The sequence below is a fragment of the Mastacembelus armatus genome, chromosome 11 (assembly GCF_900324485.2).
Source record: "Mastacembelus armatus chromosome 11, fMasArm1.2, whole genome shotgun sequence".
Taxonomy (NCBI): domain Eukaryota; kingdom Metazoa; phylum Chordata; class Actinopteri; order Synbranchiformes; family Mastacembelidae; genus Mastacembelus; species Mastacembelus armatus.
Genome location: NC_046643.1, coordinates 5,723,559 through 5,867,737, shown reverse-complemented (window position 1 = coordinate 5,867,737; position 144,179 = coordinate 5,723,559). Strand labels below are relative to the sequence as shown.

Sequence of the window (144,179 nt, the reverse complement as noted above, 5' to 3'; positions counted from 1 at the left end):
TGTACATGTCCCCAGCAGGTTAGATTACTGTACATGTCCCCAGCGGGTCCCCAGCGGCTTAGATTACTGTACATGTCCCCAGCAGGTTAGATTACTGTACATGTCCCCAGCAGGTTAGATTACTGTACATGTCCCCAGCGGGTCCCCAGTGGCTTAGATTACTGTACATGTCCCCAGCAGGTTTACTGTACATGTCCCCAGCGGGTTAGATTACTGTACATGTCCCCAGCGGCTTAGATTACTGTACATGTCCCCAGCGGGTTAGATTACTGTACATGTCCCCAGCGGGTTAGATTACTGTACATGTCCCCAGCGGGTTAGATTACTGTACATGTCCCCAGCAGCTTAGATTACTGTACATGTCCCCAGCAGGTTAGATTACTGTACATGTCCCCAGCAGGTTAGATTACTGTACATGTCCCCAGCAGCTTAGATTACTGTACATATCCCCAGCGGGTTAGATTACTGTACATGTCCCCAGCGGGTTAGATTACTGTACATATCCCCAGCGGGTTAGATTACTGTACATGTCCCCAGCAGCTTAGATTACTGTACATATCCCCAGCAGGTTAGATTACTGTACATGTCTCCAGCAGGTTACATTACTGTACATGTCCCCAGCAGGTTAGATTACTGTACATGTCCCCAGCGGCTTAGATTACTGTACATGTCCCCAGCAGCTTAGATTACTGTACATGTCCCCAGCGGCTTAGATTACTGTACATATCCCCAGCGGGTTAGATTACTGTACATGTCCCCAGCAGCTTAGATTACTGTACATGTCCCCAGCGGCTTAGATTACTGTACATGTCCCCAGCGGCTTAGATTACTGTACATGTCTCCAGCAGTTTCTGACTAGAACGAGGTAGTACAACCACATTACTCCTCAGATCTCTGCACTGGCTTCCTGTCTCTCAGAGAATAGACTTTAAAACAGCCCTGCTTGTGTATAAGTCTCTTCATGGCTCAGCACCACATTACATCTCTGACATGTTGGTGCCAAATGAACCATCTCAGACTCTGAGAACATCAGGGTCAGGCCTTCTGCTCGTGCCCAGAGTCAGGACTAAACATGGAGAAGCAGCGTTTCAGTTTTATGCAGCTAAAATCTGGAATAGTCGTCCTGATGATGTTAGACAACCCTCATCTCTGAAAGTGTTTTATCTGCACTCACTCTCCTTTAATTTTATTTCAACTTCATTTCCTATACTATTTGCTGTCTTTTATTTTTGCCTATATATTTCTAACTTGTGTTTTATTTCTGTAAAGCACTTCGAAGTACTCTGTGTATGAACTGTGCTATACAAATAAACTTGACTTGCTTTACAGTGAAACAAACACTGAAAGTGAGTAGCCACTGAGTCAACAGGTGCTTAAGTAACATGAATGAAGAGTAAAATCTGTTGGAAATCACTGCAAAGTAAGTAATTATAACTTCCTGAATGAAAGCTAGAAATCCTAACTTCATGGCTTTCATTTTCTGAGTGGGTAGAAATTATAATGGGTTCTTCCAATGTACAATGCTAGTGCGGGACAGATATAAAAAAAAACAACAAAAAAAAAACTAAGAAACACTAGTCAGTCATTTGCTGCTCTGCAAGGCTTCGCCAGAGGCTTCGACATAATAAATTTGACAAAAGAATTTTGGACACAAGATTTTTAAAAAATAGAAAACATAAAATAGCTTCAGGATAGCACAGGGAAGCAAGTCATAAGAACAGTCAGTGGAAGTATTAATTGGCCCACACATACAAATACAAGATCATGTATTCCAAAAAGCACTAAACTAAAACCACCCTCTCTACTTCAGTCTCTTTCTTTCTTTCTTTCCTTCTGCCTCCACTTCGACGCAAAAGACCTTGATGTCTCTTTGAGGGTTTGCCACGGCACATTTCCACGGCAAATCTAGCGTGTTATGCTTGTGCCAGGATTGCCAAGTCCTCATCATTCATTGTGATGAGTCACAAAGCATGGCCGAAACACAAATGTCTCCCTGCCATCGAGTCCCTCCTGGATGAGAGAAAACATGTCTTTATATTAGAAGAAGAAAAGGAATGGATTCAAACCAAATGGCCTTCGCTGCCTCCTGACTCTGAGTCTGTTTTGATGGTCGATCCTTGAGCAGGTGAATGAAGCAGTGGCCTTGTGTTTTATATATGACTGTGGGAAATTTATTTAATTAATCTTTAATTACATTCCTTCTTTTATGTCTTCCCAAATATTCCACATGCTGCAAACACCACTGCTGAATCATTAAAAAAAAAGAGAATTATGTCAAATCACACAGAAAGTCAAAGTGACATGATATATTCACCATCTTCCTCGTATCTCCAACCTCATTTTGTGCTCCCTCGTATTTCCCCGAGGTGATGCGAATTCACATCCAGCTTGCGCAAAATCAATGATCGCTTGGGTTCATGGTACAAAAAGAGGCGGAACTCATATTTACAGTGATCAAACAGGGTGGCAAACCACTCCCTGAGGCATGCCATCTCCCACTCATAAAATACTACCACACAGTGTCACATATACAAACATATACACACAGACACAGGCTCTGAACCTCCGCAAGCCCTCTAAAGCAACATTTGATTTGAGGTGATGGAAATGGAGGAACACAAGCTTGTAATCCTGTAAGGGTGACTCCAACGCGTTTGAAATGGGTCCCAGTGGCAGTGCAGTGCTGGCTCTGGGGCATCTGTAAATGAATCTGTCTGCAGTCACACAGCCAAATGAACACAGAGAGCTAAGTGAGAGAGCGGCGGGTGTGGCAGTTCATTTATGAAATGTATTAGGATTTATGAGGCAATGAAGTGTAAAGGTGCTCTATTACTCTTGGACCGCCATCAGTCCGCCAAGATGGAAAGCAGAAATGACACTGTAAATGTTTCAACTGCTGTTTTCTTTCGTTTGCACTAATAGTAGCAAACTGGCATAATGAAAAAAATCTCTAATCAATTTTGAAAACTATTTTGTCTCATCTGTATTCTGGGATGACATATTTCTCTGCTTTCTGTGCAGCTAATATCTGTTGAATGCAGTTTTAGCAAATAGTACCCAGATGCTCTTCAGGCCACAACATCACATAGTCCAACAACACACCACCTGATGTCATAATGTAGTGGTTTTTCCAGCACATACTGATGTCTGTAAGCCACCATTAACATGGTTCACTGTGACTCCTGGGTGAACCAATACTGAGAGCTGATCAGGTGGAGAAAGAGAGAAAATGGTGTTGATCTCCACTAGCCATGTCAAGCAGAAGGGATAAAACCATCTTGTGTGTGTGTTGTGTGTGTCATGGGACCAAAGTGTGACGAGTGGTTTTGCTGGTTCAGTGCATTCTGGTTGAGATCAAAATCATCTCAAACTTGTGTCAATGAGGTCTCTGAGGAGAGTAATGGAGAAAAAGAGCAGCTTAGCGGTTTGTGGTTGATTTGGGGTGTGTGTGTGTGTGTGTGTGTGTGTGTGTAGACATACAGTAACTAAACAGGACCTCGACACTCTCAAATATATGACTCTCATGACTGTTTTTTTCTTACTAATGACTGGAGTTGTTTGGCAACTTGCATCACATTGTGTGACTTTTTGTGAAAAACAGTGGTAATATAAACAGTAATATATAGACATTAGTGGGAGGCAGTACACAATCTTCAAGAAGCTGGATTGTAATGGACAAGTAATGGACTTCAGTGTAAGACTAGACTTGTCATTTTTAAGTTATTAATTAATTAATTTCAAAAAATAAGAGAACTCACCTTCAGATTATACATAATGTATGGTCAGTGAATAATTCTGTAAATGTGCTGGTGTGTTTACATTAATTGCTACTGGCGATTTCAAATAAATAATAAAGAAAATTAACTGAAGTTTGCTTTCTTTACCATTTCCAAAGTACAGATATTTTTGGAAAGTACTTGTGTTTGGATTTACAGTGGTATTTGGCACTCGACCACAATCTGTTCTGGAAAGCTGCTGATCAGTTTGAGTCTCAAGCTCTTTTTTCCCATAAGAAATCCATCCATCCATTTTCTATACCCGCTTTTTCTTGAACCAGGGTCACGGGGATCTGCTTTTCTTTCGGGTGGAGGGCAGGGGTACACCCTGGATAGGTCCATAAGAAATCAATTAAATGTATTTAATTCTAGCACCGACCATTAGCTAACGAGCTTGTAGTATTTATAGTATTGTACAGTACAACATATGTAAAAAGATGGGATTTTCACTGAAAAATACAATTTAACCATTACAATACTGTACTATATATTTAAAATAAAACATCACCTCACCTTTTTTAAGGAAAACATGGCTAAAGGGAATGGAGGTAGGAAGAGTGAGAGGAGTAGGGGGGTTATTGTTTGGAAGAAGAGTCCCCTGCTATGATGACTGAAGGCAATTTGGCATCTGGAGTCTTCTCTTTTTCTGCCGTTTGGTATACTGCTTGAAATCGAAAGCTTGGAGTCTCTGGTTGAGTAGCATGCAAGTGGTGTAGCACCGAACCAGAATTCTTTCAAAAATATTAGTCTAAGATGAAATGTTTGAGCATGGAGAAGTTGAAGTGCTGAAGTACTAATGTGCTGAATTTTCTACTGTCAAACTGTACATTAAAATAAACTTTATTTTTCCCAATTTTCCTTCATGTGTGTACTTTATGTGCACCATCTTTAGGTTAGGTTGTTTACTTTAGTTATCAGTGCCTCAGTATAGTATCTATAGTATAGGTTTGTGGGTAATTTAGCCTAGGTTGTTCTGCTTACCATGGGAGTAGGGCTAAAGGATATATATTTTGTTGTATTCTGCAAGATTTCATTTATTGCAACTGCCCTTTGACATAGATCCAGGTGCCCTGGAAGGCTTATATATACTGTTATTTGGTTTGTTCTTTAAATCCTGAGGAAGACACACTAGTCTAAAGTCTGACTCACCAGACTGCCCCCTTTACAAGTATTTTTTCAACAATAACAAAGATGCTTCCAAGTTTGTCAAATTATTAATACAGAGATCTATTGAGTTCTTATAGGTTTAGCCTTCTGGAGATTGTGGCTAATGCTGGGTCCTTATTTGCTGTTCTTTTGCACAAGCAGGTGGTGCAATACAGATACATTCACACTGTCCAACTGATACACAGCAACAGCCAAGAAAGAAGACAGCTGATTACAACAGGTATGCAAACATTGCATGTGTCAAAATCCTTAATAAAATCTCCTGTGCAAATATGCACAGGGCATATTTAATTTCTAAGTCTGACATATGCAGTACAGGCCATTGTCTACAGATAAACGTCTACATAACTGAGCAGATTAAAAAAAAAAAAAATCTCTAAGTATTTATTTACTTTAACGTTGAAGGAATTTGACATTCCCCAGGTTTCATTTATTGCCTAATAGAGGCCATGAGGTGTGGATGCGAGCTACTTTAGCAATCAAGTTAGTGGAGCATGATTTATATTTTTTCTAAAATCAAAGTCCTGTATGAGAGCACGCTAGAATAAAGTCCAAGTATGTGTGGTTGTGTGTTTCCTATGTCGTCTGGGCTTTCGACTTCCCACCAAGTAGGGAGTATTTCACTAGCACCCAGTGAGAAGAGCAGACAGGAAGGAACAATAGCCAACCCAACACTCACACCATGAACATGCTTCCAAGAAAAATGTGAAATCTGCATCAGTGTTGTTCTTCTCTTGCACACTAGCAGCTGCAAATACAGCGGATGGTGACAAATGTTTACTGGGTTTATTAAACGGTCGCTCACAATCTTCACACCCTGACACGTTTGATCATTTAATGACACCTAATTATGTGACCACCTAATGTTGGGCTTCACTGAGGTCAGGTTGCCGCTGTTTGCCGTTTGCCATGCTGAGAATGCTTTTTAGAAATACAGAGGTAATTATTGGCGAGAGCTGCTCTCTCATTAGAAACGCTGCGTATCTGAGCAGTGCAGAGATAGTGAGAACAAAATCTAATTATCGCCCTCTTCTCACCCACCCCTCTGTGACATCAATACTCCATTATAGCACCTTTTCCCCAGGGTGCAGACAAAACTGACTCCTACACATGTGCAGTGTACACATACACATATACACACACAGCTACAACGTATCAAGTCATTAAATATTTAGAATTTTGTTCCATTTTATTCTTTAAGACATGGTCTCACAGTTCTGGATGATAGAATTTGAAAACTATCTTCCTATTTTTACATGGATGTATTTGGATGTAATACATTAAGAACTTTGCTGAATTACATTTCACATAGTCTCTGAACTAAAAGAATGTGCCCCCAGAGGATTGCACACTGTGAGATTTTTCATTCTGATTTTTATCTGTCTGTGATATGAAAAAAACAAACAAAAAAAAACAAAACAAAAAACAAACGTGACAGTTTACAGTATTTCATATGACTTCACTGAGACAGATGGGGCTTGACGTGAAACAGCAGTTTGCTGTAATTGTTGCTTGTACGCTAATTTTTCAGAAATAATACAAACAGCCAGGCAGAGTTTTGGGGAAAGAAATACTGTTAGACATACGAGAATTATGGATGTTTTCTGCAAAGGCCAAGTTAATATCATCAGTCTCTCATTACATGACTGCGGCAGGCTGAGATAAAAGCATGCTTTGAAAGATGGCTTAAGACTGTGTCAGACTAAATGCTGGTAACCTGCTGATGTGTAGTGGGCAGCAGGAACAACAGTCAGGGCCATCTTGGCTTTGAGGTGATTATCTGGGAAAGCTCAATAAAGGCTTCGTTGTATACAGTAGGCTGCCCCTGGCCTTGTATTTAGGAATATAAAATAAGCTCAATTTCTGTTGGAAAGGTATCATATCTAGCATTTGTGGTTGACTGGTGACAATGAAATATGTTGTACTGTACTGGTAGTGCTGTGGCCAATGAGTTCAGTAACGGAAGGTTAAAGGGCAACTAAACCCAAAAAAGCTGAAAACTACTGCATATAGGTATTTTGTAGTGTTGTTGATTGATTCAGGCCCCAATACTGACATTTTCCTCAATTGGTTGAAACCCAGCTATTGCAATTTAATTTTGCCAATGGCTGGTCTGATGGCAGATCACACAATAGCTGGAGGAGTTAGCCTCAAACCTTGGGATTTAGCTACTCTAATAAAAATTCTGTTCAACTTAATGAAAATCTACAGTTTGCTACAGTTCTTGTTTGGTGTTTGCAGCTGCAGTTATCAGTTGTATCACTGTACCCAAATTAATTGCTGAGATATTTGGAAGTGGTGACTAAAAGTACGTTCTACAAAGCCGCAAAATGCAAGCAGCCAAAGATATGCTACACTTGTACTAGTGGTATAAGTGGTATCTGATTTTTGAGATGTCACTGCATTTTCATTGGCTAATCACAGTTTTAAACAATAAAGTGCTTATATTCCACTGCAATATACTACTGCTTACAGGCTTCCATTAATTTTATTTCCACTATCCAGAGTCACAGTACTTGATAGAGCCAATCCCAGACATATCATTTCTTATTGAAATACACATTCCAATAATGAAAATGATAATGCTGTGTGTTTAAAGGTTTATCCCACTCACTTCACAACAGAGATGTGGTGCCACTGTCTACTGACTCATCAGTGGTGATGACATGTTCTGTTGTCAAGTGGCATCTACTGTGGTTAGTTGTACAGTTAGGTTCAATTATTTGGACAATGACATAATTGTCATAATTTTCATAACCAAGACGTTTTATTGACTAACCCTAACCAAGACGTTTTATTGCCTAAACTTAACAAAGACGTTTTAATGCCTGAACCCAACCAAGACGAGACGTTTTAATGCCTAAATCTGAGGCATTTTATTGCCTAAACCTAGCCAGGACGTTTTACTTCCTAACCCTCACTAACATGTTTAATGTCTAAATATAACCAAATAGTTGTTGTGCTTAAACTTAAGGACGTGACTTATGTAATGTATGTAATGACGGCAATGAAGATCTCTAGGATGAAAACAACGTACTGAACCTTCGAGTATGTTGCCGTAGGTGAACAGGGACCTACTGACCCATAACTGTAGTCTGAAGGGAAGCCCAAACGAGCTATTGAATAGCATGACAACATTCCAAATGGGTGTTTTACCTCAGTAAACCACAACAGTTCTTGTCAGGCCCTTACTACAGCTTCTGCAATTGCTGCTTGTTTGTAGGTCAGTATTTGATGCTCTGGGAATGAGAACACATTGTATAATTATCAGTGGAATATATCAGTGAGAATCAACATGTCAGAGAGAACACAAGTGACCTAAGATAGGTACCATAAACCATAGTGGATATGTCTCCATTATCCCACAATCACAGTTACATACTAATGTGACAGCTTGGTTATTTCCATGACAACGGAGCAACCAACATCTGTTGATTTAAGTTTTTTTGTGTTTGTTTTTTGTTATGCCCTTGTAAATGTCAGCAAGGGCAGAAATAAACATATTAATGGAAAACCCATTTTCTAAAAAAGTCTGCTTATATTTATAATCTAAAACTAATTAAAATAACATACTTTCACAAGATTATATGATATTCAGCAGGAGGCATTCACAAGTAAAACTAGAGTAAACTGAATAAGACAAAATGTTAAAGACATACTGTTCAATATGATATTAAAGCTACCAGTTATTATGTGACATATAGTGAACTTCCATCTATTCCATATCCTGTATCTCACAGCAGTGCTTTTAGCTCAGACGCCACAAAGGTGCATCTTTAGATAAACTTCCAACACAGTGCTTATAGTTTTACCTCAGGCACTTTGTCAGCCCTCTAATGTCTGATGTTGAACTTGGAAATGACAAGCACAGGGTAAAGACTGCAGGAAGAATGGAAACGGGTTGGGTTGGAGTCTGTATTTGTCTCCCACTCAGCACTCAAGCGTAACTACAGTAGGTGGGCGTTTTTCTCTTACAAAGAGACAGAGAGAGAAAGAGAGAGAGAGAGAAAGACATGTGGAGGGAGGGTGGCAATGCTCAGTGAGCCAGGTGAGAGAGAGGGAGGGTAGAGTGATAATTCTGTGTCAGAGACAGCATGTGGAGGGGAGAGAACGGTTTGCGTAGGGAGGATATATTACATGCAGTTCCATTAGTGTGTGTAATGGTGCTGAAAGGCTGCGTCCTGGTGCTTTTGACCGTGATGGTAGTAGGAGTTGAATTAAACAGTCCCTGTCAGGCAGCACTGGTCACATACTGGGCTATCAAAGAGAAACACACCTCATACCCACATACACAGCTCCTCTTATATAGCCGCATCACAACACATGAAACCAACTGCAACTTTTGTTCCGCTTCACTGACAGAGTGCACGTTTAGCACGAGATGAACTCCATAATGATGACGCATGGTAATTGCCTCTTTAGGGTGTACAAATTTACACTCAGCACTGTGTGGGAACAGGTAATTGCTTTCCACATTGGCAGCTCAATATTAGTGTTAATGTAATATATGTTATATATGGTCACACAAAATGGTTGAAAAGCTGTTAAGATGTTAAGAACTTTAGAAAAAGTTAATGCAAACTCAGTGTTACAGGTGATGTTATTTTCCAAAACAATGTTAAATTTGACAATACCTGCTATGACCAACAGTACAGGCTTGATCCATTGATACAAATATAACATCTTCACATGTTACATGATTATAAATTTTCTGAACCTCTGTGATTTCAAGTCTATCTTAATAGGCTACAATATTCCCATGGAGTATGTGTCGTTCATTGAAATGGTGACAACAGTAGTATGTAAAAATATACATGGACCACTGTATGGGGTGCACAAACAAAAATGCTGATAAAGAAAACTTCCTGGTGCAGCACATGGACAGTGCACACATACTAAAGTTGCCTTGTAACTTTAGTTCATCTTCAGAAAAGTGTGGAGTGTGGTTTTCTAACCACTTCACAGTCCATCACCAACAGACCAAAGTTGGCGGAGCAGAGAACCAAACTGTGAGAGCAGCTCAGCAACAGACACTGCAGCAGAAAACTTCACTTAACTCTGGTGGGGCAAAATAAAATCCTTCAACAAATCTGTGGCCAGGCAACATTTTGGATAACACAGGCTCTCTCTGATATGAATGCTGCAGCACAGAGGCTGCTCTCCAGTGCCGCAGACCAGCTTTTCCTTCCCCCTCCACTTTACAACACACACACCAACTCCTGACTTTAATACAAACATTCAACCTGTAGTGCTGGTCTCAAAATGACACTTTAAGTTGTGAAATAACAGGTTTATCCCAGTTGTTAAATTATGCTTTTTAGCTTACATAAATATCTTTTCTGCGAGTCTGATAATGACCCTCAACAGAGCCAGTTAGATGAACTATGTGTTATGTTTCATTTGCAGCTCAGCGGGCAATGGACAGGAATCAAGAATAGAATAGAATAGATTCTGAATCAGATCATGACACCATATTGAATTGTAAGTTTACCAAAAAATTCCAGTCACTCTCCTTTCTACTGTTTACCTTGTGATCATTATTATAACACAGCGCTGTTTTTTGATGTGAACACACAGTCATCTAATTTTAACATTTTACCTTTGTCACTAGCTTTGTAGAGCTTTGCAGTCTGTACAGCATGCAACAAGCATTGTTCATTGCAACCACAAGACTTGAGACTTGACATGGACTTGTGACCAGAGACTTGAGACCTGACTTGGACTTCCACAAAATGACTTGTGAGCATCTCTGCTGAAAGGACAAAAATCTTATTCCTGCACTTTTTTTCTTAGCTGCAGACTTCATTGTTTTCCCTTGTTCCCTGAGCCTTATTCACCACAGAGACCTTAAGGTCTGTCAAAATATGGACTGACTGATCAATAGAGGTTATAAGTGCTGTTAAGTCCAACCTACACAGCAGATTTTGTTGATGCTCTTGTGCATGAAATTTGTTGTGTTAGAGGAGCCATCTCAGGGTCATGAACCCTTAAGGTGGCTTTATTCTATCTGTTTACCTTTAACCAGGGTATCTGAAGACACACAAAAGGTCAAGTATGTGCCATTGATTTAAAACTAACTATATGCATGTACTTGTGCTTGAGTCTATGTGTGTTGCATTCTGTTAAAAGAACCAAAGCAGTAATCAAGATGTTGCTCTATCAGTTCATAGATTGCAGGAGGAGTTGAGACCAGCTTCGATTTAAAATCACTTCACCCATCAAAAAAACTTACTGTAGGCAGTAGGTATTCTTTTCTGCTCATCCCCCAGCTGAGTAGATCACAATATTCATAGACACTTGAGATACTTTGAGGTTGAGATTTAAAGGCCAAGCTCAAAAGGATAATATGAAAATAGAAAGTAGGTAGAACAGTCTTCAGTTCTAAATGTCAATGCGATATTTATGTTTTATTTACTGTGTAAATCGAGCAAATGATTCATCATTTTACTAAAACAAGCCCTTGCCATGAGTAAAAGCGATTCTAAACTGCTATTTTAGAGGAATTACATCACCTTAGGGCTAAACCCTTTTTCTCAACTTTCCCTGCAGGTAAAGCCATTTGGTTTTAATGACGTACATTCATTATCTACCACTGTGTCTTACTCAATTAAAATGTTTTTCACAAAATTATAAAAATAAATAGAAAGTGCTTAAATATTCCCCACTCACCTGTGGTACTAACTTGCATTTACAAGACAGATTATGTACAGAGGTAACACAAAGATGAGGAGTGGGCAATAAATAAATGAATGAGTGAATAATGGTTGGTTAATACGTGAGGACTTAGAGTTTTATAACCATTATATAAAAGCAATCTGGTTGAAGGATAGTGACATACTAACACAGGAAAGGTATGACTTGCTAACCATAAGGTCGACAGCTTAGTAAAAACAACAGAATGAAAAATGATGCCTTGAGAGCTGTGTAGGCAAACCATCATTGTGGGTCGGACAGCCAAACAAGAAGTTGAAACTTACTCTAAAGCTCAGTGAAGCAGAGGGGCCCAGCAGATTTAGGTGACAATTCACTGTGGGTTCATCACTATCACTTTTACATAATGAAATTGCTTTCAGATTGTCATTTCATTTTGTTATTATAAAGACTATAAGTAATTTGGAAAATGCTACAAGGTCAACTTATGGTTCAAGATGTGATACCGACAGTATCTTATTTACTGGTATGCCAGGCATCCTATGACTGACTACAGATTGTTTCTATGGTGGTTCAGTTAAAACGTTATCAAAACCAAATGTCAATTATGTCTGTATATTTGTCTCTTTTGGTTTACTGTTAAGGTTATATTATTCATGAATACAAGTCCTTTCACATGCCGATGCTTTTGGAATAGTGACATTCCTGGAATAAGTTGCAGGGAAATGAGCCGTCCATACTACCTTGCTTAGCCTGCTGCCACCACAACATGACTCTGGAAAGCAGCAGAAAATGGATGGTGGCAACATACGCTATCAGACATTAGTAGCAGTAGCAGCAAAACAATTCATTGTGTTGATTGAGAGCATATATTGTTGCTCATAAATTCAATGTTCATTCATTCATATGATTGAAGAATGGGTTCATTCTTCAACCAAAATGTGCATATTTGTTTTCTTGTTTGGCCTTTATATGACCCCAGTTTGGTGAAAATAAATCTGTAGAGGACATACCGACATTAGGTTGAGTCCAGCAATGTATTTGTGTGAGCTGGTTGTGGTGCATTTGTTTCCTTTTGTAGAATTTTTTGGATTTAACATCTGACTGGCTACCAAAGCTGTTAACTTAGCCAGACAACAAAAAGACTAAAGAAAAGCCATAACATTGGATGGGTGAGGTTTTGGCTAAAGCTAAAGAGCTGTATTAGATAAACTGCAAATTTAAAGTTTTTTTTTCTTCCCCAGAATGTTAACGTGATTCTTCACAGGAATTATACAGATGTTATTTATGTCAGGCCAGCATGAACCTACCCCGAGCACACCGTTGAACTTAAAAGTAAATAAATTATTAAACACTTAATTAATACCAGCAGCCAAAACAATCTCCAATTATAATAACAAAGTTAATGAAATTGTTGCTGTGTTTTAGGCTAGTGATATTAAGCTCGGCCTCAGGAGAATGTGGTCAGAGAAAATATGCTGCAAAACGGGGAGAAAATAAAATCTAAAGCAGGAGGAGGTTTGAGTGAGAGAAGAGAATGTGCGAGCCAGAAGGACAGAGAGAGAGAGGAAGAGGGAGACAGAATCTCATTAACGGTCTGAGGAGTCTTCAGCCTTGGCCTTTAATGTGATGCTATGTCTCTCAGTCTTCACCAGAAGCTGCCAGCATTCACCCCTCCCTCCTTCACTCTTCTCTCTCTCTCTCTCTCCTCCTGTCTTCCCTGGCTCTCTCGCCCTCTATCCTCTCCTTTTTATTAGTCTTGTATCTTCTCTCCCCCTGCTTCTCAGCGTCTTTCTCCTGCACTTCTTAATGTTGCGGAGCAGAGAGAGATGGGTATTATTTATTTATGCTCATGCATTGTCTGTGTGCGTGGGCTTAAGTGATATTCATCTGAGCTGGTATAATACAAAGTATGCAAGAAACACGAGCACTGGAGCCTGCTATGGTCCTGAGTTTGAATTCTCTAAACTCAAAGTCAAGGAAATGCGTGTGTGTGTGTGTGTGTGTGTGTGTGGCAGCGGGGGAAGCTCTGTTAAGAACTACAAAGAAGACAAACTGACTCTAAGCTTTGTTTTGTTCTCCTTTACTTAGTTTGGTTCTTTCTTTAGCAATTTCCTTCTATTTTTATACTTTTCCTTTGGCTCATGTTCAATCTCTTCCTCCTGTAGTCCAGAGCTGCAGGGCAGGTCACTGCTGTAGACGTTAGGGTGCAGTGAAGCAGAAGTGCTTTATTCCACTATAGAAGGAATCTTTTCCCATTAAATCTGGCTGGTGTTTTCCATCTGTCCCAAAGCAGGGTTTAATGGCTCGTTGCATGAGTTTTAAATTTATCTAGGGTTTCTGCACAGCCAAAAGTTTTTCTTTTTGTCTACTTTTATGCCTCTGAGTAGGTAAAAAGCAATACATGCCTGAAAGCCAGACACTTTAACCTCAGGATGAAATTAAAATAAAAATTCTACACAAATGTATTTATTTTGACAATGTGCCTAAAAGAAAATGTTGTTCTTCAGATGAGCAAACATAATGAGTTCTGAGGGTTCAGGACTAGTTCTTGCTGTTAGTTTTGATGCTTTGTTTGCTTGCCAATAACTGACCAAGCATCTCATCACATATGTGGCCATCTATAAGGACTTATTGTTTTCAGTGGGTGAAGGATATCACACAATCTAGACACTTTTTGAGCAGGCTATATAAACCTGCTTGGCAAACAGCTAGAATACATATTATGATGCACTTCTGGCTAATACTAACATCAGTCAATACAATAAAATTATCTATACAATATTTACATTTTGCATGGTCAACATAACATTGCTGTGCATTTTCAGTGACATGCTTACCTCTGGGGAGTTTTTGGAAACTAAGAGCAGTGCTTCCCAAACTGTTTATGTATTTTTAATTTAATATTTCAAATGCATGTATGGTATTCATTTTAAACACTGTAATTCACACAAAACTTATTGAACAAAAGAAAATACATTGCTTCATAAGTTTGAGACCTTACGATCACTGCCGGAGCCACCCCAGAGAGGAGAAACAGTAGATGATGGTAGTAGAACATAGGAGCTCATACTCTTTTGCTAGAGAAATACTAAGTTGTGTGGGCGTGAGAGCAGAACAGAGTAAGGGAGGCCAACTAAGCTGGATACTTTTGGGCAGACACTCATACAGTAAGGAACCGAATAAGCCAAGGTTAGGAGCTTCATTTCCAAACTGGACAGCAGTGTATGTTGTTCTAATTTCCTTTGCTCCTCCTCCCTCTATCTTCATCCTGTTTCTGCCGCGTAAAGCTTAATGATGTCCCTTGTGACAAGTACTGGTTAACTACTAGCCATTAATACTTGCAGCCACATAGACGAAGACACATGTACGCTTCAACATACATGCTCACACATTCTGGCCAGCAGCTGGTAGCTTTGCCAACTGTGTCCCCCTGTCTTGAGGGAGATACAGGGAGCAGATGTGACTCTATTCTGCCTGACAGGTCTGGGAAAAGAAAATAAGAGCCAGCAGACTGTGGGTAGCGGAGGAGGGGAACCGGTGTTGGGGTTTCAGACAATACAAAAGTCCCCACCCTTTACTACATGGAAACATACGACAGATTTGTATTTGTATATCCTTGGCCACATTTTCATTATGTTAAGAACCTACTGAGCACTGAGCGCAGACCTGATCAGCATTCCATCATCCTAGAAATGCCTCTTCCCTTCCACTACTTCTTCCTGCTGATGTGTGTGTGTCCACCATCAAGACATGGGCAGAAACAAAGAAAGCTGCTTCATTATCTCAGTACGGCAGCAGCTTTGTTGGAAAATGGATGCCACTAACCTTTCAGGAAGCATCATCATTGCCATATCCAGTTGCATTTATCTATTTTAAGATAAGCAATCAAAGCTCTCAAGAATATTTGTTGATTTTAGAAATTTAAAAATGTTCTTACATGAAAACATTTCTATAGGTAAGTCTGCGGGCTGCATTTGAGGTCGCAATACAGCAGTTTACAGCCAGGTAATATTTATTTAACCTTTTATTGAGTAAATGAGAGAGTTGCATCAGATAGGCTATCCGGCGTAAAACTTGTGCCAAATCAGTACTGTGGATCAACTGATTTGCTGTGGCGACCCCTAATGGGAATAGCCGAAAGACGAGAAAATTTGAACCTTTATTTAACCAGGCAGGCCCCATTGAAATTAAAACCTCTTTTGCAAGGGACACCTGAGCTAAGATGATGGAGGAGATTCAGGCAAGATTTCATGATAGAGCAGAAAGAGGATTAAGCCGTGACTGTTGTAAGACTGAAAATCTGTGCTAAACCCAGATCATTCACCATCATCGTCACTCTTGGTCTGTTGTCATCATTTACTCCCCTCCGGTTCATTCAAGTCATTCACAGCTTTAGCATAACAGTGGGACCTAATCACAGTGATGACAGTCCACACTAACATGATGATGTATGTGACTCACACATCAGCTTGACCTCTGATGCTATGAGCCTATAGATTAAAAAAAAAAAAAAAAAATTTAAATGAAAAGATGTTGCTGTTTATGCTGTCTCAACTTGTGAATATTAAGCAGTGCCACACCAAGCATGATCCAAATCTAATACTCTGTGGAAGCTGCAATGTGAGGGCAGTTCATTTCAGCTCAAGTGATTTATAATAAATTCTTACTACAAGGCATGAAGCTGAATAAACACATCGTACATGCAAATAATGGATTATCAAGTGACAGTAAAACATTACAAGATGATATTTCTGAGTCAATATCATTATCAGTCATTTTCAGACATTCCATCATGTATGTGTATACAGTGTATGTAGGAAATATCTGCATAAACATGACTTTTGATCTATCCTAAACCAGTCTATTAGTGGAGTTTACTCACAATTTTATGAATCTTTAGGTCAAGGGCTTATTTGCAATCAGGCTCATTTCCGTTAGATGAGGATTAAGGGGAGTAATTAGTCTTTAATCTTCATCAGATAAGGTGCTCAGCAGTATCTGCATGCATCAAACTAACATGGTAGATGCAGCCATAAAGCACACCAAAGTGCACATAAACATAGTTGGCCATTTAGTGGGTAATTTGCATTGTGAGTGCACTAATCTGGGACAAGGCCATAATTATACTTAGTGACAATAGCACAGAATGCTCGTTCATTACCCAGTCTGACAAGCTGTCTGTATCATACACACACACAAACAAAAATACAGCTGTTATTACAATAGTTTAATGCTGCTTCACTCATGTAATCTCAGAGCGCATTAGTGACAGCAGCCGACAGCGGTACGGTTATTCCGACATTAATCTGGCAATCTTGGCATCTCAGTGATTTCATAAACTACAGCTGATAAGAAATTTCTGCATGCATGCTTATATGGCCAAGCAAAAAGGCCAAGACAATGGTGATGCAAGGCAACTTTGTTTATACAGATCTCTATACAGACAAGGTCATTTCATATTTTTAGCATGATAGCATAAATACAAAAAAGAATGAAACAAAGATAAAGTAGTTTAGCCTAAATGTAAAAAGTGACTTAAAAGAAGTTATAAAACATACATTTTTCTATATTCTCTACTGATCCTGATTTTTGCAGCAGCACAGCAATAAAAACCTTAAACAGTTTTTACTGGATATAGTTTCTATTCAAAATAGTGCCTATAGAACTTGGCTGCATGTTAATAGACGAGTGGTTTCCAGCCTTTTGATTCATACATTCCCCCACACATTAATGTCCAAATGTGTGCATTTGAACTAATTTTCAGATTAAAGTTGTGTAACAGTAGTAAGTATCTAAAAGTGGACACTGTTACAAGTATTAATTTTATACTTGGTCAAGGTTTAACTTGAAATACTGAGATCGATCTATTAACAGAAATTGTACAGAGTAATCGCAACTATGTTGTCATTAGTGTGGAATCACTCGAAAATGCTAATAGTTGCATTTTCTTAATCTTAGAATTAGCCTTTTAAATCTACACTGGTCTCCTGTAACGAAGGCAGCCATGTTATGCTGCCATGCTACTAATGTCCAGAACAGACAAACCAGACACTGGTTCTAGACATGGAATTACATTGGGTACGGAAAGTATTCAGACCCCTTTAAATTTTTCACTTGTTGTGTCATTGCAGCCATTTGCCAAAATCAAAAAAGGTCATTTTATTTCTCATTAATGTACACTCAGCACCCCATCTTGACAGAAAAAACCAGAAATGTAGAAATTTTTCTAAATTTATTAAAAAAGAAAAACTGAAATATCACATGGTCATAAGTATTCAGACCCTGTGCTCAGTATTGAGTAGAAGCACCCTTTTGAGCTAGTACAGCCATGAGTCTTCTTGGGAATGATGCAACAAGTTTTTCACACCTGGATTTGGGGATCCTCTGCCATTCTTCCTTGCAGATCCTCTCCAGTTCTGTCAGGTTGGATGGTGAACGTTGGTGGACAGCCATTTTCAGGTCTCTCCAGAGATGCTCAATTGGGTTTAGGTCAGGGCTCTGGCTGGACCAGTCAAGAACGGTCACAGAGTTGTTCCGAAGCCACTCCTTTGTTATTTTAACTGTGTGCTTAGGGTCATTGTCCTGTTGAAAGGTGAACCTTCGGCCCAGTCTGAGGTCCTGAGCACTCTGGAAGAGGTTTTCTTCCAGGATATCTCTGTACTTGGCCGCATTCATCTTTCCTTCAATTGCAACCAGTCGTCCTGTCCCTGCAGCTGAAAAACACCCCCACAACATGATGCTCCCACCACCATGTTTCACTGTAGGGATTGTATTGGGTAGGTGATGAGCAGTGCCTGGTTTTCTCCACACATACCGCTTAGAATTAACGTCAAAAAGTTCAATCTTGGTCTCATCAGACCAGAGAATCTTATTTCTCATAGTCTGGGAGTCCTTCATGTGTCTTTTGGCAAACTCTGTGCAGGCTTTCATGTGTCTTGCACTGAGGAGAAGCTTCCGTCGGGCCACTCTGCCATAAAGCCCCGACTGGTGGAGGGCTGCAGTGATAGTTGACTTTGTGGAACTTTCTCCCATCTCCCTACTGCATCTCTGGAGCTCAGCCACAGTGATCTTTGGGTTTTTCTTTACCTCTCTCACCAAGGCTCTTCTCACACAATTGCTCAGTTTGCCTGGACGGCCAGGTCTAGGAAGAGTTCTGGTCGTCCCAAACTTTTTCCATTTGAGGATTATGGAGGCCACTGTGCTCTTAGGAACCTTGAGTGCTGCAGAAATTCTTTTGTTACCTTGGCCAGATCTGTGCCTTGCCACAGTTCTGTCTCTGAGCTCCTTGGGCAGTTCCTTCGACCTCATGATTCTCATTTGCTCTGACATGCACCGTGAGCTGTAAGGTCTTATATAGACAGGTGTGTGCCTTTCCTAATCAAGTCCAATCAGTTTAATTAAACACAGCTGGACTCCAATGAAGGAGCAGAACCATCTCAAGGAGGATCAGAAGAAATGGACAGCATGTGAGTGAAATATGAGTGTCACTGCAAAGGGTCTGAATACTTATGACCATGTGATATTTCAGTTTTTCTTTTTTAATAAATTTGCAAAAATTTCTACATTTCTGTTTTTTTCTGTCAAGATGGGGTGCTGAGTGTACATTAATGAGAAATAACATGAACTTTTTTGATTTTGGCAAATGGCTGCAATGACACAAAGAGTGAAAAATTTAAAGGGGTCCGTACCCAATGTATGTTTAGTTTTAAAGGTGACAGACACTGTATCCTCCCTCACTTGGTAATGGGTGAGATGGGTTGTTAGGAGTGCTCAGAAGGTTACACTGTGCAATCTCACCACTAGAAGCCACCAAATCTTTCACATTTTGCACACTGCACCTTTAATACACAGAGATCACGTAATTGTTTATGTCGAGACATGTTCCTTTTTCCCTGCAAGTTTGGTAAAGTTTGCATTTATACTGCTGCCACCTGTATTGCCCAAGCTGGATACTTCATCGATTTCCTATTGCAAACTGGTTGCCACAGACTGTGTGACTCTGAGTCTGGTCAGTGGGAGGTGCACCCCCAGTAAATCTATACAAGGTATCAGACCAATTTAGCATTTATTTTACTCCTAAACACTAATATGTAGCTTTTTTTATGAAATCATCATTTATAACCCAAACATAGTTTCTTGTACCCCAGGTGATATTTCTGCAGTTTCAGAGAGATAATTATATTAGCTAATTATAACAAATATAGTAGAACACAATTTATTAAATTAAAAAAAAATAGCAAGAAGGAAAATAAAGGTTTGTAAATTGTTGTCATTTATCCACGAATGTGAGTGCATGAAAACCAGGTAGCAAGCTACCAAAGCAATCTAAATACTTACAGACCAATTATAGGAATCTCATCAAACTGTCATTTTTGGAGGTGATAAATCTGTCACAATAACCTGGAGTTTTAACAACTAGTTTGTTTCATACTGTAACTCATTTAGCATTGCAAGGAATAACTGTTACGGGAGGGTGCTGAAGAGATGAGAGACATTGTTGAACTGTTAAGAGGGTATCTCCAGTAGCAGGTACTTAAGAATGACTGATCTGACACAAATTACTGCACAATAGTCATACAAAAACATCAACACATGAGCCATGACAAATTAAACATATATACACTGTACATGTTATAGACATTAGCCTGTACACATGCATTTGCAATTACAGATGACAAAACAGGAGGTTTTAATCAGACTTCATGAATTTCGTTGATTCTCCTTTGGAGGATTTAGGGCTCCTCTCGATTCCCTGTTATTCACTGCTACAAACTTAATTCATTTGACTTCCATTATATATGTTTCAAAGAGGGTTATCTCAAATCTCATGCACAGCTACAACTTAATATTAAGGACAAAATTTATGTGTATGGAATTGTTTTTTTGTTTTTTTTTTTAATTGTATTATGTCCTGGTTAGTCATGTGATTAAAATGTTAATATCAAAACTTACACAGTGCTCAACATTAATATTTTTATAAACATTTTTCCATTTGTATCATCTTTAAATATGCATACATCCACTCATCCATTATCTATACCCTCTTATTCCTAACCAGGGTCCCAGGGATCTGCTGGAGCCTATCCCAGCTCTCTTTGGGTGAAAGGCAGCGGTACACCCTGGACAGGTCACCAGTCCATCACAGGGCCACATAGAGACTAATTGCGATGGAACACATTTTGAAAAATGATTTGGACACAATGACATTTATGTCAATACACATTTTTTGTATAATTTGTCAAAGTCTACAAGGTTATCTGAGGTTGCCATGGTTATTTGTATTGGCAGAATAATGGTGGACAACAGTCAGCAGTTGTTTCAGCCAGTTCTCTGTGGAGGAGCTTCATATGTGAAGCAACTCTCCCAGCTTGCAGGACTCAACACAGGCATGCACACCACCTTGTCACAACTCTTTTTAGCTATAATCTGAAATGAGAACATGCCCTGGGCCGCACTTCAAGAACACAGTCAGAGACAGAAAGAGAAAGAATTTTTAAAAAGAGAGAAGGGATGGAAATAAAATAAAAGAGAAAAGCCAAAGGGGGGGGGGGCAGTGATAAAAGGCCAAACCAGGAGAGGAAAGAACAAGACAGAAACATAGCAGGAGAGAACAAGACAGGGGCGGTGGATCAGCCTAGAGGAGCAGCGGTGTAAAAGAGTTGTGGTTCATTGTAATGTCTCAACCTTTTCCATCCTCCCTCCCCCTCCCCCTCCATCTCCATCCATCCCCAACCACTGTGCCCATCCTGCCTCCCATCCACACCCTCGAGCAGCTATTTAACATGGAAATTGATTTAAACAGAAGCTGAGATATCCGCAGTGGGACCTGAGGACAGGTGCCTCCAGTCAGCAGAGGAGAAGCTAATGAGAGGTGAGAGACCCGAGCAGAGCTAACAAGGATAGAAGAGAGCACAATGAGATGGGAGAGGAGAAGCAGAAATTAGAGAGAGGGAGGACGAAATGGGGAAGAAATCGAAGTGAAATTGGAGAGAAATGAGGGAGTCGAAATTTTATAATTTCCAACTCGAGTTCCCAGCCAACTGCGAGACGAGAAATAAATAAACGAGCGAGAAAAGCGTGTGTTCGTATGAGTCTGAGTGGGAGTAAAGCTACAGTCTGTTGGTTAGCAATATATTCCAGTCAGGCAGAACTGTTCACTCAAATCTAACCCAAGTGGAAGTAAAGTTGCGGGTGTGAACTACAGTGAAGCAAAATAGAACTGCTCAAATAATAGCTTAACCAGAGCCAAATTTAAACCAGGTGCTGTATATGGGCATCACGTATAAAATAAAGACTTTGAGAACATGTCACACTTTCAACCAGCTCACAGGCTAGCCAGCAAGGCCAAGGACATGGCTGTGCTAACACAATTTACTGACAGAACAAGTTCTACTGTGTCCACAATACTAAAGAGTTCCAAGTTAAAAACTGGGTTGAAGTTAAACTGAGACCCACAAATGTCTTTGACTCCAACAAATCTTCTTAACCTGTATCCTGAACTAAAGCTACATTTTATAATAAGACAGGAAAACAAAGCATAAAGTCATTTAAAATGTGAAATGTGGCACATCGAAACAAATTAATTAAAAAAACAGGAGGCAGTAAGAACGATGTTGAACACAGGCCTACCGACACAACTTGCATCCATGACAACAGGCAAGTCTCTCAATCGAATGTGAATTTGGCAAAAACCCAAAGGTTTATGGACTACATCACTGTCAATGTTGTTATAAAACTTTGGTCTTTGCTCAGGTTTGTATTTTTCTGCAGATGTCAGTCAGTCCAATCAATAACCTAAATCTATACATACCCAGTTAATTAGTGAAGTGTCTGTTTAAAAAAAAAAAAAAAAAAAACCTGTGAAAGGCTTTTAGCTGAGTAACAAAGTCCCTCACTTTTTGGATAAATATTTAGCTAATGATAAATAAGCTATTTGAATGGCAGACAGGTCAAATTAAACCTGCATTCATAAATTTTGGCCACTTGAGGTCAGTGCGCTATTTTTTTTCCCCCCCATCTATCAGTTGGTGCTGCACAAATAATGTACAGTGGGTTTATTGGAGCTTTGTCAATTACCTGCTGTATCTGGAAACAAGGTTGAAAACGGTAAGGAGAATGAGTTGAAGTATTTAAAAGTTGAGAGGAGCTGCAGAGTTGGCCAACAATTTTTGGATGTCACTGTTACATCCACCACCACGTTTGATTACACCATGTATTGGTCCATCATTATTATAAAAAATACTGATTTAATACAGAGTCCACATTACTGTGTTCATGTATGCAGATGCATGTATGTATGCAGACATGGGGGAAAGGCATATGAAATCATCATACATCAACAGTTCAAATATATTGGGACTGCAACAAAACCGTGACATTTACACTGAACCCAGGTAACAAACAGGTAAAAGTATGCAATTATAAGTTGACACACTATCCTTAATAAAACGCTGTTCATCATTGGAAAACGTCAGATATATCAAACTGGTCACTGAGACCAGTTTGGGGGCAGGGCAACAGGGACTGCAGGAAGTGGAAAGAGTGAAGACAAGTCAAAATAAAAGTCTGGGAAAGGAAGTGCATGTGGGTCGTGACAGAGGTACTACTGCAACAGCAAAAATGCCAGCTTTCATAAAAGAGAAGTAGTAGTAGTAATAGTAGTTGCAGTCTTGAATTAAAAGAAAAATCAGATCACCTTGCACTTCATACAAGTGAAATGCAAGCAAATTGTACAACCTTTACAATGAGCAGAACAAGTCAAACTAGACAAGGTCATTTTGTTGTGATTCAAGCTCTCCAAAATCAAGAGATAAATTAATATCTCCAAAATCATTCTCATCCCAGAGTAGACAGGACATAATTAATAAAATACTGTATGTGAAATTTTGTACAGGCTTCAGAATATGAATATAGCAGCTCACAGGGGAACCAGGGGGAACAAGCTGGCAGACTGACTGGCAAAAGAAGCAGTCAAGCAGCAAGACACCATGGAAATTTCATTTAGCAAAGCAGAAACAAAGGAAAATAAGATGCAAAACTGTTAAAGAATGGCAACATAATTGGGATGGGGGGGGGCAGCATCTTTAGGCAATTCAGAAAGTGGGAAAGATTAGCAGGAACAGTGGGAAACAGTGGAGGAAACATAAGGTCGATATTGGGTCACACAAGAATAAACAAGACAGTGCATCTAAAACGTTTCAATATTTTACTGGTTTTTAAGCAGGGGTGCCAGTCACAGTCGCAATCAAACAAATATTTTACCAGTAACTCTACAATGGGACTTGCATAAAAGGCCTTCATATGCTTATAATCTTCTTATAATCTATAGTCTCTCTCTCTCACACTCACACTCACTCACTCACACACACACACACATACACCAGAATATTCAACCAATGTACACAGATATTACAACCCCCACCGAAAATCTCCAGTCAATTATTTACAGAACTTCTTTCATCCAAGTCTCTCCATATGGAGTTCAAAAAACCAGCTGCCAATTAAGTCACATAGCAGGGCCTGAAAAAACGCCAGAGTAATGCCTCCTGTCTTTAACAAGCTATGTTAAATTTCCTCCAGAGTTACCTGCTCCCCCGGACGAGCGTCGTCGGCTGTACGTCGACAGTATGACGGCGCGGAAGATGAACTGGAGAAAGAACCGTGAGAACCTACTAATCTGGGACCTTTCTAAGCCACTGTCAGGGGCCAAAGCTAACTAGATCTCAGACAAACAGCACTTCTTCCATTCAAACCAGTCTCCCTCGGTGGTTTGACGCCTGCAGAGCAATTTGTACTTGCGCGGGGTGTGTGACGTGGAGTACGTACGTCTTAAAGGCGCCGATCGCCACAACATCCAACAGGGCTTTATTGCTAAATAGAGCAGTTATATATTATATCAAATTGTTAAATGCGTTAATATTATTGGGAGAAACTGGATTTATCGTTGTTGTTGTTGTTGTTTTGGTTGACTGCTGTGGTCCACACTCCAGCATAGTAGCAATAGAATAAAAGATAGAAGTTTGAGGTTATGGGACACAAATAATTTGGTCAAACCTGCTCTGACTCTGTGAGGGGGTTATCTGTTCTCCAGCTTTCTCTCCTGTTGTTCTTCAGACCCCCTGGACTTGTTTGTGGTGAATCTGCCCCTTATAAGATATAGAGCATGGTTTTTGTCCATATTATCCAGGGTGTTCTGAAAGAAACAAGTGATAGGCAGAAGCGTTTTGAAGATTTCCCCTGAGAAACCCTGAAAGTAGAGTTATGTGTATGTGGAGCCCATTTCTCAGAGGACTATTACCACAGTAGGAGATGTGCTGTGAGAAAGTCTGAAGAACATGGCTGTACCATCACTAGTTCAGCTATCAATGGCTTATTATTTACCAATCAACCAATGCAAGATATTGTGTTAAAGAGACCACAATGATCACAGTCAACACATCACCCACTTAACAGTGGCAGTTGCCCTAGCTTTGTAGAAACAAATGCATATACAACCCCCAAGATATACATAAGACTGTTATCTCCCAGTACAAAGTCAAACCATTTTATACTGCTTCCAATTCACTGTTTGTCACATGTGAGTAATAAGCAACCAACCTACATCCAAATGCTGGAAGATATCCCTTCCCTACAGCTCAGCACGTTATCTGGGGAAACAATAGGGACATTTCTCTTATACAGGCAGGAAGTTTGACAGATACCTTATTGCTGAACTCTCATATGAGCCCCAGCCAAACAGTGGAGGCCATTTTTATACCAAACAAGGGCTATAGATTTTGTCCCTTATTTCTTATAATGTAGTCACACTCTTGGTGAAAATGTTCAGGCGCACTCTGAAGAGTAGGAATAGTCAGAAGAGACCAAGACTCACATACTCAAGGTCACATTAATATTATTTTTAGACAGACCAGAAAAATCCCAATTGTATTCTTTAAGACAGACCTATAAACTATTTGGATTATTTAAGAAACCAAACCTTAAAAAGTAGCTTCCTGTGGCTGAAATGCAGGTATGGATTATGAGTATCTGACAAGGTACAGGGGTTAGAAGTAAAAATGTTCTAAGATAAAAAAGAAGTCAAAACTTATGGGGAACCTTGACTTCAGCTCTATCTTAATTGTATTCCTGCACCATGTTATGGCAATTTGGAACTCATTTCAGAAAAATTAAACCATCAAACCTGTTCACCCAGATTATGTCAAAGGGCTCATCTTTGAAGGAGATGATGATTGCACAATTTAAGTATGTTCCATTATCAAAACTAATTGCTTCTAGCTTTTCCAACACCTACGTATATTAACTCCGTTTTTTTCTGCTTGAGCCAAAGTGCATCTGTAACCACACCTGAATTGGCTGAAGGAGGTCAAAGCAGTAGTGCTGTAATCTTGATGGATGAAAGTGTGGGAAGGCGCAGGTTATTGTCCACACCAGTTTTGATATGAGCTGTGATTCAGGTCCGAACAATCTCTTTTAACTTCACTTAAACTTACTCCCTTTTGAAAATTGCTTTGAGCTTCCCACAAATCCATCTGTAAAATCAGTGCCACTACAAGGTGACAAGGAGACAAGGGGAAGTAATTTCATTATTTCTGATGGAAATCAGATGTGACAAAGAAACATGAGGACATCACAAGCTAGGCCAGTTGGAGCACCACTTGTCGTTTCCCCCACTTTGTAACCGAGCTGCCTAAGCATTAAAGAAAAAGGCTGGCTTCAGAAAAGCGAGAGTCTTATTCATCCCTGCTTGCCATTTGAGGGATGTAAGAATTCAACATGTGAACATGCTGGTGTACATTCACACTCAGACACGGCTTTGAATGTCAATGAGTCTAGTGAAAGATCTGGCTGTTGTGAGCTGTCAGAGTGTAAACAACAATAAAAAAGATGTAGTGTTCTTTTATTGTGATCTTGTAATTTGATAAATATTTAGGAAACATGACAGGTATGACGTTTTATATCGATATCCTCCCATGTACAGCTCTGCAAGTTCTTTCTTGCTTTCTATCATCCTTTCACTCTTTTTGTGGAAACGGCCACACACAGAGAGACTGCACTCACTTTTCTTTCATTAATGAACAGTCCAAAATGTGCTTCCAGTCCTTCTCTTTCATACAAACACAAAAACACATACAGTATCCCACACAGCACTACAGCATTTAGTAAGTCTTCCATGGCAACCATTTCAAAAGTAAGATTCATCCACTTTATATAGCTGGCCTAGTTTGTCTCCTCCAACCCCCACTGAGCACTGCCATCCATGATGACAACTGGGCCCTGTGCAGACTACACTGTGCAGCAGAGGGGGTGACAAATTCCCTATGCAAACACCAACATTTAGTCTTAAAAGTTCTGTGTTCCACTTAAAAGGCCTTGAAAAGACCCAAATAAAAGAGAGAGGACTACTTTGTTATGAAAATACATTTGCATTGCAGGCACTTAAACTGGCATAGGAAAAAGATAGAGAACATGTGTAAAACTGTTCCACAGAGATTTGAGCATCCATGGATAGTAATACTCGGTGGGCCCCTGGGCACAGCATAAAAATCACCTACATATAAGAAGGACCCCCAGACTGAAGGAAAGACAGAACTAGAAACAACATCTCTTTTTAGTAATTTAGCATCTTTTACATTGTTTGACATCTCTTTGAAGTAATTTTGTGTCTTTGTGGTCTTTTTGTGTGTCTTTGTGGTAACCATATGTCTCTTTGTTGCTGTTCTGCATTTCTTTGTTTTGCATCTCTTTCAGGCCATTTTGTATCTCATTGTAGACATTTCTGTTTATCTCTGTTTTGTGTTCCTTTGTAGTTACTCTGGTTCTCTTTGTGGTCATTTTGTACCTCTCTGTAATAATTTTGCATGTCTTTGTGGTTGTGTTTTATTGTGGCTTTGCACCTTTTTGTGGTCATTTTGTGTCTTTGTCATTTTTCATTTCCCTCATGAGCCTTCTGATTATCTCTGCCTTCATTTTGCATCTCTTGGTAGTTCAAAGTCTCTTTAGACATTTGAAGAAACGTTAACAGTCACTTCAAACAGAGCCTGTGACTCTGTAGCCCCATGATTCTTTGGACCCCTTAAGTAATCCATCCATGGAACGTGGTGCATTCAAAAGCATTTTCTGCTTTAGAGTGGCAAGAAAAGTTTCAAAATCCAAACAGAAAACCTTTGGCTGGTGTGATGACAATACAGTTGATCATTTTCATAGACAAATGTTTTAATATTCCAATTTGAAAGATCTCTGTGTTGACAGTACACATTTACAGATAACAAGAACCTCAGCCTTCTTTCCCCCTGGGTGTAATTTTTAAACATACATTTACCCATTGTGCTTTTTGCCTACAGCTGGAGCTGCCAAGTAACACAAGTTTGTTTAACCTTTCTAATAGAATCTCACATCCACTGAAGGGGATGGGACTGTGTTGAAGTCTCTCTTACAAGTTTTTTTTCTGATCCATACTATGTGAATATAGGAGGACATGGACAGCTTATTATACTAACCATCCCTCTACATCTTCAAAGCCTCCCCTGAAATTCCCCTGCTAGACCAAGGATACTCGTGGGTCAGCTCACCCCACTTTAAGCACCACCAACTCCCCTAGATTACTGCCTTTGCTGATGGAGCAGCAGCTGATGTGTCTGGGGGAGGCTGATTGTCACCAGCCTCACAGGCAGCAGCATGCGATGTTCCTCTGATGGTGTGAATCCATCAGGACCAGAAGATGCAATCCAGATGTCCACCATATCTGCCCACAGTATCTCCACCTCGAACACATACACTCACAGCATTTTAACACATCCACCTCCACATGCTATACCAAATATACCCCCCCCCACACACACACAGATGACTGATGCACAGCTAGCTCAAATGCTCAAATTCAAGTCTATTTTTATCGATCACTACACAGTAGCATTTACTTTCTTTTCCACCTTTACACTCTTGACAGTTCATTGATTCAAACAAAGAAGACAGCTTCCAAACCATCACTTATCTTTTATTAGATTAGCTAAGACACAAATCATTATTTTAGACATAATGGCACATAAAACTGAAAAATGATCTGTTTTGGATATGGCCTGTTGACATTTCATCTCAAATGATGGCTTCTATCCTAATATCTAATGCTCTATCCTCTAAGTTGCTAGCTTTTTCAATAAACTAAATGGAGCCTCCGAGTTGGCTAATGCTGCTCCCGACCAGTGGATCGGGACAGTGAAATTTGTTTTTAATACAGGAAAGTACGGTTTTGACCTCTAAATGTAACTCGGCACCACAGGCAGCTGTAATATCATCAATGATAATGGCAGAAAATGGCACAGAGGGGAATCAAATCAGCAGAGGCATGATGGATAGATGGAGGGGAAGTTAGTAATGTCTGTCTTCACCCTCTGTTCCTTTCTCACATTCAGCTCTCCTCCCGGCTCCATCTCACCAAATTATCATACTTGGATGCTGAACCACTGCGAACAGGCCACTGTCAGTTATGAAAGTGTTGCACATTTGTTAGGAGGGTACATGTGAGTACATGCAAATAGGCTACTGCATTAGCATTTGATATTCTCAGAGCCACTGGCCTAACAATGCCAAGCTGTGGCGGCATATGTGAGCTTGCCATGAACTCGGCCACGGGATACTGATCCACACTCTCTAGGACATCTTTAGCTCCTGAGAACCGAGCCTGATTTCACACAGCAATAAGGTGTGGAAGCTAAACAGCATGCCACTAGAAAGTTAAAAAAAGAATAATTAGAATTAAAATGTGGATCAGTCACATGATTCACTGTGAATACCGCTTGCCTTGCAAAAAATAAAAGAGTTCATTAAACATCTGATTCAAGGGTTAATAAATATTAAAAAAATTCACAGGCTACTTTAACAGGATTGCTCATTTTATGGTAAATTAAACTGTAACAATTGCATTTGTTGGAAGAGGGGGTGGTCCACAGAAACTGCACACAGCAGTATGCAATCAGCAAAGGCTTCAAGTGGGTGTATTCAATGTTAGCAAATAATTACAGAAGAGTAATGCATTGTAATTCAATATGGAAATATAGAAAAAGTATAAATTAGTCCACATGAAATGAGAGCTGTAGTCTCATTTCCACCGAGCTGTATGTTTTCGCCGACCAGCTGCAGTCTTGCAGTCATGTTCCAGTGGGACTCTGAGCCAGCTCCTCTCCCCTGCGCCAAATCGGCTGGCTCCTGTGGGTCACTTGGCAGTGGGCCACCACAACCCCACCCTGCCAGGAACAGAACTGGGCTTTGGGCCACTCTTTTCAATAGGGTGTCCCAAGAGCTTTGTCTGACTACTTCCTTCACGCTGAGCTGCTCCTGTGCATGGCTTCACTGCAGAGGAGACAAAACCACAGGGGGAAACACAGGCATGAGCAGACATGTAAACACACAATCCTCCTCTGCTTTACAGTGAATTAATGACACATAAGAGGTTGTGTTTGGCAAAGAAGGGCTTTCTTTTTAAATTCCAATTTTTAAGCAGTGGCTGTAATAATTAAAGGTCATTTCCTGCCAAGCAGTGCAGCTCTTCAAAAGTGGCCAAGAGATGTTTTTGCTTAGTGAGGCATAATTACTGGTGAGATGGGTTATCTTGCATTAATATTTCAGTCGGCAGCTAATCTGGTCATAGGTTTCAATTTCAGCTTCTACCAGGATGCCAATAACACTTATGTCTCTCAAAATCTGACCAAGCATTACTTTTGGACTTGAAGGCACGAACAGGACATGATGACCAATCCCTCTGACACCTTTCTCCCCCTGCTGCTGGTTCCATTTCAGGAATCGCTAGAGTCCTCTCGCTGCTGTTTTTCCTTCTGTCAGAGAGGCCTTGGGCTACGGATCCTCATTAGTCACTTTCCCTGAGACCACACTGACACCAGCGTCGTGGTATCCCTCGCCTGAACTCACTGAAGGCTAGTGTGGCCACACACCAATTCACAGGGACTGTCAAAAGCAAGGAGACTTACAGGAGCCGGCCAATCATCAGAATCAACCAACCTTTGAAATGCTGTGAATATCATGAGCGTGCTGCATAATGTTACATGGGCAGAAAGGCTCAGAGGCATCTGCAGCAAAGTGTCATGCACAATGGTCTTTGGGGGAAATGGGGTAAAGTTAAAGAACCATACCAATGGTTTTGAATGTTTTAGACCATTACCTACAAATTGTGTGTACTTTACATTACAGATTGAGATGGCTAATCCATCACAGGGGGAAATCTGTCAGCTCTTACATTACGTTTGTTCTGCAAACAGAAGCTAATTCGTCGTAATTGTGATTTCAGCTGCAAAAAGAATCACATCCTTGATTAAAAAAGTGTCATTAGAGGAAAGGCTGGGCATCTCTGTTGATTAAATACGAAGCTATAGCCAACAGCTGGTCAGCTTAACTTAACATACAGGCTGGAAACAGGGGCAAACTGCTAGCCTGGATCTATCCAATGATGTAAGGATGTAACAAATGGTCATTTTACAGAGGGTGTGTGCTGAACCATTTCTTAGCAAGGCAGCCAGTAACTTTGATGGTTACTTGTCAACCTGACAAAACGACTACAACACTTTCCTAAATAAGTGGTGCTTACTACGAAAACGAAGGCATGATGAACAACAAATTGAAGCTGGGGTTGTTCTCTATGATGAATTGCACACTTCATCCAAGTTTCGAGTTTATGCATGTTGATTTTCAGATAGTAGAAACATGAATGGATATTAATGGCTGCCTGGAACATCAAAAAAATCAATCTTAAAGACTTGCTGTATGGCTGGTGGTAATGAAAAAATATGGAGTGTGCTGTTAATGGCTAAAGCATGCAAAGCCAGCAGTATGGTCCTTTAAAATGGAAAAAAGGTGCAGCGGCAGACCAACCTGAGGTTTGAATGGTCTCAATCCAGCAGACGGTCAGTCTCTGGGCACTCAGTGACCGATAGCTGCGCCTGAAGGAAGGACAAACCCCAAATCAATACCTTGTCTGAAAACACTGGGAGAAACTTGAGTCAGAGATCATGCAATGTCTACAGGAGAAGATATGCTCATGCAACTCAAGCTTTCATTTTTGGTTAACTTAGTACAGGCAGAACCTTTTAAATATTACAGTAAGCAACCTTAACACAGCAAATAAAAAAAGTAGCAGCTCAACTGTATAGAAGATATTGACATAGATTTGGCTTTGTTCATTTTAGCAAGAGTTGCATTAACACTACTCTAATATATTTTGTTAGTACACAGAACAGTTATTTTGGTACATAAAACCCACTACTGTATGGTATTAGAAGTTACGTTTTTCTTACTTTTGAGTCGATTCTTTTTTTTTGTTGCCATGACTGTAATAATATTTTAAGAAACTACGCATTTACCAGCAAGTTTAATGTCAATGGATAAACACACTACGAAATTAAACATTTAGGGTTAGGTTACCTTTACAGTGGAGTTCTCTAGGTTATAACCATCCTCTCCATTGCACTGCCATTACTCTGTACTAAAGTAGCCATCGCGTCAGCGTCATTCATGACAATGAAGCCTAGACCTGAATGGTGGTTTGAATTCAGTTAATTTTCAGACGCTATAAAAGCAATTCTCATTAACGATTACGACCACAGGTAAGAGGATTGAAAAAGTCTTATACATACCCAGGCATTCAATGCTTTAGAACTCTATACACATTAGGAAGCTATCCAGGTTATTTTAGAGGTCTTACCTCTGGGTCCTTTTTAAAAAGTATAGAAAGAGAGAGAAAGAATAAGTTGTGTTCTTTTGATAATCAATCAAGACATCATTTGGTAGGGTTAAAGTCTTCAGACGTCAATACATTCATTTAGATTTAAAAGGCGGTTTTAAATGAGAAACAAAGGAAAACACCTGCATCTGACTGCTGAACGTTGTTTAAAAAGGCCATTTCAGAATTTTACTAGGACAGGAAACAAATAAAGCAAGTTAAGTTTCATAAAAAACAAACTAAGCTTTATTGACAAACTGCTGCAAAACATCTTTTGGACAGATTTAGTAACCTATTTAGGCAAGCTTACACATGTAGCATAATGCATTTTATGGAGAGGGTACAGATACTAGTGGCAGAATAAGTACAGTTAGGATGTTTTAAAATATGTACAATACTTCGGATTGAGCTGCAGGATCCCTTCTCTATAGAAAGAGAAGACCCATGTGGAGATTTCTGTCCCAATCCTTCTTTTTGTCCTTTGTGCATGCAGTTTATAGAGAATCAGATCACAAAATGAAGACCTGAACTGTTTTTAGCATAACACTGGCCATCTCTCGGCCGTATTTTCATTAAACAAACATTTTGTCTTCAGTCTTAAAATTACTTTTAACATGTAAAACAAATTAAGGATATGAGGACAATCCATCTCAACAGTGTCTATTAGGGCTATATTTCAAAACTCTAAGTACAATGACAAATATTGCTGCCTAAGTCTAAATGGACAACGTTTTTAGAACTATTTAAAAACAAACCATCTTCAAGAATAAATGGTACTGATTCGATTAACATTGATTCTTTAACCTTCACTTAATTTAAGATTTTTTTGTTTCTATATTACATAATTGAAAGTTTAAAAGGTCTTTTATTTGGCTATATTAACAGAATTTTGAAATGTAGCCTAAATGGGAATCTGCAACTGACCCTCAACAGATTCTTTGTATTTAAAAACAATTATAATGGTTTCCTTAGACAAGTGAATAATGAGCCACTAACGCCACTACAAATGACTACTCCCAAACAGTTTAAAAAAAAATGAACGACCAACACTGCGAAAAAGCCAGAGGGGGGTAAAAAGTGTCAGAGGAAAAAAGTACAGCAAAATAAACAAAAAACTCAACCAATAAGGATAAAAAAAACAAAGAAAAGAAAAAAAAAATAAAAGAAAAAGACACCAACTTCTCCGCTCTAACCCATCCAAAAGCCGCTTTGGTTGGCTGGTTGGATGGATGGGTGGTTGGTTAGTTGGTTGGTTGGCTGGTGCGACAAAGAAGGGACGTGGGGAGGGAGTTCACGGTCAAATCTCAAAAACCAGTTCCGATTTTCAGTTCCCAATTTGTTCTCTCGTTTAAAGTCCGGTGTAGGAAAAGACCGAACCAAAGACAAAACGGACAATTACTTTTGTCAGGCTGCTTAAAGCGAGAGCTGCCATGGTAGACAGGTGGTAGTCAGGGCGACACGTTAAGGGTGGTGAGTCCGCTTCAGTACTGTCGGTATGGGTGCTCCCGGTAAGGCGTCTTGGCACCTCTGGAGGGGGGAGGGGCCTTCCCTGGAGTCGTTCGCTGTGTTCCATTCCAATCATCTTGGCCTGGACAGAGTGTATACACACACACACACACACACACACACACACACACACACCACACGCACGCACGCACGCACACCACACGCACACACACAAAAGAATACCGCATTTAACCTTTATCATTCAGTACTGATTCAAACCACATCGACCAAGAAAACCAATTTTAGTGAACATTAATGCTGAACTGTAGATTTTTAAAAATATGTTTACATTCTGTGTTACGCAAAAATGCCACATCCTAACAAATGCTGTGGAATAGCATGTCAGCAAGACAGGGTGGGCTACAAATACCTGCAGATTGTTTAATCTGAAATTTATAGTAAATTAATCATTAACCAGACAGGACATTTGCTATGCCACCTTTAAAGGAGACTCAAAGAGGACATATTGAATATTATGATGCTTAAATAAAACAAAAAAAATATAATCAAGTGTGTGTGTGAGTGTGCATATATATATATATATATATATATATATATATATATATATATGCACACTATTCTTCATTTTGTAAAGTATAAATTAGGTGATTTTGTTGAATATAATTTTTCTTTACCATATGACTCATATGATTCTGTGGTCTCTCCGTGTCCGTAGTCGTAATATTCTGGCTCTCTGATGGTCAAAAACAGGAGGAGAAGGAGAAGAAAAATCACTTTCAATGCATGAAAAACATCAAGTAGCTGCTGACTGTAATATCTAGGGGGATGATAATTGGCTTCCACGAATAAGATCAAAGCTTGGCTCTCTAGCACAGAACAACCCGGCTGGTTCTCCTAAATAACACTGCTATCTAAAACCATGAAATATGACATACCATCAATGCTAAATTTGTGCAGAGTGGCTAAAAAGTATTTCTGCTGCTCTCCTGCCCCATTTCCAGTCAAAATGGCAACAAGGCGATGTGTGTGCACTCTGTGAAAAGCAGGTGAAAACCAAAGAGACATCTGATTCACTCACGCCTGCGGCTGACTATAATAGCTGTCGTATGACTCGTAGGCCGTGTCTGTGTAGCTCTCATCGTAGCCCTGGAGAGAGAAAGAAACAGAGAAATGGAGTGAGATTTAAGGAGAGGCTTGTTCATGAATCATGAATGTCAAGATGTCCCCAAAGTACTACACTTGTACTAAAGCAGGCACACTCCCATTGTCTCAAACATCTGAAATCGCCTGTTCTTGTGATGATAGTCGTGCAATTCAGAGCTAACTGTGCACGCAACAATCTCATTTATGTGTTGGAGATGTTGCGCTTGGTCAAACCTGAGAGTGTCACATTTACTGTTTGCTACATATTTTCGTATGTTTCATTTCCAGTGTCAACCTCATCAAAATTAAAGCTTAAACAGATCGCTTTTATATTAACAAAATAAATGCTGCAGATAACCATGTATAACCTAAATAGATAGAAAACTACCCTCCACTGGCAGTTGTACTTACATATTCATCGTAGCTCTCGGCAGCTGGAGCAGGGGTGTGCTGGTGGGGGGGTGGAGGCGCCATCCTCTGTGGGGGTCCGGCAGCTGGGGGCCTGGCACGGGGAGCCGCTGCTCCCCTGGCAGGTGCTGCAGGGGGTCCTCCTCGGCCCGCTGGGGTGCCCCTCACTGCACCACCGCGGGTGACACCTCCCCTAGTGGCTGCACCACGAGGAGGCATTCCCCTACCCCTGGAGAAAAAACTGTTTGTGCACTTAAAGGAATAGTTCACCACGTCAAGAAATATGCTTGTGTGCTTCCTTGTCAGTAAGTGACATCACTCACATATCTACATACAAAATATGCAGCTGTGGGCAGCAGCCAGTCAGCATAGCTTAGCATGAAGACTTAAAAAAAACAAAACAAACCTACTAGCCCCTTTAAAGCTCACTGCTGCAAATCACATCTTGTTAGTTTTAATAATGTGTTTAAATTGCTTTACATTGGCCCTATATACTGCAATTTCTCAAAATGTGAAACTGTTCTTTTTAAAAAGGAGAAGTCTAGTATTGTAAGCCATGTACCATTTTAATCAAACTAATCATCAACTGAAAAGCATTTTGATTTGTCTGTGGCTTGTTTTAGATCCACTGATATTCTTTAAACTCTGCTGGCTTTTTTGTCCACATTAATTTTACAGAGTTTATCATATAAACTGTATTTCTGTATAGGTACTGTATAAACTTTATATGTCCGTGGAAAAAAAATGCTTACGTAAGTTTCTCCCAGCATAAACAGGCAAGTTACACAATTCCAGAAAAAAAAAACTGCAAATACAAAGCCACTTTTGGCCATGGTCAGCAGTCTGTTTGATAGACAGAGCAGATGAACAGCATCATCTTCTGTATTACCCCAGTGACCCAGCAGACGTTTTGTGTGTGTGTTTGTTTATATACGTGTGTGTGGTTGGGCTCATGCATCTTCACACCTGTGTGCTCCGCCAGGGGGGACTCCACGGCCCCTGACCGGCAGACCTCCTCGGCCTCGGGCTCCATGCTCCTGGCCTCCATTCAGGTAGCTCATCTCCATGAATTGCTCTTGGCAGATATCATCCATCATATCCTAAATACACACACAGACACAGACATACACACACAAAGAAAATGAAGGCAGGAACGTGAGTCGAAAACAAGAGTACATGACAAGTGAAGGCGTACAGATGAAAAAGAGAGAAGAACAGGAAGCAATGTGGAAGAAGGAGCAATGAATAAAAGAGTGAAACACAATTACAGAGTTGCTCAAAACACAACATCCCCCTAATGTCTAAGTGTGTGAGTGAGTGGAAGAAAAAGTCTCAGTACCAGTGACTCAGAGTGTTAGAGAAAAGAGAGGGGGGTCGCGTATGTGGGAGGATGGAAAGCATCCATCCACATTCCCTGCCTTCTTCTGCATCACGCACAAATGTAAATCATGTCTCTATGCACTTCTTGACAAGTCTGGTGTGTCTGCATCAACGGTTACCTCATTCTGTACTTAAGAAACAATAAGTTGGGGTGGATTAGTGAAGTTGACTGGCTGAGCAGCACAAATCTCGCAACACAATCCACAGCCTTTTCTTCAGGGAGCAATCGCAAGAGCTGCACTCTGACCCAATCAATTCTTGTTCATAAATCAGTCCTGGACTGGAATGGTAACAAGGCTCTAATGATGGTGAAAAAGAAGAAAAGGTGCATGCTAGAATATGCAGTGCAGGCAGCAGCCTTCAATTAATCTGCAGCAATAGCAGGAAAACACAAGCTACTTGACTGATTACAAATTCATCTCATGCGAGGAGCAATGTGACTGCAGCTGCAGCTAACAAGTCACAGTACTGTCTTTAGCCATCATAATATTTAAATTAATGGCGTTTCTTTGGACATTACATTCTACATAAAAAATTTTTTTTTTAAATGCCAAGAACTAGAATAATCTTCCAATCCTTCAAATAAAAGCACGGCTGTGCTTTTGCATGTACATCGGTAGACATACAGGCACACAGACATAAAGAGGATAAGGAAGAACAAAAGAGCCAAAGCCTTTTGGGATTCCTGAGGTGAAGTACAGGGAATACATAATACATTCCTCATACAAATCTCATCCACCTATTTTCTGGGAACCTGACTCATTTATTAAAATACAGCCCGGTTCCAAATGAAGTCCGTCAAGCCTGACAGATTATGGCCTTAGATTGTAGCGACAGGTTGTGCTTTTTACACAACACAGCAATACCAACATTGCAACTGGTTCATCAGCCCATTCATCATGCCTCTGAAATTATTCTTTCTTCTATAGAAGCCTGCACACTAATTAGAAAATGTAAGGCATCTCAGAAACCCCTGGCCTGGTTTGGCATGAGCCTTTGTTAGAGCACTATAGGCTTCAGCTGGGCTTGACAGCAGATGGGGTTGGCCAGTGCTCAAGAATCTCTCAGCATATAACCAATAAAGCAGGCGTAGGCTGTACAGGGTGACTGTGCCCACATATCTGTCTAGCTATACATCTCCAGGCTGATTCACCTTACTCCTGGAAGAATAAAACTTAGGTAAAGACACTGTGATGGAGGGTCGTATAAGTGAGCCACATGAAGTGGTAACCCCGCTGACTCTGAAAAGGACCCAGTTCCCCCTCTCAAGCTGATTACTTCAGGTGCCTGGACTGTGTCATCAAGTTCACTCCAAGTAAATACACACTCCATTTTCTCTAGCGGTACCCCTCACAAACCTTCATCTAACATACATGCCTGTGACCTGCTCCACCATTCTGAAAGCTCACCCTCACTCAGTTACCCAAGACCACTTTCACCAGGGTTCTTTAAAATTTTCCTGGATAGGGACACCAGTGTTAGATCCACAGGATTCTCATAAACTCTGCAATTACAACTGTGCAGCTGTATATGTGAGCATGACATGTTATTTTGTTTTTAAATTGAAGGAAAAAAAAAATGTTGAGACTTGCCTACTTACAAGTGAATCAAAAAAAAAAAAAAAAAACTCAAAAATTAAAAGCTGAAACAATGAGTCTATTAATTAGTTGCACAGAAAATGTACTGAGTTTTGATATTCTACTAATCTTTTAAAGTAATTTTCTTAGGAAGATAACCAAGCATTCCTGAATTGCAGTTCCCTTGTCGTATGTGATAGCTAAACTAAAATATCAGCTTTAGCTTAACAAAATTCTAATTGGCAATTTTCAGCTTCAACACTGACCGACAAGAAATTCTAACTGAATGATATAACCATTGTGTCGGTTATTTATTACAAAAGTGCTATTACAGTAACATATCCATACAACAGTAAATAATTTTAATACCTGATAACTTGTGTTGAGTGTTTGTCAATATTGCCGATTATCAATTATCAATAATTATCAATTAATTAAATTCATAATCAAGAGGTTAAGAGAAAAAAAAATGTTATTTGCAGCTTTAGGGAATTCAGTATAAGCAAATCAATACAATGCAAACTCACAGGAAACAGGAACTTCTTGACCTCCTCCATAGCATGCGCCATGCGTAAGTAGGCCTCGGGCACGGGGGCAAACACCTCAATGAATACATGCAGCTCCATAGACAAGTGGGCGTACTTTGGCTCACCTCCTTTCCTCAGCCCCTCCTCCTGAAAGAAGGCAACATCACAGGGGTGTCAGCAGACAGCTAACTACAAAATTACATGAATTATGCAACAAGTAATCACATTTCCTCCATCTCATTGTGTATCTTGCATAGGTGTGATATCCTCTTTTTTTCTACGTAGCTTAATAATCACATCGGACCAGTAGATAACAGGTTCAGTGGCTACACTTAAGACTCCTGGAACAGATGCGCGGTGCATTCATATCCTTGGCTTTTGCCTGTGCTATCCTGCAAGTTGACGCCATCTGGACTCATTGCCTGCTATCCATCTCAAGTACAGGCCAGATGTATAATGGCTTCAGGTAGCACCTCACAGGTGTGTAATACCAAATGTATTTGAGTGTGTGTGAGTGTGTAGGACCTTGGATTTGTCTCTCATGGATCCTTTGCCCAGCACAGAGATCTTGGCCCCAGTCTCTTCCTGCAGACGTTTGATTGTATTGCCCTGAGGTCCCAAAATCTTCCCCACGAAATTGAACTAATAGCAAAACAAAGCAGAACAAAATTAGCCTGACAATCAATGCAGAGGCCGGTTTAATGTCAAGAGAGTGAAAGAACAATCACTGTCAGAGATCTTGTTGTGCACACTGCAGCTTTAAGTAGTAGATTTACCAAAGAAGGTCAATACGAACCCCCGAGGGTTATAATACTGTCAGTTCCTATTCACGACAATCATCCAAACACTGAGCCAGAACCAATTTGTAATCTAAAGCTCCAATCTTTACTTCCTCAATCTCTGAACAACATAATTACTGCATGTATAATGCATCCTACAATTAGGAGTTATTGCCAAACACATTTAGCTAGGACTTGCCCCCATGGAAGCAATTCTTCCTGGAGTTATAAAAGTGTTTTTTGTAACATGAAAACACTCATTGGCTTTGTCATCCCTGACACAGCGGGCTGATGTACAAACTAAAACCAAGCCTGTAAGATCAGAAGGCTGTCTTACCTCGCAGACCAAACTCCTACATCATATTGATCTGATGCCCAGGGTGAGCATCTATGCATTGTATTTCTTGTTAGGACTTGCAAATTTAAAAAAAAAAAAAAAAAAAAAAAAAAGATTAAAGCAGTATGGTCTATCAGCTCCTGTTAATGTCAAACCAATACCTAAAAACTTACACAACAAGCTTTAGACAGATGCTATATAAAACTTAGGCGACTAACTAATGCCAGTAAATTTAACAACATGCAAAATAGTGTTATGAAACCAGCAATGGTATTTTTGTCCAATTTACATGACAAAGCAGCCCCTTTCATTCCACCTCATTTTTATAAAGCATCGTTCTGACACCAATGCAGCCATATGTGTGAATCACATATAGACTGAATCGACAGGGATGAATGCACTAGAGGTTATATGATAAAGCCAACAAGACTTCTCTCTGAATAGAAAGATTTACTGAACACAGAAAAGATTCAGTCTACTGAACAAAGCATGGAGAACACTGACATATATATATATATATATATATATATATATAAGAAGATCTCTATTCTAACCATAGTAATATTAACATTTTGATCCTTTTACTCATATTTTAAAACATGCCACTGTAATTATACTCTGGAGCTTAAAGATCAAGGTTGAGAGGAGTAATTTGAGACTCCAAGTAACCCCATGGCTTTGTGTAATTGAAACCCAGCTGCAGGATAAATTAAATCGAGAGGGGTTCACTGTGGTAAAAAAAAAAAAAAAAAAGAAGAGCACAAAAGAATAAGAAGATGGGGCAGAAGGAATCGAGGGCACAGAAAGCTCACCTTCGGGTACTGTTTGACAGGTATGAGCACACGCTCCTTAAGTTTGATGTTCTTTGTTGTGAAAAGGTCCAGGTACGTTTCTGCCTCCTTTTTAGTCTCGCCTTTCTGGATTCTATCAATTTCTAGAAGGGGAGAAGTAGCGTGTCAGGCAGTGCATTTGTGCGAACAAACAGGATACAAAGTGAGTACGGAAATTACCATCAGGAGGATGCAAGCAAGCAGTGATTTGGTCATTTCCAGCTATAACCATTTGGTCGTCAAGGTTAACACCAGGCTATATTTGGCTAAGAAGCAGGTCTTACATACGTTAAATACAGTCTTCAAAATGAACCAGCAATTTTCTAGATTCTACACATCTGAAAGAAGTTCACTTTGAGTCTGACTTTGCCTGTTTTTCTCATGGACATCTTGAATTTCTTTTGACTCACAAATCACCAAGTCAGTGTTAACTGAATGCCAAACAGTGGTGCTTCCAGATGAATACAAGATGGAGTGCATGTGATGCATTTCATTTAGCACCTTCTTATGATCTTGTCAACATCCAGTATAGAGCTAAAACTCTTTGATTAGTCTAATAAATGGTGACTATTTTGATCAATCATTTCAGCCATTTTTTTTCAAGCAAACTCCAAAAAATGGTCACATCTTATCGAGTTTGATGATTTGCCTTTTCGATTAAATCTGTGTATTTTCGCTGCTCATTTGCTAAAAAAAAAAAAAAAAAGCAGTTTTAAAGAAATGCTTGTGTACTGTGGAAACAGGGATCGACAGACATTTTCTGCTATTTGACATTTCATAAAATAGAAAACAACTGTCACGTCAATCGATCATGAAAACAACCATTTGTTAAGGTCCTAATTGTGGACCTTTCAAACCACAGTCAACATTCTGTCACCACTTTCCTGCGGCACAGCACCAAGACCCCAGCACAAATCACCATCTCAAACCACCTCCTCTCTCACGGCCGTGACAGCTCCTGGGCCTGCGATGTGCAAACATGTCAGCTACACCACAGTCCACCAGCTGCAGATCTGGGGGAAACTCAGTAGATGTTTCACTGGGGAAACCCACAGCACATCCTGACACACTTTCTGCATCATTCTTACTTTGAGTCTCACAGATGCAGCCTAAGTTTCGCACATCCTGTTAGACACCGAGTTAATCACTGGGTATCAGAAACTTGCAACAAAGACCTGGTTTGCAGAAACAGATTCACCCCCACTTGGGCAGTTCCTCAGCTATAAATCCAACAAAACAAAAATAACCACTTAGTTAGCAGTCTCATTTAAAAGCTACTGGTATAGATAACGTCCTGATATTTTCTGTAGCATCACTGTAAAGCCCCTACCCTCAGTAGGGACTTTACAGACACCTATGGTACTTTGTCACATTACTCTTCAGTAGGACTACATTATTTTACTGAAGAAGTGATTTTGGGAACATTAAATTGTGCTAACCCTCTAGAGTACACTGAGAAAGGTTTAAACATGGGATCACAGCTTAGATGACGACCACTGGAAAAAGAGTATCAGACAGGGTCTTTTGTCCCCTCTCCTGCTACAGGACCGCAGCCCCGGCGGCTGCTACCCGCAGCCTCTGGCTCAAGGACACTTCAGCAGCGGACTGACGGACAAGACGGGCGGCACTGGACGCTCCCCGTCCCCACTGCCGAGGGGACCCGAGCCGCTACCGGAGCTACTTGGCTTTATGCGGCCACACACTCACCAACAGGGACTCGACACCGAAAACAAAAACGAGGATTTGCCCGAAAAGGGAGACTCGGTTTGTAAGTTCACACTCGGCACCGAGCACTGGTGTGACGCGCCGCAGCAGAGGAAGCGGAAACGATGAGCATCTTGTAAAGTGTGTACCACCGTCTTAGCGCGTCTCAGACACTTGTCCATGGTTTAAGTCGCCACCACAGGTGTAGACCCGGGGGCACTTACTGGGCTGTTGAAGCGCTCAGTGCTGCGGCTAATGGGGCAGTCCACGTCCCGTCCGCAAACACATGGCGCTCAAAGCGTGGAGGTGTGCGGTCTGAGACGAGCCGTGTGCGGCTCCCCTGCAACTCGAGGCGACACCCGCATTGTGGAAGAGCGGACACGCAACACGGAGCGGCACTTTACCTGCGTTTAAAAGTTTCATGGCGTGTTTAAACGACGAGTCCAGGCTGTCCTTCTCTGCTAGCAGCTCGGGGAGGTATTTGTCGTCGTTCTCCATTTTGAGTTAAGGTCGGAGGGGGGAGTCAGTTTCGGTGCAACAAAAACAGCGTGAAAAAGCCCAACAATAACAGAAGAAAAAGTAGTCCAGTTATGTAACTACGGAGTGCCGCGTATCCTCTGTGCGCACGGCGCTTTGCATGTGGCTACCGGGCGTTTCTGCGACGGTCGGGTCCGCTACTTTGCGTGCCTGTGGTTTCCCCAACCGGCTGGTCTGCTCTTTTCAGCAGCGCTGGCTGGATGGAAATGGGAGAACAAAAGCAGAGAGAGACTGGAAGAACAGTGATCCGATTCCAGCCGACGGAAGTGAGCTCAGAAGGACGTAGCTCTCCGGATTGACGCCGCCTACTGTGTGTGCTGTGTGGATGCGCGCCGCCGCCGCCAGGAGCGATAATCCACTATCAGATTTTCAGTGGTGGTGTGGGTGTGCCCGCTCCGTGGAGAATAAAAACGTCGAGAGCACTCAGAAGGCGTTGGAAAGTCCCCAGCCATTGGCTTCACTGCACTCTGAGGGAAACTCATAATGGAAACCTATTTAATTATGTATGTTTACGGGTGTACCAGACCCAAATGTGCTCAAAAGTGAGTCGATTGATAATCTATATTTGGTGCCTCTGTATAATACAGAGTTAAATATGGAATGCATTTGTTTGGGTTAAATGGAAGGGAATGTCGATTATCTTTTTTTAAAAAATATAGTTTTTAATCCATTTATTATTTAATAGGTTTATAAAAATAGAAACATCTGGGGACAAATGTAGCAGCAGGTGTAGATGAAATCGGATGTGATCGATTATTGTGGTCTTTAATTTCGGGAATTAGGAAGAGATTTAAGTATATTCTCAAAAGCTAAAAATGCACATTACATAGATATTGAATTGTTTTGTTCATATTCACTGATGTGAATAAGGCTGATAGAATATGACACATCCTCCGTATTTTCTTTATTATAATAATTTCAGTAACAGTGTCACCTGAAGTAATGGCACTTTCATTTCAGGATCTCTACTGCCCCTTAGTGGTAGCGCTGATTATGACAGAGAGGGCCACATGCTGCTGAATCTGGTTCCATCAAAGGAAGCCTGTTGTTAGTCTAATCCCTCATTTTCCTCTACGCCTCTCTTGATGCTGAAACACTTATGTGAAAAGTGAAAAGCACATAGAGGAGAATGTCCGGAAGAGACCTCTCAAGAATTGATTGTTCTGACTCAGACGGTGGTAATGGGCCTGTCACGCCATTGAGTGGAGCATAAAAGGTCAAGGGTTAGAGTTGACCTAATGCATACAAAGCAGGTCCAAGACGATTTCTTGTATATTGGCTCTTTAAGCATGTACAGTACAATGCATTATCTGCAGGCAGATGCTCTTTGAGCAAACAGCAAAACCTGCAGGTCATTTGTCAGTCCACTGCAGGGGTGAAAACTATTGCGATCGACCGCAGATGTACCCAGGCATGCATCTGCTCAAAACAAATGAAGGCAAAAATTGTCTGCAATAAACACTTATGGGAGGCCGAAGACCCGCTCTAACCATCAGCGTTCAGCTTGATCTATCTCTGACCATTACAGTGTTATTAGTGTTGGGGGTTGCAAGGTTGTCTTGACTCCTCTTGTCATTGACAGAATGGATTGCTTGTGAGCTGAATTTCAATTGGCTCATAAAAGGAAGAGTTACTTCTCTTGGCAGGTGGAGGAGTTCCAATCCAATAGCTCGCACTCTTGCCTTCTGCTTGTGTGGACTTCCCTTGTCCCCTAACATACAGAGCCACAGTCTGGGGTAAACAGGGGCAGATGGATGGGGGTAAACACTGGGGTTAGACTTATCCAAACCCCTGTTATTCCAGAACTTTGCATCTGACCATTTTTCATGCCCCAAAGCCTCCAATAAATAACAAGGATTCAGTGGTCCCCTGGAGACTTACCCTTGTTAGACCAGAGGAGCCTGCAAAACATTTTGATCTGATGATAACAGGGCCAAAGATAAACCAAACTGCTTACAGTTCATCCTGTCAGGAGCATGAATGTCTATAATAAATGTCATGGCAATTTATCCATTAGTTGTTAAGACATTTTATTCAAAACCACAAACATCAGCGTCATAGTTACACTAGAGGAAAACTGGGGATCACCAGTCAGGACTCATCCTCTGGGGACCATGAATGGATGTACAAGAGTTTACAGTGGTTCACCTGAATATTTAAGAGGTGGACAGAAGAATCAACACGGCTGTGCCTTAACCCTCCCACAGTATACTAAATCATTTTTTTCAGAGGAGACACCCAATGAATGATATCAAGTTTTACATGAAATGCTTTCGTACTTCAGTTAATAATAGGGTACACCCCCAAAAACCTAACATAGAGATGAAAGGGAAGCGGTGGAGCGACAATTACAGAGAATGTGAATTTACAAGCTTAAGTCCTAAAATCTACACACCGTTAGTCCAGGGTTTTCCTGTTCGTGGGCCATTTAGGCAAGAAAGCGAGCAAGAGAGAAAGAGAGCGAGAGGGATGGCTGGGCACCGTCTGAGGGTCACGCTCAGTTTAGCATTGCTACAAGGCCAGAGAAACCTTTTTTTCCCCATGAAAGCTTTCAGAACTGTCACACCTGCTTAGGTCTGTAACACCACCCCACCCCCGTCTGTCTCCATCTCCAACTCTTCCACCTTTCCAGCATTTCCCACCCCTACCTCCCTCACCACCCACCAACCACAGAAAACAAGCTCTCCCTCCATCCCATCTCCCAGATTTTCTCTCAGGTGGTTATTTTGTTAACGGTCAGTGTATCTTAATATGAATTGTGGTTTGGATTTGGATAAATATCTATCTGGCTCTATATGCAAACTAAAAAGTAAAGACTATTATTTGCACTGCAGAAGTCTGGCTCCATTACTTGGAGACAGGAGTTCTAGGAAAAGCTATTAGTAAGGGCACTTACATATTCTGCTGGTACTGCAAAAACAAAAACAAAACAAAACAAAAAAAATAGCACAGAGCCAGCAGCCAAAAACTTTAATTTACCCTCCTAACAAACTAGATGGCAAAAAACATGGCAGGTGAAATCACAACGTCTTTTTTTTTTTTGATAAATAAGTAATGTGACATTTTAGGTTGGCTTATTTCTGACAGGGCTGAGAGGAAGTGGGGAAATGGCTCCAGTTTTTCGCCTGTTAAAAAAATGTAATAGCTCATTTTAGTGTAAGAAAATGTGAAAATATTTTATGCCCTAATAACTCGGCTCCTGTTATAGTCATTTTTGCTGAAATGTGGACACCATTATTCCACCCTTCTCTGCATACTGTTCTGAAATATAGAACAAAGTGAAAGGGATATAAATATGCTCTTGGAGCTGACAAAATCTCTTCAACTTTTAAGTCAAAAGAACCCAGACACTCAATCATCCATCTTTTCTCAGCAGCATTAGCTCAAGTTATCCATGCCACTATATCAACAGTAATTAATTTCGATCAATATCCTTATGTGTATGTAAGGATCACTGTAAAGGAAATATGTACAAATAAAAGTTACATTTGTTATAAGGCCAAAAATACGACTCCCATGGTATGATAATGTTTTGTGCATGAAAAAAAACTGTTTGCTAAAACTATCAATGTCTTGTAATGCCAATAGTTTTGGTTTTATTTGCCCAAGTTTTGAGATAACTGTCAGGGGACTTTTACTTTTTTTCTAATAGAAAATAGTTCAAGAAAAACTATTCATTGAAAGGATAAGGACACGGTTTCTAGAAGTATACATTTCTGTTGGATTTTTTTAAAAGTAATGCTTCAATGTTGTCTGCACCAGAAAAAAAATTCAAATCATTTACCTCCTTGGGGTGTCGGCATAAGTCTCACAGACAAATATCTCAAAATCAGGCCAAATAAAGCTAAAACTATCTGCATGGGGAGGAAGATGAGAAACTATGTTTTTGAATCAAATGTGTAATGTAACAGGGGTTGCTAAGACTGACAAACCCAAGTATGCAGCTCTACTGATGTTTTTAGTCTGGTTTAGTGTTTTGAGTGTTATATCCCACAAACTTTACTCTATTCACCTTCAACAGTTTCTTCAGGCAAAGTTTTAGCACAATACTTTAACATTGCTAGGTAATCTTCCTCCTTTCTGCCTATAAAGTCATCAATTATTTCATCATAGGATATTACTCCAGGGCATGTTATGGCTAACACCAAGAGCACTACAGCAATTCTCAGTCATTGTTGACCTCAGGTGAATTATACATATATTATGTAATGTACTATGATCATTATTCTATCAATGACATGAGGGAATGGTGGGGCTTATGTTATACCTGCAGCTGGGATGTATCATTTTTTAAAATTAAAATGTTTTTAAAATTTTCCTCCTCCTTTGTGTTGCCCTCAGGTGTTGGATTGTTTTTCTGTACCTTTTTTTAATTTTATTGTGTTGTGGTATACTAGTCCTAGAGTTCCCATGGCTTGTACAAGGTTTGTGTTATGCTTTTTATAGCACTGTTGTCATATCCTACTTACACCTTATAGCAAAACTGTGGACTGGGTCTGGTGTATTTTGGCTTCCTGGTTGTCAAAGTTGTTAGTGGCTCTAACATATTGTTTGTAGAAAATATAAAAATATATTAATATAATTCATTTCATCGACTACAGTTCAGCCAAACACAATTTCTTATCACTTACCAGTCAACTAATAGGATTCAACAAAGCACATGCTTGCTTAGCATCAGACCCATTGATCGACCAGGGACCCATTGCATGGTGCATACTGAATGTTACTTCATGTGTTAACTGTCTGGAGAGTGTCTCAAACAACATTTAAAAAAATGATATCATCTGCTATGTCAGGAGGACTGGTGTGATATGTACTGAAATTAAAGTAGGCATCTGTGGAACCCAGGGGCCAGAGTAAAAGCTGAATTTGTTTACTCACACTCAAGGTTTTCGTATGATAATTTCATCAGTGTTCTGATTCTTTTTCTCTCAGTGCTGTGGTTATTGTTTCATCTGTGTGTGTGTGCGTGTGTGTCTGTATCTGTGTGTGTATGTGTGATTTATGCAGAACATGCTTTACACTCATGGGTTTTCCCTCCTTCACACTTTGATGTAAGTGCTCGACACTCTGCAGCTAAAGATATACCTACAGTATTGATTTATGGTAGCCAGCCGTATTCATTGGACCCAAATGAAAAGCCAATAAGGTGTTTATAGACACATATATATCTCCACATAATGCCCCGTGGCTTGTTAGGTTTTTATATCCAGTGTTACCTCTGGGAGATCACTCAGGTAACAGTTTGCATTCAACCCTGGTACTGCGTCATTAGTAAGCAAACAGTAGAGTGGGTGTGGGAGATATTTTGGCTCTCAGACAGGGATGTTGTGCCAGTTGTAGACCAACTAAGGATTTCATTGTGTTGTAGACACATTTTAATGAGCAGTATGCTCAAATTAACTAGTCTCCATCTCCTTATATCACCACTTTTTGTCTATTAATAATGGAGTGGCTCATTGCAGTACTTACAGTCCTTATGTGTTGTACATTTCAAGTCATTCTGGTGTATGTTTTTGTTGGTAGGAAAGTCAGGTTATATAGAATAAAAATTATTGTTGTCTGTGATGTTTTCAGCCAATTGATTGGTATAGTGTTTGTCCACTTTGGTGGCCAAAATCATCCATTTAAAGTTCTCCGGGGCATTTCCATTGTGAACACAGATTATAAATCTGCCCCTAAAAATATGTGTTTTAGCCTAGGACTGATCATAATGACAATTTTACCAGTCAGCCTGGGGGACCTTTCTTGTGTCCACAAACCTGCACAGATTTTTTTAGTCATTGACAATCAGGAGAGCGGATAAACCTTATGATTAATTACACCAGACTCCAGATTGAACCACTGCCTAGTAAAAACTGCAATTCTAGTGGCAGACTACCTGTATGAATTGCATGTTCTTGTACCAAAACAAACATGGTCAACATTTGTGTTCAGTTTATGAAGGAAATTCATCATCTGCAGCCTTTCTTCACCCTCAACAGGTAGTCTGTCATGGCCAAAACCCAGATCCTGCACCGCAGACAGTTCTGGCTTGGTGACAGAGCAACATCAAACACACAACCCATTTGATATGTCAAACCATGGTGGCTCCCAACTCTCTCTACACAATAGCGTCTAAAAAACACAAATCCTATAAATCTCTCTGAAACCAATAAAGGATTTAACACTTGGTTTTAGGCTTTAGTAATTATAAATGCATTTAGACCTTCAAAGGACGGCTGCAGATGGAGATTAGAGGCCCATAGATGTTAAGCACTGTAAAGAAATGTCATGCTGCCCCACCTTCACCTGCTTTGTACCTTAGGACATTTATAAAAATACAGCCATCACTCACACATTGCTTTTTAATGACTGTAAATGATAGACATTTCTTCCTAGTGCCTCTTCAAGGCCATTATTTTAATGTTAAATAGAAGAGGAGAGAAATCCTGCCTTTGAGCTCTTTTCCTTTGATCAGGGCCTGTGTGTTGTGTGTATGTGTGTGTATGTGTGTGTATGTGTGCATGTCTGTGTAAACAGTAAAGAAAAACACCATCAGTGCAGTAGTCAAAGATTTGTGATCAAATACAAATCTCTGTGGTACATGAGTGTGTGCATGTGTGCAGAAATAAGAAGCTGCCTGTTCTCAGCTAATGTGATGGCACCTCAACTTTGAATGCAAAGAAGAAATAAAGTGGCACCACTGCTCCAGTCACCCAACTTCTCCTGCATCATTACTCCTTGCTTTGAATGTTTTGTGCATGCAACAAACGCAGAGAAATGCAATAATCCACCTCTCTCCACCTATCACTATAAATCATTAGTGGGAAGTTGTAATTATGTGATGGAGAGTTTTTTTCCTGTTCATTCCCCAAGAACAATGTTCATTGTCTGACTTTGTGCCGCTGCTTTCAGCAAAGAAGTGCATCCATGTGACATCTGGCTCACTTCCTAGACATTAACATTTCTGCACTGTCCTTCATCCAGAGCCATGTAATGCTCTGTTTGCAATGTTTATCTTTCCACGCCTACATGGCCAGGCTAAGGCTGTGTAAGTGAAATGTAGGTCTGATGTGTGTATGCTGTTTGGCATTCATCACACTGACCGTCCCACCCTGCCGTGAAAAATCATGTCACACCTGCTAATTTAAAACACAAGGATTTGTTCCTCTCCTTGCTCTTCAGCTCACCAGGAATGCATAAACAACATTTAATCAATTTTTTGGGTGAGGCTAGCTTACAAAGAGGCCATCAGTCAAAGTCCTTAGGGAGTGTTTTTTTTTTAAATTTTATTGTTTTATCTTTCCACATATCAGGAAGCCCACCTCTTCGTTGTTGTTTTGGATAAGCTGATTGTTTGGCAGCCTCCCTTTTCACATTGAGGTTACGAGGTCCATCTTAAGTGTCGAGTCAGATTTGTCTGGTTTGGCCTTTAGTAAAAACACACACACAGCACAAACTGTGCACCACATGCCTTAATAAAAATATACTCACACATGCTGTGGGCGAAGCAGAGGGTGAGGCCTCTCGACTCAGACAACACCTGGATCCAGACAGCTGGCTTGATGAGGTCTGATGTGGCCTCGGGCGTCTGAAAGTCTGCATTCTCAATGGACTCGCTCAGCTACCCACAGTGTTTCCTACAGTAGTGAGGTCAGGCAGACCATCCAACATCAGTGGCCAAGGATGTACTTTAGCTGCATTTAAATGTCATTGCAATGTTCTATGGAGCTGTGTGCATTAAACCCCCTCACTGTCTTTCTTTGTCTAGGAATGACAGTTCAGTAAAGACTACATTATTGGAAAAATCTCTGATTAATCACCAAAACCAGAGTATATTTTCCTAAACTGACCTTTGTTTTTGTGAAATATTGGATGATTTTGCCTCTTTGAACCTCAAACCAAGGGAGAAGATTAGAGGGCAAATGTCTCTCTAGTGGTTTCAAATGTTGGTCTGCAAACAGACATCCAGACGCATGAGCCCTTGCAGTTAACTAATGTCACGCACACCCTTGCAGCCACATGGACACAGAAACCATGAATCGGCCCTTAAACTTTAACAACTGGCATTTCAACAGCTTTAAGTGCTTACTCTTCAAGTGACACTTTTACTGCTTTCAGTGCTGTCACTTCATCTAACTGCGCTCACAGCTTTAACACTAGCTCATTTAGGTTCTTCCACTTCACCTCACATTTCAGCTTGTTCCAGCATTTACATACCTACTGAAAATGAAGCACTTACAGTGCTTACACTTCACATGACATTTTTTCACACACTCACATTTAAACTGGTTTCAGTCGCTCCTCTGCACATTAAATAAATAACCTTTTTTCAGTGCTTACACTTCAGAGCCTTTCACTGCTGTAACTTCCACTGACACTTCAAATGCAAAGACTTTATATTTTAACATGTAGACACTGTTTACACTTGCAGTGTTTTGTGCAAACTAACCTACTCTTGGCCCCTCCCCCCACAGATTCTACTAAAAATACATTTTCTCAGTGGTTCCTTAGATTTCTTAATCATTTTCTGCTCTATTCTCACTTTCATATAAACCACAAAATCTAGTTTGGCTTCACTTATAGGCTAAGACATGGCGACTGCCCACATTTCACCATACCCAATTGACCCCCATGCACATACCAGTGAGAAACACAGCACACTCAATCAAATGATTCAGTGATTCAGTCACCTCTAAGTACTTTTTTTCTTTTTTCCATCAGGCTCAACTGTGCAAGTTAAAGCTGTGTGAATTCCATTAAGATATTCTACCCCCACCACTCTCTCCTCCTGGTTTTGATTATGATATGAGCTGAGGAGTTAATAAGCGTATTAATTACCTGTGTAGGAGACAAACCATCTCCCAGAGCGAGCCCACAAAACCCCTCCACCTCCTTTCCTCCTACACACCAACCAATGACCATCACTGCTGGGCTTAAATGAGCCATCATTGTCTGACTGTCTCCAAGGTCGGTCAAGGCTCTCCTGTTAGCAGAGTACCTGCTACGTGGAGTCTCTTAAGTTGCACAGTAATGAGAATAATTAGAATAATACAAGGTCAAGCAGGACAACAGAGAGACAGACATGGAAAGAGAAAGGGAACAGAGAGCGGAATAAAATACTGGGGTGAGGAAATTGCTGTAATCCTCCTGGAGACTGGATGTGATCATTGCTTGATACTTCAGTTTCTAATTCTCTCTTTGTTCATGGTGAGGCAATGCACAAGCCTGCAGACACACATACACACCAACAGTAGGTACACACAGCATGTCAAGCCTTCAACTTGTCCAGACATCTCAGATAAAAAGTGTCAAACCTCATAGATTCACTTGATGTGACTATATGTCTGGTCTATCACTCACACACACACACACACACACACACATGCATGCACTGAGCATTCATGTGATGCTGAATTTCAGCATAGACGTGTCTGACACTCTGGGCACGCCAGGGCATAGGTGGCTTCTCACAGCAAAGCCCAAGCAGAGGAAGCCAAAAGCACAGCCTGAATAGAAGCGCATCAGCTCAGTGTGTACAGCGTATGCAGCTAGAGGTCAGTACAGGTCGGCACAACAGCGTAGCCCACAGCCCAAATAACAAGCAGAACAAACAGCAGGATTTCATTTCTCAGCTGCAGACTTTCCTCTCTGAATGCTCACAGGATTTGGTAAACATCAGTGCTGTCATGATAACAGAATTTTAACTTTTATCGGCTGCAACAGTCAGGTTTCTAGGTTTAACCCTTCATTGATATTACAACATGCTGTGGCTCAGATTAACCCAAGACAAACAGCAGATTCTCAAAAGGTTTTAGGCAACACTGAAACAAACAGATGATATAAAATTTACCAATATTCAGCTTGTCTCATTAGAGGAGGACATCACTCCAGGTACGAGAGTGATGATGTCTGAGAAAAGAGCTTGCCAGACCTCTGTAGCCAACTCCTCATGTGTTTGTGAGGCAATGTTTAAGCTCTGGAGTACTCTGTTAATTATTAAAGTCATTTCACAAACAAAATGCCAAATGAATACTTGTTTTTCTGTGATTTATCTAATTAGAAACTGAGCTTTATAAACTGGTTTTGAACTGACAGGTGAAGCAGGTAACATTTCTCACTATGTTTAATTAACACTGTACAAGCAACTAATTGAAAAATGAAAACGATTGAAAATAACCATAAATTGTGGGAATTTTCTCAGGTTAAATACCTAAATAACACATCTATCCTAATCTAATTTCATTTTTAATTCAAAAAATTCTACTTACACTCAACTAACAACATTTTATTTGTCATATTGTTTTGTATGGCTTTGTAAGATCACAGTCACATTGAGTGTAATGAGCAGAAACTACAGTGTTGTGTGCTTATTGCAAATGCTTTCATCTGCATTTTACACACAACATTGGTTTTACAGTTCTCTTGGTGAATATGACTGAGTTATCATTTGTGTTTCTTGCCAGCTCATCTCTGTCCCATTGGATGGCAGAATTCTGGTCAGTACACCCCAACTCAAACTTTTTCAGTGCTTTGCTGTGCTCTTCTACATCTGCCTACATATATTTCATTGCACCTTCCATTCACTTTTGATAGGTGATAACGAGCTCAAATGTAAATGTATTATTAACCTGGTACGTTCAGGATCCACTGTGATCACAGTGGTGCTGCCAGTGAATCCTGTCATTTAATGGCAATGGTGATCAGCAGTTATGACAATGGTAAATCATCTTTTTTCTTTGAATTTACCCTGCTCACTTCATTGCACAACAAATGAACAAATGACACATAAGCAGAAAATAGCTCAGTCCAAACTGCTAAGAGTGCTACAGTATCAATATTAATCTAAATATATGCCTAAAATGAATTACTGATGGGCAGAGTGAGGAATTCAAAGCAGAATTTTTGATATACTGCTATTGAACTACTGTGCTGCTGTACTGTGACATCACAGGCTTTGAAGTAACTCTTGGGGTTTTGATATCAGTTGGATGTTGTTGAATTTCCATCACAATGTGCATCTTCCTTGGCTCTGTACACTTCCCCTATTCCATTCCTGGCACCAGTTATGCCCAGCACTTTATTTGGCCTGGGATTTAGCTGAGGACATGCTGGTCTGTTTGATGCTGAAGCCATGTTTTTTAGCTGTTTGACCCTGACTGCTGCATTCCCATGTCAAGAGCCAGAATGCAGCTCTTTGTCTTCCAACCCTCTTCCTTGCTCCTTTTCTTTTTTTCCCCCTGATCGATCTGTTTATGGCCTCTGGCGACAACGTTGAATTTGCTGCTTGCAGAAAAACATTTGGTGCAAACTCAGAACATCTAGGAAGCCAGTTCAGTCCTTTACAACAGACCCAGAACTGCTGAACTGCTCTTTCATTTCAACTTCATCAAGCAAACTATAACGTGCCTGAGGAATTAGAGGCAGGAGGTACAATCAGCAATTACAAGCTTCGATCACCAGAATGCTGGTTTTTGTGCATTTAAAGTGTCTCTGGATGTTCGCAGTCGCATTTGCATTCATGTGACAGAGCAGCTTCCATAAAAGTGACATAGACTGGAGCATAATGTAATGGCCTTTTTTAAAGTAATAATGTACTGAGTTATATGAATGTCACAAAGTGTACAATGGTTAAGAGGGCAAGAGTTACAGTGTTAGCATGTGTGTGTATATGTGAGGGGAGATTTACTTTCCTGTTTCATGTGGATGTTGCACATCATCAGTGAAGTGAAAGACAGCATTCTGGCATCTTTTACACTTCAGTACACAGGAGAATAAATTCCCTCACAGAACCACACAGAAACACACACACACACACACACACAATATTTCTCTCTCTCTTTCACACTCTCACACGCAGCAGCATCCTTCTAAAAAAAGCATCAACATTAGGCACGAAGAAGTTGCTGAGAAGTGAAAAGCCATCTAAGCTGTTGATCCTGTTTGCCGCTTTGAAATTTTCAAGGAAATCTTCCTTTTCGATCTTTTTTTACTGAAGGATGAGTGTGTGGTGAGGCAGTCTCCGGCAGAGATGGAGTCTTATCTATCACGGGGCAGCACTGTCTGAAGCTCAGCACACTCGGGTGCTTCATCTCAGGTGTCCTCTGCTGGTAAGCCTAAACCCTTATGAAACAGCAGGGCGGCCAGAACATGAAATCATATGAGGAATGCCGCCTGGTAAGCCAGTATCTATGGCTGACACAATAACAATACACATAGAGCCTAAATGGTGAGATATTTAGGGATCAGAACAATTGCTGTTGCCGGCTTTTTGGCCCAGTGAAAACCATTTACTTTTTCACGGCTTTCCAAATCCACCAGTAGCAGCACTACAAAAATTATACATAGAAATACTTTTTCAATCAGATTTGAGAGGTGTGCACATTAGCTTCCCAGCAAGCCTCTGTGACCATGACCTTTGGCTACCCATTACTAGTGATAACTGGACTTTGTGTATTGGCTGATGTCTGATACTGATTCAGTATAACTGTTGAATGAATGAACCGTCTACCTCGCTGTGTGGAAGAGACTAAAGCCATCAGTCTTAACTTAAATATTGCTTTCCAAACTTTGTAAAATACAACATAGCAAATCCACACATAGATACATGTCCTGAATTGTGATTGATTATTAAATTAATAAATAATTGTGCACAGGCAGCAACCAGGAACAGCATTCAAAATAATCAGCATGCAAAGTTCCTTGTAAACATTTAATGCAAACAGAAATTAGTAACTAGTGCAAACTGAAATTAGTAGCTAGTGCAAACAGAAATTAGTAGCTAGTGCAAACAGAAATTAGAAGAAGTACTTTATTAATCCCCAAGGGGAAATTCAATTGTTACAGCAGTTATTCTAATCTAATTTAAAGTTGTTAATGTAATATTATTTCAATTATATTAATTAATAGTAATTAAAGTTATTAAAGTTATAAAGTAATTAATTTGTATGTAGAAAAGTAATAAAGTAATTATTTTGGGGGGTTTGTGTGTGTGTGTGTGTGTGTGTGTGTGTGTGTGCGTTATTGTTTATATTCTGGAATTATAGAGTCTTATGGTTGTGAACCCAAAAGACTTCCTTAATCTCTCAGTCTTGGATTTAGGAGGAATTAGTCTGCGGCTGAATGAACTTCCCATTCACCACAGTTCCTCATGAAGTGGGTGGGCAGGATTGTCCAGTATGGAGTTTATTTTGTCCACCATCCTCTTCACAGCCTCCAGACTGTCCAGTTCCAGTCCAACAACAGATTTTGCCTTCCTGATCAACTTGTTTAGTCTGTTGGCCTCACCAGCCTTGATGCCACCTCCCCAGCACACAACTGCAAAGAACAGTGCACTCGCTACTACAGACTGATAGAACGTCTTCAGTAGCTTGTTGCACACACCAAAAGAACAGAGTCTCCTGAGGAAGAACAGTCTGCTCTGTCCTTTCTTGAAGAGTGCATCTGTATTGTTTGACCAGTCCAGTTTGTTGTTAATGTGGACTCCAAGGTATGTGTAGGAGTCCACAATCTCTACTTCGTCTCCAAGGATGGAGACAGGGACTGGGGTCTTCCTGCTTCTCCTATAGTCCACCACCAGTTCTCTGGTTTTCTTGATATTGAGCTTTAGACAGTTGTTGTTACACCAGTCAACAAAGCTTTTTATCAACTGTCTGTATTCCTCATTGTTATTATTGTTGATGCATCCAATGATTGAAGAGTCATCAGAGAACTTCTCGAGGTGACAGGTTCCTGAGTTGTAGTGGAGGTCTGAGGTGTAGAGTGTAAACAGGAATGGTGCCAGTACAGTTCCTTGGGATGCACCAGTGCTGCTCATCACCACATCAGATATGCAGCCATCTAAGCGAACAAACTGTGGCCGCCCAGTGAGGTAGTCTTTGATCCACTCCACCTCCTCTCCTGCGGGAACTTTCATATGCTGCATCTTTGCACTTAGCAGGTTGGGCTGAATAGTGTTGAAAGCACTTGAGAAGTCAAAAAACATGACTCTCAGTGTTGCCCTGCCTCTCCAGATGGGAGTGTGCTCTGTGCATTAAGAAGATAATAGAATCTTCAACTCCGATGTGTTCCTGATATGCAAACTGCAGGGGGTCCAGAAATTCAGACACTTGGGACCTCAGGTGTTGCAGGACCAGTCTCTCAAACACTTTCATGACATGTGATGTTAGCGCTACTGGTCTGAAGTCACTAAGGGTACTAGGACAGCCTCTTTTTGGTAATGGGACAATACAGAAAGTTTTCCATAACGTAGGCACCTTTTTGAGCCTCAGAGAGAGGTTGAAGTGTTTCTGAAAAACCTCTGCAAGCTGTCCAGCACACACCTTAAATACTCTGGGACTGATCTCATCTGGTCCTTTTGCTTTGTTGGTCTTTAGTTTAGCTAGTTCCTTCCTTTCCTGTTCTGTGGCTAAGGCTGGGCCTGTGTATTGTGTTGATGAGGAGTCAGATGGTGAGGGCAGGGGAGGAGATATTGGAGGTGAGGTATACTTCAATGTTGTATGGCTGCTGATAGAGGAGATGGCATCAGTGGGCAATGGGGAGGCAGCATTGGCAGAGATGTTGGGTGGGGGGATGTGAAGGGACCCCAAGGCATCAGCTAAGGTGGTGGAGGGAGGAGGGATGGTGTGTGAGGACACTGGGTCAGAGTAAGGAGCAGAGGTGGTGTTAAATCTATTAAAGAACAGGTTAAGTTCATTAGCAAACTTTGAGTCTCTTTCCACAGCAGTGTGTGACTTCTTATAGCCAGTCATTATTTTCATCCCATTCCACACCTCTTTGATATTATTCTGTCTCAACTTGTGCTCTACTCTGTCTCTATAGAGCTGCTTTGCCTCCCTCAGCTTTCTCTTGAGCTCTTTCTGCACCACCCGGAGTTCCTCCTTGTCTCTTGCCATGAACACTCTCTTGTCTCTTGTTGAGGAGGCCTTTAATGTCCTTATTTATCCATGGCTTATTATTGGGGATACAACATACTTTTTTGGATGGAACAACATTGTCCTCACAGAAGCGGATGTAATCTGTGATACAGTGAGAAATGTCTTCAATCTCCTCACCATGAGCGTCTATGAAAAGGTCCCAGTTTGTAACCCTGAAGCACTCCTGCAGGGGAGGGCTGAAGAGCTGTATGTCTCCTTCACATTGGCATAAAGGAGATCAAGAATCTTATTTTCTCGTGTTGCGCAGTCGATTTACTGTTTGAAGTTGGTCAGAGTTCCCAAAATACTGACATGGTTAAAATCCCCATTAATTAGTATAAGGGCACTGGGGTGTTTTGTCTGGAGACCAGAGACTGTGTGGATGATGTCACATGCACTCTGTGCTGCAGCTGATGGAGGAATGTAAACAGTCACAACAATGGTGTGTGAAAACTCACGGGGCAGGTAGTATGGCCTCAGTCCAGTCCAACCACCAACAGCTCAATGTCTGGAGTGCAGATGCAGTCCTTCACTGTTCCATGTCCAGGGTTTCACCATTTGGAGTTAAAAACAGAGAGACCACCTCCTCTTTTCTTGCCTCTCTGTTTCCCTCTGTCCGCTCACACTAGTGAGAACCCAGGCAGGTCAAGCGAGCTGTCTGGTATATTTTCATGCAGCCAGGTCTGGGTGAAGCAAAGCAAGCTACACTCTCTGTACTCTCGCTGGCTGCTAGCTAAAGCAGAAAGTTCATCCACTTTGTTGCAGAGTGACCTCACAGTCCCCATAATAATATTTGGGAGAAATGGTTTAAATCTCCTACGTTTTTCTCGATGCTTCACTCCTACGCCTCCTCAGGCCTTGGGGGATTTCAGTTTTTATACCAAGAAGCAGACTTGTTCCCTTGAGAGCTAACAGTTGTTCGCTTGTATAGATGCCGTTGCCACAGAAACATATATTTTCTGATACAGGTTCCATAATCTCCATAGGTCTCTCCACAGGAATTAGAAGATCCCAACTCATCCACTTTCATCCATTATCAGAGAGAAAGCATAGATCTTGACTTGACTTGGATTAACATGATAATTCAGTAAAAAAAACCTGCAAAAACAGAGGAGCTGCTGTAACTGGCTGCCACCTAACAGGCACCATTCTAGGATTGTTTATAATAATTTAACTAATAAAAATAATAAAATAATAAATAATTATAATATGAAATATAAACTTTAAAAAAAATAAATAAATACAATTATAAAAAATAATAAAATAATAATTAGTAGCTAGTGAAAACAGGAATTAGTAGTTTTATTTACAAACTCCTTTGTAAACCAGTCAGTGACCTGTTGTGGCCCAGAATCCTTACAGAAGCAGTGATGGCAGGTTCTTTCAAATGAAAACAAGCACTTCTGCTCTCTCAGCTTTAGGTTTCTCTTCTCATCTATGATGTTAGTGAGGAAACACAGCTTTAACATTTGTGACTCTTATGTGTCTGCACACTAGTTCAGGCAGAGAGCTCTCAGAAAAATATTTTCATGATGGTAAACTGTACTTTGGCCTTTGTACTCAATGACAGACAGACATGAACAGATTGTAGGACGATAAGCCCCTGGGCACAGATGTCAAGGGTCCCTACCCTTTGACATGGCTTTTTGTAGTAGTTTTTAAGTAATTTGATTTACTTTCCAGTGTAAACGTCAACAGCCCATTCATGGTTCTCTGGGTTAGTGGGCCCCCTGACCCACTAGGCTCCTGGTCCTATGCTTGCTTGGCGCATCCATCCATGCCGGTAAGGATTGTCCTCCAAAATAATAAATTCTAGAACATTTTTTGTCATTTCACGCTCCCGGTTGGACGTTTCTCATGTCTCTGCAGGGTATTTGCAGAAGCTAAGTGCGTGTTCATATTGTCTCATTTTTCTTCGTCTTTTTGTTTTTCAACGGCAGAACCTTGTGTGCTTTTTAGAATAATTCCTTTAGAGGCAGTTAAAAAAGTTTTAGCTGTTGTATTTTGTGGTGCTACAACGCCTCACATTTTCATTTGCAGATTAAGTAGCCATTGAATTTGTCATAGCAAGCATGAAATACCTTCATACTGCACTCTCCACATTAGTGTATCACAATGAATGTGACACAGCTATCATATAACGAGGATTTGAGAGCAGAGCTACGCTGCAGGGTATAAAGGATCTCTTGGTCCTGATGGTGATGGTAGCAACAGCTGCATCACAGAGACAATGTCACACATCACTGAAGATTGCCTGATCTTTTTCCTCACTGCTCAGGACTCAGGATCATATTAACATCTATAAATCCCCATGTTAGCCAGTCTGACTTGGCAGAGAAAAGCAGCATGGTACCCAGAGCATGGTACCCAGAGCATGGTACCCAGAGCATGGTACCCAGAAATTTTGGTTTTGGTTTTGCTTAACTCTCAGCTCCAACCCTTTGGATCAACTGACCATTTCTTTCTTGTCCTGCTGGATCTATTTTTAGCTGTTTCACTGTGTTCCAAGACCTCGGCACTGACTTTGGTTCACCTCTCTAAGTCCAAGTCTAAGGACTCCCGCTGTGAATGTGTAAAACGAAGCAGAGAATTGTTTGCACACGCTCAGCAAAACTGGATAAAATGAAGAAGGTTAAAAATATACATGTAGCTGTCACTAGTGTCTTATTTGAACATTTGACAGCTGATGGTTTGGTATTTCAGTAACTAGAGGTTGGTTACATTTTTCTTCTTCGCTGTCTGCAACCCTACTGAGGGGGATGATGATGGAAAGAGCAAAGTAAAGAGAAAAAGTTACCGAGGCCAGAGAGAAAAGAAAAGCAAGAGAGAGCAGAAATGAAAAAGAAAATGCATATGTAGCTCTGAGGAGAAGCCTCTGAGGGGAAAGGAGTTTTTGCTCATTTTATTTGAACCTGCCCGTGTTCATTTGAGTAGTCACAAGGTGCTGCCGAGAGATGCTCTGAATTATGGGAAGAATAAGTCAGTGGATGGTGGGGGGAGGGTGGTGGTGGAAAGAATGGTGAGATTGCGACAAGTCCTTTGTGGAAATTCTTATCTGACTGGAGGAAAGGGGACTGAGGCCCTGACAGATTCAGGGCACAGCGTGTCATTCTGTCTTGCAAGTGTGTGTGTGTGCGTTTGTGTGTTTTTCATTTTATTTGTCCTGTGAAATAGGACATGGTAAGAAGGTTCTTACTCATCTACTCTCACGTCATTCTTTCAAGGGCAAACAACCTGTTTGGCTGGCACTATGGCCTTATTGAAAACATACTCAATACACACACCCACCCACACACACACACACACCAACACTGTACGCGTAAGAGGAACCAGAGCACTGGGATAGATGGAATTTTCTTTCACATTCACAAAAGATTCTCCATTCTGCTGCCAGTCTGAAGGTAACCTTTCCCTCCCTCCCTTTATCTTGGTCTGTGAAACACCCTCTCCCCCAACTTTGCTTCTTCTTCACAAAAGGACAGTTCTGCAATGAGCTGAAATTTAATCAAACAAGAGAGGGCATTTAATAGATCACCAACGGCAAGAAATAAACACTTTTTCCTCTGCTTCTAAAACCAGCCCAAGTGACAGCAAACTCAACAGAAAATGCCTGTAATCAAAACATAACTGTAACTGTCCGTGCTACAAAGTAATAACCACTGACAAATTGAATTGCATACTTTTCATGCCAGTTGTGTCATCAAGTGTTTTGTGAGGCAACTAAAATAGCCGGGAAATCATTTACCAAGGCAGCGGATGGCCTGTGCAGTCAGCAAAAAAGGTGACGGGTCATGAATTCTGTTTTCCAAGGGGGAGAAAAGAGGATGAAAAATACTTCTGAGAGAATGAATGATAGAAGAGTTACATTGGCCTCAAAGCCTGACGCTGCCAAAACACACCACTGTGCACGTGTGTGTGTGCGTGTTTGTGGAGCTGCGGACAGTGCTGCCACAATGTTTATGTTTGCTCTGTATGTTTGCAGCTGAACAGGTTTGGAGTCACATTTATACATTTGAGCATGTATAGATTTGAATGTTACTTAGTGGTTGTGTATGTTAGTCTCTCTGTTGTTATGGGGACAAGTTTTATTTTAGTACTGTCCTTGTGAGAACATTTCGGCTGGCCCTCACTGGGACTGTTGGAGGGTTTTTGGGGTAAGGTTAGGCTTAAATATTTAGCTGTGATGGTTCAGATTTAATCCATTATGTCAATGAGTACTCACAAGTGTGTGTGTGTGTGTGTGAGAATATGAAACCACAGTACTGAACCACAGTAATTAGGTCCTCTCGGCTACTCTCCCTGGGAACTGGACAGAGTTTAGCCATTAAGTCCAAGTAAAACCCTTATAAAGTTATATCTTCAAAATTGTAAAACTTTGTTAACTACAGCGAGATGACACTGCACCACTGTGACATTTGTGCAATTTGGAGTCAGGAGGTGTATTAGCCTAGTAGCTACTGAAAGCTTGGTAAAACAGCTTGCTTCTTCTCAAAAGTTGCTGACCTACACCCCTAAAATGCATTAATTAATTTATTTCATGTATTTAATCTATACATAAACAGAAGTGATGGATGTATGTCTTCAGCTTCAGAACTTTTTGTGAGGAGGAACGAGACAAGACACATCATGAGCTGAAAGTTGCAGGTGCATGTTCTAAAAGCAGCAGGATGTTAGTTACTGTAGTTCGACCTGCTAGTCAACACAATCTACAGTTGCCTCCGCAGCACTGCCAAAGCAATGATGCACATGGAGGCATGGAGGCATTTAGAGTAGGCTAATCACCATTAACACCAGTTGCTACATTTTGTGTCTGAAATCAGTCGACTCAGTGAAATCTGAACTCACAAACATGATCTGCATATTTAAATTTAGTTTTGCACTTACAGGACAGTTATCGCTGATGCCCAGTGCAAACTGATGTACATAAATCTGCTTAGAATTTATAAAAAATATGCTCTTTACAACTGCAGAACTAGCCTGAGAGTCATCAGGTTTTTTTCATAGATACAGTATTGTTCAAAATAATAGCAGTACAATGTGACTAACCAGAATAATCCAGGTTTTTAGCATATTTTTTATTGCTACATGGCAAACAAGTTACCAGTAGGTGCAGTAGATTCTCAGAAAACAAACAAGACCCAGTATTCATGATATGCACGCTCTTAAGGCTGTGCAATTGGGCAATTAGTTGAAAGGGGTGTGTTCAAAAAAATAGCAGTGTGGCATTCAATCAGTGAGGTCATCAATTTTATGAAAAAAACAGGTGTGAATCAGGTGGCCCCTATTTAAGGATGAAGCCAGCACTTGTTGAACATGCATTTGAAAGCCTGAGGAAAATGGGTCGTTCAAGACATTGTTCAGAAGAACAGCGTACTTTGATTAAAAAGTTGATTGGAGAGGGGAAAACCTATAAAGAGGTGCAAAAAATTATAGGCTGTTCAGCTAAAATGATCTCCAATGCCTTAAAATGGAGGGCAAAACCAGAGAGACGTGGAAGAAAACGGAATACAACCATCAAAATGGATCGAAGAATAACCAGAATGGCAAAGGCTCAGCCAATGATCAACTCCAGGACGATCAAAGACAGTCTGGAGTTACCTGTAAGTACTGTGACAGTTAGAAGACGTCTGTGTGAAGCTAACCTATTTTCAAGAATCCCCCGCAAAGTCCCTCTGTTAAAAAAAAGGCATGTGCAGAAGAGGTTACAATTTGCCAAAGAACACATCAACTGGCCTAAAGAGAAATGGAGGAACATTTTGTGGACTGATGAGAGTAAAATTGTTCTTTTTGGGTCCAAGGGCCATAGACAGTTTGTGAGACGACCCCCAAACTCTGAATTCAAGCCACAGTACACAGTGAAGACAGTGAAGCATGGTGGTGCAAGCATCATGATATGGGCATGTTTCTCCTACTATGGTGTTGGGCCTATTTATCACATACCAGGGATCATGGATCAGTTTGCATATGTCAAAATACTTGAAGAGGTCATGTTGCCTTATGCTGAAGAGGACATGCCCTTGAAATGGTTGTTTCAACAAGACAATGACCCCAAACACACTAGTGAACGAGCAAAGTCTTGGTTCCAAACCAACAAAATTAACGTTATGGAGCGGCCAGCCCAATCCCTGGACCTTAATCCAATCGAGAACTTGTGGGGTGATGTCAAAAATGCTGTTTCTGAAGCAAAACCAAGAAATGTAAATGAATTGTGGAATGTTGTTAAAGAATCAGGGAGTGGAATGACAGCTGAAAGGTGCCACAAGTTGGTTGACTCCATGCCACACAGATGTGAAGCAGTTATAAAAAAGTGTGGTCATACAACTAAATATTAGTTTAGTGATTCACAGGATTGCTAAATCCTAGAAACAAAAATGTTTGTACAAAATAGTTTTGAGTTTGTACAGTCAACGGCAGACACTGCTATTTTTTTTAACACACCCCTTTCAACTAATTGCCCTATTCCATAGCCTTAAGAGCGTGCATATCATGAATGCTGGGTCTTGTTTGTTTTCTGAGAATCTACTGCACCTACTGGTAACTTGTTTGCCATGTATCAATAAAAAAATATACTAAAAACCTGGATTATTCTGGTTAGTCACATTGTACTGCTATTATTTTGAACAATACTGTACACCACATCCAATGCTACTTAACAAACAGATTTGTCCAGCTTGTTTGTTAGGCCATAGGGTCTCATCTTAGCCATTTAACATTGCTTATGGGTAGGCTGAAAGTCAGCAGTGGTCGAATATAGTACACAGAGTTTGGGTTATACAGCCTAGGTGTTAACAAAGCACAGTAACAAAAGGACTCGGTAAGCTGGAGAATAGAAGAGGATCGCTCATCATTTGTCAGCCAACCTGTCTTACAAAACAAGACTCAGTGATCCTAATGCTGAACCACCTGAGACTGACATCGTTGCACTGTAGGAATCAATCAAATGCACATTCAAATTTGGCTGGTACTGAATTTGCTTCATGCCATTCAATAGACCAGATGGTTGGGGTTCTACCACAACACCGCTTTACACAGAGTGGCAGGCAGCTAGAAAAACACAGAGCTGTGCTAATTTGACTTGCAAATACATCAGTGTGATACCTGACACTCATCGTATTGTTTTATCACGTAAATCAGTTTCAGTAAGTGACAAAACAAATTTGAGGATTTGTTTGGAAAAAAAAAAAAAAGCTTTCTCGTTCTACTTTTTGAAGACCCTGAGGTCATCTGTGAAAACAACAAATCACGCAGGTTTTTATTTCCTTCAAGAATAGTTTCCAATATGGTGAATTTAAAATGATCTACAAATGAACGAAAACCTGATTCCGATTCCACTCCTCCAGAATTGGCAGTAGACAATGTCTCCCCCAAGTGTTGCAAGGACCGAATAACAGATTAAAACCAAATAGCTTGCCCCTAAATTTTCCATTGTAAAGAGTGAGACTGTGAGCATGCAAACATATAAACGCATGCTCAATGCTGCACATACATACAAAGAGAAACGCACCCATACACTGATAAGCTCATTTAATTCATGGATTCAACACATTTAGAGTAGCTCCAAACTTCACCCTCAGGGCCAAACTGTATTGAGCAGAGAACAGGTTCTGAGAGACTCAGGGCAAGCTTTATCATGTTGCCATTACATAACATCAGTCAATGTGTCCGTGGGAAATAAAAGTAATTTTATCCCCCCTAAATGCCAACTTCCTGAGTTAATTTCATTTCTTTGCATTCTACCAAGTCCATTAATCCATGCTCACAGCTCTACTGAAGTCAATTAACAAGAAAACATAAATATGAAAGAATATGATTTTGTGAGTACATTTCTGGAAATGTTTTCTGTCTCTGGATATGCTTATGCTACATGATATGTGTAGTTTGTTGAAGTTACCATTGACCAGCAGACTTCAGTGTTAATGGAAAACAGCCTGTTTGTGCAGAAAACCAGCAGCCATATACACAAATTTAAAGGTTTATCAAATTGGAAAGCAGGGTGCAATACAAGAAAATGGTCAAAGGCCGATTCCAATATGTGCTACTCATTTTAATGACTTTTTAATAAAATATTTGCTTCTTAGTTTCTACATTCACTTCTGCTCCTAGTATGTTATGACACACTGCGCCTGGACTGATAGCCTCAATATTACATTATGTGCACATATTTAACTCAATGACTGCCATAGTAAAACACATTTCTCTGAAACCGAGCAACAATATTGCCATCTTGTGTTAAGAAATGAGCAACTGCCACTTTGCAAACATTTTTTACACGTCTAATGCTTAAAACAGTTTTAAGAACAATAATGTGGACACTTGATGCAAGCGTAAATTACTTCACCTTTCCTGAGATCGGTACTGAAAGCGTTAAAAACAGTAGCTTCTACTACAAAATCGTGTTAATTCACTTGGTCTATCACTGAATTAAATAGTTCTAATTTATCGGCATGATAATTTATTAACTGGCATCTGCTGACAAGGTGACACAAATGTGACTGAACTTTCAAGGTTTTTCTTGAATCAGCTGAATGCTCCCATTCCAAACCTCATGTCACTCACAATAAATACAAGCCATATCACACTAACTGTTTACAGTTTATTATTGTTATTATTTTCTCATTGTCAGATAAAAGCAGATAGAGAGAAGTATAATAATCAGAAACAGCGTGCAGCTTTGGGGTTCCTGTCCAAAGCCGGACGACAGAACTGTCTGAGGTGAGTATAAGTTACGTTATACAAGGCAAACCCCACTGTCATAAATGCTACATAACACTGTCCGTATCATAAACAGTCACAGTAATGGCTGCTGTCAATGATTTATGACAGTTTGCCTGTAACACATTCATGACACACAGTTATTCTGAGGTAAGCTAGAGTTGGCTAGTGTTGAACTGAACAAAGAAACTTTTATTATGTCAGTCTATCTATAGTGTTTGACTGTGTCATATCCTGTTTGAGTAAGCACAGACTATTGTACTGTACCTCATCTGTATCTTGGCATAGCTTTGGCATTAGGAGGTATCATGTGGCACCCTCTTGGGTGCCATTCGAGAACAAGCATTTTTGTCCATTTCATGAACATTTAGGAAGTAACTCCCAAGGCCCTGGGCCAGTGAATATGAGGGACTATATAATGCAGTTTGCGTCAGGTATTTATACTTCAACTTTGACAAATAACAGTTTCTACATACTGCTAATGCAATTTGAAGGAAAGCACCCCTTGATGTGTGTTTTCAGGGCTTTGTACAAGTCTAGGCCCAAATGTAGGTAGAGCCAAAGTTATAGTGAGATCCACTTTGAACTGCAGCTTTGCAGTTATACAAACTTACATGAGCTTAAGCTTTAGCTTATTCCAATAAGTGAGAAGGTGCTTGTAGCATGTAGGTCAACACATTAATTTTGATCACATTTGTTATAGTGTTCTTTCAAATGTTAAAAAAAAAAAAGACTAATCTGAGTAGACTGGCAGAACTAGTTTAAGTTCACTGGCTGAGTTGAGGTCTGAGAGAAATGAGAGTAGACTACAAAAATGACAAAACAGCAGCATTCAGTTAACACAGAAGACAGATGATATAGTATATTGTCCTAGGCTTATTTAGCTAATATAAAAAGGTATAAATAACACATCCTGTTTTGGTTAAACACAGTGAAGATGAAAAAAAAAAAAAAAAAAACCAAAGTATATATTTAGACACAACACAAAAGTGGTGCAAGTCTTCACGGTCTTTATCCACCATTTTTTGGGTGTACCTGAGATTCCAGTTGTCCCTCAGGGCTTTACAGAGTTGACAGCGATCGACGAATTAAATCAGTCGACTGAGATTCTAGTCTTACAAACCAGATGGGGTCGAAGACATTGAAGCAAGCAGCATGTCACCATAAAGTAGATCATTGAAACCATACTTTATCCCTGCAACCAAACACAACCTGACCTGCAGGTGCAGCACTTTCTTGTTAGCACAGTCCAAAACAACCAAAAAGCTAAAAGAAGGCATGTAGCAAAGAAAACAGAAAAGGCTTAGCTTAAAATGGGCGAGGTATCCTTTACATAATTCTTCCTCTAAGGAATTTAGGCTTTTTAATACCATCTTGGAATGCACTATATATTGATATATATATATATATTTATTTATACTGTATATTGCCATTAATATAAGCAGGATTACTGTTGATAAATACAGTGACCTCCTTACCATCAGAGGCACCTCAGCGAGCTTCAGCACCCTTCTCCCTTTGATTTTTGGGTGTCATAGGCCCCAAAGACCCTACATGGGTGCAGGAGGAGACAATGTTTCGGTATGTAATCTGATTAAAATTCAATCGGACGATCCAAACACCACTGGCTTTGGTTACTCTTCGTCCACAGTCTCCCTTTTTTGATCCTCCTCCTTGTGTTCTAGGACCTGAGGGGTGGGGCTTGGCAGGGCTGCCACCTCTGTAGTAGCCAGTGAGGAGGGCTCTTGGTCAACAATCCTCTGGGAAGATGCATCTTCCTGTGGAAAAAAATACACACAACATATATAAGCAAAATATAATAGATTTGGTTATTTTTCCTGTTAGGTATGTCCTGTTGGTATAAAGTGGGCACCTTGGTGTCAGTAAAGCAGCTTGTATTGTTTAAGGTCTCAGAGGGCTCCAGCAGGCCTAAGAACACCTTAAGGTTAGTGAAGCAGCTGCTGATGCTTTACAGGCTGTTACAGCTCTGCCTGCTGTGACCAGCTAACCCAATTGCCAATTTCTCAATTTTCAGTACAGAAAACTCCTATGACCACTTACCCCTGACTTATCATGTACATAGTGACGCCTGTGACATACTCAACAGACTGTTGTTATGGCTACTAATAGACTTTTCTCATGGCACACATTCCCACTTATCACACACATAAATAACTGCTGACATTTATTATAACTGCATTTTGTTTATGTGTACCTGTGCCAGGGTCTTTTTCTTGCATTCTGTCAGACTAGCAGAGCTTTTGTCATTGCTTAGTGGAATAAAGACATCATTATTAATTTAAGTCCTGACACACCAGAGGTACATTTCTACATTCTTTTTTTTTTTGTCCAATATTTTATCACTTAACCTTTTCAGACGAATGATGGAATTTCACTGTGTGAAAATCCTACCCCAAAGTCCATTTTTCTGACTTTTACATGTGATTACTCACGACACAGGCTGCTGGAATGTCGCATAAAACCACTCAACATGGCCGATCACTGATTGTTGGTTTTGGCTGGGCCTTTGGATCTTGCTAGAAGTTGTTTTTTTTTTTGTTTTTTTCCAGTAGTTGGTGAAGTGGCTCTTACTTGCTCTGATAATCGAAGATTCACCTGATCAGCAAACTCCTGCATCTCTCCCTCTTCACCATTTGAGTGGCAGCTTGGACTTGGCACCTCAATTCCATGGCTTTCCAAAATGGCAGCTTCTAGTTGTGTTACATGAAAATTGGAAACAAGAGTAATAAACTCAGTGGTCACTTTATTAAGTACACCTGTACAATTCAATGCAATCCAATACTACTGTTCTGTCATAAAATCTACTTTTATGATGCCTACACTTTTTAGGTTTTTGACAGTCTCACACGTATTAGTCAAATCATACGTTTTAGTGATAAGTAATGGTTCACAGAGGGTAGTTATGCAATTAAATTGTCCAAAGTAGGAACCTCCTCTTTCTGAATCCACATAAAGGAAATTATCAAGCCCTCACCAATATTGGCTCTTCTCTTCATCTCCTTACGACGGTTGGCAAACCAGTTGTACACCTTCAATGCTGTCACACGCTCAAACTCAGACAGCTTACAGCCTGCAAAAAAAAAAACAAAACAACTTATGTCACCAAATCCACAAAAAGCACATCATGAAGATGATGAAATATTTTCTAGATAATTTCTCATAGCAGAAAAGTTTATAATTTGGACATACATAGACTTTGAAAAAGGTGTAAAAACTAAAATGCATTTGGAACTATTATTTCTTACATTTTACAGCTCTATTTGTGCATATACTGTGACCAGTGAAACAATCAGTTTTACACCTTAAGCTGTTCTATACTATAGACAAATTATTTCTAAAATTTCTGGGTGCATGTGTCATTTTTCTTGACAGAAAAAATGATAAGTCAGAATTGTGGCTGAGTTGTGCTGAAATAAGGGATACCACACATGCCGGGTAGTTTTATAAAAATACAAGACCAAAATGAGCTAAAATGAGCTGGATTTGAAAGACTTATCAGTTGAATGGCTAATCAATCGATCACATAATCTTATCAGAAATACCTTAACATAAAGAGGGGAAACAGGCTTTGTCTGTGTTATGGATTCACACAGCTCATAAGCTATTCTGAACCACTGCCTGAGGACATTTCTGACAGGAACTGGTTGTAATACAGTTAAAAACAGCTCTTAGCACCTGGTTTCTGAATGACAGAATTACAGGCGTTGGCAATCTCCTCTCGTTTTGCTTCGTCTGGATACTGGTTCTCCATGAAGAAACTGAGAAATAAACATCCACAGTATTAGAGAGAGTTAAATCATACTGCATCATAGGCTACACATTTATTAGATGACAGCACCATCCTAAGCAGCACTAGTTAAAGCCTAATTTTATACTTCATTAACCTTTAGTCTATGTATTGAACCATTGGAGCATACAAACAATATTTATACAGTGAAAGAGCATCAGGAGAGGTCCTTACTGTAAACCAACAGATTAATGGATGCTTTAAGTGGATTCATTTCTGCATATCTGAATCTCTTCCTAAGCCTGTAAACATGAAGAGTCTGGTAAAAACAGAAATATATCCATCCAGAAAGAGATACAGTATTGGAATTTTTTTTTTCCTCAAAATGTTCTTACTTTTGTATGTCCCCCTCCCCCCCAAGGATGGAAAAGAATCATTATCCCAAATTACAAAACGCACAGGGATCAATTGCTTCAAGCCCTCTCATCCTCTGAGGTGTCCTATCCTGTCCACTCTGACATGCACACACACGCGCACACACACACCATCTTCACCTCTACTGTATTGTCCTTGGGTCTGAACGAGCTCATAAGGATCAGCACTGCAGTGGAATTGCGTAATCCGGGGGCAGTGCTGGTGAGTGTTGTCTGAGCGCCTGTGTGGTCTTATTACCTTGAGCGGCCAGACTGCGCCCTATACTTACAGCAACCATGTAACACAGAAATCAATTGCATAGAGTGGGTAGGACTGTAGAGGAATGCCTAGTCCTCTTTCTCAGCATCGTTCTAAGAAGACTGGCTGAGATAAATAAAACTACACAATAAACTGAATGCTTATGCTCTGCACTAAAAGCGCAGAGGTCACAATCCTGGCAAGGTTACTGACATTCTTATTTCAAGCAGTGCCTCAATCTATCATATGGAAATAACATTCCTGAGGAGCTGATGACTGACAGTTCAATTTAATCTGAGGTCATCAAACATAAAATTTTAAGTTTTCTTTTCTTCAGTTTTTTACACTTCACTAGAAAACAAAAAACAAAAAGTCCTGTTTTGCTATAGAAGCTTGATCGCAAATATACTGTAATGAAAACCATTTTCCCACCAATTCAAAACAGACACCAAAACCAACAATCAATTTCATGCTTTCACTGTAACATTTGTGACTCTAGGACCTGGTTTAGCTTATCTGTCTGCATGGTAGATATCTGTTGATGTCTGAAAGCTATTAAAAACACACCAGTGAACCACACTGCTGCATTGGGTGACAGGTTTCCACCTCGTGATGACTGGGGTATGTTTTTTTTTTTCAAAAAGAGCTCCAAAGGATAAGAATATCTGTAGCACTACAAATAACAGCACTATATTTATAGAAAAAAAAGATTTAATGATTCCCTGAGAAAATAAGTGTCAGCTTACTCAATAAATAAAACACTGGTAAAAATGCAGCAGCCCTAGCTCATTTTACACCCAGTAAAATTCACTTTTACTGATACTTTCATTGTTAATAATGCTAGAACAAAGGAAGTCAGTGTAAATAGGGTACAATCAAGTCAAATGCAAATCTTGAGTTCCTTGAATAGAATTTTCTTCTTTAAAGTTGAATCAAACAGTCTATTAAAGAAATCTCCATGGCATGAATGTAGCACTTGTCTCCTTTAAAATATGTTCAGTAAGACTCACGGACCTCTCCATGATTGATTGGCACTCCTTCCTCCAAGTGAACCTGCTGCCTCGACGCAGCCTCAGAGGCCCACCCACCACCCCTGCTCTGTCGCCAGCCATGATCCCCGTCCTCCAGTCAGGTTCCTCCTTCACCAAAGACCGCATTGATAAAGTGGCGCCTGAAGAGGAGAGCACATGCAACAACTTAACTATTGAGCATTTATGTAAACATAAATGAGAATGGCTGTGGATGTTTGCCTGTTGCACCAGCTGAACAAAAGTTTGATCATGATATTGGAATCTCAGTGTTAACTGGTCCATTGTTACTTGCAAGCTTCATGCTAAACTCATCATCTGTATTTGCACTACACACTAAACTGTTTGACTGGCAATTACAAATTATAACAAAGTGATATTTCATCCAATGCATCATCAGTAATACAGGAAAGAAAGACACTGCTAAAGTAAAGCAACCAACTGGTGCCCGCAGCTATTCCCAAATGCAGCCTAAAATTTTGCATCTTGTCTCTGTCTTCCACAATAGCAACTGTACAATAAGTGTTGGTGTGTTTCATCATTCATGGTAATGTATGTAGTCAGTCCCAGGAATTGTGCTCCTGGTGCAAATATCAAAGAAAGGTTCTTGTTTTTTCTAACACAGCCCAGAGTCAGATGTATCTTATTCATGTATGGTAATTAACTTGTATGGTACAACCTGTTTTTTCAGCTGGTACAACCGGCTGCTGAGAACAGAGCAAAGACGAGAATTTCAATAGTATGGTGTCCCTTAATTTTTAGCATTACAGGTGCAGCCCTCTACTTTATGTCTGCCATTTGAGATTGTTGACATGTATCCCAAGGTGACATGGAGTCTATGGGTTTAATGGCATGAAGGCCAGCTGATGAACAGGCACCTCCTTGGATAAGCTGCTGAGGCCTGCTCAGGGAGGGCGTGGTTACCTGGCTGGGCCTGGGCGGCTGCGGCGGCAGCACTGTACCAAGGCAGCAAGTGCATCAGCAGCTCTCTCTGCCTGCTCCACACTGGGTTGGGGTTCAGATTGGTGTTGGGGTTGGGGAGGATGTTGGGGAGGCTGCCACTTGCCCCTGCTATCGTTCCGTCTCTCTCCCCTCCCCTGGCCCTGGGCGTGGGACTCACGCTGTGCTGGCTTTCACTCCATCTCAGCCCTTCAGTCGGGACAAAACCAGTGGTCAGGTAGGCCACAGCCATGGATTATGTTATAGACACCAGGTTTGGCTAATGCCACTGGACACTGAGAGTCAACTGGGTTAAATGATACACTCCTGCAGACCTGCCGGCAATTTTTAGTCATGAATTGAAAAACAAACATGTTGTATACTGGAATGAATTTCAGTGTTTTTGTCAGTCTGACTGATAATGCTGCTTCTTTTTCCTGATGGGCAGGTCAATAGGAGCCTATATCAGAAGCAAAGCACTGTGGCCACTGAGAAAAGGAGTTATTGTTAGTATCACTTAATAGCCTGTTTGTTAGCCATGTAGGAATGAAAACCAGCACCGGAGTACCTGCAGCAGTAGGGCTGAGAACTACAGAGGAGCTAAAGCAAAGCTTGGGTGGGGTGGGGGCGGACAGATGAAGGGAGACACCAGTGACAGCAGATGGTCCATCGGTGGTTTGGTTTATAAAACTGATGATGTAAAAATGTGACTTTTTGTCATGATTTATTGTGAACACACCCTGTGTAGCACAAACCAGTAAAAGCTGCCAGCATCTTTAGATGCTACTTGTTTGGTATGCTATAGCTGTTTAAAGCCTTACTAATGTTTTTTTATGTATGCGTTTCCCTGCTAGGATATGGAGAAGTCCATACCATGCCAAGCTGTTACATTCCCCTGGACAGATAAACTGCCTTCAGCCATTAAAATTTCATTTATAAACCAGAAGCCTTAACATTATTGATTAGCATCTCCTGTGACAGGACTACCTTTAACATTTGTCTCCTGTGAAATTATAGATTTGTCTTGTGTCCTTCCTTGACCTTACAGCCCTCGAGGACCAGGATGGAGTCAGCGTGAGGAATTAAAGCTGTGCGGGTTTACCATGCAGAAGGATGGTAGAAAGACGCAGGACAGATGGAAGGGGTAGGTTAGCAAGCAGTGGTTCACATTCACATTCACAGAGCACAAGAAATAGTATCCATTTTAATAACACAGGCTGTCTCATCTATAGCCTGTTATTATAAACCTGACATTCAACTATGAGCCCCCTGACCTGCACTTTCTCATAATTATTCTTCCTGTACCTAACATCCATGATCTACAGCCCCACCCCCCTGCTCTATATCACGGTCTGTATGTGAAGCTGCTGTATACCCAGTCTACGTCTGGAAGCCTCACCTGGGTTATTCCTCTCCAGCAGGTACCAGCGGTAGAAAGCTCTGCGTTTGGAGTCGCTCATCTCCAGGCCTTGCTGCAGCAACCATTGGGAGATGTAGCTCTGGCTGATGCCTTATGCATGAGGCAGGACATGTTATCTTAATACATTAAATACAATGATTTATGTCATGGTGTACTAATAGCATCTACGCTGTTGAAATCGGCTATGAGCCACCTCGGTAATACTTGATCTAATGATTAATTTAATTAGGGAGACTTAAGTTTCCAGGAAGTATGAGAAAACTGTTGTTTCATTTATTTGTTTGATTAATTGAACGTGGCTTCTTTTATTCAAAAGCTGAGATTTTCAATGTAAAATTATACCGAAACAGAGAAAAGCATGAAATTGTCACATTTGAGTAACTGGAACCAATGCATGTGCTGCTGGCAAAGCATTTTTGCTTGAAATTTACTTTTAATGTCTTATCACAAATATCAGCGTTTTAGTTGTCTACATTTTTTTTTTTTTTTTTTTTACACCATTTGGATAGAAACAACTTTATAATTAGCTTGGTAAGATGAAGGTGAAATATTTGTCAGTCCATTGTCCAGTATAAGAAAACAAGCCAGCAAACCACTATACATTGAACCACTTTACAAAACCTTTAGACGATAGAGTCCACTTTCAGTTTGATTTCAAATAAATGCCTACACAGCACTGTGGATCTTGAATTTCCCTTTAGGGATTAATGAAGTTTAACTATGTTTCTGTGTCTGTCTACACCAGCAGTCATCAACCCCAGTCCTTTAGGGCCATGGTCCTGCTTGTTTTCCAACTATCCCTGCCCTACCCACTGATGATTACCTGGATCAGGTGTGTTCAGCCAATCAGAAACTGGAAGGGCAGGGATAGTTGGGAAATCAGCAGGACAGTGGCCCTTGAGGACCAGGGTTGGTGAACACTGATCCGCACAATCAACTGGAGCAAAAGCCTGAAAATAAGCCTTTTCTATTTTTGTCTCTGTTTTGAATCAAATGATTTACATTACAAAAGACTTCCACCATCATTCATAACTAACAACCTGTACATTTGCATGTGGTCTTTTAGTTCTTGAATAAGTTGTAATGATGTTACAAAAGCTTGAGTACCTGTAACTTGGCCTACGATAGCCTGAGAGATCCTGCGATTGTTGAGGAAAGTTTTGATCTCTTCTTTCACCAGGTTGCTGTCTCTCCTGTAAAAGCAGCAAAAACCCACCATTCCATTAGAACCATTACACTGTGGTTAAAACCCAAGTCTTTGCTCTAACTAACCTTATTCACTGATGCATCTCTTTTTTCAGCCATCCCTAAACACTTGACCTGAATTAATGTCGCTAAATTTCTGGAGAACAAGCCTGCACCTCTGGGGACATTAGCTGTCATTATCTGATGTTATAATAGTCTTTTTCTTTACTATTTTTTTGGTCTTCCTTTTCAGCTCATTCTCATCCAGCACTAATCTTCTCTATTTGATTAACACTAAGCACCACCACTCTCCTCTTTCACATCCCACCTCATGTACTCCTCCACCTTCTCCTCTAGGTCCCACTCCTCCTCTCCGATCAGGTCATAGCTAAATGACCGCTGAACTGCCACACTGGGAGGGTAGACTGGGGGAGGTGAAGCCTCGTAGCTATTGCTGGGGGACAGTGCAGCCCCGTCCAACCCGGAAGTCTGTGTGGTAGCAGATGCCAGGGAGAGCGAGGAGGAGGAGGATGAAGATGAGGACGGGGCCGGAGCAGCTGTGGTGGGGGTGTTGTTGGATGGGGCTGGGTGAGAGTCACAGTGCAATGGGCGGTGGTCCGGGTCAAGCCTCTCCAGGGACTCCAAAGCATGGATGATCTGAGGTTTGGTCATGCCAGACAACCGCAGGCGCTGCAAGAGGTCAATCTGTTCAATTGTGTACCGTGGCTCCACCTCACAGTACTCCATTCTGGCATCTGCACACATAATGTGGGGGTGTACTTTTTACCAAAGGGAACTTAAGACTTCTGAATGACAAGATAGACCTACTTCAGTGAACACAAACAAAGTGTAGCCCTGTAAATAAACTAAGTATGGCTTGGTTAACTTCTCACCAGATAAACAGCACCACAAAGTTTTACAAAGGCATATACCACTAAATTTATCTCTACACAGCACCTTTGATGGACCTTAAATTTAGATATGTTTTAGACTTTTTCAAGACCTGCAGACAAAAATGATCAAAGGATTATTAATAGATGAAAAAACAACATAAAAAGACATGCAAAGCTAAATTCAAACACTACACTTTCTTTGCTGTGGATCATTTTTCTTGATAAATGATCAAATGTAACTAAATAAATATAGTTATGCTGATACTAAGTAACTTTAAGTAAACACCAAACTGGTTTGCAAAATTTAAAAAAAGTCAGACTGCATTCTCCTTTGAAGAACCCCTGGGTGATTCGAACTTTTGGCACCCTTTCAAACACTTGGCACAGACACCTAGGGCTAACCTTGCTCCATTTGTCTAGGGTGGAATTAAAGTAAGATCACCCTGGCATACATAATCTAACATTAGGTCTCCTGAGACTTGTCATATGGATCCATGCTTGTACTTTCTATACCTGCATGGCCTGTGCACGGTTGTAGGGCGTCCAGGAACAACACAACTTGATGTTCAAGAAATCTGTTTGACCTACTCTTTGGTTTGGCATAGGCGTAATTTAGTAATTCTGCACATCCTTACATCTACCAAAATAAACGGCGGTAAACTCTAGAAAGCAGAGCCAACTACATTTAAAAAGTTAAATGGTGTGTATGCCGAAATAAACAGAAACGCACAGCGTCTTCTAAGGTGCTCCAAGTCCAACACTGTCACGCAGGTTATGCCCCTTTGTTGATAGGCAGGATAAAGTTAACTCGCCTGAATGCTGTTTCAAATGTTGCGTTTATGGAATAGATGTGCACCTACAAGTAAAGATAAAGTCAGCCAGCGGTACTCTGGATTATTTCTGTGCAAAAGCAAAGCATCCAGAACAAACCCAAACAGGCAAGCTGGCTTTACCTTAAAAAGTAAGTCCAGCTGTGTCCCGTCATCGAGGTTGTCTTACCTAACAGAGACAGGCGCCCCGGGAGTGGCTCAGTGCGTGGGGGCGCAGCGGGGACACCACTGCCGCATGGCTCAGCGGAGATCAGCTCGGCTGGACCTCTACAGTCACACAGGAGACTTGGTGCAGTGTGTTGCGTTAAGCTGCCTCAGTTAGCATGCTGGCAAACCTACAGCTGCAGATGACTAGTGGGCTACGTTGGCTAAGCTAACAGCGTCAACTCCGGTCGGCTCCCCTGAGCACCAGCCTGCCCCCGATAGCTTTGCTGTTATGATAAGTTAGCTATTAGAGCGGAAGTAATGCAATATAGCATGTAAAATAAAATGTGTGGCACATCATTTTTAACAACCAAACTTTAAGAACTTTAAACAGTTCTTAACCATTTACTGATAATGCTTCTAACATACAAAATATATAGTTAATTGGTGGGCTAGATACCGGAGCCACCACAGTGTACCTAAATAACAAGGCTAAACTGTGTTAGAAACCAAAGTGATATCCTCAAATTGCCCAATACAGAAAATACTAAAATTCAAATATATTAAATTTACAATGATGACGAACAGATCGACTGTTCGACACGGTCAAGGCTGAATTCAGAGAATATTTTCACTGATCCATGTGGACAAGTTAGGTTTTATTTTGAAGAGCATAGGAAACGGAACTACTGAGTCTGTCCACCTTGACACAGTCTGTCTAGTCTCCGTTGTCAACTTAGCTAAAACTTGTATTTGGGGGTTACACGGACAGTGCTTTATATGAGAGGATGTGTGTTAAACCCTAACGATTATACGTGGCTGTACGCGAACATTTTATGGCTACCATCAGGGACCGGGACACAATCAGCTGCTAACGCTAACGAGTTAGCTCGCCTGCTAGCTAAGTTAGCCGACAGCTAGCACCGGAGCATCCCTCTTACCTCCCGCTGCCGTGGACAGACAGCCGCCGCCGGCTGGACGGAGAGGAGAGGAGAGGAGAGGAGAGGAGAGGAAACTGTGGAGAAAGTGTCGGTCCGGCCAACGCTACTGAAGAAAGTAACTCCTGGGTCTGAAGCAGACGATGAATTAATGAGCAGAGACTGAGCGGTGCAGGGTAATACAGTCTTTCAGCTGTGCACTGGGGAAATAGTGTATGCAAATGTAGGGAGTCTGTCTCAATTTATGACCCCTCACCCGACACCACCGTCAAGCCAGCAAGAATTATAAACTGATTTCCGGTGACACTGTACCTGCTATAAAATACCACCGCCGCCTGTAAACACCAACATGTGGCGAAATGACAGTAGCGGTAACATTTTAGCCAGATAATTTGGATATTTAGATTCAGCAACGCTCATTCGTGTATCGAGTAAGTTTATGAAGCTTTAGCGGTGCTGTTTTCAGCAGCTAAATGGTTTATCCTTTTATTTTGGCCTCCTAAAGGAAAATATGTCAGTAAATATGTCGGCTTTGACAAAGCACCACCCAGTACATGAGTGGGTCTGCTTACAGATATTGTCTCATTTGCAAACATTTATTGAAGAAGTGACATGAATAAGAGGAAAACAACAATAGCTTGATAACAACAAACATGACGACAATAACAATAATAATGATGTTTCAATTAGTTATTATTTATCAAGTGCTTGTGAATGTAGGGGCTCTCAAAGAAACTAAGCTCCTGTATTGTGACATGATGCTGCCACAGTAACCAAGATGGCTGGCTCTTAAAGGTAAAATTGACTGACTTTGGAGTGGCCGTCAGAGACCCTGAAGTCTACACTGGGATGAACAGTTGATCTCTTCCTTCTTCAGGTGGGTCAAACCTACGCCCGTGTCTGTGTAGTGTTCGCAGCTTTGTGTTCCTGTCGGAAATGATGTGGAAGTGCTCTGTTGTCTGAATAGTGTCAGTCTCAGTCTTCACAAGCTTGGCAACATTTCTCATAATTGACTCTAAGGACCCTTTAGGTTGCCGCGGGCCTCCCCCTCTCTGAGACTGTAGACATGGACGTCTCACTTGCATCCTCACATTTCTGTACTTCACAGACAGCATGTTTGCTGAAGGGGGTGAATATCCATTGCTGAGTAATCTAATATAGCTATATTCGATTGCCCAGCTTCACACAGACAGCTACAGACAATGGCTAACCACATTATACAGTCTATGCTTCAAACCCAAAGGAATACTGGAATCTGGCTGATGGGGATTGTATAAATTCTCTTACCAGACATTGCCTGTTATAGGGATGAAAGGCCAGCTCCTCAGTGCTCAACAGTAGCCTACACAAAGAATTACGTCCTGGCAATAACCTATTTTTTAATGGACCGATATAAGAGTGGTATAAATCTACTCATTTATTTTTTGATAAGAAAACACATAATCTTAAACAATTTCTTGAAATGTCTTTCTTTTAATGTTTGAATTGTTGTCTAGCCTTCTGCCTCTCTCCTCTGCCTGTCAGTCAAGGCTTGCTATCACCAGTTTCACTACTGATTGTAGCTGAAGAATGAGTCTGTGTTTGCTTTGTTCGATATCCCTGCCTCCCCCTCAACCTGTGCCAAGAAGGCAGAAGTAATAAGTACTATATTAAAGAGCCTTAGAGCCTGACATGCTCAGTCCAGTTTGTGTCCAAGCTCTCAGTATTAGAGCACTCAGCAGAGAGTGTGCCACATTGTGTGGTGTCTAGGGCTTTTCTTTTTGAGCAGGTCCAACCTAACGTCTGAAACAACAGCATGAATTGGGGCTTCCTTGAGGGCCTCCTCAGTGGGGTAAACAAGTACTCCACAGCATTTGGCCGCATCTGGCTTGCCATCGTTTTCATCTTCAGGCTCTTGGTTTTTCTAGTGGCATGTGAGAAGGTCTGGGGGGATGAGCAGAAGGACTTTGATTGCAACACCCGCCAGCCTGGCTGTCACAACGTCTGCTATGACCACTACTTTCCAATCTCATACACCCGGCTCTGGGCTCTCCAGCTGATCTTTGTCACCTGCCCATCCCTTCTTGTTACTCTCCATGTGGCCTACAGAAAAGACAGGGAGCGCAAACACCGGCTGAAGCATGGAGAAGATTGCGCTCCTCTGTACGATGACACTGGAAAGAAGCGAGGGGGTCTCTGGTGGACCTACTTCTTGAGCCTGTTGTTCAAGATAGCAGTGGATGCAGTGTTTGTCTTCTTGCTGTTCTACATCTACGAGGCCACCTTCTTCCCTCCACTGGTCAAATGTAGTGAAGAACCATGTCCAAATGTGGTGGATTGCTACATTGCCAGGTAAGGCCACTTCCAAAGTTTTAACTTGTTAAGGAAACATCAATGGCTAAAGTTTTCCTTTGATTTCCACTAGTAATACTAACTCCTCAAAAAGAATCAAAATGATTTTAATGCTATACTATCTCTCATCTTTGACCAGACCCACAGAGAAGAAAATATTCACCGTCTTCATGGTGGTGACCAGCTTTGTGTGCATCTTACTCACTCTTTGTGAGATCCTCTACCTGTGTGGGAAGAGGTTCTGGGAGTGTTGCAGAGGAAGAACTCGCACCTTGAGTGAAAACTCCTTCATGATGACCAGAACTCCTTTGACTGGGAAGGAAAACTCTGCATACAATGAGCCTGTCCTAGAAAAGGCCAAGATGGTCAACAACAGCGACAGAGAAACTAGTCCAGCCCCAGCATACAGCATAGCTATCTCCTGAGAGACGCGATGAGCAAGCTCTGCAGTTATGTTTACAAAGTCATGTCAATTTTGAAACAATTCACATCCAAACTACGTAATGTTTTTGTCCCTCTTTGAGCTGATGAATGTAATATTTTTTGTATATTTGTGATGTGAAAGGACTGATATATAACAGAGGTGATTTATATGATCTATTTATAAGATTATATGTTACTGTTTTGTTATTTTGCATATTATGTGTAGACTTGCAATGTGTAGAATAACATAAACTGGAGGTAAGGAAAATATCAATGTAAGAGCACATCACTTTTCTAAAATAAACATCGATCCTATGAAATTTGTTTTGTTGCATTTTTTACCCTTTACCTTTATGACATATTAATCATTCAAATCTTGTTTTAGAATGAATGCTTTGTCAAAAATGTTTTCAGGAAATTCATCTGTAATTCCTCTAGATAAACAGATTGTTTTATTGTCATTACACAGGGGACAATGAAATTAAGCGTCACTCCTTATGGTGCATACAGAATAAAGTGTATGCACTATATGCAAGGCAGCTAAAATGGATGCAAACGTATAAAGTGAAGCACACAACATTCTACATGTGGTTAATGACAGGCGTATCATTGTTGACAAAAGTTGATAAAATCACCACATCAGTAATAACTGACCACATCCGGTATTCACTCTGAAGAGCAACAATAGACCGAGAGCAGGTTTGTAAAGGAGAGTCTCATGAAATTGTGTACTAATAAGGCAGTGACTGCAGAACCATCCTACCCTGAAAATGACCAAGCCAGTGAATATCTGATTCTGTGATAGTGGCTCTCCATATCTCAGAAGTATTTCACTTCACTTCACTCACAGAATGCTTGGTCAAACATTTTAGGCGGTGGCCCTGATTAATCAAAGTCTACAAAGTTCATATCGCAAAATACCAGTTACCTAATGGAACTGATACCAAGCCACATGTTAAGAAACGTGATGATCAGACAAGACAAACACACTAAAACATGGTCTACCAAGTTCTTCTTGTATATGATAACCCCTTTGCACAAAGTTACACTTAGCTACCAAATTAGTTGTGTATTTTGGTGGTTTCAAGTTTGTGTTTGTTGTGTCCCATTTGTGAATTTCAGAAAGGGTATCCCATCTCAATACAAGTGTTTTGTTAAATGTGAATTTAACAATTATTGCTCTTAGAGCTCTTAGCATAGTTCAATGCCAGTATTAAGAAGAATCAATGCTGACAAGAAGCTGATGCTGTTTTAAGTAGTTGGAGGCTTAAAGGTAAAACTAGGGTGGATGCCAGAGGTGAATAGCCACACCTCTAGATTATGGCCAGTAGTTTACTCATTTTCTAAGGCAATATCAGAGACCCACTGTGAGAGAGGTTGCTCACAGCTACTGTTGAACACATTGGCCTAGTAAGGTTATTTCCCAAACGGGACACAATGAACTAAGTGGAAGACCCTGTGTTCTCAAGGTAAGACATGGCATTTCAGTGGTGATTTTGTAATTATATATTTTGGATCAGTCAGATTCTGTTTCAAGACTTTCTGCAAAACAAATTAGATTTAAGGACAGCATTGAATGGGGACTATTTTCAGAAGAACAGTTGTGGAAGTAGCCTGTGGAAGATTATCTGTGTTGTACGTGATCAGTTGTTACATTTTTCTTTAAAGTGCCAAATTTTGCACATAAGTAAAAACACGACATTTAGAAATACTAGGAATATTGTGCTAAAACAAAGCAATTGTTTTTAGTTTTTGGTATTTTTCGACTTGTATTTCTCTGGATAAGTGCATAACTTTGTGTTTAATTGTGTTCTACAGATTATTAAGTTTACATCCTGCAGCATTTAAAGCTGAACTCATGAATTGGGCATTTCTCCAGGATCTCCTTAGTGGAGTCAACAAATACTCCACTGCCTTTGGACGCATCTGGCTATCAGTGATCTTTGTATTCCGGGTGCTGATCTTCGTTGTGGCCGCTGAGCGGGTCTGGAGTGATGACCAGGGACACTTTGATTGCAACACTCGCCAGCCAGGTTGCACCAACATTTGCTATGATTACTTCTTCCCCATTTCCCAAATTCGCCTGTGGGCTCTCCAGCTCATTTTCATCACTTGCCCTTCCTTCATGGTGGTGTTGCACGTGTCCTACCGGGAACAGCGGGAACGCAAGTACAGAGCCAAGCATGGAGACAACACTCGCCTGTATGAAAATCCAGGCCAAAAGCATGGTGGTCTATGGTGGACTTACCTGATGAGCCTGCTCATCAAGACCACCTTTGAGATCACATTCCTCTATGTGCTGCACTACATCTACGATAGCTTCAGGCTGCCCAGGAAGGTCCAGTGTAACGTCTCACCATGTCCAAATTTAGTGGACTGCTACATAGCACGACCCACTGAGAAGACCATTTTCACCTACTTCATGGTGGGGGCATCTGTGGTGTGTGTGGTGCTCAACATCTGTGAGATTTTCTATCTGATTTCGTCGCGTATAGTGACCCTCAAACAGCGAGGCAGCATACACACTTCCTCTAGAAAGATCCACCCTGACGTGAACTGTGATGGCTGCCAGTCCTCTGTTGCTTCATAGACAGAGATGAATCAAGAAGTCTTCTAATGCCTCTATTGACTATAACTCTCCATAAGAGAATAGGTTAATGTTTTTTTCTGTTCATTTAACAAACCCTTATGTACATTGAAAAGGTTATCGGTCAGTGTAACTTTAAAACACAAATCAAATATAGGGGATGAACAACTGCTTGATTTGTCTAACTAAATAACTCTTGTCAATACATTTAAAACATGTGAGAGGTGACTCGATGTTTTCAAGAAATTTAAATTTACATTTATTTAAACTTATTTAGTTTTATATAAATGTATATATGTTGAGTGGTTAGCACTGTTGCCTCACAGCAAGAAGGCCCCAGGTTCGCATCAGGGGCCTTTCTGTGTGGAGTTTGCATGTTCTCCCTGTGCTTGTGTGGGTTTTCTCCAGGTACTCTGGTTTCCTCCCACAGTCCAAAAACATGTATGTCAGGTTGATTGGTGACTCTAAATTGCCCATAGGAGTGAGTGTGAGTGTGTGAGGTTGTTTGTCTCTATGTGGCCCTGTGATGGACTGGTGACCTGTCCAGGGTGGACCCCTGCCTTTCACCCAAAGAGAGCTGGGATAGACTCCAGCAGATCCCTGTGACCCTGGTTAGGAATAAACAGGTTTAGATGATGGATGGATGGATGGATATATGTTGATGCAATCAATGATATGCTCTACAATCTTATTTTTTTAGATGATTTCAATGATATATCATGTACAAATTCATGAGATGATTAATTTAAAAGGGAATAGTTATTGATTTGTGACCATTGTCAGGACAGCAGTGATCAAAATTGACATGATAATTTTTTTGTATTTTTGAAAAAGTTTGTCAGAGCGTTTAGAATAAAAGCAAGACAGAATAATGCACGTTCATGTTTTCTCCTACTCTAATGGCGCTATTTCCCCACCTGGTGGCATTAAAGGCATGCTACATTACCATGTGAATTTTGTGAAGTCTTCAGAAAACATTGCAGTGATCCCAGATTTTGATTATTTTGTCCCTGCACGTTGTGTGTATTGATTTAAATGAGATTTTCCTACAATGTTCCTAAAAAAATAAAGCTTCTGTCGTCCATCAGTGGCTCACACAGTATGTGTAATTGCATTTCCAATGTTAAACAGGGAATGTCCCTGAATGTCACCGCTGACATCAGGTAATTAGCAAAATAAAAGCATAAAACACAGTTTGTCAAAGAACAAATGAAGACAAACAAAGGTGTTTATTGGATTGAGTTAATGTATATTACTGTATTTGATTTATTTATTTTATAAACATAATTGGATTATAATCATAAACAATTGGTCTAGGTATTTTGCTTTTGGTTAGTTCGTGCATTTTAATTAACTTTCATTTTAAAACTTTCAACCCAACTATGTTGAGAAGATGTAGTTAATGCATTGAACCTTTTTAAAAATCCATTCCATTAAACCGGTCTCACCAATGACCTTTAGCGATACATTTCGAGATACGGTAAGATTTTATTTTGAAAGCTTTATTAGCAAAGTGTCAGATTTTCCAGGTTTTCTTGACTGACGAGTGGAGCAGAAGAGACGAGACCTCGCTGCAAACCTGAGTGCAAGACTGTCAGTGTAAACGGATGGTCACTTGACAGAAATGGCAGGTAGAATCAATAAATGTGTCTGGGAACCTTGTCTGGGCGCATTTACATTGCAGGTAGTATTTGTTTAAAAGGAGCGATTCTCTGGGTGTGGTGCTGGATGGCACACCGGTTTGGATTTGATGAGCTCTCTAGTCGATGTGTTGAAGGGGATATAATGAGGACACAACGATTTTTGTATTTATGCCACAACAATTTTAACAGCGCTCTTCTCAAAGTAATGGTCTAGGATAATAATGCTGATCTGTCCCTGTAGTTGGCATCGCTGATCTAAATGTGATCTAGTATTTTAAATTGAATGATGTGAGCCAGGCCGTTTAGCTGTGTCCTACATCTGACGCTGAACAATGCTGTGCGAAATGCAACTTCTCAGCTTTGCATGGAATTTGCATCCAGAAATGCCAGACTGAGAATTCCCCAAATGTTTGTGAAAACTGCCCTGGTCACATGCAGTTGGCAGAAGTGGTCAGATTAAAATGTGTCCTGTCTTACATATAACATGTATGTATAACTATATCAATTAGTTTTCGAAGCAGGAGTTATTGATTTCTCGTAATTGTCCTCTTCCCTCTCATTCATTTCATGTAAAGTCTGGTTTTTCTCTTCAGTCATCTCTAATACACTTGCCAGGACAGTTCCAGTTGTTATGTGCTCAGCGGCTAATCATTAGTAAAAGTGACATCTGTGCTTTTTGACCTGGCTCCTGTGTTTCTGATCAATAAAACACTGGCAACATGGGTGATGTGACAACATCAGAAATCATTGCAGCTTTCTCTTATTTTGTATTCATGTGTGACAGTGACAGTGACAGTGTTTCTCTTTCTGGAATTGGCCTGTCTTCTTTCCCTCCTCAGGGGTGTGCTGTGACAGCCTGGAGGAACCAAAGGCCCTGATGAAGATGGGTCTGTGCGTGATCCTCGTCGGTCATGTGAACTTCCTGTTGGGAGCACTGGTGCACGGTGTAGTGCTCAGACACATCAACCTCAACAATGAGGCCAAGCCCATGGAGTACGCCATCTCCAATGTGGTGGCCGTCACCTCTGGCCTAGTAGTGAGTGTACACATATATATTGGCAGGGAATGTGATATACAAGGGCATCGGAGAATAGAAGAGTACACTTTACTGCTTGGTTAGGTACAGATTTCTTGTGATACTACTTTACTAAACAAAGTAGTCTTGAAATACCCTTCTTTGTTGTATACATGGCAGCAGTTTGAAATATATCTGATTTCTACTTTAAAAACATGGAAAGTGCCTGTTCAAATCAGCGAGTGCTTTACCTGATAATCTCACGAAGATAATTCCACTCATCAAAATGAATTAGCTGTAAAGTTAAATGTGATTCTGTGCTATTTTTTTTTCTGTAGGTCTGGCAAGAACAACTTTTAAAACACACATGAAATGCTTGTAGTGATAGCAAAGCTGCGGTGTGTACTGTCCTTACACTGGCTTTCTCAGCCACATACGATGTGAAATCTCATAATCTTTAATAATGCATAACTGTGGTTCCTGTTCCCTGTATAGTCGTAGATGTAGTGGTTGCAAATGGAGCTGTATGGATGTCCATTAAATCTCATCTGTCTTCTTTCTGCAGGGAATTGTTGTTGGCATTCTGGCTATTGTCCTGTCTAAAAACAAGAAGAGCAGAGGTCTGGTTAGTATCACTTATGTTTTTCATATAGATGTAACCCTTTTCAATAATCCTCTCTACAATGGCAGATCAGTATTTTTATGGCTCACGCTGCTAATTTTGATCTGTCTGCCTGCACTGCTCATACACCTGCAGTCTCCACGATGTTTTCCTGTATTCTCACTCTTGTTTCTCTTTGTTTGTCTAGTCAGGAGGATATGAAAAAGCCCTTTTAGCTCCTGCTTTACACCACAGGTGTATCCAGCCCCACAGAGCTGGAACAGTCTGTCTCTCTTTTTTTTTTCTTCTTTCTTCTCTCCTTCCTGTTGTGCAGCGTGGCTTCTCCTCTCTGTTTATTCACTCAGCTGTCAGGCTGCTCAGATGTGACTGACGAGACAGCAAGCGAAACAGAATGAGTAAGCCCAGCCAAACCTACTGTGATTAACCCTCTCCTTTGTTCATGAGAGCAACCGTGAAGTGGGCAGGGCAGCTGTTCAACTGCTCTTCCATCTTATCATGTTTAATCATCCAAGCATCACATGGCGTGAATAACATAATCTCAACACTCTCTTTTAACACTGCATTGGGAAATTGTGACAATGGCTACTACAGCTTCTAATCTCCAGACACATTGCATTATTTCTTATTGTTCTTATCAAGTTTCGATTACATAACTCAGGCGTCTTTGTAAAGTCATTTTAAAGGTCCAGAGACATTCAAGATTAGTTTCTCCACCCAGGGCAACATTTATTATTGCAAAAAGCTGATCACTTCAGTTTCTAATGCTGATTTGTCCTAAGAGGCTGGATAAGGCTGGCAGAATAAATTTTCTCTTAACAGATGACCAAAACTGACAATGTGTCAGTGTGACATTTTTTTCGGTTCCGTTCTTTCCTTCACTTCCTTATCTTAACGCCTTAGCTTAAACATCACACTCATGACCTACCTCTAAATCTGGTGTCTTTGTATTGTATAAATATGTACACGTATTTGATTTAATGTTGTTTATTCCTGTGCTTTTATCTATTTACTGCTGCAGATGCCCCAGTTTCCCAGCTGGGGGCATTACAACTTCATTGTATTGTTTGGTTATTCTTCCCTGATCGTTTTAGTTGTGCGTCTCTTTTTCCCACCCCAGACGTGGTCACTTTTCACATTCAGTTTGGCGGCAACAATCATGGCAGCGACTTCAGTCATTGGACTCTTCGTGTCTGTGGTGATGACCATAATCCAAAGTGGGCGCAGCCTCCTAACTTACTGCCGCTTCCCTGATGCCGCTGGCTACTCCCCTTCCACCAATGAGTGTCCATTTGACCCCACGCGCATCATTGTGAGTGTATTAGTGTATGTGACAGACTTTGAGACTTTGACAAAAGCATAAACTGTGAGTTTTTCTGCAGCAGTTGGCTCTTTGAACACCTGCCCACTGTCATCGTGGCATAAACATAACAATGCAGGGATGCTGTACATGGTGGCTGTCTTTTTTTTTTGTGTGTGTGTGGGGGATCGGGGGAGTGGGAGGCTGGGTATTTTCTGTCACTTAGCCGGAGGGTTGGTGGCAGAAATGCTGACCTGACCCTGTTGGTCCACTTATAGGCTGTGCTCTGATGGGTGCTACACATGGACTGTCAGGCCTGCTCAGCCTCACAGCTGCACCCATACATCAGCACCACTCTGGCATTTTAGCACAGCTAGTAGTCTACAGTTTGTCAGTTACATAACCTTTGTCTTAATCTACACTTAACAAAAGGGGTTAATGGCAGAGCGGCTCTAGATATGTGCAGCGTAAGCTTTGATTTTTACCTTTCACCCATTAATAATCTAAATGCAGGATGAGACAAATGTACAGTCTTCAGTAGAATAGAATTGTGTTTTACGTTTCTGTATTCCCTTTTGTGATGCAGAATTACAGTGGGAAGGCTTGAGCTGTCTCACTGTGATGCATGTTTACAGTATGTTCTGTGATAAAAATGGCAATCACAGGTTGATTCATATAAAATCAAAAAATACTGCCAAATACAGAAATAAATGGGTAACACTTATTTTAATTCAGAAACTGTACAAAAACATAAAACATTGAAATGTTTATAACAGATGATAATATAGTTATAAATAGATGCATGTGTTTATTGTGTCTACAACTATAATCCAGAAGGGGTGACTGGTATATAAAAAGATATTTAGGTTAGCCGGATCTTTGGAAGAGAAAAAAAGGAGGCAAATGATAAAAGTTCCTCCTAGACCCTTGTGTCTTCCACTTTTTGTCAAAGTAATCTTTAGATTTATCCTTTAATGATCTGGCTAAAATATTGGCTTGTTTGCAAACTCTCATGTTCCCTGCCCTATTGGCCTTCAGTGTAACAATGTAGCTGTGTACAGCATATACTCTGAGTGAATACCAGTAACAGTGATGGAATAATCCTTTAATCTGAAGTTTCAGCTAAGAATTAGCACAGAAGTAACCAACTTTGTTGTATTCTACTGAGACTACAGACCACGGTGCAAACTCAGAGTTGCTTATTATCTGGGGAGCTCAAACATGGCTGCCAGAGGGTGCATTACATCACCTGGTTCTGAAATTGGTTGCTCAGAGGCAGTATTGATGGTTATGCAAGGTTTATTTTTTCTGCTTCTTGCATATTTCATAATGAATTTCAAAGAAAGATCCAAACTTGGAACTGTAAATTTCCATTCTCTTTGTAGTCTACAAGTCAGCGTCAGCAAGCCTAACAAAAGGCAGCTCTACATGTTTACCTGATACATTCTCCTCAGCATAATTTATTCACAGTGCTGACTCTCCTGTGCAAACCGAAATTCCCAGACTTGCTGCCGTTTCTCTTTTTCTTTGCAGCACTTCACAGTCTGGGAAAATGTTCTGTACCACGGCGTTACCCACACTGTATCCGCATTTATGTGAAGCTGCTGAGTGCTCTTGCCTCATATTGTTCTCCGTATGTGGCTGTCAATAACTTCACTCCTTTATCTCTCCCCAGAGTACCACTCTGATCCTGTGGGTGCCCCTGGTTGTGACTTGTGTCATCCAGATGGTGTTTTCAGCCCGGTGCTTTGCTGTGTGCGTTTCATTTCTGGGTCTGCCTTGTTGCCCTATCAGGAAGAAACGCACCAACTATGGCAGATCGGTGAGATTTTTCAAACACACACAGTTCTGCTTTAAAATCTTAGTTCTGTAGTGTATAAGACTTTTAAATGGTGTAATATTTTAAAATTAGATTTAAAGAGTCATAATATAATTCCTGTTGTAGATCAATGTGGTGAGGCCAATGGAGGAAACTGTTCCTTCTACCTATGTTGAACCTGCATGTAACTACAGTGCACCTCCGACATGCTATACTGAACCCAATAGAAGCTATCACGGACCACCAAGACAGCAGTGCCGACCTCCTCCCCCTACCCGTCAGCACCGCAGTCTTCCTCCCTCAGAGAGGCGGCCTCTTTGCCAGCCGTACAGAGAAAGGTCAGGCAGAGAAAGGCAAGAAATGTGCACTGGCAGCCAACAAAGGGCACCGGAGCAACACCAGCTACTGGAGAGGGGCACCCTGGAAAGGTCCGGCTTCTGGATTTAGCCATATTTGACAGGCCAAAACTTCTGCAAGAGTAAGGGCTGTAAGGGCTAGTTTCCTGTCAGTACTTGTACTACTATGTACTACTATGAACTCAGAGACCTTCAATATTTTACTTAACAATACATCTCGAACCTGATGAGTGAAGTTTCTGCATCTCAGAGGATCTTTGCACTGTCTCAGTAATGAAGGCGTGTGGTCTTGAATTTTTGTACTTGGTGAGGCTCAACTTGTTCATATCAGATGTGAAAGATTAAGTCTTCACTTTTTGCAGTTAATGGAACTAATGGCATTGCCATTTTGAGAATTAGCTTGCTTGAGAGGTAGATGAGAAGACCCAGACCACTCTTATGGTTTGAAGATGGAATTAGGTCAGCCTTAGAGGATTTTGTGAAGACTAAAGTGTAAACTAAAACTAAAGTATCAATGTTAAAATCAGTGTTTTTTTTTTTTGTGGGGGTTAATTGCTGTATTCACAATGGTGAATGTGGGAAGAACTGAAAAAACACCCCGTTTTGTTATTTGAGTGCGTCTGCATTATTGCAAAGTGATTACCCTTAATTGGCTAATTAGCTGTCTTTGTTGTGTTACATATTTGTAGTAGTTTGCTACCAACTGAAACTAGGTACACTCAGTGTAACAGGCCAAGATGGAGTTGGCACTGCAATGATTTCTGACCATGACAGCAAGGCTCTAGGAGGTAATGGCTGCTTGCCAAGAAGTGGCTGCAGCACATAGCTCAGTGTAAAATAACAGGTTGCAGGCAGTTGAATGTCGTATTTTTGAACCAGGCCAGGCTAAGCCGGTCATCTACTGGCTCACTAGCATCATATTTAGCATACAGACGAGCAGTGTCTTCTAACTCTTGGCAAAAATATGAATAAGCCTGTTTCCCAGAATGTTTGGGTTTGCACATGTGATGAAGGCAGTAGCCAGAGAAATGTCTCCACAAACAGTACAGTGTGTGGGCATGCCCTCAACATTCTATGAAGTTTTTGCATTAGAGGAATTGTGAATGAAGTGTGTGCACATTTTTCTGCAGTTAAGTCAAGAAAGCAAATTTAATGAGAACCTTGTAATGGAGTTGTGTATTTATTGCTAAAGTAAATAAAGTTTTTATTTAAATTATGCAGCTATCGCATATCTTCTGTATCTGAATTTTGTAACCGAAAGCATTTCATTTTGGTTACATTATGCCCGTGCAAGCAGCTAGTGAACTGACAGGTATGACTGGTTACACAGAGACAGACCCAAATGTAGACACAGGCAGGTACAAACACACTCTCCCACGCCCTGTCAGATGTGTGTTAATAATGACCTGCAACGTTCCTGGACAGGGTACAAATACATGACAGTGCTATTCAGACCAGACAGTCCACAGTGCAATGCTCTTCTCCTGAAATCCATATATATCCAAAATAACAACAAACAGTCCACACATGCAGCTTTGAAACACAGGTATATTTTGATTTCAGGTCCAACATAACTAACATGACATCCTCACATGAGGTTTTCATGCAACAGAACAATAAGAAGGAAGGAAAGGGCAGTTAGGAAGGAAGAAAGAACCAGTTCATCAGAGGCAGTGAAAATAGAAAAGGGTTAAACTGTAGAAGTTCAGGGTTAACAACTGTTGTTCCTTATCCTACCAGCAGAAGGCAGTGACACTATAGGGTCCCCAAAGCAGAGGTGCAGCTGGTTAGGAAGCTCCTGTACAAATGTTTGGGTATATTTAACCTTAGATCAATCCTAACATGGATGCAGCAGCACCAGCACAGCTCACAGGCTCTCATTTGTAGTCCACTCTGCCGTCATCACACACCCATATTCAGTCTGAGAGGTAGTGAAATGTTGGGCGACACATTAAATTAATCACAATTAGCCTGATGGACCATGGTTTGAATTGTGTTCCTTATACCTTTCACAGTGTATAAAAACCCCCACTGAAATCCTTTCCCCAGTCTGGATTTCAATTGAATGCTGTAGTGTAAATCATCAATGCTGTAATGGCATAGACATGATCAATTCTATCACTGAATATAGGGTTTGCTAAATACCAGTGCTGAAGTATTTAGACCATATACATATTGTCAGTTAAAGCATCAGTACCATTCTATAAAATGTAACAAATTTTTCATGTAAACTATTTCCTAATATACACATACAGAAATATTAATAATATAATGCACTTTACATATCCAAAGAAAAAGAATCATTACATAATAAGACTTTTGACAGTACTATCTTATAGGATCAAGTGATCATTATTAATGCATTAAAATGTAACTAGTGCTTTAAAGTTGTAGTAGGTCAAGTTGGAGCTAAATACTTTTAGGTAGATGAATTTAAAATATTTCAGATTTTAGAAAGGACTCATCTGTGTGTTTATATGTAAAATCTTAATTAAAAAAATGAAAATACTCAAGAATTGTAACAATGGACTAATAAAAGTTCCAGTACTAGAGTAAATGCACTTGGTTATTTCATCACTGCTAAATACAAACAGTAACTACAGCCTATAAAATAAAGAAATGCCAGTATATCAGTAATATATTGTATGATAAAATTATACACAAATTACTTCAAAGTGGTATTCAGTTATATGGCCAGACTTTATCATAAAAAGAAACAGATCAATGATTCTCTAAAAGTATGTTTCCAAGCCTGAGTATCAGTTTAGTATAGCCTATTAGTATATGTGCAGATAGTACTTACACTTGAACAATGGTTAGCTACTTCCCAGACTGAATTTGTAGTGTGTTTAATTTTGAAAACAGAAGATGGCAATAGTGATCTGGCAATGGGAGCCTTAAGAGGCTAATACATGCAAACGGTGGTGCCATTGCTGCAATCAGTGGCTCTCTTTACAAATACACAGGGTTTCAGACAGATGCCTTATTGTAAAGTGCTTTAAAACTCTAACAGCACAATTAGCAGTCTTATGCTTAATTTGATTTGATTAACAAGTTTGACTTTAGTGCTCCAGTTCTAAATCAAATGCGTTATAGGTTATTAACAGTGCTAATGTAAATACAGCCACTGATTTGTGTCAGATTACCCTAAAAATCCAAATCAGAACAAGTATCTGAACTTGTTCCCGTCACATGAAACATGCCCCTTCATCTAACTGCTTTGTAAGCAGACTAATCCAGGAGGTTATAAAAGCTAGAGAGTGATGAACGAGCCCTTAGTGAGTTCTCTGTCAGAGGAAAGGAGAGTAGGGTTAGGGTGTGTCCCACAGCAAGAGAAATGTTCAATCTTTTCTGCCTGGTGTGGTGCTGACAAGGCTGCAGAGCTACAAAAACCTACAGTTGTGTGATAACTGTTTGTGTGGGACTTGTCGTGGTCTGGCTGATAGGATCATGCAGTATAGTGACAGGTTACGACTATCTTAAGTTTACTGCTCATTGATAAAGAACTTTAAAATACTTACAAATTAAGAAACAACACAACATGGTAATACTGTAAAAGTTAGCCTCAAGCATACATTGCATATTAACATGCACACACACACATTCAGAATAAATGCACAGCCATACTTTATGAACACATGGCGGCTCATACGATATGTGCTACTAGTGTCACTGATCAAATGCATTATGGGATCTCCTTAGTTCACTACAATTTGATACTTTTCCACTTTAACACATCCACAAATCCCAAAAGAGATCAATCTGAACGCTTATTTCCTCTCTTTCTACCTGTCACCGTAAACTGGATCATGGTCATCTTACAGAACATATTAAAAGCAGAATAATAAGAATAAAAATCAATAAATAACTCAACATGAAGGAGGAATGCAATATGTACAAATGAAAAAAAAAAACAAAGTTTAAAAGTGAAATATCAACAAAATGCCAGTAAATATCAATAAAAACCTAATGGGATCTTAGGCCTTCTTTTTCTCAGCGAAAGATCATATAGTAGTAAAATCCCGATAAGCCCACCCACCCCGATTCAGATCAGACCGGGAAGCGACGCTACGTAATACTGCCTTTCAGTGCCAGAGAGTGTGCACCATACATGAAGACGTCATCTCATGATATACATAGACGTACAGTATATACACGATATACACGTGTGCTGGAGGAAAAGCTGAACAATCTGCAACCTGCAAAAAACGTCACAAGCCACTTGGAAATGCAATGTTCTGCAGAGCAAGATATTCTAAAACATCAGCAGCCACCTCTGTCACCTCATTACATATATGTGCATCCCTCCATTTTTTACAAATATAAACATGAAAGTAAAGTGATAGTTGATGCCTTATCTTTGTCTCCTTTTAAACTAACCCCAACCATTCACACAACAACAACAAAAAAAGATATGAGAGACGAGAACCATCATGCATTGATTTGAGTGACTGGATCAATAGCCACAGAGAGGCTGAGGAAGAAGGGGTCGCAGCCGGTTGGGGGTTCAGAACTGGGAGGCTGAGCTGGGGTCGCATTGGAGTAGCCGAACAATGGAAGGGTCACTTTTGGCACCTTTGATAAACTCCTCCAGAGACAATTTGCCTGTAGGACAGACAGAGATAAAAAAGATAAAAAGACATTATTTCAAAGGGATATGGAGGTACATGAAGTGCTCTTCCTTTAGTTTGCCTTCCCTTGAGCAGGCTACTGAATTTCTTTTCAACTGAAATCAATTTAGTGTCCACACTGAAGATACTAGAAAGAAACACAAGCCCTCTAATTTCTCTCAGCAATCTTTCCTTTCTATTTAAACGAGCACATTCTTATAAAACTGCCATGTTCATCTGCCTTGCCTCACTCCTGATCTCTCCTCTCCCTCTCTACAGCACACTCATCCCTCCATGTTGCCATTTCCTCCTCTCACCATCATTATTGAGGTCCATTTGTCTGAAGATCTTATCCGTCCTCTTCTCCGGCGTGGATTCATCTTCTGGCATCTTCATCACGGATGACACCATCTTGTAAATGGCCTGAGAGACAGAGCAGTGGAGCGAGCAAGAGAGAGACGGTGGGTGGTTGGGTGGGGGCGGGAGAAAAGAAAGATAAGTGAATTCAAGCCAGCAGGGACCCATTACAGAGACTGAGCAGAAGAAGACTGAAGAATAAAGACACTGATAAATGTGTTTTTTAAAAATGACTTCTTTGTTCAACGGCATTCGCTTCTCCTGCTCCCTGGGCAGATTTTTCACAGATGGCCGTGGAGGGTCTGTAGAGCCACACCACTGTACCAGAGTGACAGCAGGGTGTGACAGCAGGCCAGGAGGGGAGGGGAGAGGGGGGGGCTTACTGTATTGATCTGATATATCTTTATCTGTTGACTGATACGAGCGCATCCCATTCCCTGATAGCATTAAATTAACCTCTGCAAGTGAGCACAGAGAAGCGCAGAGTATCAGCTGGCCTCAGGCTCGGATGTAGAATCAGCTTACGTGGCCATTAAATCTTCTCCACTGGGAGTAGAGGTAATAAAACTGACTATAGATCAGTGCCACAGCAACACCCTCAGGAGTTAAGGTAGCTTGCATGAAATAAGCCTTCTGTGCTTTTTGGTAAGATGTAATAGTTTTAATGTTGTTTCTCTTGGACTACTAATGGGCGAATAGCTGGGTACGTACCAGAAAATACAGAGCATATACTAAAAGTTCTTTGTTGTTATCAAAGTTATGTGACACAAAGAAACTACTCAATAAAGGAGGGTCAAAATGAGGAGGGTCAAATGCAAGAAATCAGTTGGGATAATACTGCTAATCTGATTAAAACCTCTTATTTTAGAAGAAATATTCTCTTTTTTATCTTGCCAATTTCTTTACTGAACTATTTATGCATTATTTTATTTATGGACCCATCCAGGGTGTACTCTGGTGTGTGTTAGCTTTGATTGGCTTCAGCCCCCCTTCAACCCTCTACAGGATAAGTGATATAAATAATAGATGGATGGATGGATTTTATTTGTGACATTTCATTCTCCATATTACACAAACAGGCCATTAAGATAGATTAAATAAAAAAATATTTAAAAATGGTACTGTCATGTAAAACAAATCTGGCTTCCTCTATTATGACAATCTCTTGCTCTCCCACTGTGCACAGTGACACAATGGGCCCCTCCTCTCTCATACAGTGGTGCCTACCCTCATTGAGCTAGAGGATAATCCCAGTATTCTGCACACTCAGGGATAAACTCTGGTTAAATTTAACTTGCTAATCCATTAGAACAAGGAAGCACACACACATACACTCACTATACAGTGCAGCACCATTGTAGTATTCTACAATTCTACAGTCTACATTCAAAGTATTGACTGTCCCGGTATTGCAATCAGCACCTTAAATGTGCCTCTTAGAACCTCTTTTTATATATTTCTATATATAAAAATTATTTCTATTTTAATATTTCTATATATATTCTTAAACAAATGTGATGCATGGTGACTTAGTGGTTAGCACTGTTGTCTCACAGCAAGAATATTCCTGGTTCATAACCCATCAGGAGCTGTTCTGTGTAAAGTTTGCATGTTCTCCCTGTGCTTGCGTGGGTTTTCTCCAGGTACTCTGGTTTCGTCCCACAGTTCAAAAACTCATAGAGTATAGCTGAAGTCTACTTCTGCCTATGCAAAGGTCTATGACTGGCTGGTTCAAATAAAATCTACAGTAGTGGGTTGAAATGCTACAGCAAGAAAAAACATATTTAACCTTCATGTAAGACCACATGTTTAGTGTCTTTGAGCTAAGTGTGCAGACACAACACTTAGCTCAAAGCACAGAGTGGTGCCCAATGATAGCCTCACAGAGCCACTAGCATCTGGCATCTTTATGAAAACAAAGTAACCCTTTCTAAATCCTAGGTTGCCACCTGCTGTTCAAGTGTGAGACAACTGGTATAATGTACTTTAATTCATATCCTTTTCATAGTGCAAATGTCTCAACTCATCCGTTACCCCCAGACAAATTTCATTGCCCAGTGTCCCTTACTCACCTGTACAATCTCCAGCATCTCCTCACGGCTGATGTATCCATTTCCATCTAGGTCGTACATGCTGAAAGCCCATTTCAGTTTCTGCTCCAGCTTTCCTCGAGATGTCACACTCAAGGCGATGATGAACTCCCGGAAGTCTATTGTCCCATCACCGTTCGTGTCAAAAGTTCGGAAGACATGCTCAGCAAACTTGGAGGCATCACCGTAGGGGAAGAAATTGGCGTAGATCTTCTTGAATTCCTCCACATTCAATGTTCCACTGGGGCAATCCTTCAAGAAACCCTGAGGAACACAACAGAGACAACATGTGGTGAGACAAGGTGAAAGGTCTTTCAGTCTCCTGGACAGTACATCACCAGAGTTAATGTTTCTTTCATGTAATGCTCCATTCTGAACTGATCAAAGAAAGACTTTTGAAAAGGAGCTTAGTCTTGGATAGTTCGAGTAGTTCTATATCTTTTTTTCAAGGAGTTACATTTGATAAAACAGCATAGTGTCTAAGAGGTAAAAGTGGTGTGGGTGGGGGGAGTAAAAGTCAAGTCAGACTTGATCTTTGTTGTGGATAGAGGCAGTGAGGTGACAGAGCATCTTAATGGCCAAATGAATCCCTGAACCTTTCATTTGTGCTCTCTGTTAGTTTATGGTCTTTACCCAGTCTGATGCTTAAAAGACGTTTAAAAGAAAAAAGATAGATGTATCCAAACTCTGTTCAGGATGTGTGCAGGTGTGTCCTCAACTCACATCATGAAGTCAGATGCTTTAACAAATAAAAGATAAAAATCAATGGTCTACCACATGAAAATAACGTTTTGTCACTGATGTCCAGACACAGGCAAATCCAGGCATTTTGATTATGGGGTAGCCTATGAGTTTTAAATCCAGCTGTTTGTTCACGAAACGATGGCTGTTAAAGTCGCCCCACTGTACACAATTACAATACTGAAAGCCTTATGAGTAAGTGACCCACTGAGACACAAAATATATAAAAATAGCAATTAGTTTCAGTTTTAGTTCTCTAACAACAGCGGTGAAGCATGTGAGCAGGATGTTATACTGTATGTATATTATATGAAACAAAATTTTCAGCTGTAAAATGTATCAAAATTGCTTTTCCTAATTTTGACGTAGGCCTAAAGTCTGAAATAATAAATAATAAAGGTTGCTTCTTTGTACAAACCAAGAGACTGCTTATAATGTGGAGGCATCAAAGACACCCCTGCACAGATGAAGAGTAACCTGAATCATATGTGGGATATGAATTATCCAGTTTTCTTCTACGTCATATCCGAAACATGATTAAAACCTGGATAAAACATAAAAGGGATGCATTTTTATTTAAAAAGACTGACAGATGTTGAGGATACAAGTTTATTGCCAATAAATCCTCCAAAAAGACAAGTTGGATAAATTCTCCGGAGACCTCAGGTACCTTAACATCCTGTGGAACACAGTACAGTTTATCTGACATCTCCAGCATCAAGGAGCTGTTACTCTGCCAGAAGTGGACATCGTCATGCCAACTGTTATTGTGAGGAGACCCAGGGTCAGTGACGTTTAAGTCACAGGTCAGGGAGGTGACGGTTTAACATGTTCTTCTCTTATTCAGGACAGCCCACACAGCTGTTCCATAGCTCTAATCCCTGCATTAAGCTATATAACCATTACACAAACACACAACCATGCACACAAGATGGGATAATTTATGCGGTCACTGTGGCTCTTCATCATGCCAAGAGCTAATCCTGTCTCCCCAGTGGATTAACAGACGGGGATCGGGAAGTTGTGCTCTGTCTTGAAGCGACACAAACACTGTCACTTTCAAGGCTGCGTCTGTGTTACTGGTGAAACATAACTTTTCTGAGGAAGGAAGTCCCTGACAGATTCATTCTGGTGCAGGAGCACTGTGTTATTCTTATACACCGATATGTAATTTAAAGCACAACTGCACTGTGGGACTTGCTTTATTACAGATAAAGTTTTGATGTGTTGATCTGTGTTGGCAAGTGTTATTTGTCCTGGCTCTGCAGAGAATTAACCCTGACAAGTGTTAATTTGTATCAACACTAGAATACAATTGACTTTTAAAGTTAAAGTTAGTGCAGATCATTTAAAATTCTTTTCACAAAGTCCCAAAACCTTATGACTTGACTTATTTTACAGTTTTAAAGCAAGTAAAGTGAAATAGGTTTTACAATGACTTATTTTGATCTTATGTATTTCATCCAAAGCTGAGCAGTGTCAGAAGGTTAAATTCTTTTTGGAGTAGTGAACTTACATTTGACTCCCACGACATTCATATCTTTAACATAAAATATTTTATGTTAACAACTGAACAAATAATAAAAAGAAATCATATAATGTTGCTCCAAATAATATTGTCACAAAGTTTTTTTTTTACAAACCACCCAATAAAGGTACACAAGTATTTTCATCTAAATGAACATATTTTGTGACAATGCAGTGTTACTATATTACTATATATATAGTAATTGTCAGTTCAGTTCAGTTCTGTTTATATGTAAAAAGCATGTAGGTGTTGAATCGTATTAAGGGGTTGCTAATTTCCACTAAAATTGTTGTTAAATCTTTTAACAGTGGATAATGTTTTTGAGGCCTGCGATGGACGTGTCCAGGGTGTACCCCTGCCTTTCATCCAAAGAGAGCTGGTATGGATGATGGATGGATGGATAATATTTTCTGTGATGATCATATAATTTGAGTAACTGTCAGTGTCTCCTACAAAATAAATGTAGTGGAGTAAAGAGGCTAATATTTCCCTCTGAAGTGTAGTGGAGTAGATATATGATGTAACATAAACTTGTAATAGCTACTCAAAGTACATGACAAAATGCAATTAATGACTTTCCACTACTGAGTGAGTAGCAGCAGTACCGTTACAACAATTTGGTATGACTCTGCGTGCAGTCTGTGTGCATACCTTGTACCACTCCTGCAGTTCATGGTCGGAGAACTCGGTATTCTCCCGGAGGTCCTGCAGCATCTCCGGCCGCAGCTTGCTGTTCTGTTTCCCCATGGCAACGGGACAGGACTCTTGGTTTCCTTGACAACAACAGTGACTATAACACTAGCCAGGCCGCCTTTCACACCTGTCAATCAGAGATCAGGAAACAGGAGGTCAGCAACAACTAACCAGATAGGAAGATGAAGTGGCGACAAAGGGGAGCAGAATACATGTTAGTCAGCAGACAATGGCACATCACAGGAGTCACTCAACAGCTAAAACAACAACTAATCAAACATATGACCCATTACCATGTGGGAAACATTAAGGAAGACTCAATACAGGTGGGTGTCAGCTGCTGTAGTTGAACAATCAGAAGAAGAGCCATCGAAAACCAAGATGGCTAAAATGGTGACATATCTATTACCAGCCAGATTCACCAGACAGAAATTAGTTTGTGCAAATGAAATCACTAAGCAAACAATTCAAAAAAAAGATGAAACTGACAGGACTTGGGGTACTCACATAGCATTCTGCATTTTTCATGAAATCAGAGTGAGCCTTGTTACAGTACAGTGGCCCAATCCCATTGACATTAATTGTTATGCAACTCAGCAGGTCTTTGAACTGCTGCATCACATTCGTAAACATTAAATAATCCCAAACGCAGCCCTGTGACGTCAAGCACTAGCTCAATGGTCACAGTTATGGGTTTATCTGGCCAGCTGTGTGTCTGTGTGTCAAATCAGCACTTTGGTGTCTGTGTGTGTTCACAGCTCCTAATCTCCAACTCAGCTCAACCCACTTGATGAAACGTGATTCCAGTGACACAACCACGTAATGAAACTGTCACTATAAAACCAAATTCCATTCATTTATAGAGTGATAATATCATTAATGTATTTAAAATGGGATTTCAGGGGATAATTGATAGGTTGTAATATATTTTAAGTCATAGGTTGCATATGAGGTGGGAAGTGAGGGTGTTTCAGGTGTTTATCGCTGCCTAGCTGGAGCTCAATAGGAACAAAACCCACATGGCCAATCGCCTCTTAACTCTGCTAATAAAATTAAAGTCATATTAAGTCTCTCATCCTGAAGGCATTAGAGAAAATGCTTATGCACTGACAGTAATGCTTGCAGCCAATTCCCAGGCTACTGAAGGGAGACTTATAGCCATCAATTATGATTTCCTCCTTTCTGTTTGGGGACTGGTAAACGCTGCACATGGTGAGGATTAGGAAATAATATAATGGTCCTTTGCCAATTGTCATAAAATGCAGCTTTGTGTCTAGGTATGATTTGCTGGACTGTATTTCCACCTCACACTAAAAACCAAAAATCCTTTTTCCAAAAACACAAAAAACTTGGACGTTTGCCTCAAATGTTTCTGTCAAACAGTGTTAATAGCTGTGGATAAGTGTTCACAATTTCAAAACATCTCTTTCTCTGTTTTTCCTCAGCTCAAGTACCACTAAGCCACAGAGCACAGCTCAAGTCAGTCTTTATCTCTTACACAATCTAAGGACAAAGACTCACTATTTTTCCTTGAGGAGTAATTGAATGGTGTCTGTAGCACTGATAGCTGTATGTGAAGTCACTAGTCCTCAATATAAAGCAGCAATTTGTGCATTTGAGTTGAGCAGACTGAGAATGTACTGAGTGCACTGTTGCATCTCAAATGAGTAGTTGGAATACACACACGCTTTTTAGTACCTGCAGAAATTAATAATAGATGCCAGCGCTGTCCAGTTGTCAGCTGGAGAACACAGCCACAAAACAAACCAACTGTGTGTGTGTGTGTGTGTGTGTGAGGGTGTGTGTGTGTGTGTGTGTGGGTGTGTGTGTGTGTGTGTGTGCGTGCGTGTGTGTGTATTGGTGGTTTGGCGATGTGGATGAGTTCTAATTGGAGAGATAAAGATTCCTTAATTACAGACAGTAATGCTTCAGGATGACACACAGACATACAGTCTAGAGCAAACCTTAATTGGCTTAAAGCAGTAAAGTAAGTAACGTGAATAAATACATTTCATCAACAAATACTGTATATGTAAGACTACTGACACATTTAGAGCTTTTGCTAAAGAACAGACTTCCTCATGTTATTTGTGATGAGTGCACACTAAAATAATCAGACCAAGAAACCATTTGAGCTACATTTCTGAAGAACTTGGAGTGATCTGGAGAACCACAATGGTCCAATCCAGATTTAAACAGCACAAGTTCTCATATAAGGCATCTTTTACCAGACGTGTGGTAACATGGACATTAGTAACATGACAAGCGGTGCACAAATATTTTAGCCCTATCTAATCTTCTTGGATTATATACAGGCTGCATTACTTTTAGGGTGTATTTTTTCTTTCAATATCCTCAAAAAAAGATGCTAGAAACAACAGGAATCTTTGGTTGTGCCTACTTTACCACTGGGTTAGGCTTCTTTTTGCTGAACCAGCAGCCGCTGCTATTGCTAACTTCTTTTTATATAATGACATTACTTGCAAGCCAACAAGCTAACATAATTATGATACAAAATTGTGGAGAACATATAATGAATATAACTCCTATATCAATAATGAAATTCATCATATGTGTTCATTGTTGTTGTCAGGTGACTGAAAACACAATTAGTTTCTATAGGCTGCGGGCCTGTGACACGGTTCCCAGAGGAGGTGTTGGATCATTTCTACAGGTTTGACAAAGCCCTTGGAGACCAAATCACAGAAAGTGTGAGTGTAAACTGACAGTGAGGCTCCCAATAGTCTCTACAACTGCACAACAAATTCTACTCCATCATGCTGACCTTTTCACTGCGCTCACTGCTTCCCCCCTCCCTTTCTCTTCCCTTCTTTTTCTTTTCTTTTCTTTCTTCTTTTTTCAATCCAGCTGTGACCTGTGAGAGCTCACTGCATGCTCCCCCGTTGGTCTGTGCGTCACAGCACAGTGAAAATATTTCTGTCCAAGCCAGCCACCGTTGATTTACTAGTCACTAGTTCCAATCCCTTCAAACTACCCCTTTATCATTCATCCCTCCATCCTGAGGCATAAAACGCTAATCCCCCTCTCCAGTCTAAGTGCACAGTGCTTGCTAGTTGCTGCTGTCCAAGCCCATCATAAGTCGACGCACGCACGCGCCAAACACACTCACAGGCTCAGCCGATTGAACATCTGTTCTACAACTACTAAGCAGGTCACCAACCTCTGGGCTGATGAGCCTTGCACAGAGGAGAAGGAAAGAAGGAAAGAGAAAGGAAAGAGACAAATGATGAAACGTCACAGATAGGATGATAGAGGGGAGACATGGTCAGGTGCAAGGAGAAACTTCCAGAGAAAAATTATTACGGGGTTGAAAATGATCTAGACTCTTACATGGGGAAATATCTGTGTCTGTGTCTAGATCACCAGAGCTTACCTTTCAGGAAACACATGCTCGAATGTAACAATAAGTGAAAACTAAGAATCTACGTGTGGGAGTTTCAAGATAAAACCCCTGAAGACAGATACTGTTATTACGTTATTTTTCTTTAAAGCTTCCAGAAGCTGATATTTTGTGCCAACATTATAATTGGATTTTTTTATTAGGCCATTTTATTGCCCAGAAGCCCTTCAGAAGCACCTTATAGCACATCAGTGGACACTAAAAGTAATTAGATTCTTTGAAATGGCTTAGCTGCTCCTTAAGGAGGATTGAAGCAGGTTTCAGTGCAGGTTTTACAAACTGTTGAGTAAAATCCACCCACACCAAGCTGGAATGATTTCTCTGGGTGGCCATGTGAAATAAAGAAAATATTAAAAGCATATTGACAAGCTGTGGACAAGGAGGCACCACCATCATCATGGAGATAGATGACAACGGCCGGCCAATCCCAGGTTTTAATAAAAGATCTGTTACAGTGCCTGAGCCCATAGCTGCAATAAACTAAAGGAGAAAGAAAGTGGTGGAGAACAGATTGTGGAGCAGAGTGAAAAAGAGAAAGTCAGAGAGAGTTAGAGAAGAGACAAGTCCAAAGCCTGATTTAACATTTTAGAGAGGCAGTCCTTTCTTGACTGTTTAATGGGGTTTATAAGATGAGAAATGCCGCCTTCATATCTCCTGCCAGCAGCTCAGTCGTTAGGGAGGAAAAAGCATGGAGAGAAGGAGAGAAGAGAGGGGGGTCTTGAAATGATATGCGGCACTAGAATAAAGCAGAGCTGGTGCCATGTGAAAAAAGCAACAGATCAAAAAAAAAAGAAAAAAAAAACCTAATGGCACCATTGATTTTTTTCCTTCACGCGAGTGTTTTGAGTCTCCTGTCTTTCATCGTGTCTTCTCAAAGCGCAGCAATCTGAGAGGCCCCCTGAGACGCCGTGCATCTTATACCTTTCATCCATATTTCTGTTCTTTACTCTCCCTCTCCTGCTGTTTATGCAGTTTCTCCCCCAGAAATTCACTTCTCCTCTCCTGGAACATCACTCACTGGAGAGAGGTAATCACCAATTGGTCCCAACTTTCCTTACCAGTGACAGCTCCACCCTGTCACCCTTCATCTGCCACCATTCACTGATTTTTGACAGTGCTGAGCAAATGTCATTTCCAAAAGTGCCTTTTCCACTTCCAGGGCTTGTTACAACATAGCTCATCTTCATATCCCTCTGCTAACACTCTGATACTTTCACTACATCCCAGCATCACTAAAATAAAGAGCACCTTCTCTTTGTTTTGAAAATTCATGTTTCTATCTGAAGAGGCAGTGGAGAATAAAATAGTGAGATGGGTGTAGAGAGGAAAGACTGACAATGTTGCATAGATATTGAAGGAAAAGACATTAATGGAGCAGGTAAAAATAAGAACGAGGACTGGTCCTCAGTGTGAAGCTCTTTCCCCTGCTGCACTCAGAGTTTTCAGAGCATGTCCAAGTCCCGTTAATAACTCTCCCTCAAAGAGGGGGGCATACATACACATATATTCATGTCACAAACACACATGCCTTGTAGCACTGTGCGGTCTAAAACCTTCCTTTTTGGATTTAAAACGACTATTGTATAAAACATGCAGCTGCTGATGATTTGGACTCAAAATGAGGACAAAAGAGGAGGATGTGATGAAGTAACATTTTAGGTCATGTAAGTACAGAAGGAAAATGCTTAAAAGGCTTATGTGGTATTCACTTCAGAAACAGAGGATGAAAAACAAGCAGACAAGGGAGCATTGGGGTGAATCAGGGAGGTCTTTTTTGACAATACCATGGTGAAGAAACTGCTAAAGGAAAAGGAAAAGGAAAAGGAAAAGTACTCTGGAGATTATCATCAAATTCAGAAAACTGCTCAAGGATTTACTCTTTCCAATTTACCTGAGTGGACCTTTTTGTGTGGAGTCTGCATGTTCCCCCTGTGCTTGTGTGGGTTTTCTCCAGGTACTCTGGTTTCCTCCCACAGTCCAAAAACATGTATGTCAGGTTGATTGGTGACTCTAAATTGTCCATAGGAGTGAGTGTGAGTGTGTGAGGTTGTCCAGGGTGGACCCCTGCCTTTCACCCAAAGAGAGCTGGGATAGGCTCCAGCAGATCCCTGTGACCCTGGTTAGAAATAAGCAGGTATAGATGATGGATGGATGGATGGATGGATGGATGGATGGATGGATGGATGGATTATGTAAACAAATTAACAAATTATGTTTGTTTAAAATGACTTAAAGTTAATGATTAGAACTTTTGCAGATCAATAGCTTTTTGATCTTTCAATCAATTAATACCAATACTGCAGCTGTAATGCACAGTATTTATGCACAGCATTTCTTAGCATAAGCAAGATCACTTCACTATAAATGAATAAAAAAAGTAAAATAGAATATGATGTATATTTTTAAATGTAGGATTTTACACTGCAGTGGTGGAGATAATTACTTCATAAATGAGACCCCACTCCCTGTTTGATTGCTGGTGACAAATCTTAGAGCATGAAAATAAGGTTGCATTTCTAGTGACTAATGTGAAAATAACTTTCATATAAATTATGTCTATGTCTGCCACCAGCATGTCAAACAGACCTCCATCAGGGAGGAGGCTGGCCTTGTGTAAAGTGTGTCCGGGCCAATGCTATTTCTCTCTGGGTCACATGACAAGAAATAATGTTCTCCATCAAGGAGCAAGTCTGATTTTGTCAACAAAAAATTCAAGCAGCCTGAGCACCAATGCGTATCCATTACATCAGATCTGAGACTATAAATCCAGATCAATTATCTGCTTCAAAATCTAGGAATTATTTCGGGGTCCTCAAGTCATGCAGTTAAATCTATTCCCACACACCCTTCCATGGAGAATACAGCTGTTTGTGATAATAGCTTTCTTGGCACTGGACAGTAATTTCATCTTCCCGAAACAGAGACCCTCATCCTTGTTCCTGTTCAACAAGGAGCCATGTTTCTTTCTTTCCCCACTGGTAGCTTCTGAATATGGAGACATATTCAATACCACATCTCTGCTTTCCAGTCATCCAAAGCACACACTCCTAATGATATCGTCAACCACAAAAACCCTCTCTGGCTATTTAATTATTCATCTGAATGAAAAAAAAAAATCATGCACAAATATATCATTGTGAGCAAATGAAAGCATAAATATTTTTTACTCATTCTTTGCAGGGTAGACTCAAACAAGCTGGTAACATAAGGAAAGAAAAGATATTTATATGATATTTTTCATGAAGTGGATCTTGTGGAAAGCCTGTTCACAGCAGTTCTTTATGAAATATTTACACTGGGAAGCCCATCTTCATCTTCAGCCATCATGAATTTATTAACCAGTTAAGCCTCGAGCTGTAGCTGTATGAGGCATTGTTGCAATGTTCACTTATACTGGACATTTGGATATAATCATAGAAAATGCACACAGGATATGAATGAAATTTGTGCTGTTGAGTGAAACACAGAAGCAAGATGCATTCAAAACTATGCTGTACATTCACAACTGTAATAGCCCTGTTTTGTTTCATCCCACTTTAAAGGCACTTTCCTGTGTTTATGCCTGCGATTTTGTGCATGCAAATGGATAAAGTGCACAGTAACAGGGCAAGGTGAGCACTCATGAAGAGAACAGTGTGGGCAGCTATTACAGCCTTATTTTGTTGTTGCTGCTGATTTGGGTTAGTGTCTAGGACACAGCGGCTTTAGAAGTTACTGTAAACATCTTGGACGGAGGCATTTGGTTCATTTTGCTGTGAACGCTCTGAGCTGCTGCCTTGAGAGAGACATACGGCTCAGGTCAGCGCTGCATCTGTCTGTGCAGTCACAGCCAGGGAGGGTGCTGTAGCTAGCTTCCCAACTGTAATGCACCATGTGTTTGTGTGGGAAGGGCCGGGTCTGAGGAGACGACGATGAGCTGAGTGATAGTGCACACGCTGCATCAAAGGCAGCAAAGCTGTAACATTTGTTGATTACACCATATGTGAGACTATGTGGATGGAGGATGTTTGTTAGGTTTAGTGAAGGCGGAGGGTTAAGAAAAGGAAAAGAAATAGGAAAGAAGAGGAGAGCAGATCAAACAGGAAAAGCTGCAGCGTTATGAGTTTTAGCAGTCCTTTATTAAGTAAGTAGTTAAGTAGTCAGTGACAGTCCAGCTCATGGTGATTATTTATCTGTCTCTGGCTAAAGTGTTGCATATGAAGGATGAAGGATCTCCTGTTTGGTTCAGTCCTGCAGCTCAGTGAGATGAGTCGTCCACTGCAGCTGCTTCTCTGCTCCATCAGGATGTTGTGAAGGGGATGGTCAGTGTATTCCAGGATGGACTCTACCTTTGTCTGTGTGCACAGGAGCCTGAGCATAATAATATGTGAAAATCCCCAAAAATCCATAGTTTCTGTCCCCACACACTGAGTGAACCCCAGTTGTGGCTCGGCTGCTGTCAGGCAGCAGCAGTCCCTCCACACAGACTGCCTATTATATCAGCAGCAGATTTTTTCCCATGGAGATCATACAGCCAGAAGTTATCTTGTCTTCCTTCTGGAAACAACTTGACCTCAGCAGCTGAGCTAGTCACAGTTCAAGAGCCAGGTTACATATGTTCAAGAGCACACTGATATTTTTAGACGTGCTCAACACAAGACCAAAAATGTTGAAGCCTTTAGTGAGTCTTACACTTTTTTATGTCAAAATGTTGTATAATTTTCAAATTAATTTTAAATTTTATAACCAATCATACTTGGAACACATCCCTCCTTCATCCAAACCAAACTATATTTTGACCATATGTACAATTAGCTTTATGCTAATATCCACGCTAAGGTATAGCAGTCATACAGTACATCTATCAGGGTAATCCTGTGGATAAACCAAGGATTATAGAGAGATTATCTTACCAGTGATATGGCATGGACAAGCACGTACACTACATGAAATACAAGTGGAAAGTTCAGAGTCCTGGTCTATATGTTTTTTTATGCAAAGTGGTTGCATGCTTGGAACTGTTGTTTTGCTCAGTTTGACATTTAGCACATTTTAAGCAGTGAACAGTTTAGAAAAACATCTGATTGTGGATGTTGCTGTATTTCAGAAAATTGTAAAGGGCCTGAGAACATTTTCTGAATGAGATTCTTTCTATGATGAATGAGACTTGCATAAACAACACAAATTGCTTACCACAGTTTTGATGGACAGTTTTAATGCTGTCACATTAAAGTCTAAATAAATTATACATACTGGGTTATCTGGCTTATTTAGTCCCTGATGTTATAGAGAAATCTTCGTAATGTGAAAGTATGTTTATAGCGGCTTTAATAGGACGATAACTTATTATGGCTTTTGTTTTCACAAGAAAGTCAATGGTGACACTGGATTTGACCAGAAATATCATTCCATGATTCCCACTGGATATAAATGACTTTTTGTCTCTGAATCCGACCCTAAACAAATCTATAGAGTCCACAGATTCCCCTCTGGGGTCAAATGTGCAGCTATTTCTGCTGCTGAGGTCGAGGTGAATCCTGGTAGAGTTCTATCCTTAGCTGTCATCGATTTGCTGACATACAACACCCGTCTTCCATGTCCTCTCATTTAGCCTCTTCTTTTTCTTTTCCTCCTTCCTCTATCCATCAACCTCCTCCTCTAAACCATCTCCAGTGTCGGTTTGTCATTTTTAAACAGCCACTGATCTTTACTAAATGCCTTGGGCCTGGGATGCTGCCGCCTGGGCTCCCCTGGTATCAACGCTCTAGATCTTCTTCGTCCTGCTCCTGCCAAAGCAAACTGGCAACATGACTGATAAAACCCGGCCCTGTGGCCTTTCTCCTTGTTACTAAACTGCCCAGAAATGAGTTCGGATGCATCATGTTGTGCTGGAATTCATGAGTGCTGTTGCAGTGTCCTGGTTTCGTTTGCCTGGCAGCTTGGATAAGAAACAAGAGGAGTAATATAGGCTGAGAGCAGTTTTGAATCCTTGTACACCTGAGGTTCCGGAGTCTTTAGCATGCGTACTACAACACTATCATTCAAAAAGTTGTTGTAAGTAAACCCCTATATACATCAAGAGAGAAGTTTTGATCTTCCAGTGTCTTTTCCACAGCTTGGACAGTTTGAAGGGCTTGTGGTTTGGTTTAGTTGTAGCTCCTGTTTAAGTGATACCGAACCAAACCTCTCCTGTTTCAACCTGCCAACAGTATCATGTTGCTTCAGATGTGAATTGTCCCACAAGTGCTGAGTGCTTAAAGGGTTACTGTGCTGTTTTTCACGCTCCCCAAGGACTCTGAAAAACGGGACATCCCTTGCTGAGAGACGCCTCCCGGGTGAAGGGCTTTCGAGGCACCGCCTTGTATTTTAGCTCATGTCCCAGAGCAGCAAGCTGCACCGGCACAGTGGCAAGAGCCCCAAAGACACACTCACAGACACGTGCAGGTTACGCACACACCCGTCCGCATATGGTCACAAAAAGACACACACTTCCCAAGATGAAGATGGTAATTATTCTCCCAGCATCAACTTCTTTCCTTTGTTGCTGGAGGCAATTATTCACTTATTCAGGTCAAGGATTATTATAGGATGTGAATTGAGGAGGACAAAATGGCTAAGACAGCTGTGTTATATTGGCATCAGTAGGTTTTCGCCAGATGTGGGACTTCCCATGAAGTCATCCTATGTACATACAACATACACACATACAAAAATGTATGGTTGCATGAGCTGCAAGTTTAGTGAATACGTTAATGTAGTATAGTTTTACTAATTACAGTTATATAATTATATATATGGTCATATTAATAGGTAACTGATTACTGAGTAGATATTTACTAAATTTTCTCTGGGTACTCTGGGCTCTAAACACATGACGCTTGTCGTTAGGTCAACTGATGACTCACCCGTTTGTGTGAATGTGAGTGTGAGTGGTTGTCGGTCTGAATATTTCAGCCCTGTGATAGGTTGGTGATCTATCTGGGGTGTACCCCTCCTGTTACCTAGTGTCAGCTGGGATCGCCAGGTGTGTCCTCTAAGCTGTTGCTATGGTTACGCAGCTCAGGATTTCATCACATAGAACAAATCATACCTCATCAGTCATCGCTCTTTCCTTCACATTATTCCCAGGAATGTAGTCAGTATAAGTGGATTTTGCAGTATTTCCTAGTAACTGCTACTACATGCAGAGACTTTGTCAATAAACTCACACAGGACAATTATCAGAAGGTTTTTAAGGCCACACAGGACACAAGTCAATGTGTTAGCAATGACCTCATTGCTAACACATTGACTTGTGTCAAGAAATCAAGAGTGAAGAACCTAAAATTCCAAAATCGCACACACACACAAACACACACACGCAAAAACAGGTGATACAGAGAGGACGAAATGATGTGGTGAGGAAAACAAGAGAAAGCTCCAATGGTGTGGAGCTGTTGAGAGGTGGGGGTGTGAAAGACAGATGGGAGAGGCAGGAGCATCAGTCTTTTCCAGCTGCTTGCTGACCCACACTAACGACAAGGTTGCAACCCCTTTAGCTTTCACTTTTTGTCTTCCCCTTTCTGTCTTTCCACTTCACTTTCTGACGCCCTCTGTTTCTGTATCTCTCACCCTCCTTTCTCCACTTCTCCCATCTGTCCCACAGACATCCTATCTACTGTGACATTTTCTGAACACCCCGTGAAAAACACCAGCACAGGCAGCTGTCAAGCCCCCACCCACATTTAGTTTTCAGCTGATTTTTCATGCCACATCCGACACACAATAATCGCATGTCCTTCAAATCCTTTGTGTTCACAGATTGCATGTGTAGGTGAACTCTGGGTGCATGTTTGTCACATTGCGTCATCCTGACGCAGCAGAATCAGGAATATTGAATAAAAATATTTGCTGTTTGTAGCATGTTGTGTTGGTCTTTTGAGCTCTGGACATAAAATCCTGTTATTTTTACATAATGCAAAGTTGTCCTGAGAAGAACCAAAAATCCCACTGCTGTGTTACGCTTGGCGATTATGCTCATAGAGGCCCTGATGTGTATCCCTCTGGCAGACCTGGTGTGGTAAGAAAAACAGTGGGGGTGGAAGGGGAGCTCTTGCCTAAAAGTCATCACATTAATATAAGGCAAAGAACATTGCTATCTAACGTACTTACATAAAGAGGATTTAGTCTCCACTTCGCGTTCTCAGCCATAATCTAACTCTGACTCATTCTTGCTTATTTCATGCACCTTTTCTCTGTCCCTAGAAGATTTGATCAAACACAGTTGATAACAAATCTCTGCATATGCTGCTCAAAAACACACTCTACAGTGTTCAACCCAGTTAGGGAAATGTCAGAACTGGAGCAATGTTACATCAGGGAACTTCTAGGAGACATGGCACCTGAATTCCCAAATAAAGCAGAGGCATACAGTGGTGAAAGCCTGGGAAAGCTAGCAAAAGTATGAAATCCAACCACTTCATATTAAAGCTGTATCGCTTTACATTCTTGTGCTTATGACAAAAAGAGAGAAATTATCTAAAAATATCAGCAAGCCCTGACTTTTTCCAGGAAGGTACTCAAGACAATGCCAGAATTTCCCCTTCACAAGTGATCATGTAGCACCACCAGAGGCCTGAAAGCGGTGTGATAGAAATATCCCACAATGCAGGGCCATGACTTGAACAGTACTGGTGTGCAGGGCTTGCTCTGGGCTCAGATGGAAGGATCACAAATTCAGACAGCTCCTCTTCTTGCTTGTAGACTCTAATATGCTCCCTCTCTACATCTTGACTCTGTGTCTCCTGCAGGCTCAGCTGTGAAGTTCACACATGACATGAGTCTGCTGATACCGAGCACAGAATCACTAGTTAGTGGCTCCCCCACTTTCTCATTTTCACCAGTCATGGCTTAAAACTACTGGAAGTGTGACTCTGACTGCATCTGGGTAATATCAGATTCTGTCACAGCATTATTAAAGCCCACAGCTTTTTAATTGTAACACTGAATAATTAATTTGTTCAATATGGAAACCCCAGTGGGGAAAATGTGTATGAAAACAATGCACAAAACTTCAGGAGTATCCTCAATTGATTTAATGGCCGACCTTAAAAAATACTGTATGAAATATGACACAGGATAATATTCACTCAGGTGGCACCATATACTTTCAACTATGTGTTAATTGCATAATAACATACTGCGACATTTTCAAAAAAATGTCCAATTACATTAGTATCATAAATAAAGTAAATTATGTCTAATATACAGCAAAGCTCAAACCACGTTTTCAACCAGGGAAAATTACCCATTGTGCTGTATGACTTTTCCCTATTCAGTAAACTAGGCTGTTATGTTATGTTATTATTAACATAAATCAGAGGAACCTAGCGAGCCATGCTAAAGGGATAATTAATAAACAAACCATGTCAATACTAATGTGTGGAAGCAGTTTTGAATTAGAACTATAGATGGACAAATCATGGATAAAAATAAGGCTCTTTGTTGACGTCATACAGACTTCTTTTGGTTTCATCTGTTCATTCTGCAGCTTTTGTTTAGCATTAGAGTGTTTGAATTATTTTATTCAATTTCTAATTTAAAATTATTTCAATTATTATTTTATGTAAAAAAGTATGTTACTTGCTCACCATTCAAATTATTGACAGCACATTGACTGACTATGTGGAAATAACTATAAATAAAACTTGGGGCTTTTCTCATAAGAAAAATGTTCTTTAATATTATGATTAATATGATTAATAGTGTGACATGGACATATTGCAAAGTGCAGCTGCTAAAAATGTCCATATGACTGTAACAATATATGAAATATGATACTGGTAGATCCCAACTATAAGAAATACACTTCTGTATAAGCAGCTCAACGTTACTGTATTATCCATAGAGAGGATTAGGGTGACAAATGAGGGAGAATAATGAACCTGTATGCACTTTCAGTCGTAGCTCTATATCTCTCACACCCTATCTCTTTCACTTTCTCCTTTTATCTAACTATCTTGGTATGTTTTTCTCTTCCCTGTTTCTCCATCCCTCTCATTTTACTTCATCTCCTTCCCTCTGGTTAATTTGAAGGCAACAACACAGATACCTCTCACATCTCCACTGTGGAGAGTCAGCCCAGCACTCAAAGCAAGGCAGTCACTGTCACTGCTTCCATTTAAACCCACATCTATTCAACTGTGATCTACGGAAAGTATTCAGCTAAGGATCTGACACGTAAAAAAGACGAAGGCTGTTCTATTTACAGCTGACAGCCAAGCTATGTAGAAGGTGTCTGGGTTCTTGGGTTCTCTTCTTATGTTTGGTACGTTCTCCCACAGTCTGGAAGGATTCTGAAACTGAACTGTGTTTATGTGGATGATGATAAGAGTGCAAATGCATTTTCTTCTGACTAAATCAAGTAATTGTAGGCAGCTCTGTAAAGCTCATGACAGATCCACACAGATATAGCCCCTACCAGATGGGTGGCTTACTTCTTAATTATAAAAGGAGTACCCTTTCATTTTTATTTATACTATTCTAGTATAATCATTTAATTATTGTTACATAGCTACCAGGATCATTGAATATCGGCGAGTCAAATATATACCCCTTAATTAATACTTATTGATGAGGGCTGAACTAAAAAAACAGTAGTAGATCCAAGAATGAATTGCTGTGGCCCAGTCAGCCCAGCAAAATTCTGGACCAAAATCAGTGGACCTCACTGGAATCCCAGTGATGAGCTGATCTCACATGGAAGCAAAATAAATCCACAGAAAGCTTTTGTGACTTTGGTGAGGTCTGACTCAACTCAAAGCACTATGAGCTTTACCAATTTTTTGTCCAATTGAGAGCAAAAGTAGTCATCACCCTCTGTTCAGACAGCATTACGTGTTTTGTGGTGATGCACAACTGATTTAGACAGTGAGGTTTTCTGGTCAGCGTCATTTATGTTTGCATGTTGTGGACATACAGAACTCATTTATCCAGGGTGGTCTAGTGAGAGCATTTCACTCTCTCCCCATGTTCCACATGTACGCAGGACAATAAACCAAATGACACAACAGTATCAGATAAAACCAGGCAGAGCTGTGACAACTAGTTGATTAATCAATTAGTCAATTGACACAATCCCCTTTGAGTGTTTTTTTGGGAAACGTTATCTGGTTCCATATTCCAGATGTTCTGCATTTCTCTCTTTTATGTTTATATAAACTGAATATTATTTATTTTTGGACTGAAAGCAACATATGCCTCTTGCATGATATGATGGCATGATAAATATTCATGCTATTTCACAAACCAGCATCTGTTGGCAGTGAAAAAAAGACAGACTTTATAAATATATTATACTAAACAAAATGAATCACAGACATACACACTGTGTTGCGTTTACAAGAAGGCAGAATTTTAAGATTTTTTCTTTTGCTCAATCCACTGTTGTGTTTATCCACTTGCAATGAAATGTTATCACAAAAAATGAGTGGAGCATTTTCATGCTCCCGATAAAAAAAAAAAAATATTTTAATAAAAAACTTCAAATCAAGAGCTAAGGAATAACTTTAACAATAACCCATAAACACAATCGCTCATTGCTACAGTAAGGGCAGTATCGCAGCACGTAATATAATACCCATATGCACCATCCATGAAACAACCATGAGTGTGAAATGAGAGATAACAAAAAAACATAATCATTAGAGTAGTATCATGCTGTGCCCTGAGAGGCAGACAGCACATTTAATTGAATAGACTCTACACAATAATACTGGTCTTTTTTTGCTCTCTGCTCCTCAGGAAAAAAAAGGTTGCTATGTGATTGCACCAGCAGCCGGAGAAATGAGTCTGCAGTTATTACTGCTGCTTGTAAATGCGTCCGAGCTAGCCGGCGCCAGATCGATTTTTCTATTTTCTGATTGGCCCTCTGCTATTGCCCTGAGAGCCCTGCGACCGGCTGGCAGGGGGAAAATACTGGGCTTAATTGATGCTGTCACAGTATGAAACAGGTTATAATTTTTCCAACTGGAACATTTAGTTTCACTCCTCTCACTGTGACAATACGGTGAGAAGATATACATGTGCTGTATATACACATACACACATATATATATATATATATATATATACATATACAAATCAACAACCTCCACCACTGTGTTTTTATTTATGTGGCTCAGGTAGAGACACAGCTGGTGGTTATTCTTCCATAAAATTCTCACATTCTATTTAGGCATAAGGGAGGCATCTAAATCGAGAGAGAAGCTGACAAACTGCAGATGGGTGAAGAGTCAGGGGAGATCCGTGAGAACAGAAAATATTTTTTGTTATGCCTACTGTACAGTTTTCTTAGAATAAAGAAGACTAATCAAACTACTCTAATTTCTCAGGAAGCCTTTTAAAATGCGCCAAGAGAGACAAGATCAAAAAACCGTGCCGAAGAAAGATAAAAGGCAACTTCCGGACGGATGGGAAGATTGCGTGGGAGAGATTCAGAGGAAAAATAAGAAAAATATTGAAAGGGAGGGAGGGAAATAGCCTTGTGGTCTGGGACAGAAATGATAGATAGTAGAAAAGGACAGATAGAGACAGAGAAGAAGAGGCTGTCTTGAGATGATCTCAGCAGAGATATTGGCAGAGAGTGTTCACCACCTAGACTTATCAGCTGAGAGCTGTTGCCCTTTTTCTGCTAAGGAACATAAGCACATATACACTCACATGCTTTTCTCTTGCCTGAGTTCATTAGCCAAACCACATGCTGAGCTATGGGAGTAATTGGCTGCCCTTTCAGCCTCCTAATGGCTAGAGGAGAGGAAAAGACGGGAGAGAACAGGAGGTGAACTAGCAGAATTACTGTCATTTATCAAAAAAACAATCTCCACTCCAAGCTTGTTTTTTTTAACTGTAACTTTTATCTGTTTTTTTTCTGGGGTCTTAACCCTTTGCTCTTTTTTGTCGTGCTTGGGTGATCAGGCTTAATTTGTTTTCATCCTTTGATTAGGAGCTGAGGAGCAACAGCATCCCAGATCTGTCAAAATATTCCAGACTCGTGTCTTTTGATGGGAATCACTGGAGCCAGAGCAGCTGGACATCCCTGCAGTGAGGGATATGAACAATCATGTTGCTTAAGCTTCACATCTGATTTATTCATCTGTGCTAATTTAAAAGTCGGTCTAATCTGTTCATAACAACTACCATTATCCAGGTTAAGAGCATACAAGGGTGCTCGAACGCATCACTAACTGTGCTCTAAACTACAATGAGCATCACCTTGAGCTGATTGGTACAATCCTTGTTTTTAGAGCCAAACTGTGTTTTTCTCAGAGCAGTCCACCTCCAGCAGAGCAGCTGCTGTCTCAGCCTTATCACGGGCATGATCGGACTGCATGTCTGAGGGGCAGGAGACGGCCCTCCGCTGTAGGATCGGGGCAGATTATAGGGCCGACAGCGTGCACGAGAAAACGCAGACCTCATGTCAACCCGTCCAGGCCACATCCCACCCATTCCACCCCCCTACATATGAAAACACAGCCACACAGAGATGGCTAACAAAGCATGAAATCATGACTCCTCCTATCAACGTTGCTCTTTAAGTCACTTATAAACATGTGTCATGCAACTATAATGGTAGTATGGTATAATGATATATATGGTAGATATAATGAATTATGATTGTTGTGGTTTAGGGCTACTGCATTAATTTTATACATGAAGAACAGTTTACTCTTAATGACGACAGATTTAAATGAAAGACTGCTGATTTGGTGGAGTCTGAAAGTTTGGATATCTTGGTTTGCTTCAATTTTGACTATGAATGGATCAAAATCACAATTTCAGTTTTTGTTAATCATAAATGTCAGTTTTACACATGGGCGTAATACATCATAGTGATAACTAGAATAGACCTTTGATGCAGGTGGCTGTTGATTAACTTGGGCAGTCTGTCTGCATATGACAGAAAATATATAGAAAACAGAGCAGTGACTGCATTTTGCAAATACAGCACTGTAAATTGTTTTCTGATATGCCACCTACATCAGTAAAATTTAAGAAATTCAGTGAAAACATTTTCTCAGCCAACTGCTTTACAGTCCAACGGTAACAGAGAACTGTCAAAGTCTGCACACTTTTGATTGCTCCGCCATGACAACTTTAGCATTTATGCTTTTCATTACCGTTGCAGTTCTTGTTGGTTTGAAGTAGGCAGGGCTCATTTGGAACAAGGCGATGTCACATATTTCTGTGTAATCTAATCAGATTTTAGAAACATTCAAATCAATGTGTGATGCAAACCACAGTGAACTATTTTCTGTTATTTTTTATACAAATACAAGTGGTTTCATGTCCAGAAACATGTAAGTGCATGACATTTTCTAAGTAGCTGAGCAATCACCGTCACTGTCTATTTTCTGGTGAGGACAGTCTCTTGAATAGAGTACATCAATGCCTAATAGCTGCCATTACCATTATAATCATGGCAATAATGGTTCACAGGAAAGCGGCGGTTCAGTATTTGCTAATTACAACAAAGTGCTAAGACAAAAAAATAAAATAACTCTCATGAAGGATAAACAGAACCATTTCCTCCCCATTACTGTGTTAAACCACCAGACCACAGAGCCATTTTACACACAGACTTTAAGTCCATTTCCTTGCTTTTCACTTAATGATTATGTTCTTTTCACCACAAAGCTTTTAGAGGTGTCTTCTGAGAAAATTCCACTGGCCTTCCACATTCATCATGGTGCTAGAAGATGTTCAAACATCAGGCGATGGGAACTTAACCCGGCCCAAGGCCTGGAGGCAGCACTGGCTCCTCCAAGGTCTCAGAGTATCAGAAGTATTGAAAAGTTATAAAAGCTTCTCAGGAAGAAAGACAGGGCAAGATTACATGACTACAGATATGCCTTAATTCAAAGTAACTTTCAGACTATGTACTTATGTATTCCCTGCACACATACAGTCATGGGCATCTTGTCAAGATTCTTCTAGTAGCATCGTGGAAGAGCAAGGTCATTTACTGTAGGCTATATGAGCAACACTGGACTGTTAATGTGAAGCACATGACAAATACAGTAGAATATAGATAGAAATATGTTGCATACAGAGGAGAATGCATGAAACTGCCTCTGGGCAGAATTCAAGACGATAATTAAACAATTTCTCTCCCACTCCACACAAGAAATCACCAGGCTCAATGAAACACACTTTAACATCTATCTGCATCGATCATGTGCTACCTCAGCTGATGTGTGTGTATATATATATATACAATGTGTGTGTGCAGATGAGTGTGTTGTTGAGGCAGTGCAGTTGAGGGAGTAGTGGTCCAGTACACATAGAGCTTATGTAACAGACTAGACTAGACTAGCATTAGGACATGTAGGCTATATGTTACTTCTACCCACCAAAACACCAGCAGCCTGTTTCAGCAGGTTTCCATTTGTTAAACATTCCCATTAACCTGGGGTCAGACCCAGTAATGGACACATTATCAGCCCTCTCATCATTCTTTTCATTATTAGCCACCCTAAATGACAACTACAGAATGACCACAGCGCCTTTCGACCTGTAACTGCCACTCATGGTATTTTCTGTACAAATTGCACTTCTCTGTGCCTAATGCCACGTCCAGGAGAAGCCAGCTAAATCTGAAGGGATTACACAGAAGGTGCACAGCAACTGGAGGACATTCAGGAAAGAAACGTAGAAGTAAAAGCATCATCCCAATATATGGCACCATGCAGCCTGAGACAGAGCAGAGCTCCTAAACGCCTCAGTGATGGATGATAATTAAAGATGGCATGTTGTATAAGCCAAGGGCCTGGGCCAGGGATCTCGCCTCTTAACTTATTTATTTAGTCCTCATAACAATGTCAATCAGCAAGAGAAGCTCTGGTATGGATGAAATGGTAAATCACATGTTTGATAAATGTCATGCAGAGATAGCAGCAATAATTCAGTATGAACTGACAGAGAATATCACAAAATGCGTGGGCCAGTGCAAAGCCCCCAACCTGAGACTCATTACTCAGAGAAGAACGTGTCTGATCCTTTAGATGATACCACAGTTATAGTAATCATACTATTCTCAAGGGAAATTTCACACACAGCATCTGTAAAAGAAATGATGGAAATCACACAATATCACACACCAAATACACACACACCATCACACACCAAATACACATTGTCACACAGCAACTCTAATGTTGCTGTGTGACGCTATACTGCTGAATACTCTAGTAGTCATTGTAATTCTTTACACACACCTTATTACTCAGCAGTTTTAACAAGACTGTTACAGGCCAGGCAATAATCAAATAGGTGAGAAATCCTAAGGCATAAGAGTGTTTTTGTGTCCTAGCGGGCTCTCTCTCATACAGAGAGACCAGAACTGAATGCACCTGGCTAAGACAGCAGAGAGGTGCGCATCCATCCGCGTCTCTTGTCCCACGTTAAGATCATTCATAAAAATGGCAGGCCTACACTGCTATCACTCTATTGGCTGTGTTTTTCTTCCTTTTGTCCCAGTCAGTTGCTCGATCAAAGCACCAAGACCCTGATATTTTGCGTAAAAACAGACAGCATCAGTCTCACTGCCATGAAACAAACTGCAGGGGGTACACGGGAATGTTTTCAGCTCACATACCCTCGGCTGTGCTGCGCTCCGCGGTTTATTGTCACCGCACGCAGCCGGAATACGCACCGTTTCCGCTGATAAACAAAACTGTCTGCGTCGCTTTTGCAGAAGCCGAATTCATTATACCACCGATAGCATTAGAGAAGACATTACATTTTCAGCGTGCCAGCTTTCTTTCTTACCCGATAAATCCGAGGCTGCAGTCGGTGCTGCTGGAGAGTTAAGGTATCCCTGCCGCCGATCACGGGGCTGGGGTGCAGGACAGCCAGGCAGAGACTCAGGGATGCTCGGCTCCCTCTGGACTCCTTCCTCCGGAGCTCCTGATGAAAATTGCTGGACCGCTTGAGATCTGCGTCTGGAGGCTGTTTCTTGCTTCTCACACACTCACACACATCTACACACACCGACCGACTGGCTGAGTGACTAAGTGGCCCGTGGCTACAGCAGCCGAGCCCTGCAAACCATACTACCGTGCAGGCGAGAGGCAGCCGTGGTGGTGCTGCGGTGCGGAGCCTGGGCTGCTGCTTCTGCTGCCGCTGCTGCTGGAGCTTCCTCTCCGGGACGGGACAGGATGGCAGCGGAGGACAGTTTGTTTAGGTGGTGAGCGCCGCTGGAGTGGATTTAAACGGGGGCGTGGGGGGGATGGTGTAGCGGGGATTACGTGGTAGGGGTTTAATTAGATAGCGCTGCGCCTATTGGCACCGACGTTGCGCACAGCACCTCCTCCTATTTTCCTCCCCCCTCTCTCTCCAGTGAGACAGATAAGACTAGGCAGTGTGTGTGTGTGTGTGTGTGTACGTGTTTGCGTGCGTGTGAACACAGTGATGGCTATTGTGTGTGTAGGCCTATAATATGATCCATTGCGCCACATTTAAGCTCTTAAAGAAGAGGCTCAAATTACTGTTACTTTTCTAAACACACTTTTTTTTTTGCATAATAATTTGAAGCTGACAAACTAATCATAGAACAGACACTGGTTTTGATTTTGGATTTAACTATTTTCCATAATAATGCAACAAATGAAATGACATGGACATTTTGTAGCACTCTTTTGATGAAGTAACTGTGATTAAGTATTTGCTGCAGCTCTTAATGAGACTTCTTTAACTGGTAGTCAGGTCCACTCCGGTGTCAGGGCTGCCTTCTCCCACCTGTGAGCTCCAGCTGCTTCAGTAGATGTTCACTTGGTTTAGCACAATGACCCAAAATTCTGAGGCCATATCAAAGGGTCACCATCTGAGGCAGACATCGATTGTGCTTTGTCACACTTCAGAGAACTTGAGAGAACTGAAAAAAAGATTTTTTTTTATTTTTTATTATTTAACTCCAAAGGTTGGAGATGACTCACACTCTGTGGTCCCTCTGGAATACGTTTGGCTGCTCGTTGAAGGGACAGCTGGCCTGTGTAACCAGCACTACTCTAACAGGAAAATTAAAAACCACACATACCTGAAGGCAGAATGTAAGCGCTCGGAGCAGCAGCGCTCCCCTGAGATGATCTCTGCCACGATGCATTTATAGACCAGGAATGTGAGGCAGAGGGGTTTGAAGAATAATCAGCTTCTTAATAAGCCCCTGTAGCATATGATGATCAACTCTCATTAGCTCTTTGTTATCTAGGCAACACATACTGTGTTGACGTGGCCAGTGTGAACTCTCTCCTCACCACATTCTCTTCTTACAGTGAAGCTACCGATGAATTTCAGTCATAACTATTACTTCACTTTGACAAGAACATCACAGTCAATTTACCACTCTGAAAATGAATATAAATTAAATAAAGTGATCATGAACAAGAAGTGGAGGCTGCCATATATTGGAAGTTCAATGTTGGGCCTGTAATTAAAGGGAATAATTTATAGATGATGTTACTGCCATACAACATAGACTGGCATATTAATGAAGGAGAGGAAGGAAGCACACGGGGGTTGGACAAATCAAATGCAGAATGAGAGGTAACAGCAGGATGACAAGAGTGGAAATACAATTTCCATACACAGCAAGAGTTTCATTTGATGCACAAAAGAGAGGTGTAGTCAAGTGCATTGTAAAACCTTAAAAATTCAAGCCTGAGAGTAGGAGTAAAACCTAGACTTCAGTAGCTTTTCTGAAAGTAAGAATTCAAAAAATACAACAGTCCATGAAATAACATGGATTTGAAACAGGTCTCTCAACATAGTAAGCCCACAGAATTATTACCCAGCTTTGCATTTCCTTTTAACCCTGTGGCACGTTGTAGAGATACTCAGTTCATTCCTCAGCTGCAATGTTCACAAATCTGCTGCTTTGATTTACACTCACTGCTGATTCTGGTTGCAGCAGCAAGCTGTTTTTAGAGAGACGGCTCTAGAAATTCAGTGTACACTACCAGCTCAGAACCGAAGAGTACACAGACACAGTTAGTAACCAGCTGGTTAACACAGTGCAGCATTTATTACTTGTGGAGATCAAAAACAGAACTGTATTCAGTACTGTCAGCGGAAATATATGATACATTACGTAGGAAACCAGAAGGTAGGACAGTGGAGATCCAGATAATGTGCCTTGAGTTTGACTTTCTAAACTGAACCACAGCAACCACAGTTAACCACAGTCATTCTCTAACATTAACCACATCATACTGTATGTGCAACGAATAGATTCTATAAAAAGTAAGCATTTGAAAAATGTTGGCATTGATTTTTTTTATTGAACATGAGCATTGATATTGCAATTCTTTACAGAATAAGTGGTATTGCTAATGGATGGATGTATTATGACCAAGGTCCCAAATCTAATTGCTCATCATAGGGTTGGTGTCTTGAACAAATACTGGCAGATCTCCATAAGCTTCATTTGAAATGCCAGCGGTCTGTTGGACAGCCATCAGTGTTGCCACATCTGCGGGAGAAGAGAGAGCTAAACCAGAAACTAGAGGGGAAATGATCACGGAAGTGTGGAATATGAGGAGAAGCTTGAGGCATGGAGAGCTGTGTTTTTAAGGCCTGATAATGTGTGTGCATGTGTGTGTGTGTGTGCGTGTGTGTGGTCATGCATGCATGAGAGATTAGGGTGAATGGGAACTTTCATGGGTTTTCTCTTGTTTGTACTCACAGTCTTCTGACCTGAAGGAATGGAGGATTTATGGTGGCAGAGTTCAGTTTTTGTTTGTCCAGCTTTGTTCCCTGGTGTTGTCACAGCTTCACCCCTCTTCTTGTCTCACCTCTCTGCTGTTTCCCTGACAGTGAGATGTGGACAAGTATCTGACTCAGCTTTTGCTTATTTCATTAGTTGTTCAAAACTCTGGCTCTGTGTCTCTCTGTCTCTGTGTCCTGTGAACGAGGACACTGATGTGATTAAATTACCCGCTCCCCCTCTCATTTCCCCCTTTGTGTTTTATGTACTGTTGGCACTTTCCCTCTGCGACAAGGTTCAATGCTGTTGTTGCACTTTCTCTGGTCTTGCGTAACCATGCAGTGGTCATGTTGCGTTGCATCCTCCATCTCCTCTTCCCCAGGCGAGATGGTCACTGTGGAAAACAGTGTCCCAGAAAACTGACCTTCATTTTATCATTCTAGAAAGACTTCTCTTGCTGCGTGTGGAGCTCCAGTCCCTAAGGGGACCAGTCATTAGACCTGTTTGACCTTTGATGAAGTAGGATAAAGCCGTGAGAGCTGCTCCAGACAGACTTGCACTCTTAAATGACAGAGGCCACAATAACTTTATTCCATTATCTTTTGATGGGAGTGTCTTTCAGCTGTCAGCTCTCCTAAGTGACATTCACCACAGGGATACACATGTTTAAATACAACAATTCTCAGGATGGCATCCATGTATTACTTCTCCACAGTTAATGTGCAGCAAAAACAGCCCTGTCTGTGAAACCCTGCTCATATAATGTAAATATAATGTACACCTGTATAAATATGACTGGATGTTACTAGTCAGCAGACAGCAATATCCAAATGTGTATGACATGATAATAATGAAACATAAATTACTTGACTGATGCCACTTGGCTAATTCATAAATCAGACACATAAAAAAACAAGAGCAAAAGGAGTGAAAAGACTTGGTGGTAACATCACAGCTATATTGTGTTTTCAGACAGATATAGCAGTGTAGTCTATGGAAATGTGTTTTATTGTAAGATTTACAAGCTAAACTGACTATAATTTCTATTTTATATTTTTGACACAGTAGCAGTTTTAATGCAGGGCAATTTTGAAGTTAATAAACCTGAAAGTTTGTTTATATAGACATGCAGATTGTTAGGATCTGAACCGGTTTCCGGTTCTTAGCCCCGCCTGACGTTTTATTTTGGTTAGTTTCCTGTTTCTGTTCTGTGTTTTGTTCCAGGTGGCTTTATGTTATCAGTTGTAGATTGCTTTCACCTGTGTCTTGTGTTCGGTATTTAAGTTTTCTGGTTTCCTTTGTTCCTCGCCGGATCATTAGTTGTGTCTACAGCACCTAGTGTGAGTACTTCTATTCATGTTTGTCTGCCTGCCCGCCGAACGGCGGAGATTTGAGATTCCTGTCTGAACCCTGGGAAATAAAAGCGTGTCTATTGTCTGCACTTGGGTCCTCACCTCCTTTCCATCACACCACCACCCGCAATCCATTACACAGATGAAACTTGATGGTGTTCAGACATAAACATTTTTTTAAAAAGATGTTTTAAATGAATCTTTAGGTAAAAGCAAAAAAGGTGAATTTTTAGGCCTTGGCAATGGCAAACAAAACACACCTTCACCATTTATACTGAAGAGAAAACAGGAAGATCTGCATGAAACATATAGAGTTGCTGTGAAAGAAAGAAGGTTCTCTTGATTGTTTTGTGAAATATCTCCCTCATATGCAAACACTCATCTGACTATACTGGTTGCTGTAATGTCCTTAAAGCCATGAAGTGTTACCAGCAAGAATGAAACAGTCTCAGACACATCATGCTGGTATCCACCAACGAGAGTGAACGGAGTGGACCCATACTGTCCGTATGGGTCCACTGCTGTTCAGCAAGGAAACGCTGTCCATGTTAGTACCATATCCATATTATAAGTATTATATTATTATTTATACAGACCTGAGAAAACATCAACCTATCTGTAAACTTGTCTTTCTTTAGGCATCTTATCGCCATGAACATCTCATCTGCTGTTAAATAGCTTTAAAAACATTGTCAGGAATCAGGAAGACAAGAAGAGACCTTGATCACCAAAGAGATACATCAAAACGTGAACTAGTGTTAGGAAAAACTGGCCCCACAGGGACTCAGGCACTCAAACACCTGTGAACAGAGGAGATAAGATTTTGGAGCTGATGTGGGTTATTGATTGAAAAGAAAAATGTGATCGTTTAGATTTTCTAATGACTGGACAGTGAGAAAATACTGTAAAATGTCAGCGTGCACTCTGGTCATGCTTCGCTTTTATCAGTCAAACTCCAGTTCCTCCTGTCTCTCAGTCTCATTACAATTCTATGGGTGTTTCTGTTTGGATGTGACCTTATAAAGTTTGACTTGGCCACAATACAAATAGGTATTAAAATCATCCACCATGAGGTCATGAGGGTGCACATACTGTTGTGCTGTGCTGGAAACTGTTTCTTTTACCTGTGTATGGTATTTTTTACTGAAAATACTCATATTTTTCACAAGAAACACATAATTTTGACTGATTTACACACAATTTGTGTAACAGTGGACATACTGACCATGCCTGTTAAAACGCTCCCTCCAGTCTTTAACATCCCCCCTCTCAGCAGGTTCATAAAGCACCTGGATTCATGCAGATGTTTTCCTCAAGCTGACATATATTTACCCCACACAAATGTGTCTTCTTTGTCCATTAGCACAAACTTACATGTAGGCACGTCTTTCTGTTGACTTCATAGAATTTCACTCATAAAGGAAGTGTATGAATTTTTCTCAGCCAGTGGAGGAATAATGTTTAGACTTGACTTAAGGTGTTTTCATATATTTATTTATCCAATGCAATGTACTCTATTATTACATACACCATTATGTAGTAGTTTATTTTCTTCCTGGATATTTTGTCTTGTATTTTGAGGTTATACTATATAGCTTTGCTCAACTTCACACTGTGTATGTTTAACAAATGCAATAAAAACCTGATGACACCAAAGAGTCACATTGTAGTTTACAGCCATTTAGCTGCACAGAAAGTCGTCCGGTTTTAGAACATTTATGTAAAAGGAATCAGGGAAAGAAATGTTACATAAACTGTTTATTTAGAAGAACCAGAATACTTATAAATCAATAAGAATATGAAAATGAAGAAGAAAGTAAAACAACGATGAATTATTAGCTGTTTACGTTGCAGATATTTTTACATTAGTTTTTCAGATATTTCATTTTTTTTTATTAATACATACAAACATATGAAAGCAATAATTATATAAATAACTTATTCCTGGAATCTTTGACTGAAAAAAGAAATAATGAGCCCTATGTAAGGCTTATTTTGGCCCTATTCCTAGTGAAACAGTGGGTGGTCCAAAGGCATGGGAGAACTATTACTGGCATCTGTAAAGAAACAACATATATGAGGTGATCTATCAAACACTGCATCACTGCCAAGAGCTAAACCAAAGGGAAAGCTATAAAAACACAACAAACCCAATAAAGCGAAATACCACGCGCATGGATGGAACATTTTTAATGTGCTTTTTAGGTCAGATTTTGCCAATACAGTAGGAGCTGCATACCCCTCACTGTGCCAATTCAAAGGTCTGCTTAAATTAGCCATAGTGTTGTTTTTCTTCTTTACTGCAGAGTTAAAAGTGGTTCATTAACTTATTAAATTCTGCAAATTCCTATACATTGCATTCAATACTGCATTCAGTTTATGGGCCGCTTCACTGAGATTGTGTTGCTTATTCCTACCAGCTACTGATGTTGAAAAACACAGCAACATGAAACACATGGACACTTGTACTCATATCATTTTTTTATGGTAAAAAATATTCAACTCTATTACTTCGTATTAATGTCTTTCATCAGAGGCTGTAAAAAAAAAAAAAAGATTAACAATACCTGTCAGCTTTTTCCACTGCTTCCTTTGAGCCAAGCTCTATGACAAGGGGAAAATCAATGAATAGAGCTGGACATGTAACTGGATATTTGTCTTTTCAAGAAACACAATGGCACCAGCAAAGCCCTGAGGCTCACCTGCATCCGCAGTTCAGAAACCAGCTCTGCATGGGAGCATTGCCTCCAAGAGCTGAGCATTCAATAAAGACAAACAATCACAAATGGCTTTTCATACAAATGTAGTTCAAATTCATGAAAATGTGACTAATCAATACGTTTCCATCACTGATATTATGAGAATATTGCCACTGCTAATTCTCCGAATGGATGCAAAAAAAATTGAGGACTCACTATATAGAATATTCCCTTTTATTGATACACAAACTTTTCCACCTTAGCCGAATATAAGAAGGAGTTTCCAGTGTTTCTTTTTCAAATTAAAAATACCCTTAAAAACGGTGGCTGGAAACCCCTATTATGTCTCTATAGAGTTCTTAGCTACTGTGTGATCACAGTACCACCTGACCTGAACCTCAACCCAAGTCTGCACATCAGATATGGACTAACTGTGCTTGTTCAATACATTGTGGAAGAATATGGCTGATTAGCTCTAGCAGTACAAACTAAATCATGACCAAAGTTCACAGCTTATGTTACTGTCAGAATTTGACCAGAACTTTCAAGTTGATGTGATAAGAAATAACTCACTCTTGCCCAGGCTCATGGTTTATGTCAAAGGACACGTTTGTACCCTTGTAGTGTTCATTCAGCTTTAAGACCTTCTCCTGAAACTCACCTTTGTCCAGTTACCTTGTCACCTGAAGTATTTCTGGCTTCCTGTAGGCCACACTGAGGCTACAGCAGATGTAAATCTGTGCGGTTCAGTGTGATTGTAGGTGGAAATATGCAGCCCCAGGTGTCAGTGCTGACAGCGAGACCTCTGTGAATCCACCTGAAGGTTAGTGGTAACAGAATTTTAACAGTTTCTTAAAACATCAGCACTCATTTGGGTGAAATGCAAACATACTGTACAACATGAACAATCATATCAATTAGTAAACTATATTCTAATGTTACAACTACATTATTCAATATACTACAAATATATTGTGCATGTAGGTTCAAATAAATCCATTTTAGGTATTTTCATCATAGGATAAGCATGTATGTGGATTTGAAACTTCAATGACCAGATGATTTGTCAGGAGGGATTCAGGTTTCCCTCAGCCTGTCCGCTGTGTGCCAGTCAATCCTGCAGGAGCTGGATATCACCTCTGTTCATAGAGAGGGATTATACCAAAGCTATTACTGAGACAGGAAGAGGGACTTTCTTTTTTATAATCCCAATGCAATTCATCCCAGGAAGCTATTTCACACTTGTTAGAATTATGCAAGCATGCTTTGTAGTGGGTTGTGACTCTGTGAAACACAATACCCCTGTATAAAAACAAACAAAAGATGACCCAGGCAAAATGTTACAACCAATTAAGAGAAGCAGGGAATATATATTTCCCAGTGGCATGGGTCAGAATCTAAATTGGTTTTCTTGGTTCCTGTTTCACTAATGCAGGGTTCCTCTGGACTTGGTTTCACAGAGTTAAGCACTCATGTGTAGGCAGACTAAGATGGCTAGTTTTAATGCACCTAGCAACTCTCCCTAATGCTTTGAATGCCATTGTAATGCCTCCACTTAATCTCCTTTGGCTGTGAGGAGAGGATGTTCCCATCTGTAAGATCAACACAGGCAGACTTAAATGAGACGCCAGGAAGCTGTGACTGAACTGATGATGATGAATGACTGTCCTTAATAAGATACTCAGCCACACACATATGAAAGTTGTACTTATAAACATTTGGAATAGATATCTCCACTATTAATAAACAACTTTGAGAAATTACTGTAGTAATGTTCTCCCAGTTTGTAAAATGACTGTAAAAATCATATTTTACAAGTCAGTGTGAACTGTGCTGAACAAAATCGTTCACTCTTTAAACCAGTTTTCTTCCTCAAGAAAATGCATTCTCCTAGAAAAAAGCCACTGCACAAGAGTGCTTCCTGTCCCACACCGCAGCCCATGCATCATAATGTAATCATGAAATTGGCAGACGCTCCAAGGTCTTCTAGACCAAGGTGAAATGCTTCCATGTTTTGCTTTCCACTAATGAAGCAGAGAAGCAGTGTCTTTGGTGCGGAGATGAAAAGTGCCATCCTTCAGATGAAGGCAAGTGACTGTGCATAAAGCTGCAAATAGGATTGCAAGAGTGTTGAGCGCACTGACTATATTCTGGACTTCTATCATTTTGAAAGTTTCCTGTTGTAATGAAGTTTTTCATGTCTTTGGCCTTCTGGCTTTCAAAGCACTCCCCATAGAGTGTCGATGACAACACTTTCTAGCTTCTCCAGTTATGAATTTGAAATGTGAAGGATGAAATAAACCGGAAGACACACAGAAATATGCTGTACCATAAACTACCATTAACTACACACTTAACTTCCTACAAAAATGTCCAAATATCAAGGGAAAAAGTATACTATGTAATTTACTCTAGGACTAGAGGATCATTTGTGATGACTGAAGCTCTAGCCCAAAACATTATGATGTAACCAATAAGAAAAAACTGCTCATAGTAACTGTTCATAGTATCCAAAGGCAGAGCTGTTTCAGGCCTGAAGGGGGTGGGGACCTCAAGACTACACACACTATATTCTTTACTATCTATTATACATTTATAATTTATAATGGAAAACTGTGATGTGATGAGCACTTGATACAGCTGTTTTTCACTCGCAAGCTATGACAGCATCACCAACTGAATGAGAGGATTAGCGCTGGCTAAATGCCCAGGGCTACTTAATAGCATTTGGTGGAGAATGCACTGAGGCTACACTGTGGTTATGCAACACTCAAACACGCACACACATACTCACACATTTAGTTCTACAAACATGCTAAATTGCTAATGACATCAAAAGCATTGTATTTACTGGGTTTTCAGTGTAGAAAAATCCCACAACCCAGCTAATCACTATAAACTCGCCATAGCGATCAATAATATTACCTTACTATAGGACTTTAGCTGTGAATAGATTTCATCTAGTCAAGAAGCAGCATTGAAATATAAGCCCAGTCTGGAGCTTGACCTCTTGGCACTTCAAGGATGCATAATGCAGGATCAATGTCCAGTAACAACCTAACTGTGAGGAACCCAGCAAGGCTTAGAGTGACCCTTGTGGTTGTGATCCCACAGCATTAGTTAGGATCATTAACAACACAATTTAAGGCCAGCATACACACAAATGTTATCCTTTCAAAATGCGTAATTTAACATATTTCAAGCAAACGCTATTAATGATGCGCTAAATCAATGGGTAAACAGTGAAATGTGGTTCTTGTAAGATTAGCAGGGGACCAGCAGCTCATCTCTGTGCTTCTTTCAACCTCCTTGACTCATCTCAGCAGGCAGATGTGAATCAGGCAGCGAAAACAGAAAAATAAAAGTTAAATTAGTAATGTGGCCCGGGCCCGCTGGCATGAAGAGGGAAGGTTTTGTAATATTGATGAGTTGAGTGCAGTGTGAATGACTCATCTGGAGCTGGAGATGAAGGAGAACATAAAACCTATAGTAGAAGTCATGATAATAGCTCACAGACAAAACACGATTTACTGTATCTCTGAATTCATTAGAATCTCACCCATTTTCATGTCGCATACTACTTTGTTAAATTTGTTACAATGTTAAAGATACCCACAAGCTGACAAGCAAGTGCAGTTATAAAGGATGAGCCACGTTAGCTGGCCAGCCCGAATCACATTTGATTAAACAAATTGATGTAACCATCCCAAGTTCATAATCAGTTATCAAAAGTATTTTCCTAGAAGTTTTATAGGATGAAGAAAGTAAGTTTTAGCATAAAAATCACTGAACATGATTTGACCATCTCACCCAATATCAGCTGGCATTGGGTCAAGTTACCCCACAACCCTGAATGTACCAGGATAAGCAGTAGATAATGGAGGGATGGATGACTGACATATTGGGCAGGTAACACTGGGCCATTAGAATTAGGAATATTGTTAGAGTGTTAATTTTTGTTGTCTTTCTTTGATAAGCACATTCATATCAACAGGTGTGTGCCATTTTTTAAATTGTGTACCACTGCTGATCTAGTTCTAGTATTTGCTTTGGTTACACTGTCAAAGATACTGTATATGAAATACTTTCACAGCCAGTGTACTACAACAATATCTCCCATAATGTAAAATTGGATCAAACAAGAAAAAAAAAAAAACTTGGGTTCTTTTGTTTAAGGCAAAAATAAGGCACATTATATAATGTCAGTAAAGACATACAGTACTCTGCAGAGGTTTTAGGCATTGTTTTTAGATTCTTATCACAGAACACCATCAGGTGTCTGACTGACCCCAGGTTCATTGTGCAGAATAACAAGCCAATAAAGAACCTACTAGAGTTCATGAAGAATATGGAGTCCTGCAGCAGATGTTCTGGCCCCCCACAGATCCCTGATATGGGCAGTGTGGAGTCAGTCTGGGATCATATGATGAGACAGAAACACTGGGACAGTCTGAATCTACAGAACAACTGCAGCAGCTTCTCCAAGGTGCTGCAAAGTACCAGGAGAAACTGTGTGCAGGTCAAAGCAGAGAGAACTGCTGCTGGTTTAAGGGCAAAGAGGAGAGCTGCAAATACTGATTAGATTTAGGTTGGGTTCCCTTTACTGCACTTTGGATGAAGTTTTAGTGCCTAAGACTTTTGCACAGTACTGTGCATAAAAAATATTTATGGCAAATGAAACTTTTTTCATTGAATTTAGAGGGAATGGTATATGTTGCAGGAAATCAAAATAGGGATCAGTGCACCAGATCAGACCTGGTATGCCATCAGCTACTTTTCAATATCTGGATAATTGTTTTTTGAAATGAATAGGAAATAAGAAGTTGATTCTTAATGGCCCTCAGAAGAAAAGGAATGTGCTAAAAACCATGAAACCTTCTGGTAATAATTCAAACAGGAGATTAGTGGGAACAGTGACTTGAAATATATTGAAATTTTGTCCTACTGGGGCATTTTAAACAGCATTTAGGAAAATGATCAACATCTAGATAGAGCTATTTTAAGCACATTGTCCATTTGTGTGGACATCAGAATACAGTACTACATGACTGAACTCCTAAGTGCATCACACATAATGTTTTATTGAGCTAATAAGGCAATGACAAATTTTGTAACTCTGCTACTGAAACCTACAGACTTTTAGATTAATAGTATGACAGTTTTAAAGGTAGCACATAACACACATAGTTGAAACTTATTACTGATGGTGTTGTAGCGTCGTTCTACATTTACAGTGTTACACTTTTGGCCCCACTATGACCATGAGGAATGCACTATTGGCCTGGTGAAGGGCACTATATGCTATGATGTAGCTGCTTCATCACTGTTCTAAATTAATGTTCAGGCTGATGCTTTCAGCTGTTAATAGGTTACAGCCTCTAATCCATGTAGGAGTCCACAGAGCCACCACAATGTTTTGGTGCAGACATCTGCAAAATATCTTTCTTTGAGGGTTTGGAGTTGTTTAAAAGGGGAACTTTTACAAATCAGTCACCTAACAAGTTTTGGGGAGTACTGCTACATTATTTTTTGGCTCCAGAAGGAGCTTAATGAAGTCTGATAAAATACATCAAGTGACAGCACTTGGTTGAGTGTGGATGTCTGGAGTGAGCTTATCACACTTCTGTGGCACACTCCTCATCAGAATCAGAATCAGAATCAGAATCAGAATCAGAATCGGTTTTATTGCCAGGTACAGCAAAGAACACTTTACAGTACTAGGAATTTGTCTTGGTGTATGGAGCAACCATATATACAGGTATGGAGTATGTACATAGTTTTATATGTATGTATATGTATGTGTGTATGTATTTATATGTAGTTTTTATTATCCAGTAACACACCCAAATCTCTGGTTTTTACATGGATAATTATCTTTCATGACAAAAGGTAACAATATTGTATCAGTGACGTGCTAAACTGATTTCCAGTGAGCACTTGGTAAGTGCAATGTTATAACCAACAGAACAGACGGTCAGACCTGCAACAATAAAACTTAAGTTGTAGTAAACCATAACTGTTCCTTTAAGTGACAGAGAAGTTCTTGCATGAGGGGTAACAATAAATGTGTGTGTCTTTGTGTGCTTGCTGCTGGTGCACCTTTAAAAGTTTTGACCTCAATGAAAAAATTTGAACTAAATTGAACTGAATTAAATTTATTTGTTTAAAGTGCAGGCAGCACGGTGGCTGATTGATTAGAACTGTTGCCTTACAGCAAGAAAGTTCCTGGCCCTGTGATGGACTGGTGACCTGTCCAGGGTGTACCCTTGCCTTTCACCCAAAGAGAGCTGGGATAGGTTCCAGCAGATCCCCATGACCCTGGTTAAGGAATAAGCGGGTATAGATAATGGATGGATGGATTTGATGTTGATGAACGACAGTGTTCCATAGAACTGGGACTCGGTATGAAAAGGCACATTTACCAGCAATAAGTTTACTGACTGTCGGAACGACCAAAAGCATTTCATGCTGAGAATGCAGGGTTCCAGGAGGTTGATAAGGCAGAACAAGATTCAACAGATATGAAGGACTGATACCACATGGCTTTGTACATTGGCAGTAAAAATCTGATCAAATCTAAGATACATGAGGTCAGTTTTGCAGTAAAAACAAGCTCAGAGATTCTGTGGTTACTGTGGCAAATGGCAAAAATGGGGCAGTAGAAATGTCACGAGTTGCCATTAGTTGTCAGAAATGTCAAAATGGGGGGGGTTTATTGGTATGGGTGAGTTAGAACTGCAAATTTAGGACCATATAGTCTCAATTATTTCATTGAAGTTATCCGTAAAAGATTGTGCAGTTAACAATGTAAGCTGCAGATTTTTCTTTGATCATTTTGGCAACCGTATTAAACAGATATTTAGGGTTGTGCTTGTTAATTGATGGAAAAATATGAGTAGCAGATGATGCACAGTGATTTTGTCTAATTTAAGACTGACAAATCCAAGGAGTTAGAGATGTCTGGAGTTTTTAGGGAATGACAGTTGTTTTCCAGTGCCCTGCAAATACGTTTTCAACACCTAAGGTGATCATTGTACCATGGAGCTGGAGCATTCATCTTTCTACATTTTATAACCATAGGGGATACATTGTCAGGAAAGGACTTTACTGCAGATGAGAGGTCATTAGTAAGCTGTTCAGGAGAACTTATTGCTGTGGCAAAGGGGCTGATGTGGGGGTACAGGGGAGAGATTTCTGCAAAAATGGCACAGTAGAAGGTAGGAATTTGTGTGCTTTGTAGCTGGACGAAGGTGCTTTAGCAGGCTGAACTATTTCTGTCTTAAATTTAATAGAGATACAATACAATACAATACAATACAGCTTTATTTATAAAGCCCTTTAAAAACAGCCACAGCTGACACAAAGTGTCAAAGTACACCATATATAAATAAAATGATAGAAAGCTATAGGACATATAACAGGTAATAAAATAATACAAGGCATTTAAAAAGATCTAAAAGTGCAGTACCGGCACAAGTAAGTTCAGCTGTCATACAATAAAAACAACTAAGATCAGTGTCTCATGTTTGTTCGAAGGCCATGGAATAAAAATGAGTTTTAAGTAAAGATTTAAAAATGGAGAGTGTAGGCGCCTGTCTAATATGCAGAGGTAGTTTATTCCATACCCTTGTAACTTGGATTATGGTCTCAAAGTGTTGCCTGGACAACAGGGGTCTTGCTATTGCCAAACGCTGTAAATGACTTCATCATGGTGCCAATTTGGGTAGTTTAAAATCAGAGTCTATTTTAAGGCCTAGATTATTAACTATTGGCTTGCATTGTCAAGGGGCCTAGGTCAACAGGGAGAGTCTTGCAGGAGCCACTGGGACCAAATAACATCACCTCTGTCTTCTTAACATTAAAATGTAACAAGTTCAGCACCATCCAAACTTCAATGTCAAAACATGCACGCAAATGTGTAATTGAGAAGCCCTCCTTACGCTTTAACCTGTTAGTCTTACCCCAGAGCGGATCCGCTCCGATTTTTGTATGTCCAGATATGCCTCAAAAGATCGTCGGAAAATGTGTATACAGTCTAAAAAATTTTATGTCTAATAAAACCTTAAAGTCTCACGATTCAAATGACATAAAGCAATTTTGGATTGAATAATCACAGCGGCTACAGTTTCTTAATATTTAAACAAAAGTACAAATACAGTACAATACGCTGTTCCTTACCTTTCTCTCGTGTAACTTCATATGTGTACTCAAACATGGAGTGTCGCATATCGTTTTGTTCGTTAGAATCCATAGAACAAAGTGCACCCATGTTTTAGTCCAAAAAGACGTAATATTGTACAGTAAATCCATAAATCCATCGTCCTCCTCATAATAAGCCGTAAACCGCTTCGTTTTACGGCTGTTTTGTCAGTTTATTCAATAAAGTTTGACATAGCAAGCTTCTGTGAATCACACGAGGCCTCAATCAAACGTGTTGTTACGTTTCACAGCGTAACTAACGGTAAAACCAATAGAATTCACATCCTCAGAGAAAATCCCAGTCAGGGGGCATAGTCTAACTTCGATTGACAGGAGAATTAGCCAGTCAAATTGTTCGTAAATGGTGACAGGCGCATCTTGTAGCCAATGATGAGGCCTAAAAATCAACATATTGCAGGCTTTAACGCAGCCCCCTCCTTACTGTAAATGTAGCCATGACAACACTGGGCAGGCAGCGCTCGACGCTAGAGGGGGAGGGGAGTCATGTTTCACATTCTACAGCGCGCCGATAGGAAACTGGGACGCTTTTGCTTCAATCGGCACCAAGGTCGTCAATATAACTCTTAAAATGTAAGAACAACAGCTAGTTTAATTTAGCTATGTGTTTTTCGGCCATTTGCAAAAAAGGGGGCGGGGTAGACAACAGGTAGGTATATAGATCTGGCTGTCATCTGCATAGCAATGAAAGGAGACCCTATGGTGTCTGAGGATGGATCCCAAGGTAGAGTAAATAAAGTGAGAAAACCAGAGGTCCCAGAACCAAGTCATGTGGACAGGGGGGCAGAGAGGGAGTCAAAGCTGGTAAAACCCACATAAAAAGTTCTGTCTGCTAAATATGACATTACATTCTAAGGCAGAACCACTAGTACCCACAGATTGATGCAGGTGAGATATTAAAATGTGGTGGTGTGGTTGTTTTACACAGATTAATAACTGTGGTGACACTTTGTGTCAAAAGGGGGGAATGTGGTTGTTTTACACAGAATAAGTTATAAAGTGGAGTTTAGGTCTTACTTCTGTTTGGTTTCACAGTATCCATCCATCCATTTTCTACACCTGCTTTTTCCTGAAAGCCAGGGTCACAGATGGTTTCATAGTAGAATTGTAAATAACTGCCAACATTGTTTTAGTGCCATTAGATGCCTGAAGATAGAGGACACCTGAAAAAAGCATTTGGGGTCTTTTCAAGAGGGGTCCACCCCTTTCCTCAGCTATATAGTCCTGAAATTTAGGGGAGAAGTCAGAGAACGATGTAGCTGTCTTCTCTCCATGCTGCATGAATTAAACTGAGATGATTCATCACACTTGTGTTTGTCCTTGAGAATTAGTAACTCTCACTGTCAGGTTATGGCGAAACTGAACCAAAGACCCAATTGCAGGTAACCACTTGGTAAAGTTTTATTAGAGTCTTTCTTTGGCGGACAGGAAGGCTGAGGACCGGCTCCGGCGTTGGCTTCGGCGGCGGGAGAGACTCCGGGTCGGTGGGCTGGGACGGCGAGCCGGCAGGATCGCAGGACGAGGAAGTGGTCAGGCAGGCGACGGGACGAAGGCTGGCAGCCTAAGGACAAGAGAAGGTAAGTTAGGATCAGGTAAGTCAGCGGTTTAGGAAGCCGGGCTGTACGTTACTACCAGGGAAGGTAAACGGATGAATTAGCGATGAGACCGAAGAGGACCTGGACTTTTATGGGCAGAGTGAGTTGATTGATGGTCGTGCCAATCAGCTTCCCACACCTGGGACCAATTACCTGGGAGCAGAGGGATAGCGGTAGAGCAGGGAAGAGAGAGAGAGGCGAGGGAGGGACAAAGGAGAAGGCAGGCAGGATAAGTCATCAGCATCAGACGCAATAAGGATGTCATTAAAAAACCTTAACCTTAACTCTGTGCTATGGAGTGTTTTGAAGCCAGATTGGAAAACCTTTGTCCAAAAAGGATTTCAATTGTGCATAACATCTAACATCTTCGAAAGGAAAAGCAGCAAGGGTTGAACCGAGAGCTCTTATATTTGCAATATTATCCTCAAAAAAGTGTAGAAAGTTATTGCACAACTCAGCGAAGGCTTCCAAGTCGACAGACTGTGAGGCATTAAGAACAGAGTGGATTATTTTAAATAGTAACACATGGGTTATGACAATTAGAAGAGATTATGTTTGAGAAGTGTTCTCTTTTAGCCTCTTTCACACAGATAAATGTTAGTTAGACAGTGCAGCAATGTTATTGTCAGAGACAGAGTAAGTAAGACCATGTCTTGCCATGGCAGTGTTGGCTCTTGAAAAATCTGAGAACCCACAAACATCAAAAAGGGCAGTGACTGCTCTAGCAGAAGAATCAGTTGGTTTTTTAATGTTAACATTGAATTCCCCTATATTAACAATCTTGTCTCCTTGAGAAACTAGCAATGATAGTTGCAATGATCAGTCACTAAACTCATCCAAAAACAATGAGTAGCAGGGTAAAAAACATAAATACACAATAGTTGAGGTAGCACAATGCAGCTTAGTCACTAAAGCTTTGAAAGACATCCGTGAGGAGGAAAGGGACACATATTAATATGAGATTTAAATAGCAAGGCTATGCCACTGCCACGTCTGACAGACCTAGGAACATGGATAAATGAATAATTTGGGGGGCGAAGCTTCAGTTTGAGGTTGATCAAAGTCTGAAGACATAAACCAAATAAATCAAATTTGTGCTCATGAATGAGATCATGTACTTGTAAAGATTTTAAAGATAGTGCCCTAGTGCCCTATTTTAACTCTTGTTAAAATAAGGACAAGCATTACGGGAACAGTCATTATCCAGAGCTGAGTTAAGAACACAGTTGATGGGAATTAAAAATTGCATATGGCTATGAGCTTTAAAAGAGTGTTTTTAAAGGGATTGATAAAACAAGCCTTATTACCCATGATGGCTTTACTTCAATAAGTCTGAATTGCGTGGGTAAAATCTAATTGCATTCTGTGAGCTAGAGTAGTTAAAATACATATCAAAGTCCATGGACATTGAAGCTTCCATTAGTTGTCATCTGTCACTAACTACATAAGAAGACAGTGTCAGTTTGAGGTTGTGTGCCCTACCCACTGCTGATTACCTGGATCAGGTGTGTTCAGCCAATCATAAGCTGCACGGGCAGGGATAGCTGGAAAAGAAACAGGACGGTGGCCCTTGAGGACTGGAGTTTAAGATCCCTGGTTTAAAGTGATATTATCCATAGAAAGACAGGGCCAGTCCAAAAATGCCATTAAGTTATGAATAAAAAGAAGACCTAAAGAGCAACAGTATGTTTCGAGTCCTGGTTTCCTGTTTGCACTTTATTTTGGTTAACTTCCTGTTTCTGTTCCGTGTCGTGTTCCAGGTGCCTTTATGTTCAGTTGTCATTAGTAGATTGTTTTCACCTGTGTCTTGGGTTTTAGTATTTAAGTTCTCCGGTTCCCTTTGTTCCCTGCCGGAACATTAGTTACTGTACCCCTGCTGAAGTGACTCCACTATACCTATAGACCCCCAGCCTTAGCCTGCAGTCGGCCGAAGAATACACGGCGCCGATCTTGTGGAGCGATCAGCAGGAAGAGGCGCTGCGGGGCACCCTCCGCGAAACCCTGAGCGAGACGGTGCAGAAGGTATGCAACCTTTTTTCTGCCCTTCACACCACGCTGGTGACTGGCCGCATCCCCGGTCCCCGGCGTCCCTGTCGCCAGATCCCCGGTCCCCGGCGTCCCAGTCGCCACAACCCCTTCGGGCTCTGGCAGCTGAGACGGCTCGGGCTCTGGCAGCTGAGACGGCTCGGGCTTGGGGAACCCTGGCGGCTCGAGCTCAGAGTGCTCTGCTGGCTGCCGCGGTGGCGTTTCCTGCGGCTCGGCATACCCGGGAAGCTGCTGCGGCAGCTCAGGACACTCGGGATACTCTGGAAGCTGCTGCGGCAGCTCAGGATACTCAGGATGCTCTGGAAGCTGCTGCTGCAGCTCAGGATACTCAGGATACTCTGGATACGGAGGATACTCAGGACACCCAGGACACCCAGGACACTCAGGACACCCAGGACACTCAGGACACCCAGGACACTCAGGACACTCAGGACACTCAGGAAGCTGCTGCGGCAGCTCAGGATACTCAGGATGGTCTGGAAGCTGCTGCGGCAGCTCAGGATACTCAGGATGCTCTGGAAGCTGCTGCGGCAGCTCAGGATACTCAGGATACTCAGGATGCTCAGGGTACTCAAGGTACTCAGGGTACTCAGGGTACTCGGGAAGCTGCTGCGGCAGCTCAGGATCCTCGGGATACTCGGGCTCTAAAGACGGCTCTGCCACTGGCTCGGGCTGCTGAGGAAGCTCTGGCTCGGGCTCGGGCTCTGGCTGCTCGGGAGGTACTGGTTCTGGCTCTGGTTCGGGAATCTCTGCAGGGGCGAGGACGTCGTTGTCCTGAGGCTCCGGGGTCAAGACTGAGACCTCAGTGGGGGCGTCCTCGTCAGCACGCTGAGACTTGGGAGAGTGTTGTCGGCCGGGTCGGCATGCTGGAGGTCGGACAGGCAGGACAGGGCTCCAGCGTTAACGGCCGGGTCGGCACGCTGGAGGTCGGGCAGCCAGGACAGGGCTCCAGCGTTAACGGCCGGGTCGGCACGCTGGAGGTCGGGCAGCCAGGACAGGGCTCCAGCGTTAACGGCCGGGTCGGCACGCTGGAGGTCGGACAGGCAGGACAGGGCTCCAGCGTTAACGGCCGGGTCGGCACGCTGGAGGTCGGGCAGCCAGGACCGGATTGGGAAGGTGCCTCAGCGGGAACGCTGTCGTCGGCGCATTGAGTTCCCAACGCCAATTTCTTTCGGCCACAGCGACTCCGAGATTGCTGGCCCGGCGGCTCTACCTGAGGTTGCTGCACTGGAGTAGGCAGCTCGGGAGTAGGCAGCTCGGGAGTAGGCAGCTCGGGATATGGCTGCTCGGGAAACGGCTGCTCGCGAGACGGCTGCTCGGGAGACAGCTGCTCGGGAGACTCCGGCGGTTCTTCCAGCTGGTGTTGGACCTCAGCAGGGACGTCGTCGTCGGCGCACTGGGGCTCTGACTTCTTGCCTCTTAGGACGGCAGTGACGCTGGCGTAGAGGCATCGGAGATGCTGGTCCAGGTGGTTGGGCAGTAGCGAGGAGGGACTTGGGATGGTCAGCAGCGAGGGGAGCCAAATTCCAGGGAGCCAGGGGCTTCGCCTTCAGCTCCCGCCAGATGGCACGCGCCTCCCCCGGCGTCAGCGACTGCGGGGCCGGTGATGCGGCGTGGAGGATCACGGAAGTAAGCCGAGCCGTCTCAGCTGCCAGAGCCGGGTTCGGGCCCGGGCTCGGGCTCGGGCCAAGATATTGAGCCGTCAAGATAAAGCCGTCTGATGTCCCTGAGCTGCAGCCGCCTGATGTCCCTGAGCCGCCGCCGCAGCTGCCTGATGTCCCTGAGCCACCGCCGCAGCTGCCTGATGTCCCTGAGCCTCCGCCGCAGCTGTCTGATGTCCCTGAGCCGCCGCAGCTGTCTGATGTCCCTGAGCCGCCGCCGCAGCTGCCTGATGTCCCTGAGCCGCAGCTGCCTGATGTCCCTGCGCCGACGCGGCAGCCAGCCGAGTTCCCAGTGCCGCAGCGGCAGCCTGCAGAGTTCCCCGACCAGCCACCGCTGATGTGGCAGCCAGCCGAAGTCCCTGAGCCGCAGCGGTCGCCAGTGGAGTTCCCCGACCAGACATCGCCGACGCGGCAGCCAGCCAAGTTCCCAGAGCCGCAACGGCAGCCTGCAGAATTCCCTGACCAGCCACCGCTGAGGCAGCAGCCACCAGAATCTCCAGAGTCCCCAGCGCCACCTTGTCTGCCGCCGCCTCCAGAGTCTCCAGACTTCCCGGAATGGCTTCGGGCCCACGCCAGCCTGCGAGGCCGTCCTCCCGAACGGCCTCGGACGTTGTGTGCCCCAGGGGTCGATCCCCAGAGCGACCCAAGATTCTGCCCTGTTTGGGGCTTAGTATGGAACTTTGCTCCCGCCCGCCCACCCTGGACATTATGATGGGACTGTTTGGGCCATCTGGGAGCCGGCCTTTTGGGAACATTAGTTACTGTACCCCTGCTGAAGTGACTCCACTATACCTACAGACCCCAGCCTTAGTTAGTGATCAGAGTATATTCGTTTGAGGAATTGTTTGTTTCTGTTCCCGTCTGGCCTGTCTGCCTGGCCGCCGAGTTACGGAAAATAAAGGCCAGTTTGTCCAGCATTTGGGTCCTCACCAGCGTTTCCTTTATTACCGCCTCAAGGGCGCAACACAGTATCCGTTCATGCCGCCGTAATGGGGAGCATGTGCCCACTACATAATATTGTATAGATATTTTTTGGATACTAGTTGAACCCAGGCCATTGAAATTGTCTCTAATCCCCCACCCCCCTCCCCCCAACAACCCCTGCCTCTTTTACGGCGCTCATGGCCTTCAGTTCTGTAGTATCATATTAATATTCCAGCATTCCACACATAAACCGCTGGTTGTTGTTCATGATCCAAGTTAATGAACCGCACCCTCCCACGCCCTCCATAAGCAATGGATCCTGAAATATTGGATTCCCACCTCATTACCACGCTACAGTACAGTAGCGATTTTGTAGCCTGCTCTGAGATATCAGTGCAGCATGGAAACCAGCAAGAAGCGACAGAAGACAAATGGATGATGACAAACTTGACGACTGATGGTAATCATCCCAACAATTCTGATTTTATGGTGTGTGCTTTTCATCCTTGAGCTGTTTTATTACTTTGCCTCAGAACATTAACGGTATATTTAAAAAAGACACATGCACACAAAGTAATAGAAAGTACTTTGAGGATCAGTGCAAGTAAATGATTAAGAACATATAATATTAAAATTTACTGAGGTATACATCATCCTAACTTTATTATGTAATTGGAGTGCCCCAGTGCTATCCTCGATCTGAGTGGCAAGTGATTTGGCTGTGTTGTTGGAGGATGGGCACAGAACACCCATTTGCTCACATTATTATGTGATCTCGTGTACAAGTCATGTTTGTGCTATAACCATAGCTGCCACGTTAGATCACAAAAATGCTCATATGAATAATTTTTGAGGTGTATCTGAACAACATGAACAACATGAACATAAACAAGGTGATGGTGATGATGAAAACCACCACAGTGTAATTTGTGTCCACCAAAAGAGCCACTTGCCAAATTTTTCCTAAAAATGAGATCAAAATTTGTAATGAGTCTATGGGCTTTAGGGGTGGTTGGTTGAAGAAAAAGATTACAGGCACAACAGATTTTTCAACTTTTTGGCCTGCTTGCCTGAGGGAAAGTGATTTCAGTTTTATTCCCTCCAGACATTTTTAGTACAGTACTTGTGAGAGTCTCATATTTCCCACATTATTCTCCAAACTTTAATCCTTACCTTCATCACAAGGACATGCACTGGTCTTGAAAATAAATATTAGTGATTCTAATCCCAATCATAAAACCAAATCAGTTCTCTCATATTTATGTCCTTGAGATGATATCAAAATCTTGAAGTATAAACACACACACACGCACACACACACACACACACACACACACACACACACACACACACGCATCCCTTTCTGACTACAGATACTCTTATGAAATGAGCCTGTTGTCAACACACAAAATCTCTTTATTAGTGTTCTTCCTGCCTTTCTCTATCTTAATTTTTATGCGTTAACCAACTCAATATCGCCAGAAAGCACTTCAGGCAATTTTGGCTCACACTAAGGAAGATAAAAGACTAAGGCCATGTAGCCACCAGCAAAAGAGTTAATACCTTTCAGGATCTGATGAATGTGTCCTTTAATCCGTGACGACACATTCAAGTTATTCACCATGATCATATTCTTGATTTTAAGACTGTATGTGCATTAGTATTCTGCCTGTAGCTTTGCTATACAGTCACCCAGCTGAAGTTTACAATTGCAGCTAGCACTGTTGTGGACACGTCAAACCCATAAGTGATGTCGAAGTGTGTGTGTGTATTTGTGTGTACATAAGTGCGTTAGGATGATGGGATAACGTACTGTTATGTTAGTGTGTGTTTCTGTATGTGTACAAGTCCTTTAATAAATTTTCCTTATTTAAAAAGTGCGTGGATGTTGCTGGGTGGATGTGCTTGTCTGTTGCCTAGGAAACGTTTGGCCTCACCCATAAGCCCCTGCCAAAACATGCCTGTGCTAACAACGGCAGCCAGCCCTAGACAGTGTAAGGATCTCATACTTTCTGGGA

At 40.9% G+C, this 144,179-nt stretch overlaps 6 protein-coding genes across 9 annotated transcripts; 3 read left to right on the top strand and 3 right to left on the bottom strand.

Moving 5' to 3' along the window:
* Window positions 1–32,545: 32,545 nt before the first annotated feature.
* khdrbs1b (KH domain containing, RNA binding, signal transduction associated 1b) lies at window positions 32,546–43,307 on the bottom strand. Of its 2 annotated transcripts, none has more exons than XM_026300545.2 (9): window positions 42,879–43,307; window positions 40,753–40,874; window positions 39,350–39,466; window positions 38,825–38,971; window positions 36,307–36,440; window positions 35,344–35,581; window positions 34,868–34,935; window positions 34,464–34,522; window positions 32,546–33,910 (listed from the first exon to the last, which is right to left on the bottom strand). In XM_026300545.2, exons 1-9 carry the CDS (start codon window positions 42,970–42,972, stop codon window positions 33,804–33,806), a joined length of 1,086 nt encoding a protein of 361 aa, XP_026156330.1. In that variant the 5' UTR covers window positions 42,973–43,307; the 3' UTR covers window positions 32,546–33,803. The 2 variants fall into 2 exon arrangements, with proteins under 2 accessions (XP_026156330.1, XP_026156331.1); XM_026300546.2 differs by having other exon boundaries at window positions 35,344–35,569; window positions 42,879–43,304.
* A 22,523-nt stretch (window positions 43,308–65,830) lies between these two features.
* On the bottom strand, window positions 65,831–78,505 carry LOC113126124 (homeobox-containing protein 1). Its single transcript, XM_074933684.1, is given in 12 exon segments — window positions 65,831–68,398; window positions 69,213–69,331; window positions 69,616–69,711; window positions 70,317–70,399; window positions 72,055–72,211; window positions 72,993–73,217; window positions 74,407–74,517; window positions 75,535–75,620; window positions 75,941–76,367; window positions 77,505–77,557; window positions 77,559–77,766; window positions 78,421–78,505. Coding segments are annotated over 11 exon segments (1,515 nt in total). The 5' UTR covers window positions 77,573–77,766; window positions 78,421–78,505; the 3' UTR covers window positions 65,831–68,254.
* On the top strand, window positions 78,470–81,491 carry LOC113126125 (gap junction beta-4 protein-like). Of its 2 annotated transcripts, XM_026299972.2 has the most exons (3): window positions 78,470–78,593; window positions 79,213–80,748; window positions 80,888–81,491. In XM_026299972.2, exons 2-3 carry the CDS (start codon window positions 80,213–80,215, stop codon window positions 81,171–81,173), a joined length of 822 nt encoding a protein of 273 aa, XP_026155757.1. In that variant the 5' UTR covers window positions 78,470–78,593; window positions 79,213–80,212; the 3' UTR covers window positions 81,174–81,491. The 2 variants fall into 2 exon arrangements, with proteins under 2 accessions (XP_026155757.1, XP_026155756.1); XM_026299971.2 differs by lacking the exon at window positions 78,470–78,593 and having other exon boundaries at window positions 78,656–80,748.
* A 1,538-nt stretch (window positions 81,492–83,029) lies between these two features.
* On the top strand, window positions 83,030–83,761 carry LOC113126257 (gap junction beta-3 protein-like). The gene has a single exon (XM_026300215.1). It carries the CDS (start codon window positions 83,030–83,032, stop codon window positions 83,759–83,761), a length of 732 nt encoding a protein of 243 aa, XP_026156000.1.
* A 1,526-nt stretch (window positions 83,762–85,287) lies between these two features.
* tmem54b (transmembrane protein 54b) lies at window positions 85,288–91,950 on the top strand. Of its 2 annotated transcripts, XM_026300304.2 has the most exons (6): window positions 85,288–85,389; window positions 86,241–86,437; window positions 86,982–87,041; window positions 88,156–88,347; window positions 90,011–90,157; window positions 90,281–91,950. In XM_026300304.2, the coding sequence occupies exons 1-6, from the start codon at window positions 85,383–85,385 to the stop codon at window positions 90,599–90,601; spliced, it is 924 nt and encodes a 307-aa protein (XP_026156089.1). In that variant the 5' UTR covers window positions 85,288–85,382; the 3' UTR covers window positions 90,602–91,950. The 2 variants fall into 2 exon arrangements, with proteins under 2 accessions (XP_026156089.1, XP_033181321.1); XM_033325430.1 differs by lacking the exon at window positions 85,288–85,389 and having other exon boundaries at window positions 86,399–86,437; window positions 87,352–88,347.
* A 90-nt stretch (window positions 91,951–92,040) lies between these two features.
* LOC113126340 (hippocalcin-like protein 1) lies at window positions 92,041–121,152 on the bottom strand. Its single transcript, XM_026300305.1, has 5 exons — window positions 120,736–121,152; window positions 100,488–100,656; window positions 97,550–97,831; window positions 95,438–95,543; window positions 92,041–95,115 (listed from the first exon to the last, which is right to left on the bottom strand). Exons 2-5 carry the CDS (start codon window positions 100,581–100,583, stop codon window positions 95,018–95,020), a joined length of 582 nt encoding a protein of 193 aa, XP_026156090.1. The 5' UTR covers window positions 100,584–100,656; window positions 120,736–121,152; the 3' UTR covers window positions 92,041–95,017.
* Window positions 121,153–144,179: the final 23,027 nt, after the last annotated feature.

Coding starts and splice junctions, on each gene's coding strand:
- LOC113126340 (XM_026300305.1), bottom strand. CDS start 100,583: ATGGGGAAACAGAACAGCAAGCTGCGGCCGGAGATGCTGCAGGACCTC. Junction 97,832..100,487: donor AACTGCAGGAGTGGTACAAG/GTATGCACACAG, acceptor TGTGTTCCTCAG/GGTTTCTTGAAGGATTGCCC. Junction 95,116..95,437: donor AATGGACCTCAATAATGATG/GTGAGAGGAGGA, acceptor TCTGTCCTACAG/GCAAATTGTCTCTGGAGGAG.
- LOC113126257 (XM_026300215.1), top strand. CDS start 83,030: ATGAATTGGGCATTTCTCCAGGATCTCCTTAGTGGAGTCAACAAATAC.
- khdrbs1b (XM_026300545.2), bottom strand. CDS start 42,972: ATGGAGAACGACGACAAATACCTCCCCGAGCTGCTAGCAGAGAAGGAC. Junction 36,441..38,824: donor TCAAGAAGTTCCTGTTTCCT/GTGAGTTTGCAT, acceptor GTGTGTATTTAG/GATATGATGGATGATATCTG. Junction 34,936..35,343: donor CCGAGAGCTACGATGAATAT/GTAAGTACAACT, acceptor TTCTCTCTCCAG/GGCTACGATGAGAGCTACAC.
- tmem54b (XM_026300304.2), top strand. Junction 87,042..88,155: donor ACAAGAAGAGCAGAGGTCTG/GTTAGTATCACT, acceptor TTCCCACCCCAG/ACGTGGTCACTTTTCACATT. Junction 88,348..90,010: donor TTGACCCCACGCGCATCATT/GTGAGTGTATTA, acceptor ATCTCTCCCCAG/AGTACCACTCTGATCCTGTG.
- LOC113126125 (XM_026299972.2), top strand. CDS start 80,213: ATGAATTGGGGCTTCCTTGAGGGCCTCCTCAGTGGGGTAAACAAGTAC. Junction 80,749..80,887: donor GTGGATTGCTACATTGCCAG/GTAAGGCCACTT, acceptor ATCTTTGACCAG/ACCCACAGAGAAGAAAATAT.